This window comes from Cupressus sempervirens, chromosome 4, assembly GCF_028749045.1.
Source record: "Cupressus sempervirens isolate cs-2001-9-10 chromosome 4, ASM2874904v1, whole genome shotgun sequence".
Classification (NCBI taxonomy): domain Eukaryota; kingdom Viridiplantae; phylum Streptophyta; class Pinopsida; order Cupressales; family Cupressaceae; genus Cupressus; species Cupressus sempervirens.
In genome coordinates, this window is record NC_143121.1 from 16,311,130 (window position 1) to 16,455,308 (window position 144,179).

General features: G+C 33.6%; 1 pseudogene; it reads left to right on the forward strand.

Moving 5' to 3' along the window:
- Positions 1-51,748: 51,748 nt before the first annotated feature.
- LOC149559696 (DEAD-box ATP-dependent RNA helicase 15-like) lies at positions 51,749-114,643 on the forward strand (annotated as a pseudogene).
- The last annotated feature ends 29,536 nt before the right edge of the window (positions 114,644-144,179 follow it).

Here is a 144,179-nt window from a genome sequence, read left to right on the forward strand (position 1 = left end):
GAGTTTGATATTACCATTGTTGATAAGCTAGGCAAGTCCAACATAGTTGCTGCTTATTTGTTCGGACTACACATTGTTGATGAAGATTCAACTCCAATTGAAGATACCTTTCTAGATGAGCATTTGTTACACATAGCAACTCATACACCATGGTATGCAGACATAGTAAACTATCTTGTTGCAAATAGAATGCCCCAACAATTCTCTCACAAAGATAGGAGGAAGCTAGTAGAGAAAATTTTTCATTACTCGTGGATAGATAAAAATCTCTTGTATAATAGTTTAGATTAGATCTATTGGAAATTTGATTGAAAATCTCATTGTTGAAGATCAAAGAGAGAGATGGTTGGAAAATTGATTGAAAAGCTCATTGTTGAAGATCAAAGATGAAAGATTGTTGTTTTCAATCATTGTTTTTTCATTGACATCAAACTTGCTATTTGTAGAAATGACATTTTCTTATAAGATCCAAGTACTATCACTTAGTTGATTGATGAAGAGGATTTGATCAATAAGATGTAACAAGGATACCTAAAGGAAGGGTTGAGTTATGATGGTGTAAGGAAGTGCAAGGATCAGTTAAGACAATGGTTAAATGATGTATTGATAACATACTCAAAGATATAGAAGTTGGTCACACTTAGAAACATTGAAGGAATGAGTTGTAACAAGGTTGATTACAAAGCTTAAACTAAGATCATTAGTGGGTGTCATGCAAGTTAGTTCAAGTTGTGAAAATTCTTAGTTGGAGCCAAATAAAAAAAAATTCTAGTGTGTGTCAAGTGATCTTCAGGTGCCGAGTGAAGTTCAAGAGCTAAGCATTAGAAAATCTTAGTCGGTGCCAAGTGATCTTCAGATGTCAAGCATCAGAAAAAACATAATTGATGCTGAGTAACACAACATGTGTCGAGCACTAGTATTTCAATAGTGCCAAGTTGCTACATTATTTCAAATGACAAAGATTTTCCAAATCTGAGCCAACAAAGTAGTTACCTTGAATTTTGTGAACTAGTTGGAAGATAAGGATAATGAGCTAGTGGCATAGAATTCTATGTAAACCATTTTTGAGTGAATTCAAGAGGAGTACTCAAGAAGTTTCTAGAGGAAACAAAATATGGGTTAGATATAATGAATCCTACCTAATCCACATGAATTAAAATCAAAAGGAAGGAGTTATAGACCAAGAACTCAAAAACTTCTTCTTAAGGAGTTACAAACCAAGAAGCAAATGCTATTGATGCTACTACTGCCAAAGAGCCAAATCATGAAGTAGTTAGAAGGGTGCCCAAAAGAAGACATCTAGAAGAAGGAAGAGCACAGAGGCTCTACTTCTACAAGTGGTCAAGAAGAGATGATTTCACTAGTAAATTAGGCATGGAGATTCAAAGAGACTAAGCTTAAAAGGAGGCTAAGATGTTAGAGTTGTAGAGATTGAAATCCAAGCAATGGTATGAGCTAAGAAGTGATCTGAGATCTGCAAGTTAAATTGTATGTTGTAGTCAAGTCAAAGATTTTATAATACTCTCTAGCAATTGTATTAGATATAAAAATCCTATGGACTTAGGTTGGTTTAATAGCCATTTGTAAATCCTTTAACAATGTGTCATTCCAAGTGAATGTTCTAAAGTCCTCTAACTAGGCCCACTTTTAACAGGGTAGTTAAATCCTCTAGCAAGGTCACATTTAATAGTGTGTTGTAAGCTTTTAATATGGAAGGCCTTTCATAGGGCATTACTTTAGAAGAGTGGGAATTAAGTAGCATGTTACTAGTGTTTTTTCCCAAATTGGGTTTCCACGTAAATCATTGTGTTATTTATTGATTTCTTATGTGTTATGCTTGCATGTTGATTTATAGTAACTTGCTAGTTAGAAAAGTTAAAGCTTGGATGAATGAATGAATGAATGGGCTCACTATACTTAGTGAAAAATTTGAATAGGAAATTTGGACCTTAAATAATTGATTCACCCCCCCTCTTAGTTAAAGGAGCACAATGAAGCAATGCTAGAAATTTCCTCTACACTCAGTTATGCAGAATATGATGATATCAAAGATTGTGACATTGCATTCAAGATGTGGAAAGCCTTATCAGATATCTATGGAGGAGATTAGAATGTCGAGAGAGCAAAGAGAGAAAGCCTAAGAGGAAAGTTTAATGACATGAAAATGGAGGAAGGTGAAAATGTTGTTCAATATGCTACAAGAATAAAAGTAGTAAGTGCAATAAAAAGTCTAGGTGGTCAATTGGAAGAAGAAACTATCATCAAAAAATACTTAAAAACTCTTCTCCCTATCTATGCTATTAGAGTTTTAGGCATTCCAGAGCTAAGGTGTGTACAAGGAAACACACTAATCTTTGAAGGAATAGTGGGAAGACTTACTGCATTTGAGTTGTCCAATTTTGATAACTACTGACCTAAGAACCTTGAATATACTTTCAAGGCCAAGATGACAATAAAAGACATTGAGGAGGAGACATCAAGCAAGAAGAGAAAAAAAGGAAAATATGCATCCAGTGATAGCAACGCAGATGAGGAAGATGTGGAATAGTTAGAAGTAATTCTATCTAGGAGATTTTATAAAGGCAAAGGAAAATTCAAGGGTAAGCTCCCTATCATATGTTTCAATTGCAATGAAGTAGGTCATTTTGCTACAAGATGTACATAGAGGAAAAACTAAAAAGAAGGAAACAAGTACATGAACAAAAGAGAAGATGATAGCAAAGACTACAAAGAAAAAGGCAAGAGATGCTACATTGTTGAAGAAAATTCTGATAATGATAATGAAGTAGTCAATGTGGCCATGAAGAATGAATTAGATAGAGATGAAGATGAAGTAACAACATTTGTTACCTGTGCAAACAAGAATGACAAGTGGATCATAGATAGTGGATGCTGACATCACATGACAGGAGATAAAAGTAAGTTCATTACCTTTACGTAATATGATGGAAATAGTATTAGATTTGGTAATGATGCTCCATTTCAAATCAAAGGAAATGGCTCTATTAAACTTAGAGAGAAATTTTCATGTGATAATGCATACTATGTTGAAGGATTGAACTAAAACTTGTTGAGTGTGTCATAGTTAGGTAATGTAGGTTGCAAAGTAGAGTTTGGAAACAAAACTGCCAAGATCTATGACATTGATGGAAATCTAATAGGAAAAGGTGAACAAACTAGGAGTAATCTATTTTACCTAAATATGGAAGATGCAACATGTCTTGTTGTCAAACTTTATTATGTGTGGTTATGGCATAAAAGGTTGTGTCATTTTAAGTTTAATAATCTAATTAGCATCAGTAAAACTAACAAAGTTAGAGGGTTACCCAAATTAAAGAAACCTAAAAGCATAATTTGCAAACAATTTCAACTAGGGAAGATGACTAAGTCTAGCTTCAAAATCAAAACATACACTTCCAAAGAAGTACTAGAGTTAGTTCATATCGACTTATGTGGTCCAATAGAAGTGCAAAGCTACCTAGGAGATAGATATATACTGCTACTTGTAGATTATTATTCCAAGATGATGACTGCTATGTTTATAAAGAAAAAATTTGATGCATTTCAAATGTTACAGTGGTATTTGGCTAGATTTGAGAAGAAAATAGGAAAGTATCTGAAGTGCCTAAGGTCAGATAGAGGAGGTGAGTTCACATCAAAAGAGTCTGAAACATTCTACAATGACAAAGGTATTAAAAGGCAAACATCATCACCAAGGATCTCACCTTAGAATGGTATTTCTAAAAGAAGGAATAGGATGGTGATTGACTATGTTAGAACCTTGATTATGGAGAAAACTGTTGCACTAAAGTAATAGAGAGAAGCTATAAGTACTACAATCTACACAATGAATAGAGTTCAAGTCAAGAAAGGTACAAACACAACACCTTTTGAATTATGGTATGGTCACTCACCCAATCTTAAACATTTCAAAGTATTTGGTTGTAAATGGTATATTCTTAAGGATACTAGAAATGGAAAGTTTGATGCAAAAAGTGATAATGGCATACTCCTTGGATACTTCACTAGAAGTAAGGCATCTAAGTGTTTGAATACTAACACTAATAAGATTGTGGAGAGTGCAAATGGAAATTTTAATGAGCATACAGAAGTTGAAGTTGATGAAACTAACCAATCAAAGGATTATATATCCTTTGTATACTTCTAAGAAGGAATGACTAATGAAGACAATACTATAAATTAGGTTGGGAATCAACAAAAAAATTTAGTATCAGCCGAGTCACAACCAGTAAATGTCAAGTTGCATTCAGAAGCTAAGCTACACAATGTAAAAAATACACATTTTGGTTCTAAAAATAGTATACATGAGAGAAATGAAGAAGTACCAGGTGAAGAAGAGAAAAATGACTCTAAAGTTGAAGGATCAAACATGGAAAGAATGAAAGAACCTAGGTTAGCCAAGTATGTAAAAAGATGTCACCCTATAGAAAAAATCATTGGTGACAAGGATGCCAGACCAATGACAAGGAATAGACTAAGGAATGAATCATGTTTGCTAAGCAAGGTTGAACATAAAATAGTGAAAGATGAACTACAAGATAATGATTGGTATAAAGCTACGGAAGAGGAGATAGATCAAATTAAAAAGAACAAAACCTAGACCCTAGTTCCTAGACCAGCTGATAAGAATGTAATTGATACCAAATGGGTATTTCAAAAAAAGCTTTATGAGAATGGTGAGATAACAAGAAACAAAGCTAGACTAGTTTGTAAAGGCTATGCAAAAGAAGAAGGACTAGATTATGGAGAAACATTTGCCCCTGTTGCAAGAATGGAAGGAGTAAGAGCATTACTTGCATTTTCTACATACAAAGGTTTGAAAGTGTACCAAATGGATGTGAAGTTTGCTTTTTTGAATGGTATACTAGAAGAGGAACTCTACATAGAACAATCAAAGGGATTTGTAGATGACAAGAACAAGGACATGGTCTACAAACTACACAAGATACTTTATGGATTGCACCAAGCACCTAGAGCATGGTATGAGAGATTACACAAATATCTTGTAAAGATAGGATTTGAGAGAATAGATGACAACATCAACTTGTACATCAAAGTTAGAAAAGGTAAAGACATTTTGATATCAGAAATCTTTGTTGATGATATAATATTTGGAGAAAAGATGTTTTATGCAAAGATTTTGCTGATCAAATGAAGCATCAATTTGAGATGTCAATGTTTGGAGAAATCAAATTCTTTGTTGGATTACAAGTACATCAACTAAAACATGGCATATTTGTGACCCAATTCAAATATATCAAGGAGATACTCAAAAAATTTGGATTAGAAGAGTCAAAAGCAATTAGTACCCCAATGCAAATAAGACATAAACTATCCAAGAATGATGAGTTTACTAAAGTAAATTAGACATTGTATAGATCAATGATTAGAAAGATGTAATATGTTGTACATAATAGACCAAATATTGCATTAGCTATTGGAATAGTGAAAAGATTTTTCGTAAATCCAAGAGAAAATCACTTAATGATAGTAAAGAGAATACTAAGGTACCTAAAAGGAACTAATGACTTAGGTTTATACTAGAAGAAGAGTGAAAATTTTGAACTAAAATCCTACACTAATGTAGATTGGGGAGGTAACATTGATGATAGAAAAAGCACCAGTGGAGGAGAAATTTTCTTAGGAAAAAGGTTGATTACATGGACCAACAAAAAGAAAAGTTGTACCTCATAGTCCACTGTTGAAGCTGAATATATTGTAGCTGCTATAAATTGCACCAATATTGTATGGATCAAACATTTTTTGCAAGGTATGAAGGAAGAGGTAACTGAGCTTGTAATACTTTATTGTGGTAATACAAGTGTTACCAACATATCAGAGAACCTTGTAATGCATGCTAAAACCAAGCATATTGCAATCAAGTATCACTATGTAAGAGAGTTGGTGGAAGAAAAACAAGTGAAGATGGAATATGCTAGTTCAAAGGAACAAATTTTTGACATCTTCACAAAAGCACTACCTAAAGATGCTTTTGAGCATCGTAGAAGTAAGTTAGGGGTGATACCCCTAGCCAAGACTACTTGAAGCAAAAGTAAAGACTGCTCTACATCAAATGAGCTTATTGTTAAAAGATTATTTTTTACAAATTCATGCAGATGATGTTTACTTTAGGATTCATGCTTAAAGAAGTAGAAGTGCTAAAGTTCCAAATTGGTTACAAGCAAGGTGACAGAGGTAGAAATAGAATGAACTTGCAAAAGCTACACTTTCATATTAAGATGCTAATATGTCTTTGGAATTATTGTCAAAGAGGGAGAAGTAAACAACTAATCAATAGCATGTGATCAAAAGTATGAGGAAGATACTAATCAAATGAAGATAGAGGGAGAAAAACAAAGAACAAGGATACAATAGCTAAGAGGGAGAAGCAGAAATGAAGCAATCAAGTTAGTAGAGGGAGATGTGAAAATTGATGGTAATACAATTACTTTTTGGCATTTGACTTACTATTCTAGCCTAGTTAGCATTTCATTAAATAATTTAGTCTAACGGTTGATTAGTTTGGTTTGCCATCAATGCCAAAGAGGGAGATTGTTGAAAATTTGATTAAAAAGCTCATTGTTCAAGATCAAAGAGGGAGATTGTTGGAAATATGATTGAAAAGCTTATTTTTGAAGATCAAAGAAGGAAGATTGTTGTTTTCAATCATTGTTTTGTCATTGATGTCAAACCTACTATTTGTAGGAATGACATTTCCTTATAAGATCCAAGTACTATCATTTAGTTGATTGATGAAGAGGATTTTATCAACAAGATGTAACAAGAGTACCTAAAGGAAGGGTTGACTTATGATGTTGTAATGAAGTGCAAGGATTAGTTAAGACAATTGTTAAGTGATGTATTGATAACATACTCAAAAATATAGAGGTCACACTAAGAAACATTAAAGGAATGAGTTGTAACAAGGTTGACTGCAAAGCTTGAATTAAGATCATAAGTGGGTGCCAAGAAAGTTAGTTGAAGTCAAGAAAATTCTTAGTTGGAGATAAGTAACAAGAAATTCTAGTGTGTGTCAAGTGATCTTCAGGTGTCGAGTGAAGTTTAGGAACCGAGCATCAAAAAATCATAGTTGGTGCTGAGTGATTTCAAATTTCAAGCATCAGTAGAAACACAATTGATGTTGAGTAAAACAGTATGTGTTGAGCACCAATATTTTAATAGTGCTAAGCTATTGTATTATTTCAAATGACAAATATTTTCCAACTCAGAGCTAGCAAAGTGGCTACCTTGAATTTTGTGAACTAGTTGGAAGATAAGGATGATGAGCTGGTGGCACAACATTCTATGTAAACCATTTTTGAGAAAATTCAAGAGGATTATTCAAGAAGTTTATAGAGGAACCAAAATATGGGTTAGATACAATGAATCCTACCTAATCCATACAAATTGAAATCAAAAGGAAGGAATAATTGAGTAGGAAATGAACTCCAAGACTTCTATTAAAGGAGTCACAAATCAAGAAGCAAATGTTGCTGATGCTGCTACTACCAAAGAGGCAAATTGTAAAGTAGTTAGAAGGGTGTCTAGAAGAAGACATCTAGAAGAAGGAAGAGAACAAAGGCTCTACTTCTACAAGTGGTCAAGAAGAGATGATTGCCCAAGTACATTGAGCATGGAGACTCAAAGAACCAAGCTTGAAAGGAGGCCAAGCTATTAGAGTTGCAAAGATTGAAGACTAGTCAATGTTATGAGTTGAGAAGTGATCTGAGATCTACAAGTTAAGTTGTATGATGTAGTCAGGTCAAAGATTTTATAATACTCTCTAGAAATTTTATTAGATATGAAAATATTATGGAATTTGGTTGGTTTAATAGCCATTTGTAAATCCTTTAACAGGGTAGCATTTTAAGTGAATGTTCTAAAGTCCTCTAACAAGAGCCACTTCTAATAGGGTGGTTAAATGCTCTAACAAGGTCACATTTAATAGTGTGTTGTAAGCCTTTAATAGGGTAGGCCTTTCATAAGGCATCACTTTAGAAGAGTGATAATTGAGTAGCATGTTACTAGTGGTTTTTCTCAAATTAGGTTTCCACTCAAATCATTGTGTTATGTTTTGATTTCTTAGGTGTTATGCTTGCATGTTGATTTATAGTAACATTTTGGTTAGAAAAGTTAAAGCTTGGATTTATGAATTAATGAATGGGCTCACTATACTTAGTGAAAAGTTTAAATAGGACATCTGGACCTTGAATAACTGATTCAACCCCCCTCTTAGTTCTTATAAAGAATATCTAAGAACATCATGAGGAATGTGTTAGGGAGGATGAGATATATGATATACTAAATATTTGTCATGAAAAACCATGTAGAGGCCATTTTGTAGGAAAAAGAATAGCACTAAATGTACTTACAACTAGATATTACTGGCCAACATTACATAAGGATCTAGCAAATTATACAACCAAGTGTGAAAAATTCTAGGGGAAGGGCTACCCAAGTAAGTCAAATTAGATGCCACTCAATCCATAGATTTTTGTAACACCCTTTGAAAATTGAGGTATGGAATTCATAGGTCCAATTGACCCACTATCAAATGGAAAATCCTACATCTTAGCATACATAGATTATTTAATTAAATGGGTGTAAGGCAGGGCAATAAAAAATACAAGTGATGAGAAAGTAGCTAAATTTTTATATAAGGAAATATTCACATGCTACAAAATTCCTAGAGAACTTGTCATAGATCAAGGAGTCCAATTCACATCAAAATTGATCACTAAAATTATGAAAGATTACAACATTTAAGAAACCAAAAGTCCAATCCTTATCACCCTCAGGAAAATGGTCAAGTAAAGGTCACTAATAGAAAAATTGAGGCCATTCTACCCAAGACAGTGCAAATACATGGCAAGGATTGGAGCAATAGGTTAACTGAAGTTGTCTAGGCATAGTGAACTACATGGAAGACAACAACTAGATTCATTTCATTTGAACTTGTGTATGGAAAAGAAATAATGCTGCCTATTGAATTTGAACATACATTAGTACATTTATACTTTTTTTTTCTACCAAAATTTCTCACCAAAACTATGATTTCTAATTTTTTTTGGTTTTCATTCCTATAGTAGTCAAAAATATTCTAAGTTTTCCTAAGTTGGTCAAAATTTTGAGCAACTTGGGTCATAGAAAAGAAAAAATATGTTAATAATCAAGTTTATAGTCGTATCATGTTATTATTATTTTATGTTATTTTATTCCCACATCAAGTATCATGGTCAAAATTCACAAGTAATATTGGGGCCCATTTTGTAGTGATCATAGGTAATATTTCAGCTCATTTTGTAGTGATCAATCATTGGAGGAAAAATCGACATGTTCTTGCAAAGACCGATAGAGGGTTTATGCAATTGATCTTCTTCGGGTATGGTGGATACTCAAACAAGCTTAATCTACATGATATTCCATTTGAAGGTTATAACCTAGTGAGATTTAAATTCCATGTGTCATAATTAATGCAAGATTGAGGCCTGAGATTTGAAATGAAAAATATACATGCATCTTACAAATACTAGCAAAAACTAGGAGCTCCCGAATGTGTCCAGAGCTCTACATATCACTATTCATTCCTTCACTTATTTCTAGCAAAAAAATCATTTTCTTGTTCTAAATTCTTCATGGTGAATTTAGTCCTTTAATTGATGCTAGCATTTGCCTTCATAGACCTCATTTTTCTAAATAGGTCCTACTAAATAGTCTAGTTTTTGCATTATTTAGCAAAAAATTGAGTACTAGAATCTACATTACATACTCCTTATAGTATTCTAAATGCTAAAGGAAATAGATACCACAAAAAAAATAGTACTTAAAGTAAGTATTTTGAAATTTGGACAAGGGTGTGCTTCATCAATAATAAAACTCTATAATTCATTAAACCAATTTAATTTTGTAAAATTTGGGTATCATGTTTGAAAAAATGTTACCTTTCTACTTAGTTTAAAAAAATCATGATACAAAGGCCTAAGCCAAGATGAAGTTATAAAAAAGGCTATAATTGAAATACAATTTCATATTTCCTTTGTAATTATTTGTAGACAAGTAGGGAAGAAGATGATAAAATGTTTAGTATTGCATACCATATAATTTCTTTATCAAGTTAAAGTATTATTTGGACGTAAATGGTAGATTTCATACAATTACATAAATGATACAAGTCTTAGAGCCATTTTATTGGAAACTAGCAAGTTTTCATCAAGTTGTAGTTATAAACATCTGTATGTAGTAGTAAAAAAGAACTCACACATGCATTCATAAATACTAGCTTTGAAATAAAAAATAAAAAATTGTAATGATTACTAGCTCAAAATAACCTCAAAGTTTGTTATTGCATGGCTGAAAATTTTCCTTTTGGTGTTGTTTACTTAATGCTCAACTTCTTGATAGAGTTGGGAACTCATAAAAAGTTGCAAGTTCATGTTTATACTCACCAAAAAGAGTAAGATAACTTGAGTCGGGCTTTGCAAAATGTGCAGTGCAACACACAATCAAGGTACTTTAAAATTCATGGGCATGTTCCTCAGCATCTTTATTGTACAATGTTATGTTGGAATTTACAAGTGGGAAGATTTACTTCTAAGAGGGGGGGAGTGGGGGTGAATTAGAAGTAATAGTATTTAACCTCTAAAACTCTTAACTAAGATCATTCACATGCATTTACCATATCTAATTAACATAAAAGTAAACTTCTACATGAAAATAGATAACACAATATTTGGTCATCTAGAAACCCTCCAAAATGAGAAGGTAAAACTTTGGTGCGGATGACACCCACAAATTATCACTATAGCAATATGTAACTTGTTGGTGTTTGAAAATGTTGAAGGTCTTCAATTACTTCGATGAGAACAAAACATATCTAGGGGTAGATAATTCCTATTTTGAACATATATTTTTAGACACTAGGCCAACTATAAGGCATAACCCTTCTTCTACTTTAGGCTCTATAAAACCTAGGCGGGTGAACCTTAGATCCAATTAATATGGTACTAGTGCAAAACATATCCCTAAATCTAACAATGTAGATTATGACCCTTATATCTCCTAATAACTCATGTAATAACATAGATCTATAATAGAAAATTGCAAATCCTATTATATTCACAAGTTGATTGAGGGCATTCTATTCTAGCTCTTAAACATAAAAGGGAAAAGCATTTGATTAATAATGTTGATTTAACAAAACCTCAAATATGCAATAGTAAGACCTAATGATCCTATAACTGATGAGTGCCTTCAACATTGGGAAATTCCATGAATTAAATGCATACATCTATGATATCAGGACATATTTCATAGGCCTAGACATTAGGTCTATCTAATCACCTTATGATTCAGATATCGATGCTCATTAAGACTTCATTCTCACAAAATATCCTTCTCAAAATAACTAACAACCCTGTCAAACACATCAAGCATCTACTTGGCACTTTGTTCAACAAAAAAATACATTAAACATACAACTTGAAGGGAATGTAAATGGATCTTAGACCTTTGTTCCAAGATCACATAAGGCTATAGATTACTAAGATAGGATATGAGAACTAGAATGAAACTAATGAAATTCTTCCTCATATGTATTCATTTCCTTGAAAAAATACAATCAAATGCATGAAATTAAAGCATAGAAACACCTAAAAGATCTGAACTATCTATGTTCTCTTCATTATTGCCATTTATAAAAGAGCAATTTTTGAAAGAATGGTGTCACAGTCATGGGAACACATCAAAATTGCAACCAAAACTTGGTATCAGAATAGTGAGTAAATTTTCTCTAAGAATTGGAACCAACTAGTTTCTTAGTGACAAAAAATGGAACCTATACAATGAGAAAGAATGAGAAAGAAAGAATTCTTGGATCTACTCTACATCTGACATGTGTCCACTTGAAATCCCCTTTCTTTGCAGTGAAAAGAATCTCTCTTATCTCTCTCTATAACTGATCAATCAAATCCTTGATCATTTTTTGCTTTCTAACGAAAAATTGGAGCCAAATTATACTAGAATGGTATAATATCCTCAAAATTGATCCAACAGGTCTTTTACCAAGTGTTTTTACCAAACCTGTAATTGCATTTCCAATTTTCACTAATTTTCTCTGAGAAGACCCAAATTTTACATTTATGGCTATATCTTGAACAAATGAATTCCAATGCAAAAATGAAGTCCATAATCGAAAGGTTCATCTTATCACGATTCTAACTATATCACTATGTTAGACTCTCAGAAACCTCCTAAATCTCAATTTGAAATATACCCCCTGGTAGAAGGTTGAGGTCTACAACTTAAATTTTGCAAAAATTTAAAATATTCTAATGCTTGAACTTTAGAATATTATCCTTTTGAATTTAAAATACCTAAATGTGCACTTTTTTTAATAATAAAAAATAATATTTATTTAAATTATTCTTTCAATTTTCTCCCTATCCTTAGAATCTAGACTCAAACCTCTATTGACCAAGTGCCACATGGTGCTCTCTGATTGGTTGCCTCCAACTGCCACCTCATTACCATGTGGCAGTCACCCACTTACCTGCATTGCTTATTCAGTGAGCACCTTTCAAATGTAGGATTGTGTCGACTCTTGAAAAGTGACACATGGCATGATCTCATGCATCAATGTCTAAACCTACTCTAGAGTGTCACCTCACCATGTGCAGGACCCAGTGCCATAAGGCATCTTCCTGCATTCCCACAATATTTATCTCCCAAGCATGTTAATTTTGCAAACTTGCACCAATCGTCTGATCTGGACACATGGTGCAATCTCATGCATTGGCTCCCAAACCTGCCACATCATCTCGTATGAATCTTTGCATAAAATTAAGCTTACATCACCTTCCAACTGTCATGTCCAAGTTGACTATGAGGGCCCACAAGAGCTTGTGGCTTACAAAAGCCATTGTGTTGTTGACACAATGCAATTGAGTGCATTACTATTTAAACTATAGAGAAATCTTCCCTTCGGCCAATGTGGGATAAAGACAGTAAATGTGTTTCTCACTATGAATTTCTCCTAGCTTATCATACAAAGTCATCAATGACAATGTTTAGGTACTGAAAAAGAATGTCGAGCATAACAAGAATATTTTGAACTCATTTTTTCCACACATAAATCATCATATGGGTGTTGAGGCTTGAATTCACATCTTTGGTGCCATTTCCAAAAAATGAAAGCTCATAATGTAGAGGCTTTTTTCAAGAAGCAACGGCTTCCTCCTTTGTAGAAAACATTATATTTAAGAAGCTTTCAAGCATATAAGACAAAACTTTAGAATGCCTTTTCTTGCTTGCCTCCCATTCCATATGTTTCTCTATCTTTAAGTTGGTAGCTTCCTTTCTTCCTTTGCGGATTTCCTTTTTCATGCTCAGCTTCTTTCTTTTTATATTGTACATCATATTAGAAATGTGTCCTGAACATTTTCTTCCTCTGCAAATCAAAACTACATATAACCCTTTAGCCATTGACATCTCCCTTGAATTGGCAACTCCCTTGTTTGATGGAATCCCTTTGCGTGGGCTACTACCTACGGCCCTTTTCTCCATAGAGCTCCCTACTACATATGTTATGACCAGTCACATTTGTTTTTTAGCTTCATTTTGCAAACACAACTTTTTATGAACTTTGTGCCTCCCCTATGGCTTGAACAAAGGAACCTTCTTATCACTATTTAGCTAATCTCCTCCCTACTATTAGTTACCTTCACTCTTGCATCTGGTCTCTCCTTTTTGTGGCATCCTTCTCTGATGTGTGGTGCTTGTTTTCTATAATTTTCTTGTGGTCTTTTCTTTCCAATTCTTTTTATGAGGAGGCTTATCAATATATATTTTAATATTCAATGAGTGGTACTCTAATACTAGCAAGCTTCTTACCTCATCCTTGTCACTTAAAATATTAAAACTGAGAACTATTGAAATATTAATACCAACGAAATAAAAATAGTTTTTTTAGTACTATATCCTTATGATTTAGTTGCTACTACATCATGGTAACTTGCGGCTTCTATTCACTCCCTTAAATGTTTTGACCTCTTCATTGTTGTATGGAATCTTATTTTATACACATCTACCCTTGGTCTTTTGACTACAAGGCTTCTTGCATTTTGAATGTCTAAATGGCTACCAAAAATATGTATGAAGAGAGCTCATGAATTTATGTTGTGTCCAGACACAATTGGCTCACAAAAACTTGAATGAGCCCATCCTTGATGCAATTTGATATAGTAATGGAAGAAACTTATATGATTGATCAATTTTAATTGCATTGTCATCAGATCAATTATTTTCTAATTTGATGAGAAATTAAACCATAATTAGACAAGTCGAAAAACCACTCTCATATCATAATTCTCTCCAATGATTAAGCAATGCTAGTAGCTCTCCAATGCCAAGAATAGGAAAGAATCCTTATCATCATCTGATCATTTAACCTCCTTTGTGTCTTTTTAAACTTGTCTTTAGAGCTCATTAAACTTTCCACCATAGCCTACTTCTTCACCCTTCGTTAAACATTTGCATTTTTTCATAAGAACCTCCAACTCGTTGGCCTTGTGATTTAGCCCTTTCCTCTTCCATCTTACCTGATGACCCTTGGGCCTAGAAACAATTGTTGTATCACTCCAATTTGACTCATTTGAATTATCAATGCTAGGAGACACTATTAACTTATAGGGAATTTTAATGGCTAAATCCATAATGTCTATTCAATACAAAAAAATTAGATGAACCCTAAATTTTTTTTTTTTCAAAATAACTATTATGGCAAAGTGATCCATCAACATCCTCGAACTGATTAGAAAAAATCTTGATCACCAAACCATGATTAAAGATCACTTTACCATTAATCTGCATCTATGAACTTCATGTTGAGAGGTCAATTGATTGGCCTTAAAAACTAACCCAAACCTCTAACCAAGCTCTTAAATCTGGCATATTGATTCTTTGTTCTACACACTTTTACCCCATCAAATCTTGTCTCATGATGAATTCAAGGTCAAAAGATATTGACTGAAAAAGTTGACCTCTTAGAACTACCTGCAAGAAAACAAGTCAGGAAACAATAAACTAGGTTCAGATTTGGCTTTGAAAACTAGGTAAATAGACACTTGGGAAAACAAAAACTAGGAAATTGGTTCACTATCATGAGGTGAGTATAAATCTATGATTTGGGCTTATGAGGAATAATAGGGTACAAATAGTGAGTGGTCAAAGTGGGCTACTTAGATTTTGCAGACTAGAAACAATGTATGAAAAGTGATTTTTGCAAATGGAATTGACCTAGAAAAGTGTGCAAATGGACATGTCAAGATGTGAAAACTAGCACAGTTAAAGTGTTTTTAGAGGAAAACACAGTAGTACAATCCATTTGATCTCACCAACCATTGATCTCAAGTTATGATGTCATGAATAGGGGTACCAAACAGTCTATATTTGCTGACACCAGTAAAAAGATAGGAATTCCATTTGGAATCACATTTGAAAACTGACCAAATAGATTCATCATGAGCTAAAACTTGAAAGATAACAATTCTTTGATGTCTACAATGCAATACGAAAGGAATTTCATCATTTTGGTCAGCTGAGTCAAAGTTATTATAGGTTAAACAGGGCTTCCTAGAATTATGTGCAATGTGCATCAGCATGAAAATAGTAAATGACCAACTTTGAGGGATTCAAAACTTAGTCAAATGGATTCAAAACGAGTCAAAATCTAAAACATAGGTTCTTAGGTATGGATACTAAATACTACCAAAGTGGTAAGTCATGAAACATTTTTGGGTGCGAGATATTTAGATTCAAACAAGGCCTCCTATCACTGTTTGACACTTGGGTAAAAATGCAAATTAGGAATTTGCTCAAAACGAGACTTCATAGAATAGCTTAGAATCTCAATTTAGCTTCATGGAACACTTAGAGAGGTTGTATGGAAGGTGTTAGAAGAATTGAACACCTCTTAGGCCTCAAAGGTATAGCTAGGTACATATGCATTTATGGGGCTTGAATTCTCAATGGTACTCAAAATTGACTATGCAATTTTTAGTCCCAATAGTGGATCTATTTGGGGATCCATGCCCCTTGCAAGCATGGCAAGGATTCAAATCTCTAGAGGAAGAAGACCACTCCCAAAATCTTCTCTCGAACAACTTTATTGAAAGCAAGAAAACCACACTAACTTTTATGTACAAGTGATGGCCTCGGGCTACCGAAAAGTTTTCAAAACTTCTTACCTCTTTCATATACTTGATTCTCGTTGACATTTTCCTAAGGCAAGCTGAAGTTATGATTCTCATCAATTCCAATTTGACTTCACACCTTCATTCCCATAATACATGCACTCATCAGCATTAACTTCATATTCATGCTCATTATGAGATAAAATGTCAGCATGCTCATAATTACAAAAACTAAACTAAGAATATAAATCCAACAATGATTCATGCATGCTGATCAAAAACACAAAGAATTCATATTCTACATCATTCACCTAGTTGCATGCACTAAAAACTTGCAACTCACTTTGTGTCTCCGGCTGCAAAGAGTACATGAAATCTAGTTGTTGTCTACTTGCAATCATGTCATTCATTACATCATATTTATCTTTCAATTAAACCTCTTGACATTCTTCCAACAACTAATTAGTTACCAAGCATGAGAACTCATTATGAAAGTATTGATCTAAGCTTTGCTGATTACAATCATTTTCTTCATCTAATTCAATGTTAGAATGAATATTGAACTTATCTCTACAAGAATTATTAGTAGATACAAAGAATCTATAGTTTGATTAACGACTTTCATTGTTTTCCTCTTCATTACATGAAACATCAAAACATATTGCAGCATAACCAGCATGAAAAGAATTTGGAGTAGCATTAACCTTCCCTTCACTAACATGCCATACATCCAACAAATTATCATGTGCAAAAACATATGAGGTAATATTATATACACCTCCAAATTTTGACAAAGATTTTTTGGGTTCTACTTATTTTTCCACATCAAAATTTGGGGAATTGATTTCACTGAATGAGAAAGTATTATGAGAGAAAATATGAAGATCCTTAGAAACACTTATGTTATTTTCAAACTCATGAGCCAAAAAATTTGAGGTTTCATTGGAGCTCAAGAAGATTTCCTCAAAAATATTCTCCTAGCTGTGATTACCATCTGGACAACATGAATAACTTATAATAGCAAGATCATTAGTGTAAAAATATGAAAAATCAGCATTATTATGACATTCTTTCTTATCATGGAAATCACTAGATCTATTGTTGTTACAACTTTCTTCAACTTCATATTTACTATAACGGATTTTTTTTTCTCTATCATATCCATCTTCCTCATGTTGATTGCTATTACCTGATTCATTAACATTTGAATCCTTCTCTTCACACTCAGAAGACAAATCACCTTTATATACAAATTCATTATATTCATTGCTACCTTGGATTTCATCACACTCATTATCATTAGAAGAGATAGCATGAAACATATAATCATCATTTTCCATCTCTTCAATGAATCTTTCAAATTGTGAAATTTTCTTTTTAATCTTATAGGTGATGGTCAGTTGATTGAATCAGGCATTAGAACATCAAGGATAACACTAGGAAAGCAAGATTCCTTGGGTCTACAATGAAAAGACATCTTGCTTATCATTGATTTAAAAATTAAATAACATTGTTTGACACTTAAACCTTGAGTACTTCCTACTTCAATTCTTATAAGACTGACAATCCTTTCGTAGATCATTTTATTCAACATAATAATGTTATTACTCACAATTGTTTCACTTAGAGAATTTGGTAAACTAATCTTAGATCTAAGATCTAACCCCATCATAAAGTAAAACTCTTACCTCTTCTCTTTAGTGCTGAAAATCACTGAATAGAGGAAACCCTTTTAAACACTTGACCTTCATGAAAAGAGACATGAAAATCAAAATACCTCAAGTGCTGATGCTAATCTTTGATCTATTGATTTGGCACAAGTGCAAGAAGAAAATCCTTCACACCACTTGTCAAACATTGTAGAGTTGCCACCTCTTTGCAAGAGGAATGAAAAAATCAGTATTGTGATTCACTTTTACACTTGACTTTCTTATATCAAAAAAATGAAAACAACACTTCAAAAACCTATAAAGAATTTAAAAATTCCTTTTCAAGAGACTATCCGTAGTTTATGATCTATCCACACAACTAAAAATCCTTCAATATATTGTAGTGTAATCAACTAGGAACAAATTGGTACAGAGACTTGAGAGTTGCCACTCACACTTTTTGAGAAATAAAACATAATTTGTCACCTAAAAAATTTGAACCAGACCTTCAGATGTAGGGAAACTTGCAAATCATTAACAACTTGAAAAGAAACTACACTTCATAAATCAATTCTTGAATCTAAATTTTCTCAACATCACTTGCAAAAATTGAATTGATTGAAGATAGACCTATAATAGTCATAGAACAAAATTAACGTCCAATTTTGCAACATAATGTTGTCCATGAATAAAGCTTAACTGGGGGACATGAAACGTCACCAAGAAAACAAGGAACACATCTTGCTATTGATATGATATATTTGATTTATTTCACACTGGATATTTTTGTTCTTTTCTTATCTCCCCAGCAGAGTCGCCATTTTGTTGGTGTTTGAAAATTTTGTACGTTTCCAATTACCCCGATGAGAATAAAACATATCTAGGGGTAGCTAACTCCCATTTTCAACATATCTTGTTAGACACTAGCCCAACTATAATGCATGATCCTTCTTCTACTTTAGGCTCTACAAAACCTAGGTAGGTGAACCTCAAATCCAATTAATATGGTACTAGTGCAAAACATATCCCTAGATCTAACAACATAGATTATGACCCTTACATCTCCTAATAACTAATGTAATAACATAGATCTACAATAGAAAATTAGAAATCCTATGATATTCACAAGTTGAGTGAGGGCATTCTATTCTAGCTCTTAAACATAAAAGGGAAAAGCATTTGATTAATAATGTTGATACAAAAAAACCTCAAATATGCAATAGTAAGACCTAATGATCCTATAATTGATGAGTGCCTTAAACATTGGGAAATTCCATGAATCAAATGCATACATCTATGATAACAGGACATATTTCATATGCCTAGACATCAAATCTATCTAATCACCTTGTGATTCAAATATTGATGCTCATTAAGACCTCATTTTCATGGAATATCCTTCTCAAAATAACCAGCAACCCTGTCAAACACATCAAGCATTTACTTGGTGCTTTGTTCAACAGCAAAATACATTAGACATACAACTTGAAGGGAATGTAAATGGATCTTAAACCTTCATTCCAAGACCACATAAGGCTACAGATTATTGAGATAGGAGATGAGAACTAGAATGAAACTATTGAAATTCTTCCTCATATGTATTTGTTTCCTTGAAACAATACAATCAAATGCATGAAATTAAGACATAGAAACACCTAAAAGATCTAAACTATCTATGTTCTCTTCATTACCACTATTTATACAAGATAAATTGTTGAAATAATGGTGTCACAGTCATGGAAACACATCAAAATTGCAACCAAAACTTGGTATCGCAATAGTGAGTAAATTTTCTCTAAGAACTAAAACCTATACAATGAGAAAGAATGAGAATGATAGAGGAAAGAAAGAATTCCTAGATCTGCTCTGCATCAGACATGTGTCCAGTTGAAATCCCCTTTCTTTGTAGTGAAAGGAATCTCTCTTATCTCTCTCTATAACTGATCAATCAAATCCTTGATCATTTTTTGCTTTCTAACTGAAAATTGGAGACAAATTATACCATAATGGTACAATATCCTCAAAATTGATTCAACGGGTCTTTTACCAAGTGTTTTTACTAAACCTATAACTGCATTTCCAATTTTCACTCATTTCACTGAGAAGGCCCAAATTTTACATTTTTGGCTATATCTCAAACAAATGAATTCTTCTGCAGAAATGAACTCCATAATTGAAGAGTTCATCTTCTGACAATTTTGATGATATATAATATCACTATGTTAGCCTGTTAGAAGCCTCCAAAATCTCAGTTTGAAAAATACCCCCTAGTATAAGGTTCAAGTCTGCAACTTAAATTTTCCAAAAAATTAAAATATTCTAATATTTGAACTTTAGAATATTATCCTTTTGAATTTAAAATACTTGAATGTGCACTTTTTTTTATAGTAAAAAATAAATGTTTTATCATTATTCTTTCAATTGTCTCCCTATCCTCAAAATCTAGGGTCAAACCTCTATTAACCAAGTGCCACATGGTGCTCTTTGATTGGTCGACCCCAACTACCACCTCATTGCCACATGGAACTCACCCACTTACCCACATTTCTTATCCAGTGAGCATCTTTAAAATGTGAGATTGTGCTGACCATTGAATCATGACATGTGGCATGATCCATGCATCAATGTCTAAACCTAGTCTAGAGTGCCACCTCACCATGTGCAGGACCTAGTGCCATGTGGCATCTTCCTGCATTCCTGCAATATTTATCTCCCAAGCATGTTCATTTTTCAAGCTTGTGCCAATCCTCCAATCTGGACATGTGGCACAATCTCGTGCATTGGCTCCCAAACCTACCACATCATCATGTATGAATCTTTGAATAAAATTAAGCTTACATCACCTTCCAACTATCATGTCCAGGTTGGCTGCGAGGGCCCAAACAAGCTTGTGGCTTACAAAAGCCATTGTGTTGTTGACACAATACAATTGAGTGCATTACTATTTAAACTACAGAGAAATCTTCCCTCCGGCCAATGTGGGATAAATAGAATAAACATGTTTGTCACAGTGAATTCCTCCTAGCTAATTATATAGAGTAATCAATGACAATGTTTGGGTACTAAACAAGAATGTTGAGCATACCAACAATATTTTGAACACATTTTCTCCACAAAGAAATTGGCATGTGGTTGTTGAGGCTAGGATTCACATCTTTGGTGTCATTTCCATAAAATGCAAGCTCATAATGTAGAGGCCTTTTTCAAGAAGCAGTGGCTTCCTCCTTTGTAGAAAACATTGTATTTAAGAAGCTTTCAAGCATATAAGACAAACCTTTAGAACGCCTATGCTTGGCCACCTCCCATTCCAAATGCTACTCTATCTTTAAGCTAGCAACTTCCTTTCTTCCTCTATGGATTTCCTTTTTCATGCTTGTCTTCTTTCTTTTTATATTGTACATCATATTAGAAACACCTCCTCAACATTTTCTTCCTCTGCAAATCAAAACTACATATGCCCCTTTAACCATTGATGTCTCCCTTGAATCAACAACTCCCTTGTTTGATGGATGCCCTTTGTGTGGGCTACTACCTGTGGGCTTTTCTGCATAGAGCTCCCTACTACATATGTTATGACTAGTCACATTTTTCTTTTAACTTCATTTTGCACATGCAACTTTTTATGAACTTGGTGCCTCCCTTGTGGCTTGAACAAAGGAACCTTCTTATCGCTATTTAGCTAATGTCCTCCCTACTATCAGCTACCTTCACTCTTGCCTGTGGCATTTCCTTTTCATGGTGTCCTTCTTTGATGCATGGTGCTTCTTTGGTATAACATGCTTGTGGTCTTTTCTTTCCAATGCTTTTTATGAGGAGGCTTAGCAATATCAATTTTAATATTCAATGAGTGGTACTCTAATACTTGCAGCATCTTCTTACCTCATCCTTGACACTTAAAATATTAAAACTGAGCACTATTGAAATATTAATACCAGTGAGATAATAATAGTTTTAAAGCATTTTATCTTTAGGATTTAGTTTCCGCTACATCCTGGTAACTAGCGGCTTCTATTCACTCCCTTACATGCCATGACCTCTTCATTGCTATGTGGAATCTTGTTCTATACACATCTTGCCTTGGTCTTTTGAATATGAGGCTTCTTGTATTTTGACTATCTAAAAAACTACCAGCAATATGTATGAAGAGAGCTCATGAATTATATGTTGTGTCCAAACAAAATTGGCTGGAAGTCAAAGTCAACCAAGAACTCAACCATTCAATAAAGTTGATGTGAGCCCATCCTTGATGCAATTTGATATAGTAATGGAAGAAAATTATATGATTGATCATTTTTTATTGAATTTATCATGAAATTAATTATTTTCTAATTTGATGAGAAATTAAACCATAATGAGACAAGTTGAAAAACCACTCTCATATCATAATTTTCTCAAGATGTGAAAACTGGCACACTTAAAGTATTTTTAGAGGAAAACATAGTGGTACACTAAATTTGATCTTACCAATAATGGATCTCAAGTTATGAAATCATGAATAGGGGTACCATACAATCTACATTTGCTGACACCAGTAAAAAGATAGGAATTCCGTTTGGAATCGCATCTGAAAATTGATCAAACAGATTCATCATGACCTAAACCTTGAAACATAACAATTATCTGATGTCTACAATTTAATTCAAAAGTAATTTTATCATTTTGTTCAATTGGGTCAAAGTTATTACGACTCAAACAAGGCTTCCTAGAATTACGTGCAATGTGCATCAGCATGAAAATAGAAAATGACCAAGTTTGAGGGATTCAAAACCTAGTCAAACGGATTCAAAATGACTCAAAATCTAAAACATATGTTCTTAGCTATGGACACTAAATACTCCAAAAGTTTCAAGTCATGAAACATTTCTTGGTGCAAGATATTCAGATGCAAACAAGGCCTCTTGTCGCTGTTTGACACAGGTGAAAATGTAGATTAGGAATTTGCTCAAAACAATACTTCATAGAATAGCTCAGAATCTCAATTTAACTTAATGGAATAGTTAGATAGGCTGAATGGAAGGTGTTAAAAGCATTGAACACATCTTAGGCCTCAAAGGTACAGCCAGGTACATATGCATTTATGGGGCTTGAATTCTCAATGGTACTCAAAATTGACCATGCAATTTTTAGTCCCAACATAACTATTTAAGGTTACAAAGTTTGACCACTTCTAATGGTTTTCCCTATGAAAGGCATTCCCTATTAAAGGTTTTACACCCTCTTAAAAGTGACCTGGTTAAAGGATTTACAAACACTCACTTGGAATGTTACCCTATTAAAGGATTTATCCCCATTTTAAAGGTTTACAACATAGCTGTTAAACCAACCTATCTCTATAGGATTTTTATTTCTAATACAATGGCTAGAAAGTATTAGAATTTATTGACTTGATCACTTACAATCTTTAACTATTGATTCCAGATCCTTGTTCTGCTCAATTTGATTTGATCCTTCCTAATCTAATAACTCTCTGCTCATATTGCTAATATTCTATTATGAACAACTTGATTCTATGGTGTTGCTCTTCATCCAAGTCTTTACATCCTTTTGAATTTCACTAGCATTCTCCCATATATATCTTTTCCATACATGAATTATGGGGTAATGACCTTCTTCTAAAGGCTTCTAAGACTTAGGGTTAGGTATGAATCAAAAATTGATATTCATCCATCTTTTCCCACTCAAATATTTACATTTTTCCTATTGGTTGCATGCTTTCTCCATTTTTTTGATTGGCTACATGTTAGATACATACGGAATGTAAAAGATTTGATCTTATCTTTTAGATCCATCAAGATTCATCTTAAGTAAGCTCAAAAGTTGTTTACATCTGAGTTTGTGAAAGCACAAACTCATATGTTGATTCTGTGTTACACGACACTTACTGATTGTTGATGCTCAACACATATAGGATTTCTATCTTGCTTACCTCCTATAGTGACTCTATCTCACTCGGCATCTATACTTTTCATTGCACCTAGAATTTACTTGACACCTATTGAATCTCTAGCTTGGCACATACTATAGCTCAGCATCCATATCATACTCAACATCACCTTAGAAATTGGTTAAGTTTGTTGACACTCAATTATCAAAATCGATCTGAGACCAACAATCTCCCCCTTTGGCATGAGTGTCAAAAACACTTACCTAAACATTATGAATCTGATATTTATAAGTATAATACACATTCTATTTAGCAAATATACAAAACTTCAAAAACTTGTTCAAAATTTTGTAGAAGACTATATACCTCAAAAACTTGTAACTCCCCTTGAGCCGATATGCCAATTATGTGTCCAAAATCTCTTATATTAGATTTTTCTCATGTTGATGTTTTTGATACTCTTTTCTACTCTATTTTGACTCCCCGTTTTACACATCTCATTGTAGTTTTTTCCATATCCTTTTGGCTATATTTCCTTCCTCAAAAATCAAAATTTGATTCTCTCCCCCTTTGCTATCTCTTCCGCTTTGGGTATATCTCCCCATATCTTATTCTCCATCCAAAAATTGTATTTCTCCCCCATACCTACATAATGTATTATGTCCCCTTTTTTGACACTTATGTCAAAGGGTCCTATGAATGAATGGAATACTTAGTCAAAAATGTTTTATTCATCTCCACGATAATCTTCAAAGAAGCATCCCAGTTGTCTAAGGCAGTTTCTAATGCCTTGAGATGGACATCTATCTCTGCTACAAGGTGTACAAGGCCTTCTAATGTAGAAAGATTTGGATTTTTTTTCAAAACATTTTCTGCATAGGCCATTTCTTCATGCAATACTTCCATGTGTGGGGTGATTGCAGACTAGATCTGTATTAACGTGGCCTTGATGTTAGCCTCTTCTTCTATGAGTACAACTAACTCCTTTTGGATGTGAAGCATTGTAGCAAAATGCTTTTCACTTGGAGGAAGATCCTTTGGTAGTTGTGTGCTTGATACCTCAAGGTTCCTCTCAATGCTAAATATCCACTGGCTAGTCTCTTGTGCAAAATATGAGGAATCACACAACTTGGAGTACAATGAGAATTTTTTCTCAAGTACTACTTTCACCTTTTCTACCTTTTTAGCTAGTTCAACCTATGATAGTGCTATCACACCATATATTTTCTCATTGACTTTCATTTGAAATTTCTTCTCAAACCATTCTAGTAATTTGATATTGGTATCGAGGTCTTCATTTTGTACCTTGTCCACTATGTTGGATAGTTGCTCCATAATGGGCCTTGTTTCATTAGGTACTAGTAGGTCAAAAGCACCAAGAAAGATATCTTTGATTTCTATTAATGCTTTCCTTTGTCTATACTCATTTCTAAGTATCTCCTACTACTTCTTCTTCTTTAGTGCCTCTTGCACTTCATTAACCTATGTTAAGTTCATTTTTTTGTAGTCATTACTTGGTATGACTATCACTTCATCAAGTGTAGGGTCTCCATAATGAATTACCCTTGCTACCTTGGTAGAGCTCGAGCCTAGTTTTGATATTTTCAATGGTACTACATCAGTGCTCGGCTGCTTAGTAGGAGTCCCTGTAGTAGGAAAATTGACCAATGTTTGTATTGCCCCTTGTTCTCTCTCCTTAGCGGTATTCTCCTCTTCCTTATCTTCTTCAATTATGCCTTGATCAATTATATTAATCAGAGGAGATGCACCTTAACTTTGTGTTGTAGGACTAGTGGTATCTTTCTATCCTATTTTCCCCTTTATTTGTTCCTTGACAATTACTATGATTATAGTATCAACCTTAGTAGATGCATCTTGTTCTTGTTTCTTTTTTGCTTGGTCACTTGTAACTATTGGAGTTTGTGAAGGTGGTTCTTGTGTATTCACCTTCTCCTTCATAATCTTAGCTACTACTTTCTAAAGTTCCTCTACACTCACTAGAACTAGATTAGTGCATAATTATGCTTGCAAATTAGCATAAATGAAGGATATTTTTGAGATCCTCTACATTCAATGGGTTAATGTTCTAAACTGAGGTGTTGAGAACATCCTTCACAATTATAGATTCTACAGAAGTAGGTGCTACATGTGGAGGACTAGGTTGTGGCAATTGTGTGTCTTGGACACTCTATTCTTGTTGTTGCTCGTTAGTTGTTTCCATGTCACCTTTCTATGTTTCCTTTTCCACTTTCACCTCTTTCTTTTCTTTCTCTCCTTCTTCCTTTTCTTTCTCTCCTTCTTCCTATTTTTCATTTTCTTCTTCCTTTTCATCATTATTTCTTCCCTCAAAGGGATTTTTTTGTTCTTCCTTTATTGTAGTCATCCCACAAATCAATTTCCACATTTTTGTGGACTTCTTTACAACATCCTCAATATTTTTTTTCTAGAGTACTGAAAGCTTTGTAGTTGGGTGCAAATTTGCTCCCATGTATCTTTCAAGCCTTGCTTATTTTACCTTTAGTGAGGTCAAGCATTACATGATCCAATGTTGGCTCTCTAATTTCTTTCTCCATATTTAAGCAATAATTCCATTTATTTTCAACAATGGAGTATAGCTCCCTAGGCATAGTATTGTCTAGTTCAAGTGGAGTAGTCTTGAACTTGGCCATCATAGTGTAGATTGATTCTTCCACTATGTCCTATTCCTCTCTACTGAGCTTATTAAAATTAATATCGTTTAACCCTAATAGATCTACATTATCGCAAATATTTTCTAACTTAGATTTAGTGGTGTGTCTTATCACTTTGAATTGTTCATTATCAAATTTTGTCCATTCTCATTTGATTCTGGGGTTGCCACATATTTTCTTCTCTTTTTCTCTTCTAATCCTCCTTACTATGTTGCTTTCTACATCTCCTATTCCTTTGCCACTTTTTTTTTTTCCCTTGTGTCTTTTCTTGTGGTAGGCTTTGTTGGGCTAGGCTTGGTCATTTTCTTCTTGCCTTTTGGTTGTGTAGCAAGTTGTCTCTATGCTTTCCTCTTCTTGGGATCTACCTTTAGTGCTTCCTACTCAACACCTTCTTCTTCCTCAACATCCTCACCCATTCCTTGGGTTAATGCTAGTGGCCCCTGATCTTGTTCATCTTACTCATCATCATCTACCCCATCATCTTCCTCTGCCTCCTCTGCCTCTGCTGTGCATTCTCCAAATTTGACCTTGAGCTTTTTCACCAATTTTTCCTTTTTCTTTACTGTGGAAGTAGTTTTCAATTCCATATCTACCTTTGATCTTACCAAATCATAAGTTCCAAAATGTGGTGCACTCTTATCTACTTCTTTTGCCAATAATCTTTTTATGGCTATAGATGCCTCATCAATATTTATCTCATATTCAAGAGGTCTAAGCCATCCGACCTTTAGTATGGCTGCTTGAATGTAAGCATAATCAATATCTAAAAGATAGAAAATGTCCTTTACATGTTGTTCAACTAATGAAATAGGTATCCTCAGTCTTTATTTCATGGATTTCTTGAAATCTTCAAAATAACTTGTCATAAGTATTTCAAAATTTTCCCCAATTTGTTCAATATATTCATTCACTTGGGCTACAATAGATCTATTGGCTTTCCAAATAATTTTTTCAAAAGATGGAAATTCATTTTGTACATAGAAAAATATACAAATCAAAATTGCACCAAATTTGCATTGTGCTCCCTTGGTTCTCCTTATAGTTCCTAAGTTCTTGTTGATTTGTTGCAATTGCAATAAGTGTGATCCTTTTTATCTAGTTTGTAGCCAACATCTACTATAATGCATGGAATATTGTTGAGTGTGCTAGACTGATACAACTTGTGGGAAATGACTCTAACAAAAAAGTCAACAAGAGGATCTTGAATGGTATCTATGGGAATGCCTCCCTTATTCCATTTTGCTCCTATATATTTCTCCATAGCTTCCTTTGAGTCACTTATGAGGGTTTATGGCCAATCTAGGGTTGGATACCCTATTACTCTATGAACAATCCTCTTTAATATCTTTATTGGACCATCTTCTAACAATAAAATTCCATCATGAATCCTACTAAGCACAATCCTGATCCATTCAATTTTTAAAATAGTAGGAAACTCTAGGGAAAAAGTTAAACTCTTCCTTTCAATGATTTGGAACTCTTCCTTCAAAACTCCGTTTTGAGAAAACCTATCATAAGCTTCTCTAATATCCATATCTCTAATGGCTCCTATCTTTTAGTTATAACATCTCCTAACATCTTGCAGCATTACTACCTTAGGAGGAATTATAGATAGGGCTCCAGCTAGGTTGTTTTTCTATGCAGCTTCAGGGATAGGCCAAAAATCTAATTGCTTAACTTCATTTGATACTAATTGGAATTAAAACAACTCTTTCTCCTAAGATTTCCTTGAACTAAAGGCTATTACTTGTATCTAGGGTTTAAACATGAAGAAATTTGAAACTGCATAGCTCAACACTAGTATAAATACCTTGGAATCGATGAAACTATGCTAAATCTATGTAGAAATCTACACAACTGTTGGATTCTCTACTTGGAAATTGTTCTGCACTCTGCTTTATCTTCGCTCTTTGTTCATGATGAGGAAAAATGACTCAAAATGCAATCATATACCATTATTTCATAGCATTTAATGCTTAATGCATTTATAGTTGTCCACTCAACTTTTGAAGCATTTCTGCATTTATAGTTGTCCACTCTACTTCTTTTGCTGGTAATTTTTTTATGGCTACAGCTGCCTCATCAATATTTATCTCATATTCAAGAGGTCTAAGCCATCCAACCTTTGTTATGGTTGCTTGAATGTAAGTATAATCAATATCTACAAAAAAGAAAATGTCCTTTACATGTTGTTCAACTAATGAAATAGGTATCCTTAGTCTTTATTTGATTGATTTCGCGATATCTTCAAAATAACTTGTCATAAGTATTTCAAAACTTTCCCCCATTTGTTCAATATATTCATTCACTTGGGCTACAATAGACCTATTTTCTTTCCAAATAGCTTTTCCAAAAGATGGAAATTCATTTTGTAAATAGAAAAATATACAAATCAAAATTGCACCAAATTTTGCATTGTGCCCCCTTGGTTCTCCTTATAGCTCCTAAGTTCTTATTGATTTGTTGCAATTACAATAAGTATGATCCTTTTTAACTAGTTTGTAGCCAACATCCAGTATAATGCATGAAATATTGTTGAGTGTACTAGAGTGATAAAACTTGTTGGAAATGAGTCTAACAACAAAGTCAACAAGAGGATCTTGAATGGTATCTATGGGCATGCCTCTCTTATTCCATTTTGCTCCTGTATATTTCTTAATAGCTTCCTTCGAGTCACTTATGAGGTTTTTTGGCCGATTTAGGGTTGGATACCCTATTACTCTATGAACAATGCTCTTTGATATCTTTATTGGACCATCTTCTAACCATAAAATTCCACCATGAATCCTACTAAGCACAATCCTAATCCATTCAATTTTTAAAATAGTAGGGAACTCTAGGGAAAAAGTTAAACTCTTCCTTTCAATGATTTGGAACTCTTCCTTCAAAACTCCATTCTCACAAAACCTATCATAAGCTTCTCTAATCTCCATATCTCTAATGGCTCCTATCTTGTAGTTATAACATCTCCTAACATCTTGCTTTATTACTACCTTAGGAAGAATTATAGATAGGGCTCTAGCTAGGTTTTTTTTCTATGCAACTTTAGGGATAGGCCAAAAGCTAATTACTTAACTTCATTTGATACTAATTGGAATTCAAATAACTCTTTCTCCTAAGATTTCCTAGAACTAAAGGCTATTACTTGTATCTAGGGTTTAAACATGAAGAAATTTGAAACTGCATAGCTTGACACTAGCATTAATACCTTGGAATTGATTAAACTATGCTTAATCTATGTAGAAATCTACTCAAATGTTGGATTCTCTGCTTGGAAATTGTTCTGCACTCTGCTTTGTCTTTGCTCTTTTTTCATGATGAGGAAAAATGATTCAAAATGCAATCATATACTCTTATTTTATAGCATTTAATGCTTAATTCATTTATAGTTGTCCACTCAACTTGTGAAGCATTTTTACATTTATACTTGTCCACTCTACTTCTTTTGCTTGTAATTTTGATATGGCTACAAATACCTCATCAATATTTATCTCATATCAAGAGGTCTAATCCATCTAACCTTTGGTATGGTTCCTTGAATGTAAGTATAATAAATATCTACAAGAAAGAAAATGTCCTTTACATGATATTCAACTAATGAAATAGGTATCCTCACTCTTTATTTCATGGATTTCTTGAAATCTTCAAAATAACTTGTCATAAGTATTTCAAAATTTTCCCCCCATTTATTCAATATATTCATTCACTTGGGATACAATAGACCTATTGGCTTTCTGAATAACTTTTCCAAATGATGGAAATTCATTTTATACATAGAAAAATATACAAATCAAAATTGCACCAACTTTGCATTGCTCTCCCTTGGTTCTCCTTATAGCTCCTAAGTTCTTATTGATTTTTTGTATTTGCAATAAGCATGATCCTTTTTAACTATTTTGTAGCCAACATCTACTATAATGCACGGAATACTGTTGAGTGTACTAGACTGATAAAACATGTGGGAAATGACTCTAACAAAAAAGTCAACAAGAGGATCTTGAATGGTATCTATGGGCATGCCTCTGTTTTTCCATTTTCTCCTATATACTTCTCAATAGCTTTCTTTGAGTCACTTGTGAGGGTTTTTGGCTGATCTAGGGTTGGATACCCTATTACTCTATGAACAATCCTCTTTGATATGTTTACTAGACCATCTTCTTACCATAGCATTCCATCATGAATCCTACTAAGCACAATCCTGATCCATTCAATTTTTAAAATAGTAGGGAACTCTAGGGGAAAAGTAAAACTCTTCCTTTCAATGATTTGGAACTCTTCCTTTAGAACTCCATTCTCACAAAACCTATAATAAGTTTCTCTAATCTCCATATCTCTAATGACTCCTATCTTGTAGTTATAACATCTCCTAACATCTTGTAACAGTACTACCTTAGGAGGAATTACAGATAGGCCTCCAGCTAGGTTGTTTTTCTATGCAACTTTAGGGATAGGAAAAAAATCTAACTGCTTAACTTCATTTGATACTAATTGGACTTCAAACAACTCTTTCTCCTAAGATTTCCTAGAACTAAAGGCTATTACTTCTATCTAGGTTTTAAGCATGAAGAAATTTTAAATTGCATAACCTGACACTAGTATAAATACCTTGGAATCGATGAAACTATGCTATATCTATGTAGAAATCTACTCAAATGTTGGATTCTCTGCTTGGAGATTATTCTGCACTCTACTTTGTCTTTTCTCTTTGTTCATGATGAGGAAAAATGATTCAAAATGCAATCATATACCCTTATATCAAATCATTTAATGCTTAATGCATTTATAGTTGTACACTCAACTTGTGAAGCATTTCTACATATATAGTTGTCCACTCTACTTCTTTTGCTAGTAATTTTTTTATAGCTGCAGATGCCTCATCAATATTTATCTCATATTCAAGAGGTCTAAGCCATCAGACCATCGGTATGGTTGCTTGAATGTAATTATAATTAATATCTACAAGATTGAAAATGTCCTTTACATGTTGTTCAACTAATGAAATAGGTATCCTCAGTCTTTATTTCATGGATTTCTTGAAATCTTCAAAATAACTTGTCATAAGTATTTCAAAATTTGCCCCCATTTTTCCAATACATTCATTCACTTGAGCTACAATAGACCTATTGGCTTTCCAAATAACTTTTCCAAAAGATGGAAATTCATTTTGTACATAGAAAAATATACAAATCAAAATTACACCAAATTTGCATTGTGCTCCCTTGTTTCTCCTTATAGCTCCTAAGTTCTTATTGATTTGTTGCAATTGCAATAAGTATGATCCTTTTTAACTAGTTTGTAGCCAACATCTACTATAATGCATGGAAAACTGTTGAGTGTACTAGATTGATAAAACTTGTGGGAAATGACTCTAACAAAAAATTCAATAAGAGGATCTTGAATGGTATCTATGGGCATGCCTCTCTTGTTCCATTTTGTTCCTATATTTTTCTCAATAGCTTCCTTCGAGTCACTTATGAGGGTTTTTTCTTGATCTAGGGTTGGATACCCTATTACTCTGTAAACCATCTACTTTGATATCTTTATTGTGCCATCTTCTAACCATAAAATTCCATCATGAATCCTACTAAGAACAATGTTGATCCATTCAATTTTTAAAATAGTAGGGAACTCTAGGGAAAAAGTTAAACTCTTGCTTCAAAACTCCATTCTCACACAACCTATCATAAGCTTCTCTAGTCTCCATATCCCTAATGGCTCCTATCTTGTAGTTATAACATCTCCTAACATCTTTCAGCATTACTACCTTAGGAGGAATTATGGATAGGGCTCTAACTAGGTTATTTTTGTATGCAACTTTAGGGATAGGCCAAAAATCTGATTGCTTAGCTTCATTTGATACTAATTGGACTTCGAACAACTCTTTCTCCTAAGATTTCTTAGAACTGAAAGTTATTACTTGTATCTAGGGTTTAAACATGAAGAAATTTGAAACTTCATAGCTCAAAACTAGTATAAATACCTAGGAATCGATGAAGCTATGCTAAATCTATGTAGAAATCTACTCAAATGTTGGATTCTCTGCTTGCAAATTGTATTGCACACTGCTTTGTCTTTGCTCTTTGTTCATGATGAGGAAAAATTATTCAAAATGAAATCATATACCCTTATTTCATAGCATTTAATGCTTAATGCATTTATAGTTGTCCACTCAACTTGTGAAGGAATTCTGCATTTATAGTTGTCCACTCTACTTCTTTTGCTAGTAATTTTTTTATGGCTACAAATGCCTCATCAATATTTATCTCATATTCAAGAGGTCTAAGCCATCCAACTTTTGGTATTGTTTCTTTAACATAAGTATAATCAATATCTACAAGAAAGAAAATGTCCTTTACGTGTTGGTCAACTAATGAAATAGGTATCCTCAGTCTTTATTTCATGGATTTCTTGAAATCTTCAAAATAACTTGTCCTAAGTAATTCAAAATTTGCCCCTATTTGTTCAATATATTCATTCACTTGAGCTAAAATAGACCTATTGGCTTTCCAAATAACTTTTCGAAAAGATGGAAATTCATTTTGTACATAGAAAAATATCCAAATCAAAATTACACCAAATTCGCATTGTGCTCTTTTGGTTCTCCTTATAGCTCCTAAGTTCTTATCGATTTGTTGCAATTGCAATAAGTATGATCCTTTTTAACTAGTTTGTAGCCAACATCCACTATAATGCATGGATCATTGTTGAGTGTACTAGATTGATAAAACTTGTGGGAAATGAATCTAACAACAAATTCAACAAGAGGATCTTGAATGGTATCTATGGGCATGCCTCTGTTTTTCCATTTTGCTCCTATTTTTTTCTCAATAGCTTCCTACGAGTCCCTTATGAGGGTTTTGGCTTGATCTAGGGTTGGATGCCCTATTACTATGTGAACCGTCCTCTTTGATATATTTATTGTGCCATCTTCTAACCATAAAATTCCATCATGAATCCTACTAAGAACAATGTTGATCCATTCAATTTTTAAAATAGTAGGGAACTCTAGGGAAAAACTTAAACTCTTCCTTTTAATGATTTGAAACTCTTCCTTCAAAACTCCATTCTCACACAACTTATCATAAGCTTATCTAGTCTCCATATCCCTAATGGCTCCTATCTTGTAGTTATAACATCTCCTAACATCTTGCAGCATTACTACCTTAGGAGGAATTATAGATAGGGCTCCAGCTAGGTTGTTTTTGTATGCAACTTCAGGGATAGGAAAAAAATATGATTGCTTAACTTCATTTGATACTAATTGGACTTCAAACAGCTCTTTCTCCTAAGGTTTCCTAGAACTAAAGGCTATTACTGGTATCTAGGGTTTAAACATGAAGAAATTTGGAACTACATAGCTTGAAACTAGTATAAATACCTAGGAATCGATGAAGCTATGCTAAATCTATGTAGAAATCTACTCAAATGTTGGATTCTCTGCTTGGAAATTATACTGCACTCTGCTTTGTCTTTGCTCTTTATTCATGATGAGGAAAAATGATTCAAAATGCAATCATGTACCCTCATTTCATGGCATTTAATCATTAATGCATTTATAGTTATCCACTCAACTTGTTAAGCATTTCTGCATTACTCAACTTCCATTGTCTTTCAACACTCAGCATACACTGGAGTCTCCCCTACTTGACTTCAACTAAAGTTTACCTTCACTCAAATTCCCATACCAACTTAGCTGGAATTAACCATTTGGCTTCTATGAACTTTGGCAATCAACTTGGCATGTACTAGGATTTTGCTAGGCATTTGAAAGCAACTTGGCAACACTTATGAAATCTTGAAATTTTAACTTTGCATCTCTATTCATGTTGATCTCTCATTTTCAATACTTACTTGTCTTGGAATTGATGTATGATAAAGCTTTGTATATCAGCCCACATACCTTCATTTACTTAGTTGGATGAAGTGGGACTACTTGACCTTTTAGGTGGAGTGATCCCTTCATTAGATGTGTTGCTTCAATATTTTCTCTTCCATGTCTTATTCATTTCTCCTCTAATTTGTTCAACATCTACCTTTCCATTTTTTTTGTTGAACTTGGAGTTAGGTGCCTTTGACCTTGATGGGTAATTTTTGTTGATATGACCAGTCTTCAAACAACTGAAACATGTGGTTTGGCTCAACCATCTGTTGTAGTTTCCATTAAAATGTGTTCTTATAAAATTTTTAGGGATGTGCCATACTCTTGATAGTAGTGACAACTATACCTAGTATTTTAGTCCCAATTATAGTGATGTCCATCATTATTTCCCCTTAATAGTTGATTAGGTCTCCACATGGCCTTTGATCTACTTTTAGAAGCTCTATGTCCATACTTCTTGCAATTGTAGTAGTGACCTTAAACTCTTGGTGTTTTGATAGTCCTAGTCCTACAGTCATGTGCTTGATGTCATTACTTGTTGCACTTGTGATTGTGACCCATGTTTTTAGGTTTTTCATGCTGATGGGCATTCATGCTCCTACACACATTAGAGGTATGTTCTTTTTTACCATAAAAATGACAAGTAGGTTTAGTGTTCTTACTTTTGTTACTTATTTCTTCAATGGTCTTGGATGACTCTCCTTTTTCGGTGCTATTGTATCCTAGTCTTGAAGTATCATTGCTAGCTCTTGGTGACTTTAGTAGCTTAAAGTACTTGATGGCCTCATTAGGTTTGTTGAAGCTCTCTGTAATTTCCTTCTCTCTTTTTAAGTCATTGTGCAATTGTTTATTTTGCATCTTTATGTGGAGATCTCGATATCCTTGACATTTAGTTCATGATGTGGATTCATCATCTGACATAGGGTTTCTATTTGCATGTTGGAAATTCCTGTGAGCTCAATTGACTTTCCTTCCAACCTATTAGCAAGGTTTCTCTTGTCATCTTCTATCATAGCCTTATTTCTTCTATTCAGTCACTTTAGAAATCATCATGGCTTGAGATTCCTATTTAATCTTGAGAGTTCTGATCACTTCTACTTGAGCTCTATTCTTCTCCATCAGATCTACTATTGTTGCACCAAACTCTTCAGAATCTCCATTTGCAAACACTTTTGAGGTGTCAATCTCCTTGTATTATGTATCATTCTCAGCTATGGTAATTTCTATTATTCTCTTTAAGGATTTTCTCAATTCTTCCTTAGCTTCTTCTGATTGTGTAGAACGAATTGTATATCAATCACCTAGTTTTGTATGATCTTTCCAAGTTTGTAGACTTCCATTTCCAGATATTTTCTCCAAGTTGTAAGGCTTCTTCTTGCGAGAACTAGTCTCTAATACAAATTGTTAGAATTTACAAGTGGGAAGATTTACTTTTGGGGGGGTTATGAATCAAAAGTAATAGTATTTTACCTCTAAGAATTTTAATTGAGATCATTCACATGTATCTACCATATCTAATTAACATAAAACTAAAGTCATGCATGAAAATAGATAACACAAGATTTGGTTTACGACATGGTTGTTAAACCAACCTATCTCCATAGGATTCTCATTCCTAATACAATGGCTAGAAAGTATTAGAATGTGTTGACCTAATGACTTAAATTATTTAATTATTGATTCCAAATCCTTGTTTTTCTCAATTTGATCTGATCCTTCTTGATTTGATAACTCTCTACTTGTATATTTGATACTCTATTCTAAACAACTTGATTCTGTAGTGTTTCTCTTCCTCTAATTCTTTACACCCTTCTAAATTTCAATAGCATTCTCCAATAGATCTCTCTTCCACCTATGAATTATGGGGTATCAACCTCCTTATAAAGGCTTTGAAGACTTTAGGGTTAGTTATGAATCAAATATCAGTATTCATCCATCTTTTCCCACTCAAATCTTTTCACTTTTCCTATTGGTTGCATTCTTTCTCCATTTTTTTGATTGGTTGCATGCTAAATACATAGAGAATGTAAAAGATTTGATCTTATCTTTTAGATCCTTCAAGATACATCTTAAGTTGGCTCAAAAATGGTTTACATTTGAGTTTGTGAAGGCATAAACTCGTATGTTGATTTTGTGTTACTTGACACTTACTGATTGCTGATGCTCAACACATATAGGATTTTTGTCTTGCTTGGCTCCTATAGTAACTCTATCTCTCTCAGCATCTATAATTTTCTTGGGACCTATAGTGACTTGGCATCTATAGTGACTCATCACTTGAAACTTGCTCGGCACCTAAATTTTACTTGACACCTATTGAATCTCTAGCTCTACACATATTGTATCTTGGCATATATATCATACTCAACATCAACTTAGAAATTGGTTAAGTGTTTTTACACTCAATTTTCAAAACTAATTTGAGACCAACATGTTCAAATTCAAAACATTGAATTGTTGAGAGAATTTTGTAGCACCTAATAGGAGCAATAGATTGAGACAACTATTACAAAATGAAAGACTTGTCCACCTTCATCCTAGTAGTTATCAAATAGTGTTGTTTCTAAAAGCTGATATCAAAGTAGTAAGCTCATTTGGACAATATTAAGGGGGCATCATTTTAAAAGGAAACATTATGTAATTATGTTGCTAAAGGAAATATATATAATTCATTAACATTGGCTTTAACTTGCATTGTTTTAATTGATTAAATACTTTGCTCTTTTGTTTTTTGATTTCAACTCTTATTCATTTTCTATCCTTTGAATATTCTAGTAGGTACAAATCTATGCTAATGTGATTATATCATCATTGACAATTTGTGTTTAAATGTATTTGAGATTTCTACCTTTTTCCATTTTTGTTTTCACATATTAGGTACAAAAATGCATCTAAACCCCTTGGAAAGCTATGTTGTAGAAATAGATCATGTATCTAATTGAAATTTAAGGTTAAATTTATGTGCAAGGGTATGTATTTGGATTTGGGGGAGTGTTCCCTAGTAAATTAGGGAATTTAGATGAGGAAATGTCTTAGAGATACCTATACAAATAGGGAGACATCAAAGGTATGTTACCTAATGTGGGCCCAGCAGGAAATTGCCAAGGGACTGGAGGATGTTTCCTACCAAAGCAACCAAAAAAAAAGTTAATCTTCTTATTGCTTTAACCATATCTCTCACACCTAAAGCATTAATTTCAACATGAGTAAGGGAAAACACATGGTGTCAAGAAATTACCATGAGATAAAGAGAATACTAGTGAAACAAATGTGGATAGGGAGATCAATTTCAATATGAGAAAAATTTGCAATAGTTACAACTTTTTTTTGTATCTTTTTATAATTATTTTAAATCTTTTCCATCTTGATTTTTTGTTATATTTATTTTGGAACAAAGGAAACTATGATTTGGCTATTGAATTTCTTTGGTTTCAGTGTCTAGGATAATGATACTAAAGAAATAATTTGGGAACAAGTATTTATGAAAATTTAGATGTCACACTTTATGAATTTAACTAGTGAAAGGTTTGTAGATATGTATATTCATTGGTCTCTCACTCCCTATTGAGGAATGCTCTTTGGAAATAGTCCTTGTAAGGGTAATAGGCCATACCAAGGGCTTTAGGTCTAAGTTCTTATGTATAGCACAAACTTGAGCTTATGAAATTTCCTATATAGATAAGATGATTCTTAAATTTAAATTTTGAATATAAGTGAGAAAATAGACTTGGGTGATGTGAGGGCACAATATCTATAATTGATGGGTGAACAAAAGTCAAAGGTTCCCCACAAATCAACACCATTTCCATCTCATTAACAAGTAGTCTTTCTCCAAGTGGTTGATTGTAGTAGAAAGAATAACATAGAAATTTTTCAATTTAAATTTCAAAATATGTAGTTGAGCACAAAAAAGCTTAGGAAGTCTAAGATACAAAAACTTTCCAATTTGAGCCATACTAGAGGTTTGACCCTAAAAAGTAGTCTAGGTGGTTATATCAGTAGTAATTGTTTCTCTTCCAATTGATTTGATAGTCAACATCTACAAACTCATTTATTAGAACTCATTTTGGATGCATGCACTTTTCAATGCACTAGAAGGATAGTTTGAATACTACTCTTTATATAGAAAATATGGTAGTTACCATAATTGTACATGAAAAGGTCATGGAGATTTCCTCAAACTACTGAGTCACAAGAGCAAAAAATTGCTTTTTGTTAAAAGGATGTGTTGTGAAATATATATTAAAAAATTGAATTATTTGAATTATTTTTTTAATAAATTATAGAGGGATTATATTTTGACCTTGCTCAATATTGTCCCATTGGATCCCAATGGGTGCATCAGATGTAGTTAGAGAGCTTAGACAAAATATTCTTCACCACTTTTTTGTAGATAACTACTTGCTTTATTGTATGTATAAAATTTATGTGTAGCATTCACATCATTTTACTATTATGAGTTGACAAGGATGAGGTTGGGGAGAAGTAAAGGATTTTTGATTGATTTGTGCTTGAAATTGATTGACAAACTTGAGAAGAATGGCGATGATGCAAACTCTTGATTGATTGAACTATAGTAGATGACAAGGATTTGTGGATAGTATCATCAATGAAGTAGTTACATCCTATTTTCCTTATTTATTAGAATATCACAGTCCAACCCTAGATTAAGATAAATTTTGTTAGTAAATATGAGATATATCAATGTCATTGCCATCCAAAACAATGTAGTTGTACAAATATAGTAGCGTCACATTAGTCATTCAAGATATCAAGTTGTTTTAATGAGTAACATGTTTGTTTTCATCAATTATCCAAGATATCAATTTGATTTTATCAAGATATCAAGACCTAATGTAGAGCCCTCCACTATCACTCTAAGTAGATCAACTCAACTTGAGGATTAAACAAACTACTTGGAATCCACTCAAGGAGTTAACCTTACACAAAGATCAAATTGAGTTCTCTAACTTGATAGATCACTTCCACACACCTCACTCATGAGTTCACTTCCTATTTCATTGCCACAATCTCTTATTACACCAATTCCCTCCTAGGTCACCTAGTGTACCTAGCACCTCCACCATACCAAAATGTCAGCCAAGCTTCTCACACTGATCCCAATACCTTGGATCACCTTATCATGGTCTATCTACCATAATCAAACTCTCCATCCACTCTAAATAATCCATCTTTCATCATTCTTCGTTATAGCCCTTCCAGGCCTGCCTAGTAGCCCTATCCAGATAGAAATTTTCAAACTCCATGAAATATTTCCAAACACCCTAGTAAATTAATTACCTTTCCAAATACCCTTTTTGGTGTTATTAAACCCATATTATGTTGGAATTAATCAAGACTAGCTAGGTTATTGAGAGGGGAGGGGTGAATTAGTAACCTCAAAAACTTTAAATCAATTCAACACTAAACAATATAAATCATTCACCATTCATTCTTCTAATCTACTGCATGCATGAGAAAGATAAACATTCATAACACATGAACATAGTATTTTGGTGACCTAGAAACCTTCCAAATAGAAAGTAAAACTAGGGTGGGGATGATACCCACAAAACTTCACTACTGTAGTATAAAGTTGGCCTATTAGGGATTACATTGACCACTTCTGGTGATTTTCCCTATTAAGAGAAATCTGGACTGCTAGATCCACCTTGTTAGAGGTTTTACAAAGATACAATGAAGTATGCACGCTATTAAGAGATTTATACAAAGATTGTTAAGTCTACCTTATTAAAGGATTTAGAAAACTAATTCACCTATCAAGAATAATAGATCTAACTTACAACTTGATTGCTGAATAGATCTTTGAAGTACAGATCACCTCTTGTGATTGATATAACTTTACTGCTCCTTGAAGACCCTTCTAGATAATCTACTTTGTTTCTGATTTGCATTCATTCTTGTCAAAACATTACATTATCTATTCCCTAAAATTTTCATCGATACATTGCAAATGATACAATACACTACATATATACCATTCCAATAATTACAAATGCAAGTTCGACTAAAAAACAAGTAAAAATAATATTATTGAGTCAACCAAAATATTAGAAACTTAGGTTCTGAATAGCTAACTAGGTGACCTTCTGATATACAACATCCACTTCATTACTCGACATCTTCATGCACTCCATAGAAGTAGAAGCTCAGTCCATACTAATCACACAATGTACTTCAAACTTGGTAACCATTGGAGACTTGTTAGATATTGTGTCACTCGATAGATACTGAATCCTTTGTTTACCTTGCTATTACTCGGTAAACACTACACATCCATCACTCGGTAGACATTGGCTTCACTTCACACAAACCGATAACTTGGTAGACACTATATGCTCAAAAAACACTACTAGACTATATATTCACTTGATAGCTTTAGGAATGCTTGGTGTGGATTTCTTAAGTGATGAACGAACTTGGAAACCATTGAATGCTTGATATAAACTATAGACTGAGTGATGAGTTTGGTAACCATTCAAAATTGAATAAATGTTGTCACTAATGACAAATACAACATAAAGCCAACAATCTCTCCCTTTGGCATTAGTGACAAAAACACTTATGATCCTTATGTACACTAACATACTGATTTTTGATTTTTCAAAATTGATCTCTATAAAGCTACTATATATACATATCTTACATATCTCTCTCATACATATGGCATAATATATACATAGTGTTTCATCCTTTTTATTCTATACATAAATCAATCTATTTTCTCCCTTATTATCTCCACAAGTCTCTTATCATCTCTTACTCCTACTTTTTGACAATAATACCAAAGTTATGCAATATATTCAAATAGAGACACAAAAATGGGAGAGAAATCCAGAGTGTACCTTGAGAATAAGAGCCAATGTCTTATCCCAATTGTCTTGCAAAATTTTACAGGTGGAGAGTGCCACTTAAACTTCTATAGAAAGTTCAATCATATGATCTACTATAGAAAAATTGTTATCTAGGACCAATGTTTTCGAATATGTAATATGTTGTTACGTTGAGTCCATAACTGGAAGGATCATATTTTGTATATCAGTCAGTGTAGACCTAATCTTGGCTTCCTCTCTTAGCAATTCTTCCTACATTTATGACAAAATTCCCACCTTGATGTGATGTGTTGAGCTTGAACTAGGGTCAAGTTGTAGCCTTTGAGAACTTTCCTTCATATCAACATCAATCTTGCTCAATTTATCCTTTATATCCTTGGTGACCTCGGTAATATCACAAAGCTTACCAAAAAGTGATGTCACATTGGTCAAAGATTGTTCAAGATTGCTCAAAATTGTAGATAGCTCTACTTGGTTAATGGCAATGTGTTGAGCAATGTGCTCAAGCACCTTATTATCAAACTTCTTCTCTACCTTTTCAATAAGATTTTCTTGGCTTGAAGTATCTTCATTGAACTTATTTGCAGCTTCTTCCAAATGTAACAGAATGTGTTGAGAAGAGTCTACATCAACACCTATAGCCTCAGTTATAATATTTTTAGCATTTTCAATTTTTGTAAATTCTCTATCTCTTTCATCTCTATGCTACTTCTATCTTTCCTTTTGCTCTAAAATTTGACTAACCAATATCATCTCATCAACTGTGACAGTGTCCAGATCCAACTTAGGAATAACAATTTCCTTGTCCAAATCAATGTCTTCATCAATTTCTTTACTAGTAAGTAGAGGGTTTAGAGGAATCTTTGGTTTTACTTATGAGCTTACTTCCTCGGACTTAGAAATGGAAACAATAGTAGAAATTGTTGAACTTGCAGTAAAAACTTGAATGGATCCAACTGAAGGAAAACTAAAAGAAGTGTTGACTGTATCCCAAATTGATGTGCTATCCAAAAATGAAGTAACAATAGGTGGTGTACAAATTGGAGTACTTACAACTGAAGAAATGTGATGCAGGAGCATCTTACATGGGAAAATTAAATTATTAGACAAAAAAAAAAAAAAAAAGAGAAAAAAAAAAGGAAAAAAAAAAAAAAAAAAAAAATTGTGGAGGAGAGAGAAAGTGACGAAAATTAGAGGAGAAATAATAATAAAATAAAAAGGAGAAAAGAAAGGAAAAAGAGGAATCTCTATTTTCAAGGTGCATGGGTGGCATAAATAGAAAATAATAAAAATAGTTGTCATTCCATTAATCGAGGTGTGTAGGTGGCAAGTTCCTTAAATCATGCATTTAATATTTGTTGGGTGCTTAGTTGTATTTGGGTGGGAATTTAATATTTATTTAAAGGTAGTTGTATTTACCTTTTATCCCACATTGGTTGTGTTTGTAATGTCTTGGGTTAGAAGTGCCTATTTAAGCAAGGCTTATTATCATTTGTAATCAAGTTCAAGAAAATGGAAGCTCTTCTAAAGGAAGTTGGAGAAATGGAAGCTCTTCTAATGGAAGTTCGAGAAATAGAAGTTCTTGAATTGTAAGCTCTTCAAATGTAATCTCTTCTAGTGGATTTCAAGTATTAATGGATGCTTTATGAAGCATTTTTTTTGTCATCTCTCTATCTCCATCTTGTTGCATTTTTGGTTGTGAGTTGGTACGGGTGGTGTGGCCAGTCATCAAAATGACTAGAGAAAAAGTTGATGCTATCAAATCTATAGTAGACAAAATTGTTTAACATGATGGAGCACTTATTGTACACATTGTTAATGAATTTGACACAATTGAAGAACTGGGTGCTTCATACACTACTGATGATGTTGACTAAAGAGCTACTGAAAAGGGTTGTAGCTTGGTAGATGAAGTGATAGACACTTCCATTATAGATACATGGAGCTATGAGGTAGTGAATAATGATTGTGCAGATGATATATTTGAGGTAGTTGCAATCATATTTGTTCAAACTGACTCCAACCCTAATGATGTAGCAGTTTTAGGTGAAGAATGAGGAAGGGAGGCTATAACTTGTGCTACTATTTTCATTGGATCATCTCCTTCCTCTTTAACTTCTTCCTCTTTCTCTTCATAATCCTTGATCTCTACTGGATCATCACTAGGCATATGTAGATGATAGATGTTCTTCCACATGTTTTTTCAATCTCTAACCACATGCTTAATATTTTTTATTAAAATCAAACATGTATGGAATCTAATCATCATTTTACCTTCATTTTTTTTCATTTTTTCCTTGACTTCTGCATCTATAAGATTAGGCAATAACTTTCTCAAAGATTTCTCATATATATCTTTACCTATCTGTACAGTTGATTCCCACCTTGACTGCAATCTTGCCAACAATTATTTTGAAATTTGAGGAGCAATTTGATTTGGGGAATATTTCCATTTTCCCATTTTGTTGAGTATTGACTCCTCAATTTGCATCTTTTTAGCATTAGTCCTTGTTTCAAATTTAAGGTCCTTGAAGTTTGTGATGTCTACTGTCTCTTCCATCTATTTTAACCTTTCTTGGAAGGTAACTGGGGTCTTTACAAGCATGACTTCACTATCTCCTTTTCCTTTCCCTTTTGATCTTCTTGTGAAAATAGTTATGGAGGCCTTGGGTGGCTTGGTAATGATTACCCTACACTTTTTTATTTGTTGGCTCTACCTCCTTCTCATATTCCTATTCTTCTTCTTTTTCTTCTTCTTTTGATTCCTCAATATCTTCACCTTTACCCTTGGTAAGCATAAGAGGGCCAATGGTAGTTTTTATCTTAGCTATCTTCCTCTTGTCATTTCTTATGGCCTAGGGTAGCTTAATTTCAAGCTCAATTCTAGATTTTGCCTCATCATATTTACCAAAAATTGTTGCTTAGGATCTGTAGGTTCATTAATGAGGGCTTTTATGATGTCTCTAATTTCATCAATGTTTACCTCATAAGGAAGACATTTCACCCATGCAACTCAAGGCTTGATCACCTGAATGTACACTCTATCACAATCAACCATGAAGCACACATCATCTTTTTAATCCTCTTCAAGCTTAGGAGGAATCCTAAACCTATTGTTCATCCTTTCCTTGAAATCTTCAAAGTAATTATCCATAATGCTATCAAAATTTATGCCCATTTCTGCAATGAACTCATTAATCTAATACATAATTGGAACATCTTTTCTCCATACTACTAAACCTTTAGATGGGAAAAAAAATTGTACATAGAAGAAAAGACATGTCAACAATGAACCAAATTTGCAAGGGTTATTCTTTGATGTCCTATTACTATCCATATTCTTGTTTAGTTATTTCAATGGTAACTCTGATAGATCAAATCCCATATTTTTCTTCATAACCATAAATGCTAAATCTATTGCCTCACATGTCATGTTGTTCAAATGACTAGAGTTGTAAATCTTATTGGTAATTACATGAATACAAAATCTCAATTCAAAATTAGAAATAGTGCTAATCTTTAAACCTCTACCATCCAATCAGCTAGGGTTTTCTTCTGGAGTTCATCCTGACCTAGGGTTTTGGTAGTTTTGGCTTTGCTCAACATGGGAATACTAGTATTCTTATGTATCACTTTCTTGGTGATCAAAACTGACTTCTCTAACCATAATTGTCCATTGTGCACATGACTGAAAATGTACCTAATCCACTTAATGTAAAAGTTTGTTGGCATGTGTGTGATATGGGTTAACCCTTTGGTTTCTAAGTGCTTATGCTCAAGTTTTAATGAACCATCAACACACATTTATTCTATGGCATTATCTATCTCTAGGTTTCCAATCTCTTGAATAGATTGTGCACCATTAGGGTTCAGTGATTCTGCAACTATTAGAACTAGCTTAAAGTTAGGCATTTTCCACTCTACACCTTTAACCAACATTTCAAATCCTCTTTTCACCTTGCTACTACTACTACTACTCCCAGATGCCATCACTACTCGAAAGATGAGAGGAATTTTTGGAACAAATTCTTTGCTAGAAAAGTGCTCAAAATTGCCTAGATGCACTTGGAATTGCTTACTTCTATGAATTCTAAAGTCATGTTCAAAAATGAAATCAAATTCTACCCTTTTTGATGAAAATTTCTCCATTAATGCTAGGTACCATAATAACATAGTGTGTGATAGATAGTCATCCACTCATTAGCTCAGTAGAAACTTGTGACTTCATGATCAAACAAAACTATCATTACTCCCAACCTAGCTCGATTAAGTTTGTGACCAACATTTCTTGGTGAATGATAAATTCATGTGATCCTCCTATATTTGAAATACTAATTTGGATCTTCTACTTTCTTTCTTGGAACCGCTCAAGATAAAACTTGAAAATGTAGTTCTAGTTCCTCCTTCATGAATCTAATTGTAAATAGTGGAGTCGCTCACTTCTTGAGTGACATGTCCATCATTTGAACTATTTTTCTTAGTAGATTTGGGAACCCATTGCTATCTCATCTACTTCCTAATGTTATCAACTTTAGCTTTCTTTTCATCTTCAACTCTTCCTATATTCATGCAGTTTTTAGCTATATGGTCAAGTTCAGTGCATGTATAACATCTTATTGTTGAATCTCTCTTTCTCAAGTGATACCTTGTATAGTGTATGCCAATACATCCATATTCTCCACAATAATGACATCTACACCAAGTATTTTAGTCCTAACCAAATATTGCTTTGACAATTTGTTCAGTTGGATTAATGATTTGGGTCTACATTCAAATGCCTTGTGACTTTATTTCTTGCATTTGTGACATTTGCCTTCAAATTTTGGTTTGTCCTTACATTCATTAGCTTTATGACCATGTTTAGTGCAACTGTAACATTTTCCATTGAATTTTTCCTTTGCATTGGTCCAACATTTGTTTGATGTATGACCTAATTTACCACAATGATTGCAAGTAGGTCTTTGATTCCTTTGGGAACCTTGTTTGGAATATTTGCCTTCTTCTTCACCGAGTCCTACTTTACCTTTTTTCCTATAGAGATTCTACTCAATTTGTTGATTTAATTGATCCATGTCTACTTGAGACTTCATCATCCTTTCATTAAGTTGCTTTTCAGAAATTAGATCAAATTTTAATCTTTCATTGATTTGTCTTTTAGTGATTAAATCATTCCTTAATCTTTTATTTTTAGATCTCAGATTTATGATTTCGTCATTTTCATTGGAGAGATTATTAATAAGACTTTCTTGTGGAAGGGATTGACTTTGAGTTTCATTATTTATTATCTCTAAATCTTTACTTGCCTTATTCCTTTGTTCTAAAATTTCACACATTCTTATTGACTAAATTTATTTTTCTCTTTTCAATTTTCTTACCTCTTCTTAGAGAGAGCCATTCTTTTCTAGGAGTTCATTGATTGCCTCATTAGCTTCATCTAAACTACTTGAAGGGAAAAAATCTTCAATCTTTTCTTCAATATACTAATGGTCATTCATATATCTTGTAAGTTCCTTCCTTCTTTTTAGTGATTGGGAAATATGCTCTTTTGCTTCCTTGAGTTGAGCTATGGCCATTTCTAGATCTAACTTCTCATTCTCAATAGCTTAATCAAGTCTGAATATCTCCATTATCCTTGATCTTTGCTCAAGCTATCAAACTTTATCTTGAGAACCACAAAGCTCTAATACCAATTGTTGGAAATAATCAAGACTAGCTAGGTTACTAAGAGGGGAAGGGTGAATCAATAACCTCAAAAACTTTAAATCAATTCAGCACTAAACAATATAAATATAAATCATTCACCATTCATTATTCTAATCTACTACATGCATGAGAAAGATAAACATTCGTAACACATGAACACAGTATTTTGGTGACCCAGAAACCTTCCAAATAGATAGTAAAACTGGGGGGGGTGATGATATCCACACAAATTCACTACTCCAATATAAAGTTGGCCTATTAGGGCTTACATTGACCACTTTTGATGATCTACCCTATTAATAGCAATTTGGACTTCTAGATCCACCTTGTTAGAGATTTTAAAAACATAGAATGAAGTATGCACTCTGTTAAGAGATTTATACAAAGACTTTTAAGTCTATCCTATTAAAGGATTTAGAAAATTGATTCACCTATTAGGATGAAATAGTAGATTTTACTTAAAACTTGATTTCTAAATATATCTTTGAAGTATAGATCGCCTATTGTGATTAATATAACTTTATTGCTCCTTGAAGACCTTTTTGAATACTCTGCTTTGTTGTTGATTTGTATTCATTCTTCTCAAAACATTACATTATCTATTCCTTGATATTTTCACCCATACATTGCAAATGATACAATACATTAAATCTATACCATTCCAATAATTACAATTGCAAGGGAGGCTAAAACACAAGTAAACAAAATATTACTGAGTCAGCCAAATAGTAGAAAATAGGGTTCTAAATAGCTGACTAGGTGACCTTCTGATACATGGTGTCCACTGCATTACTAAGCATCCTCATGCACATAGTAGAAGTAGAAGCTCGATCCATACTAATTACACAATGTAGCTACTAACTTGGTAGCTATTGGAGACTTGGTAGATATAGTGTCACTCAGTAGATACTAAATCCTTTGTTTACCTTGTTGTCACTCGGTAAACACTACACATCCATCACTCAGTAGACACTGGCTTCACTTCACACAAACTAATAACTCGGTAGACATTGTATGCTTGGTAAACACTATTGGACTACATACTCACTCGGTAGCTTTAGGAATGCTTGGTGTGAACTACTTAAGTGATGAACTTACTTGGCAACCACTGAGTGCTTGGTATAAACTATAGACTAAGTGATGAGTTTGGTAACCATTAAAAATTGAATAAGTGTTGTCACTAATGAAAAATACAACATAATTCCAACATCTTAAACTCAAACTTTCATCCCTTGATTGGCGAAGCCTTTTATTTCTGATTGTACATGCAACTAGGCCTAATTAGCTTAGCCCAAAAAAAATACCACCACTTTTCAACTTAAATTGTCTAGATACCCATATCTACACTCCTAACCAACAAACCCTCATGAAATAGGTTAACAATCTAGGGCTTTCTAGAAGAAAACCCGTCCCTGCAACACATAAGTTTGATTTTCATTCAAACACCTTCAAACACATCCCAATAAACATCTCCAACCATTACATCTCATTTATATTCTCTATGAATCTACCAACCAATATTGGTGCTTCTCAAGTGCACCTTCACCTTGTGTTCTTTAGTCTTGATCATTGTTCCACTTCTTTCATTTAGCATAAACTTTTGTATAATATTAATTATTATAAATACATATTGTACATTGGACTCACCCTACCAATCATGATCCACACATTGGTGTTGAATCAAGGCATTTTATGGAGGCAATTTCATCAGTAGTGTAACCAAAATTTCCTTCACCTTGCAATCCAATAAAGAAACCACCTGTATTTGAAAACCATGTCTCAGAAATCAATATTGATAAACATGAACATCTAATTCTAGTGTTTGTTCTTGATTATCCTTTCTAAGAAGATTTTTCTAGCCAAAATGAGTTCAAATAAATAAGTAAAAATCTTCATGGTATATGAGATTTTGCCATAAGATTTTTTTTTTCCAATGAAATCTAGAGCATGTCTCATATAATGTACACATTTTGAATTTATATATTTAACAATTTTGATCCCCATGCTTATGTTTTAGAACTACACTTACAACTTCATCTACTCAAGTGTGAGGAGTCAAAATATATGGTGCATAGGTTTGAAAATTTCCTACATGGAGACAACTTACATTTCAAAGATCATAAAATTGGAGATGAGGAAATAGCAAGGGAAAATACTTGCAACATGCCATAAGAGGCTAGAACACCCCATACATCGAAGAGTATATTTACTGCCATTGAAAAGTTTAATATTAGATCTCTAAGAATGAATGGTATTTGTTGTTTAAAGGAATAGTTTCCTAATCTACTATGGGTCAAAGGAAAAACTTGTATCATCCTTTTGTGAAGGAAAAGGATAACAAAAGTACAACTATTCACCTTCAATGATATAAAACTAGTATTATTATTTAGAATTTGAAAATGAAGTAAACTAATGAAATGTGTAGAAATTGATCAAGTTTAGGATTATAATTTATAATAATTATTTTCATTAAGAATTGATATATTTTCATAATTTTTATAGATAATTTTTTAGTTGCTACAAAATGTTGAAAATTTGGGGTCTAGATTTGATCACGAAACTATATGGAAATAGACTTATTTCCCTTTGATCTCAGACTATTTTATAGAAAGAATATATATCTAGAACATTCAAAAATAAAAATTATCTTTAGATTTATATTTTCACTTTTATAATCATGCAAAGTTCATGAAACTCACCTGAAATCGATAGTTTTTATCTCCCACCGCATTTTTCAAAACAAATCTATTCTAACCAAAATAAAAATTATACATTCTAGAAGAGGAATCTCTCTTCTAGAACGTCATATAATTTTAAAATTTTTATGATATGATTTACTATTTTTTTCTTTCTCAAAATTGACATCTTTTTGAGTGTTAAAATATGTGCTTGTAGAATTTTTTAATTATAATATACTATATCTAATTAAAACACTCTAAACTCTATATGAGAATATTCTAGACATTGGGCTCTATAAAATGGTGTTTCTAAGTTATTAAAAATATTTCATAAAAAATTGTAAGAGTTATTGAGACATCACTTTTCTAAAATAATTATATTTCTTTAGTAATTGGATTAAAAGTAGTATAAAAATTAATTTAGTAGATATTTCCAATTTGAAAAAGTGTGATACCATATATAACTTAGCTAGAATGAATTTATCTAGATCATATCTTTGAAAAAAATTGATTTTTAGATAGAAATACTCAAATTTAGTCCTTTTGACTAGTTAGCGTAAAAAGTGACACAACTTTGTACTTTTACTCCTATATGTTAGAGATGTACTTGTTGCTTCTGGTTTCATTGGGGATTCTAATATAATTTTTGCTAGATGGCATTTCCCTAACAATCTATTGGATCCCAATTTGTTTGCCAAGTTATAAGGTTTGTATAAGGAGACAACACCATTTGAAAGAAATTTCAATGACATTGAGTTCACTGAGGTAAGTGCATCCATTGGAATAAAGGCTCACATAAGCAAGTCAGAATGTGGTCTCCTTTATGACTATATAAATGAAGTAGTATTGGAAATATTGGGACCATTCCTTAATTACCATTCTTGGCTGAGACCAAAAAAAATGAACCTTAAGCCTATGGCTACTAGTAAGCAACTATTGAAAGAGACATGGAGAAGAATTAGTTATCACCTTTATCCACAAGAAAAAGTTTTCCACACTTTAGAAAACTTTGTAACAAATTATTTATCTAAAGAAATTGTGTGGATGGAGTTGAAAGGTGACATTGAGCTCACAGGACATGAGATAAAGAGAGCAATATTTAATGAATTAATTGAAGTTATTCTTTGTGATCTTGTATCATAGGGAATGGATAGTAGTTGTTACTCATTGCATCCATATTGTTGGATCTTGATTGCTTCCCTAATACTCAACTCAAGTGGATGAATGATTTTAATGTGAAAGTAAAATAAAATTTAGTGCACACAAGAACTATTCAACCTTGTAGCTTGAAATGATACCTACTTTTGTCATTTTTTTCTTTTTATGTTTATACAATTGAGGTATTATGGCAATGACAAATTCCTAAAACTGGAAATTCTACTATAAATGGATTGACAAACTAGACGAGTTACTAAGTATTCTAACAACAACTTTAAATATTAATGAACTTTAAATTCTTATTCCTGATTTTCCCTTTCTCTCATGTTTGTGAGCTTAGAAAAGAATTATTATCAAGATAAGCAAGGAAAATAATTCATTTTTTCTGCATAGTATGGGAGGTGTTCATATTGTTACATATTTTGCAACATTTCATTAAGTATATATAGATTACAATATACTTTGTCAAGCTAACATAATGAATATACACGGCTTTGAGTTTGATCAGCTTACAATTTCAAACTTCTAAAGTGTATTATAGAATATAAATATAACTCTAAAAAAGTTTCAATAACATATTTGTGAGGTTATCATAGATTTGTAAACTTGATTATAGAGACTCTTAAATTTCTTCATACATGTTTTACTATATATGCTAATTAATGGTAACATATGAACCAATTTTCTTTATTACTTGAAATTTGTGTTTCATGTAATTTATGTGCAAATTCATATCTTTCCCATGGAAGGAATTGACATCTGAATTCAATCCTAAAATCATAGGAAGATATATCAAAATTCTATTTGTTTGACTAAAGATGATGTAATTATCATGGTGCTCATTGATTGACTACTAAGTACTTATATTTTTTGTTGAAATAGTCTCTTTATTAATTTCATGTAAATGTTTTGCAGCTAATTTACTTGCACTATGTCTCTAAAAATGGAGCATAATAATGGATATCTTAAACCATTCCAAAATAAACCCAATTGTGAATGTCCCAACTAAGATATCACTCTATTTTGTTTGATTCTATTAGTACAACATGTATGCATTCCCTTGGCCATTGTAGGTATGGATGTGATTTGCTAAGCTATGTTTGGAATGGGAAAGATTGCAATTTTGGTTCTTTCCACACTGTAATAGATTGAACCTATTCCTAAGAAAGTTGAAGTTCTTGTCTTGTGTCATACTTGAGAATTGGCATATCAAGTATTTTAATTTATGGTCTGATATAGTAGAATTTTTTCTTTGATAATAGGGCTTTTGTGGTTACTTTATACTTAGTTATTACCATTAATAATGGTTTCTTACCATTTCTATTTTATATTGTAGATATGCCATGAAATTGAGAGATTTATCACTTATTTAAAAAACTTGAAGGTGGTAGTATTCTATGGAGGGTAAAACATTTAAGTCTATAAAGCATTGCTAAAAATGAGTGTCCACACATAGTGGTGGGTACTCCTGGAAGGATACTTTCTCTAGCAAGGGAAAAACATTTGAGTCTCAAAAATGTCAGAGATTTTATCCTTGATGAGTGTGATAGAATGTTGGAATCACTTGGTATGTTAGTAGATATCTTTTTTAATAGATATTGATTACATAGTCTATTTAGTATGGTTTTTTTTATTTTTAATGTTGTAGAAATGTAGAGAGATGCCCAAGAGATTTTCAAGATGACTCCTCATGACAAGCAAATTATGATGTTCTTTGCCACTCTAAGAAAAGAGATTTGGCCCATCTGAAAGAGATTCATGCAAGATGTAATGTCTTATGTATAATTTGACCTATTTAATCCTACATTATATCTTACTTTAATGATTGGGGGAACTAGTCAATTCATTTGAATTGGCTTTATTCAGGTAGAATACTAGTCATGCTTATTTCTTTAGTATTTTTCTTAAGAAATTTATTTAACCCTTGCAAAGGTGATTCATTTTTTGGCCATAAGTTGGTAGCACACATTTATTAAGGTGATTCATGTTTCCCTAAAGCTCTATATTTCTTAGCCAAGTCTATTTTTTTCTCTACTTTCTCATCATCAATAATCAATACTGGACTACCATAGCTTTATTGCAATTCCAAAGTTGGGATTGCATGTTACCTAAATCTTTTTCTTTGCATTAACAAGAATGGAGATACCTTAGAGGTAGTGCAAAGATAATTTTCTATGGTGGCAAACTTTCATTCATTGGACATGGTGGAGACATGGGTTACATGTGGCCTCTATTACTAGTTTTGTAACAACAATACAAATAATTAATTGAATGATATAGAAAAGTATTAAATTTAGAATTAAGGGATGGTATATTAGACCACAAAGTTGCTTATTGAACCTTTTCAGTAATTTTCATTCAACATGTGCTCCTTGGATCAATGAGAGGATTGTTGGGGCACTGTTGGCTCTTGACAACAATCAAAGCACCTAATGTTACACATATTTGTTTTCATTTTCAGCCTATGGAGATATAAGTTGATGATGAGGAAAAAATGGCATTTCATGGTTTAGTTCAGTTATTGAATTTATTTGAGTTTAATAATGTCTAATAAAATAGTAGACCATTGTCTCTTTTTTTGTGTCTGGTATTTATGTCTTGAGATTCTTCAAGCACTATGCCAAACTAAGTGAGCTGGAGAAGAACTAGAAGCTGAATGATCTACTTGATGTACTAGACTTCAATAAAGTTGTAATATTTTTCAAGAGTGTTAATAGAGCTACAGAGCTGAACAAGCTTCTTGTGGAGTGTAACTTTCCATCAATCTACATTCATTATGTAATGCCATAAGAAGAAATGTATGTTTGATGCTATTTTTCTTTCTGAATCTACCATGGTACTTAATGAAATAATTTCCTTTAATCTTTAATCTAAGATATGCAATTGAATTGAATTTGTATAGTTCAATCATCTCGCATTGCTAGCTACTTCATTCATAAATAAATCTTTTTAGTGTTCTCGTATACATAGTATTTATGACAATATTTTGGATAAAAAGGATTGTGCTTTTTTAAATTCCTAATGGTTCATGAAAATTTCTCTTAAGCATTTGATTTAATTATGTTTAACAAATACTAATGTGTTTTTTGTGATAATTTTAGAAATAAAATTTTAATATGTAATTTTGATGCAAATTAACTCAGTACAAAGGTTTCAAGGAAGGTCATCAGGTAAAATGAAGAACTTTGACTACCAGAGGACAATTGTTCTATGACATTAGTATTGCATAGGAGCTCTGATATAGTTGGTGTTAAATTAGAAGTAGTTGGACCTCCTATCAATGATTCCTTGAGGTTCTCCAATGTCTTGGACATGTATCTCATTGAATGTCATTCTCTTTGCAATTCACTACTACAAAGAAAACCAACATTAATGAAAGAAATAAGACATCTATTTCCTTCTATTTTTTCATTCACATCTGTCAATAGCCCACCATAAACAATATTCACCACTCTCTAGAATAATTATTGCCACCCACTTTTACAAGTTCATATCTCCCACAAAAATCTCATCGCTTGGCCTCTTCTTTGTAACCATCTCTAATATCATGATTCCAAAACTATACACATCTCTGTTCAAAGAAACATTCTCACCCAATCCATACTCTACAAAAAAAATTATTCATGAGAATCTATTAAGGAAAATGATACTGCCAATATGAAAGATACTCAAGAAAATAATTACTTGGAGCAATATAGCGTATAGATCATCCAAGTACAAATGTTGTTATGCTCAGTGAAACTATGGGGTTTGTAACAATTAGATAGGATGTACCAAAATCATTCAGAAGGGCTATCATGTCAACATCTAGGAGCACATTACTTTGTTTCAAATCATAGTGAACAAGTTGTAGAGGGAAATCATAATGTAGATATTCCATACCATGTGCTACATCTATGGAAATTCTCAAAAATTCACTCAATCCCAACTGAGAAGTGTTTTAATGATCTATTTTAGGGTACAAAAACTTTTTTGAGCTTCCATTAGATGGATATTGAAGAACCAAACCTTTTAGCCATGGAAGTAAAGTGTACTTATGATTTTTATGAGGTTATGGTGCTGAATCCTCCCCAACACTTTTCCTTCTCTGGTAAATCTCTTATCAGCTTCTTCATTCTGCAAATTTACTGTCTTGGGGGCCACTTCTTGAGAGTTAGGACCTAGTCATCTCAAATTTAGTAAGCTCTTTGTTTGTTCATTGACATCATTTAAGAGTTTATCTTTAAAATTTTAATATTTTTTAAATTCCTAGTAAGGATATGATCAGAGAAGTAGTTTCAGAGATAAAATAGACCCCCTAGTCTTTTGGTTTCTCCAATAAGATGAAGTATGGTAGTTTGGTAGTGTATTTCTATTTTGACAAAGGATTTTCTCATTTTTTATTGTTACAAGATTAATAAAAGTTAATGTTGTATGTATAAAGAGTGGGTAATTTCCAATAAGAAATTTATATCCCAATGATTTGTAGCTTTCAATATCTTAGACTTTTCCTTGTGCATTCCTATTGGATAGTCATTACATTTAGTAGTCACTCTAATTGCTTAAACTTTACATTTACATAAATCAATAGAGGAGTGGTGGAATAGTGATCCCATTCAAGTTGAAGCTGAAGCAAATGAAACTAGAGGTGCACCCAATATTGAAATTTTTTTCACAATAAATGGAGAACCAAGAGACCTCTATTCATGCTTAACATCAAGTACCCATTTTCTTGTTTTTTGAAAAGGTTTTGGATTCAATTGGGTATAGTTCAATCGATCAAAAAATAGTTAATTATAAACAATGTGTCCATTTCTAACTAGACAAAATCAACATAGTAAGCAATGAAATTTGATGTATGCAAGAACAACAAGGTTCACTATACAATAGGGAAAAACATATCTTCTTCATATTGTCACTATTACGGTCAATAATTGCCTCTTTTTCAAGCTTGCATCACACAATCTCATGGTGGTATCGGTGGATGCCTCCTACACAAAGCCATACACAATGGACACTCTCATGTTAAAATCTAGTTAGGCTATAGACATACTTCTCATAGCTAATCAAGCCAAAGACAAATACTACATGGCTACCAAAGTATACACTACTCAATCTAAATCAAATATTGACAATAGCACAACAACTACCATTTTGAGCTACATGAGTTCAAATGAATCTTCTACTCCAATATTTCTATACCTTCTAATTTATAATGACACTGCAACTGTGACTAACTATACCAAATCCCTATGAAACCTAGCTTCATAGGAGCATCTGATGGATGTTCCCCAAACTACAAGTGATAGTAGTATCATAATAGTAGGACAATAGTAGCAACTAATCATCAACAATGATATTGAAGGGTCTCAACATTACAGATCATTCTTGGAGAAACATAAATTGTAGAAGTTGGAGTATTATGATGTGATTATGTAAGGCATATTCCCAGCTCTAGTATGAATAGGTCATGCATTATTTAGAATTTCAAAAAATACTACTTTAACCCACACTTTTTGGCTATTCATGGTCACACATAAACTCTTGGAAACGTATTGGAAATTTAGTTTTCCCTAAAACATCCTATTTGAGTCCAAGCATCTTCCATACTATACTTATTTTACCATAGGTGGCACATGTTCTCATTGGCATTCAAAAAACTTGTTTAGCAACATGTGTATCATTACTTGTTGTGGTCATTTCTTTGAGGTCTTTATGAGATTTAATTCATATAGAATCCTTTTTATTTGTTCTATCTTTTCTTTGACTTCATTCTCTTAATATCAATAATATCAATTTCACTATATATCTTTTTTCTTCTCCAATAAATTTAAGTCTATTTGTTACTATTTCTTTGATTGTTTTGCTACTTTTCAATTGGACTATTATTTGTAGATCTTTCAAATTATATCATTATTACTCTTTGAACTAAGGTAAAAACAATTATCTACTATGTTCAATGGCTAAGTTGAATAGTTTATCATAGATTTGAGAGAAGAAATCAAAAATCTTACATGTTCTTTAAGTTGATCTTTAGTATGTTTATTTTTCTGAATTTGTACTACTAGTTTAGTTGTTGAAACTTGGAAATTGTGAATATCCCCTTCATGTGAAAATGATTGAGATTCCATTTATGTTGAAACCTTGCTGTCATGGAAGATCTTCATTTGAAACCTTGATGCTAGACAAGGGCTCACCATTAGATCAACTTCAAAATCACTGAATATATGTGCTATACAATGGCAACCACTATTTAGCCTCTTCTAAAATTGTGTTGGTCCAAGAAGATGATCTAAGAGAGAGTCCATAGGCAGGCATTTGTTGGGGGATTCACTCGATCTATTTATTTTTTAAAACCTCATAGTTTGGTCAAAATTTCAATCGACTCCTCATGGTTTCCCACCAAAAATTGGTCAAAATTTTGACCAATTCTTGAAATTTTTCTACCAATATTTAGTCAAAATTTCAACCAATTCTCGAAAGTTTTTGGCCAAAAATTGATGAAAATTTTGACCAATTCTTGAAAATTTTCTATCAATATTTGGTCCAAATTTCAAAAAATTCTTGAAAGTTTTCAACAAATATTTGGTCAAAATTTTGACCAAAAATGGTAAATCAAAGTAGAATTTTTGACGAATGTGTAATAATTTTCCTTAGGGCAATATTCACCCAAGAACTATGAACTCAAACACAAGCACAATTGTAGACTAGAAAGAGTATGATCCAAATATTGATATGTATTTGATTCAATATCAATGAAAGTACACTAGGAGTACCTATATATAAAGGCCTCTAAGATGCATCTAGAATGCCTAGGAATCAAATACATGATAAGTCATATAACCAAGCACATGTCCACTAGATATGGGTTATCCTCCATTAAGCACAGAAGTAAGTGTGATGATGAGAGCATAAGCCTACAAGGGTGTAACACACAAATTTATGTTGTAGACAACATGTGCTATAAAGGGAGTGTGAATAACCATGTTGTCTACATGAAAATTTAGTGAATGATGCAAAATCTAGTGTTGTAGACACCATGTGCTGAATTAGAGTTGTGTACTTTTGTGTTGTCAACATGATAACTCATAAAGATATGCAAACTCCTAAGTGTCTGACAAGATAAATAATAAAATAATGCAATATAATAAAATAATGCATTAACCTAAGTAAACTTAGGTAAGTGCAAATAGTAAATATGTATTTACACCAACACCCCCCTTAAGTAAAACTTAGTGGAATTCCCTTAGGCTTACAAAAACTAGGATGAAATGCAAGAGGGGTCCCAGCTACTAGGCCATGTTAGGTACCCATGTACATAATAAAATGAAATCTTTCATAAAGTGGAGAAAGAGGGAAAACCTCATGGGAAAAAACCTCCCCCAACAGGAGAGATGAAAAGACAAGATGCATGGATGGATGGTGTAATCAAGACCCCCCATATATGACATACATCCAATATATACAATAGTGAAGAATGAGAAGAACAAGACCTCATAAGAGGAAAATTCACCCCCCTACCACTTGAAAGAAGAGGAAAAGGGACAAGATAGTCCCCCCCAATAAAGAATGCTAACCAATGATTGCTACTCTAAGGAAAAATTTGGTTGATGAATGTTGGACAATGTTCCTTCCTTTTGGAACAAACAATGCTAAAAGTACAATCTCAAAGATGAAAGGTGGCCCTAAAATCTTCTCAAGTGTCCTTGTGTCAATGTTGATGTTTGCCCCTTCCAACACTGCTAAAAAGAATGAATGTAGGTTTGACTAGTATATCTATTGAAACTATTCCAATGAACCATCTATCTCCTCAAATGATAAAAAGATCTTCAACAACTATTGTTCATAAGGATCCACAATCATGTCAACCTATAAAGATCAATCATGTAGAGAATGGACATGAGGGTTAGAGTGAGCCCTCACAACAACTATAGAAGGAACATCTTCATCGAAGAGAAAATGTAAATCTTCAAGAATGTCTCCCAAATCTATGGTGTGTGACTCCATGAAAAAACTTGCAATGTCTATTTTGTAGTCATCTTCTGTTGTTGAAGCTGGAAGATAGTGTGTACCCTATTGTGCTAGACCTATCACTATGGAAATATATGCATGTGTACTATACTAATATCATGACCTCTCGCTGCAATTATTGATAGAACCCCATGTGTCTAAATTTGTTGATGCACTATTTGACATGTTACTATAAGTTTCCATAGTATATGAGGTGTGGAGAGGATTAGAGGATAAGCTAGGTGAACTTTCCTAAAAGTGAACCACCTTCTCCACAAAAATCTCATGAGTCTTTGGATCCATAAGCCTTTATGCCTTAGCACTATCTTCATAACCAATAAAAGTACAAGGCCTAGGTTCTAGTGCCTTGCATCCCCTGGAAGATAAGTTTGCCCATGCTAGACAATCAAAGGCTCTGAAGTGACTCACAACAATTTTTCTACTACACCATGCCTCAAAAGGAGTCTTCCCATCTAGGGAATTATGAAGAGATCTATTAAGTATGTCAGTGGCACTATTGATAACTTTGACTTCAAGTGTTGGATCAATAGACTTGACTATTATCATGCAACTTGCCATAGACTTAAGAATCTAAATCATCAGTACTGTAACATCTATCTTGTGTGGACTAAATGTTGGTGGATTCTAAAGATCAATTCCCTCAAGTTTGAAAAATTCTCTAATTCTTCTATTTACATATCTTCTTTTATTAACCATCAGTGGAACCTTGATAGCTTTCCTTGATTTATATTCAACATGAATCTTAAAGGCTTGAACTTGATCAAACACTTGATTCTTATGATGAAGCAAGTAGACCCATGTTAAGCATGAAAAGTCATCAACAAAAGTAAGGATGTAGTAGCCTTGACTAACTCAAATCATTGCAAAAGGACTTGCTAAAACCATGTTTACCAACTAAAGAACAACTAATGCTCTGAAGACTTCACTTTATCATACTTCTGTTTGAGATGTATATACACTAAACATGATGAACACTCACCCTTACAAAAGTTGATATTAGGTAGACTTTTGACAGTGTGTTTTGAGAAAAGGTGTTGAAGATTGCAGAAGGCAAGATGACCAAACTGCTCATTCCATAATGTGGTTTGTGAAATAGAGTTAGTTAACAAAGCTTGAGAAGGAGACTTAGGCACAAAGTGGGAGAAAGAATAAAGCCTCTAATCACGACTAACATTCCCCACTACAACCAATGAATCATCTCTAATATTGTGCATTATTACTAAATCAATGCCTACTATATCATAATTCATATATTGGAAGCCACCTACAAATAAGCATACAATGGCACATCAAGTTAGAAAAAGCACACATAAAGAAATTGACAGGAGATTGGAGCTAAAATTTGGAACACAAAGAACATCTTTGTATCATCTATCACAAAGATGTGTAGTACTTGTGATTGCTTCAATGAAGAAAAGTCACCCTTTGAAGAACCCATATGATAGGAGGCACTTGAGTCAAGTATACATTCTAAAGAAGAAATTGTATTTGCCATAAGTGCTTGCCCTTTTCCCTTTGAAGAGGTTGGAGTTGAATCCTTGGAAGTAGTGAGGACTTGAATTTTTTTCTTTCTAAGTAAGTTTTCTAACTCATCAATTCTTTTAGTCTTGCAATGATGTTCATCATGATTTGGGAGTGCAAATAATTGTCTTGTCTACATCACAACTCAGTGAATGATGCAAACTCTAGTGTTCTAGACACTATGTGCTGAATTAGAGTTGCATACTTCTATGTCATAACCATGACAACTCATAAAGATATGAAAACTACTAAGTGTCTCACACAATAAATAATAAAATAATGCAATATAATAAAATAATGCATTAACCTAAGTAAACTTAAGTTTAAATAGTAAATACATATTTACACCAACAGAATGTATTCGTCAAAATTTCAACCAACCTACAAGTTGGTCAAAATTTCGAGGAGAAAAATTGCCACAAACTAATTGGTCAAAATTTTGACCAAAATTTGTCAAAAATTGATTCCAAATTTACTAGTGATAAAACACCATGCACTACTTTGGAATTGAACATCAGTCTTCTTGCAACACAAGAAGAGAGACTTCTCCACTTGAACTTACTGGATGAAATGAGAAAGAAAAATTTGGAAAGAATAAAGATCATTCAACAGCATTGAAAGAAGTGGCGTGACACACATATTAGTAATAAATAATTCCAAGTGGGTGATTGGGCTCTCCTATATGACTCTTGTTTCAAAGAGAATCTAGGGAAGTTGCAAACTTGGTGGCTAGGGCCTTATGAAATTTAGTATGTATTCAAAAATGGAGCAGTCTAGCTAAAAACCATTGATCCTATCCAATTCAAAGTGCTTGTAAATGGCCATAGGTTGTGCCTCTATGATAAACCATAGAAAAAAGATGGTTTCCTACAATAATTCCAACCAAACAATTTACTAGCTCCTATGGACACAGTTCCTATAGTAGAGGGTGCAAACCTTCTTCTTGTAGTCGTACCATGATAAACCTTCAATGAGCACTCATAATTAAGGCTTGTTTAATCTAATGTCCATTTTTTTATTCATTTTTCTTTTTCTTCATATCAACTCATTTCATTTCTTTATCTATCATCCACTGACACTCCACATTAGCCACAAATTCTATTTTTACTATTTTCAATAAAACATATCGTCAACACCTTTTTTGTGGTCACCAAACTTTGCTACCTCATCAATTTGTATGCGGAAGTACACTCTAAAATTTTAGGTACAAATTTTTTTACTCTTTGTTCATTTTTAGCACATAGGTTTTGATATTTATGTATTATATTGCATTAAATGTATCATATAAGCCTTAAGCTAGTTTCTCATTCCTATGCCAAATTTTTTAAGTGTGAACACTTGTCAAATTTTAGTGTGGGGTGGGAAAAGTGTATTAATTTCTAAATTTCATCTCCACATCAGCTTATTCATGTCCATCTTATAGGTTGTACTTTGGTGGCAATGTAATTTTAATTTTAAAATCATTTTGTATCTATCATACATTTTCATTGCAATTTTGAGAAAGATCTCTTATGTTTGACATGACTTAAAATGACTATGATTTATTATGAGCACACTTCCAATTAAACCTTGATATCCTTCATAATTAATTGCATCATTATTTTACATGCCAAATATAATGGTGTATTGTTAAGAGAATGTGGTATCAACATTTCTCAAAAGGATCATTTTGAAATTTTGAGAAGAGGGTGATTGCAAAAGTGTCAAAGGGGTCAAACTTATTAGGGTGATGAAAATAGAGAAACTTGAGGCTACACATTTTGAAGATAGAAGGACACTTACTAAGATGTGAGCCAATTGTTAACGTAAGAATTTGCCTTAGGGAAAAATTAACCCAAGAGCTAAGAACACAAACACAAGCACAACTATAGATCAAAAATGGATATGATCAATTAATCATAGTATTTCCTATTGCATTGCTCTATTTAGTATATGATATGAAAACACACTAGGAGTGCCTATATATAAAGGCCTCTCAGGAAGCACCTAGAATGTCTCTAGAAAGAACCAAGAGATACGATAAGCATCATGACAACTAAGCACATGCCTTATCCATCATTCTAGATGAGTGGATAAGAATGACAAGGTTGTAGACACCATGTGCTTAATTAGTGTGCTAACTCCTGTGTTGTAGACACTATAGACATAAAAGAGGTGCAGACTCCTATATTTTCAACATGACAACTAACAATAGTATGCATACTCCTAGGTGGCTAATAAATAAATAATAAAAAATATGTCTTAACCTAAGTAAACTTAAGTAAGTGTAAATAGTGAATAATTATTTATACCAACACCCTCCTTAAGTGCAACTTAGGGGAATGCACTTAAGTTCACATAAACTGGATGAAATGCATGATGGGTCCTTGCTACTAGGCCATGTTAGGTACCCATGTACATAATGATATGAAAATATCTCATAAAGTAGGGAAAGAGGAAAAACCACATGGAAAACACCCTCCCCCAAAAGGAGAGATAAAAAGGGATGCATGGATGGATGGAGTAATCAAGACCCCCCCATTATGATATGCATCGAGTATATAAAAGAGAAAAATGGAGAAGAAAAAAACCCCCCAAGAGGAAAAAGTCCTCTCCAAAAAGGAGAAGGAGGAGATCAGGTAGTCCCCACCCCTAAAAGTATTGTGCCAATTAGTGATAAATGCTCCAATGTAGAAGCTGATCCATGACCTTTGAATGATGTTCCTCCCCTTTGGAAGAAACAAATGTAAGGGTACAAAAGAGATACATTCCCTGTATGGAAAAGGAATCTCTAAGATGAACAGTGTCTCTAAAACCTATTCAAGTGTCCTTGTGTTAATGTTGATGATGGCTTCCTCTAAAACTACTAAGAAGAAGTGTAGATTGAACAAGGAGTGATGTAGAACCTAAAAGAATTGATATGTAAAGAATATACATGAGGGTTTAAGTGAGCCCTCATAGCAACTATAGAAGGATCATCATCAGAAAAAGGAAGTGGTAGATCATCAAAGACGTCCTCCAAATCTGTTGTGTGTGAATCCAAGAATAGAGCTGAAATCCCCAGCAAGAAGTCATCACTTGAGGCTTGAAGACCATGTGTACCCTACTATGCTAAAGTACATGAATCTATCATTGTAGCAAAAGAATTTTCCTCAAAAAGAAGACAAATATCATCAATGGTGTCTCCCACATCTTCAATTTGAGACTCCATGAATAGGCCTGCAAGGGCAAGAAGGAAGTCATCACATGAAGGTAGAGTAGGAAGACATAAAGGGTCCTACTACATTGACTCTGAAGCATCTATGGCTGGAATAGGATCAATAGGAGCAACAAGAGTTGGAGGTGTGATCTCATCTAAAGAGGAGTCATCTACAACTAGAGGAATGAGATCTACTGGGAATGGAGGAATGTGCAGGTCTCCATATAGCTCCCAAAGATAGATCCATAGATCATATGGATACCATAACTTGGCAACCACCTTATAAAAATTAGAAGAAGAGAGAATAGAAAAAATGATAATCAAAAGTCTATGAACAAGTTCTTCAGTGTCAGAGATAAATTTGTTGGAACATAAATAAAGAAATACTACCTTATGCTCTCTTTTTAGATGATCAAGGAGTGAACCACTCCATTTGTGATAGTTTCTTTTTGTCAACCTAGGTGTAACTCCATGCTAACATCTGAAATAAAAATCCTCGATGAGATAAATCAATGAACCCCCAAAATGGAAAAGAGAATCAAAGAAACCTCCAAAGAATCAAAGAACCCCCCTGAAAAAGATGCTTTGGCACTTGGTAGCCACTTGCCAATTTAGGGCTTATTTCTGACAGTAGTATTTCTATCTACATAACCTATAATATGATTATAGATCAAGAAAGTAGACAGAGAAAATGCACTTCCAACAAAAATGGAACCTAATTTAGAGTCTAGATGAGCCCATACTAAGCATTTTACGTGGCAAAAATTTGGATTTGTGAGTTGCAGAAAAAATTAGGAATAGAGATCTCAAACCACCTACACCAATGTTTAGATAATGAAATTCTACCCCGAGACCAAAAAAAATTGCTCGCAAAAAGGAGTCCATATGAGGCAGATATCGCTATTTGAAAATTGTTGCTGCTGTTATTTTTTTGAATCATTGTCATGCCTCCAAAAAATAAATGGCTCTATATTTTGCCTCGGATGTCTAATTTGGATGAAACAAAATCCAATTTAGAGGTTTTTGTACCTTTTGAATGTGATACAAATATCTGATTTGCACTAGCAATCTCTAATCTTCACCTGCAAAATATTCACCTGCGAAATATCTCTCCTATGGCCCAATAGTGAAAATTGGTCCTTTAGGTCCCAAATTGCAAAAAAAATTGCCTCACAATTGACTTTGGCCTAGCTGGCCAAATTTATAGTTGATCTTCACCAAATCAATGTTTTGAAAGCAATGGTGAGGTCAAATTTGGCTCTAGATGCTCCCAATTTTTGCACTGCTCTAGATTCGGGCTAAGGTGTTAAAGAAATAATGGTCTTGAATGAGTATGTGAAAAGAAAATATCTAAGAGTTCTGATACCATGTAAGGATTTTCCTAAGGAAAAAATTCACCCAGGAACTAAGAACTCAAAAAAAAGCACATCTGTAGACCAAAAATGGATATGATCAATTAATCAGAGTATGTCCTAATACAATGCTTTATTCTATAATGCCCCAGCCAGAGATCCTTGGAAACAAGGATGAAATACAAGCCAAAATTTTTTTTTTTACAAGTATGAATGCACATGACAACATCATACAGGGATCACAAAGATCGCAATAGAAGACTTCACCACAATCCTGACAGCCAATAGATTTCCAAACGCCACTACCAACTGACACACATGAACAAAAGCCAACAACCACCACAAACAAGATGAGTCCTCAAGAAACAACCACTCATCAAACAAAAACCAAGCTAGGGTAAAATGAAGAATCCTAAAATCTGGCTAAGCCTGAAATCTTGAAGCCCTAGAAATTGGCTAAGTCTGGATTTCTGAAGCCCTAAAATTTTCTAGAATCCATAACTTATCTCTGAGAGGTCTGAAACCTATCTCAAAAAAATTTTCAGATATAGTAAAATATATCTAATATACATCAACTTATACTTAAACGATATATTTTAAACCCCAAGAGGCTAAAACAGAAACATGAAAAATTGGATTTCAAGAGAAACCAACAAAAAACAAAATTCAATAGCATAGGGTCAAAGAACACCCAAAAGGGTAGCCAAATCAACCCTCAAAAAGTTTGGAACACTACAAAAAGTGCCCGCTTTCTGCCCATGCAAGTTTTTACAAAAAATTGTGTGACACTTATTACTAAGGGAGGGCGATACTTCTCCTTAAGGTGTGCAACACTCTTTCAGTGTCGTACGACATTTTTCAAGAAGGTGTGTGACAATTTACAATCTCGTACGACATTTCTCAAGAAGGCATACAATACTTTACAATATCATATGACACAGTTTGTATGGATGTGTGATATATTTTTAATGTCGTACCATGCTAAACAAATATCGCCCAAAGAATATGAAAACACTTCTAGAAGAAAAAAGGACCAAAATAGAGCAAAGAACCTCCACACTAGGGAGTACCAGATCCATAAAGGCTTGAGGGATGAACAGTCAAGTGCAAGAACAAAACAAAACGATGAACATCTATCCATCTAAACTACAGCAGCAAAGACCATACTGAAATAAACATTGAAGAGAACAAAAGAAACATCACAATGTATAGAAATACATCTCAAGAACAAAAAAACTAAACTAAGTACGCGGATCCTCCCATCCGTCAATAGCATCATAAGACCATCATGGGTCCTAACCACCCCTTGTGCATAACATCCCACGCCACCGACCAGATTGTCGGTACTGTCATAATAGGGACGTCACTACTAAAACTTGCACAATATCAGCATAAGGAAATCTAACATGCTAGTGATAATGCATAAGATAATCCTATAGTAGATAACATCACCTATCACATGCTAAATAGTAGTAAGAAACAAATATACTACTAAATCAAATTACATCATCTAATCATATGCTAAACATCATGATAAGGAAATGCATCAAATAAACTAACATCATCTAAACATGATATCCAAGCATTCCAATGAAAGCATAAATCACATGGAAGCATACTCCAAAACTCGAAGTACCAAGTGAACAACATCCAGCAATGGTCACACTTGGACAAAGATTGTCTCTATACACCGATCCCTAGTAGTGGTGAAGGTAGCTATGCCCCCCAACCATGTGGAACCCGTAGGTCCACACCTTCCATTCTAATGGAGATAATGATCCAACCACAAAACACACAAAACAACATCCATGGCTAACACTCAGGCTAGATAGTATGATGGCTGCAACCAAGAACCTAAGACAATGCAAGGATTACAGGTCCTAGTTAGAAACTCAAAAGGCTACTAAGTAGGGACTGACATCATGGAGAGTTTCTTGGCATCGAAAAGCCCAAGCTTGGATCGTGTGTTTAAACTCCTCAATGGAGGGCCCCGCAGACACATTTTATTATCTTAAGTTTTATTACCAGTCACACATTTTATTTAGTTATCACTTATTTAAAACTTCCTATCCTCCACCAACCCTATTGGACTAAGGTCATTAGGCTACAAGATAGAAGCCCCCTCTATATGCTACCCTACCCTACCCATGCTCATCCTACGACAAGTGCCCGTGGGCATGCATACTCCCATCCCAACCCCAATGATCATAACTTTCAAAAGTACCACGAAAGATTGGGCCTCGCAAGTCACCCAATAAATGTACGCACATGTACTTGTGTGTGGCACACCACCATCATAAAGATCACAACACAAGAATAGGAATGAGACCAAAATGCAAAGAAAACACCCAACTGAAAGCAACACAGGAAGGATGGATTCTACACAAATCCCAAGCCAATAAAACCATACATCATAAAAACACTCAACCGGCCTCAATCTAAGAGTATGGATTCTACACGAATCCCAATGATGCAACAAGACCAAACATCATGAACTTACTCAACCAGCCTCAATCCGAGAGTATGGATTCTATATGAATCCTAGCATTCATAAATCAAAAGCAAAGGTCTAAAAGAAACAATAACATCAGGTATAAAATCACTCAACCAAACACAATGTCAGGAGTACGGATGCAACATGCATCCCAATGCAACATAGAAGTGCAATAATGGTCTGACTGATATCCAAACTGATCATCTAGGTTCATGACCCACATTGTGCCAAGAAAACTTGAGAAAATAGGGTGGCACACAAAATGAGGTAAAAACCCCAAATTTTAGAAAAATTCCAAAATTAAAACCCATTTGGCCTTTGGGTTCAAAAACCCCAAAAATCCAAAAATAAAAGCAAACGAACACCGTATGCAAAAACAAACAGCATAATAGTGCAAAATTCCAAACCCTCATCTCAAAAAACATGGAAATGTTCATACCTACCCAACTGAGTAGAACGAACATACAGAAACGGAGGGGAACACTAGTTCTCAGCCTTCAAACAAACAGCTACCAAAAATAGAAGCAGAAATGGGGCCAATATAATAAAATGGGAAAGACCTACCTCACCTCACAGCCAAAAGGGAAAAATGGAAATCTAAACCAGAAAATAAAATGCTCGCAAAAGTGGCTGAAAATCATGACAATCCAAGGTTTCCTCGAGCTGGATCCAATGAGCTCAACCTCGCAAAAATCCCATGCTCGTAGCTCCCACAACGAACAAAATAGTAAATCCTCATGAAGAGGATTTTGGGTTTTTTTCTCTCCAAATTTCTAATTCAAAAGTGAGAAGTGAGGAATTAAATTCCTTTTTGGATACTTATTCACTATTTGAGTGAATAATCGATTAGGGAAAATAACCAGCCAACCTAGTTAAACCTTGAATCCACCCAAATGAAAATAGGCTATTCTTGTAAATAGGAATTCATCTATGGAAAAGCTACCAAAAATTAAAATAAATCAATTAAAAATCCCAAAAACCAAAAAACACATACATCTCCTTAATAACTTTCGTGACAATGCGAACCTCTAAATGCATAGACACGCTTACTAGTCTAATCACATAATGCAAATGAGTTTGGATTTAATAATCACTGAAAGATTTAATCTAAACATTTAATAAAGGATACGTCGACCATATAAGGATGACATTCGTAAAATATGAATGGCTAAATCACTAACTCCATGTGCCACTACCAGGGATATAAATCTTGCACACTAAACAACACGATCAAGTGCAATTGCATATAATAACATAGTCGAAGCAATAAATGCTTTAAATCACCTAATTTAACCATTTAATTGATTATATTAAAATAATCTATTTACATCACTCACGTTCACATAAAGCATAACAATGCAAGAATGAAGTAAATAACCATAGCATTAAATCCATCACATAACATAATCAGAGGTATATCCAAAAACTAGATAACCAGATATCATCATAAAACACACTATCATCTCAAAATGGTATTGTCATGCAATATGATTAACTGAATAGCATAGTAGTCTAATATCTATGATACTAAAATCAAAGTATAACATCTGACCCTCAGGTCATCTCAAATGTAAACATAACTTGAGTAACAAATATCTCTCTAATCAGAAATATAACAAGGTAAAATGTCTACAATACATAACCAAAGAATCCAACATGAACAATCCCTTTAATTACTTAAGCATTTAATAATGATTTTTTAATTTGCATTAAAAAGGCATTTAAAACACATAAACAACCATAGTCATAAACATGACTAACTACTGCTACAAGAACCTAGTCTAGTGTAGCATGGTAAAAAGTACATAGTGCAACCTCTGCACACACCTCAAGGTAATCACGAAACAACCTCATGATACCACATCGATCCTGGTAACCACTGGCACAAACCTCAGTGAACCATAAATCACATCATAATCTCATAGATCGGTCAAAAGAATAAACAAAGCAACTGATATAGAAACATAAATTCAAACACCTTGATGATGTAGACCACTTAGTGTCACAATCATGATCCTATCACAACAAAATATTAGCAAGGTTGCATCCATAAGGATGACTCGCAGAAGTCAAATCGGAGAGGCACTACATATTCAGTATATGATATTGAAACACACTAGAAGTTCCTATATATAAAGGCATCTTAGGAAGCACCTAGAATGTCTCTAGAAAGAACCAAGAGATAAGATAAGCATCATGACAAAAAAGCACATGCCTTATCCATCATTCTAAATGAGTGGATAAAAATGACAAGGTTGTAGACACCATGGGCATAAAAGAGGTGTGGACTCTTGTGTTGTCAATATGAAACCTCACAATAGTACACATACTCCTAGGTGGTTAATAAAATAATAATAAAAAAATACATTAAACTAAGTAAACTTAAGTGTAAATAGTGAATAATTATTTACACCAAAAGTTCATAGTATTCTACTTGCAGACGTGGAAGCAGTCTGATGATTTAATGCCTATGGATGGCTTGGCTACTTCTTGTAGTTAACTAAGCTCAATGAAGAAGTAGAAATGGAGTTTATGAGGAAATATGATGAGGGAAAGCCACCTTATGGGGATTATTAGTAATTTCTATTAAGGAGCAAATAGTAGAAGTCACAAGGCTACTAGCTAAACGGGAGCATTATCCAAATGAACATGATGGCAGGTCATCACAAGCATAGTTATCTCAATCAAGTGACCCTCTACTAGAAATTTCAAAGAAAGGGTGTAAAAGGCTCTCTCTCCTAGCTTTGTAGACTATTAGGTCTACCTTGTTAGAGGACTTTTTACTAGTTCACCTATTAGGATGAAGCATTAGATTTTTAATTTGCAACTTAGTTCTCTAATAGAGATTCCTTGATGTACTAATCATGTTTCTATGATAGATTTGTCACTATTGCTCCTTATGTTGATATGGCCCTTAAAATTCTTTATCTACCGCATTTTTTTTGCATTCACATTCTTACTTGCAATACACATTCATTGTATTTAATGAATTAATTACTTACACTAGATATGATACAATACATCACACACACACACACACACACACACACACACACACACACACATGAATCCAATTTACAAAATTTACAAAGTCAGCCATGAAACATGTTAATACAAATATTACAAATTCAGCCCACATGAAGATACTTAAGGTCTAGAGACTGACTCGGTGAGGTTCTAATACTCAACATCTATAGTCACTGCTTTGCATCATCATGCTCTTGGTAGACATAGAAGCTCAGTCCATACTCATCACTTTCAAGTAGTCTTGAACTTGGTCTACACTGGTGACTCGATAGATATTGTGCAACTTGGCAAACACTGAATTTACTTGTCTACAATCTACCCCTTTGGCATTAGTAACAAAAACTCTTATTAGCCCAAAAATAAATACCTTATATTCATCACCATGTTATACTAGCTTGATCTATTTTGAAAATTTAAGAAATTGATCTTTATAAGATATATACAGAGTATATCTGTAGCATATTTCTCTCCCATACTATGATCTATTATGTAATGCAACTTTTCTCTTATATAGATTTCTCCCCCTATGACTCTGCTCTTTTCTCTTTTTAACTTTTTTCACATAACTTATCTCCCCTTTAGCTCTACCCTTCTCCCCCTTTTTTATAGTAATTCCAAAGATTTATTCAATATATTTACATGGAGACACCAAAATGACATAAGAATTCAGAGTGTAACTTGAGGGTAATTGCCAATGATTTATCCCAAGTTTCTTGAAGAACCTTACATGTTTGAATGGAAATTTGTACTTTAGCTAATAGTTCACTCATGTGGTTAGCAACAGAGAAGTTGTTATCATGAAGCAAGGCTTTTGAATAAACAATACATTAAAAGTCTCTTAACAGCTCTACTTGCATGTCTATTAAAAATTTAATTTTCTTAAAATGTTCAGAGCTTGAACTAGGTTCAAGTTGCAACTATTGAGCACTTTCCCTAAGATCGGTATCAATTTTGAACAATTTTTCCTTAACTTCTATGGTATACTCAGTAACATCACATACCTCTGAAAAGAGTGATGAAACATTGGAATAGGATGCCTCAAGATTGACCAAAATTGTTGATAATTCAACATTATTAACAATGATTTTCAGAGCAATGTGCTCTAGCACTTTATTATTAAATTTTTTTCTACCTTTTCAATCAATTTCTTGTCCTTCTATGTCTTCATTAAGATTTTGGACTACCTCCTCAAGCTAAAACAAAATAGGTTGAGAAGAATCAACCTCAATTCCAATAGTCTCAAATAAAATATTTTTAGCATCATCTAATATCTTGTATTCTCTATCTCTTTCTTGTCTTAATCTTTTCTGCTTGGCCTTTTTTTGAAGAATTTTTCCAACTATGTGCATTTGGTCTGTAGACAAATTGTGGAAATCCCATTTGGAAATTTCTATTTCCTTATCCAAATCTATATCTTCTTCTATCTCCTTTTAATTCAATTTTTTTTTACTTGGTTGAGCCTTAGGCTTAACTGTCCTTGCACTTATTGCTTTAGTATCCAGAATAGAAACAATAGTAGACATACTCATGCTTGTAGTAAAAATTGTTATAGCAATAACTAGTGGAATACTTATAGAGATGCTAGAAGAATCCAAAATTGATGAAGTCAAAATTGTAGAATCCAAAACTGAAGTAGAAAAAAATTGAGTGCTTACCATGGATGAGCTCAAAACTAAAGAAGTCAAAATTGTACAAGAGATGACTGAACAACTTAACTAAATGGATGAAGAGGGAGACTGTAGCTCAGTTGAGGAAGTGGAAGTTAGTTCTATCAATCATATTTTGAGTTGTGTTTGTGCAAAGAGTGATTGGACATTTAATGCATATAATGTAGTCACAACCAAACTTGCTAAAGCTACCTCCATACTTGATGTTGCTAAAGATTTGCTTAGGGATTAAGGAAGTGAGGCAATGACTACAGTAGCTATCTTTACTAGGTCAGTCTCCTCATCATCTTCCTTGTCTTTGTTGGTAGCTTTTTCTCCTTACTCTTCATCTTCTTCCTTTTCTTTGGCTTCTTTATGCTTATACTCTTCATAATCAATAGTAAAATAGTGAGTTGATCCTTCATCATCTTCTACATCCTTTAATTCAATTGGATATTCACTTGGCTTATGAAGATGGTAAACATTATTTCTAAGTGTTTGTAGCATTTCTGACAACATGCTCTATATCCTTAATCAAAACTAAATAGGTATTGAATCTTAGAGTCAATTTTTCTTCATTTTTCTCTAAAGACTCTTTTTCCTTAGCATTTGATATGCTTGGTATGAAGGTAGATGAGTTATTATAATGCTTGATAGGCTATCATCCACTACTTTGTATTGATCACTCAATGAAGTCATCGAGACTTGGTAACCATAAGTGCCTTCATTATTCTCGACCTTGCTCGGTAGAGTCTATGAACTGAAATTAGTTGGTAGAGAAGGTAACTTGGTAATGATTGATACAAATCATACTTAGTGACCCCTTCATATCTTGTATATGGATTTGGATCTTTGTCATCTTTTAATTGGAACTAATTCTGATGTCTTCTTTGATAGCCTAGTTCCAGTTATTCCTTGAGAACTTAATCATAGGTGGTAGAGTCACCCAATTTTTGAGCGACTTGACCATCATTTCATAGACCAATATCCTTAGTAGACTTAGGAATACATTTCTCTTTCATCTACTTTTGAATATTATCAGCTTTTTCCTTCTTGTCATCTTCAATCTTACCAGTATCCATACAATCATTGGCGATATGTCCAAGTTTTGTACAAATGTAACATCTTATAGTGATATCTCTTTTCCTCACATGATGTTTAATACAATTCACACCAATGTGTCCATATTCTCCATAGTAATGTCATCTACACTAGGTATTGTAATCCCAACCAAATATTGCCTTTATAATTTCTTCTATAGGATTAATTGTCTTTTTTTTACATTGTGATGCCTTGTGTCTATGTTTCTTACATTTATGATAGATTCCTTCAAACTTAGGGTTCTCTTTGCATTCATTAGCTCTGTGACCATGCTGGTTGCAATTGCAGTATTTTCAATTGAATTTTTCTTTTCCATTACTCCAACATTTGTTTGATGTATGACCTATCTTACCATAGTGATTATAGGTAGGTTATTGATTCATTTAAGTGTGTTGTTTGGAGGATTCACCTTCTTCTTTGCATCCAATTCCTTCTTTTCCTCTTTTCCTATAGAGGTTTTTCTCATTTAGTTGAACCATGTCTGCTTGAGATTTCATCATTCTTTCATTGATTTTGTTTTTAGTGTTTAGGTCATTTTTCAATTTTTCTCTAATTTATTTTTTAGATCTTAGCTCATTTCTTATTATTTCATTGATCTATCTTTCACAATTTAGATCATTTCTTAATCTTTCATTGATCTATCTTTTGTTCATGATTTCTTCATTTTCATTGTAGATTTGATCAACACGGTCTGCATAGTGAAGGGATTGGTTTTGGATCTCATTGTTTCTTCCATCCATTTCTTCTTTTATCTTGTTTCTTTCTTCCAAGACCTCACATAACCTTATTAACTGAATTTCTTATTCTCTTTTCAGTTTTCCCACTTCTTCTTGCAGGGAACCATTTTTCTCTATGAGTTCTTTGATTGCATTATTTGCTTTATTTGAACTAGTTGAAGGGGAAAAAATCTTCAATTCTTTCTTCAATGTAGAGATGATCATTTATTTGGTTTGCAAGTTCCTTTCTTCTTTTCAAAGATTAGGAAAGTTTCTCCTTAGCTTTCTTGAGTTGGGCAATGGCCATTTCCAGATCCAAATTTTCATTGTCAATAGCTTTTTCAAGTATGAATATCTCTATATCCTTGATCTTTGCTCAAGTTGTTAAACTTTCTCTGATACCAATTGTTGGAAATATTCAAGACTATGCTAAGTTACTAAGAGGGGAGGAGTGAATCAGTAACTTGTAAAATTTGTACCAATTTCAATCCTTGATTTAATAAATCATTTAGCATTTAATTTATCACATCTAATATAATTGCATGCATGAGAAAATAAAAATATAAAAGCATTCACAATACTTGAACACAATGATTTGGTGACCCCAAAACCTTCCAAATAGAAAGTAAAACTGGTGTGGGGATGATAACCACAAACTTTAGTAGTATAGTATAAAGTTGGCTAATTATGGCTTACATTGATCACTGCTGATGATTTTCCCTATTAGGAGCAAATAGGATTGCTAGGTCCACCTTGTAAGAGGATTTATCAAGATACAATGAAGTATGCACTCAATAAAGAGAGATTGTTGGGTCTACCTTGTAAGAGGATTTTTTACTGGTTCACCTATTAGGATGAAGTAATAGATTTTTTATTTGCAACTAAGTTTGCTGATAGAGATTCCTTGATGTACTGATAAACTTTTTGTAATATTATATTTGTCACAACTGCTCCTTATGTTGATATGGCATTTACAATTCCTTATCTGCCACATTTGTTTCACATTCACATTCTTACTCACAATACACATACATTGTATTGCACACATTAATTACTTACACTACATATGATACAATACATCACACACATAGACACATACACATCCAATCTATAAAATTTATAAAATTGGCCATGATACAAGTTAACAAAAATATTACAAAGTTAGCACAGATGAAGATACTCAAGTTTGGAAGAGTAACTTGGTGAGGTTCTAATACTTTGAATCCATTTTCACTACTTGGAATCATCATGCTCTTGTAAGACATAGAAGATCAGTCCATACTGATCACTTTCAAGTAGTCTTGAACTCAGTCTGCATTGGTGACTCAGTAGATATTGTGCAACTCTCAAACACTAAACTTACTTGGTTACCATGGAGTACCTTTGTTAACACTATCTTCTCACTAAATAAATTGAGTATTTAGTAGACACTACAATTCTTGGTAACCATGGGCTTTACATGATATGAACTGGGAACTCAATAACCACTGATAAACTTTCCACTGCTGAACTTTACACTAATTGAATCTACTCAATAATCACTAGAGCTAGTTCAAAGGACTTGATAGCTACTGAAGAAGCTCAGTGGCTATTGAATTTCAATAATTTTATGTGTCACTAATTAAAAAAATGACTTACATGTCAACACTTGCATCAACCACTCTTGTAGTGTCTACCCGAGTAGCACCTAAATCAAAGTGAGTCCATAAAAAACTAAAAGTTAAAGAGGTTCATGTGCATCAAATCCCTCATATGTAATGTCAAGTATCCCCAGTTCTACTAAAAACCTAAATGCTTCAATCTCAAAATATCATATAGAATCAGTGGTTGAGAATATTCCAGATGACTCTCTTTTATGGTTGGAACCCTAAAATGTGGAAACAAATGAAAATGAGCCCGTTAATGAAATGCTATAAGGAAATAAAGAAATGTGTGAGTCAACCCCAACTATCATCTCATAAAAAGCCCCTAAAAATGATCAACCTACTTCACCACCAGTCCTTGTATATTCTAATGTTTCTATCATGCCTTATAGATCCTGCTGGTGTACCCATTACTTCTAGCAAGTTGCTAAGGAACAAAAGAAGAAATCTATGGCTCAAGAATTCCCTTCATCTACAATTCAGTGTATATTATATGGTTTGTACAATCACTTCATTTTTTAAAAGGCCCTATGATGGAATGAAAGAGACCAAATGTAGAAAGTAATATTTAAAAAACATGAGGAAATTGAGTCATTGAAAGAGAAACTTGAGAAAAAGAAACAACAAATGAATACAACATTAAAGTTAGCTAACTAGGTAATGGCCTACAGACCACCACCAAGCGTGTATTCCATTTGTCTAAAGGAGTAGTTTCTACTATTTCAACCAATGATGAATATAAGGGATGTTGGTTGTGAATTTAAAAATGATCATGGTTTCTATAATGTGTATCAAACTTTAACTTTATAGAAAAAGAATTTGTTGTGTGAAGTTTATTTATGTATTTCATAATTCCACATGAGACATAGTGGAATCCTCTACTTTACATAGGGGATGTTCACCTTAGGGCTTTAATATCCTAGATGCACAATGAGAAAAACTATGATAGGAAATTAAATTCCCATAGAGATCTTAATAAATCTAAACCATTACCACTATAGGCTAAATCACGCAAGCCTAATGATCTTCTAAGAGACCGATTTAGGCTAACCTATGGAAAACCAAAACTAGAGATTAGGGAGAAAGTGTTAGCATAAAGTGAAAAGCTTTATAAATATTACTAGACACTTCCAAACTTTACATAGAAAAGAGCTATTCTAGGGCTTAGGAACTGATAGAACCAACTGCCAAAAGTTTTCAAAAAGGTAAACCACATAGCACTATTACTTATGAGATAGCTATTAATAGGTGGCCAATTATATACAACTAGGAAGACAAATTAGAAATGAACTATGGATGCCATTAACTTTTTAGCCTCCTACACTTATTTGGCCTCTTTTATGGTAATGATGCTACTAGACTAGATCTATTGGTCGAGGAATACATGGGTGAACATTGGAAGCACACTAGAGGATTCTTTTACACTTTCAGAAGTTGGAAGAAAGGAAAAACTAGAGTGGGAGACTTCAGAGCTATAGCAAGGAAGTATAATGCTTGAGGACAAGCATTTGAATAGTGAGGGGAAAATTAAGAGGCATATTAATGTCTTAATTTTGATATAGTTTTCATAGTTCAGACTTGCTCTTTGTGCTTTATCAAAAACATTTCTAAAATATTTGTGTAAATATCTTGTGAGCTTATGCCAAAGATAGCTAGAACTTACTAAACTTATGGGTAGTGCATATAACATACTTTGCTTAATATTATACATAGAATGCAATATTTCATATAAATATCTTAAGATATGTTTTAATATATGAATAAGACTAGAAATTTTATCTTGTGTATATGTTTCAAATGTTTCTAACTTTAAGGAAAATAAAGAGGAATGCAAAGGGTGGTGATTACTACATTAAAGGAAGAGGATGATGGAGACCGATCATGGCAAGGAAAGTGTAGTTTAGTTCCTATGGATAAGCCACACTTGTAGAGAAGTTACTATTCTAGAAAATCTAGGGGACACAACTTGCTACATTTCTTGCAAGATGTTATTATGTTGCTTAGTCATAAATGTACAATGCCATGGTTGATCTTCCACCTTCTTTTATAGCAATGTTTGTTCAATAATTTTATGTCATTTTTAAAATAAGTATCCAATCCTTTACATAATGGATTTGGATCATCTTAGTAAGCCAATGAGAAAATAGACAATGTTGGTTTAAGATGAAGAAGTTACTCTTTTTCTATTCTTCCTGAATTATTCAGTTGATGTAATCAAAGAAGTATTTTAATGAAAGAGTCATTTTGGGATACTTGTTGTGTTCATAGTTATTTGAAACCAACCAAAGGGGGTACGTCAAGAGGTGGAATAGATTTAGGTAGAGTAGATTCATTCTTTGCATTACTGTATTATTCCTCCAACATTGTTACTGTGAAAGTTCCTTTGGCACTTGTAGAAAATGATCATGGTGGATGTTTTGAGTTGTTAACTAGTTTAGGTTCATTTTCCAAAGAATTCTACAATTATCTATTGCTAGCCCAAGTATCTTTACTATTTTTTAATAGTAGTATAGATTGTTTTCATGCATTTTACTTTTGTGTAGCATAGGTTTTAAGACTCTTAAAGGTACTTAGTGCACATATTGTGCTAACTCATTTTAAGTCCTACGTCTCTGGGTTGATAATTCAAGTGTATCTCATGATGAATTAGGTAGTATTTAAAATAGATATAGTATCCTTGGGAGAGACAATAGTCTGATTATCTTCATCTATTATGAAACCATACATCGGGCACAACATTTTTTAGTAGCATCTAAGAACCCTTCTTAACCTTGTTGCTAGATGAAGACGCGCTATCTCTTGGTGATGAAGGAATAAACTCTAACAAATTCACACTAAATTTCTTAGTGGCTTTAGAATGCTTTTTTCTATTTACTGTCAAGTTGAATATAAAATATAAAACCTTTTAATTCTTCCTTTTAATCGAAACATTGTCTTCAAGTTGCCATTAATGCATTGTACACATGATAGTTTTGTGATATCCTATTAAACTCAGTATGCATGAGATGCTCAGCTAAGTCTTCAGCTTAGTAAGCATATGATCTATTATGTCTCAAACTTGATATATTCCATTTATTTTCAAGCTCAGTTATGTCAACAACCCAAATTTCCTTGGTAAGTACTTGCAACCTAACTTTTCATAGTAAGGTCATTAACTAGGTGATCCCAATGCATCTAAAATATATTTTTTGATCTTCTTGCTTGTACACTAGAACTAATATAAGATATTTCTTCATAATTATAGTTCTAGTAATCTTTGTGGCTACTCACCCAACTCATTGACTTGGGTGTCAACACTTTTAGGACTATGACTTGCATTTTCTGGAGACTTCTTTATCCATTGCTACCCCATTTGACTTTTGATATTGTAAAGCTTTTATTTCTTTTCATCTTCAACTTTATCTTAGTTCATATGGTTTCTAGCTAGATGTCCAAGTTCCATTCATATAAAACATCTCTTTCTAGTCTCTCTCTTCCTCATGTGAGTTCTTATGCAATTTTCTCCAATATGTCCATGCTCACCACATAAGTGACATTTGTGCCATGTGTTATAATCACAACCAAAGATAGCTTTCACAATTTTTTCTACTAGATTTTGTTTCTTGGTCTTACATTGGGAAGATTTGTGCCCTTATTTGTTGCAATTGAAACATTTTCCTTCAAACTTGCTTTTCTATGCATTCACTTGCTCAATGACCTTGCTTATTGCAATTAAAACATTTTCCACTGAATTTTTATTTACAATTGCTCCAAAACTTGTTTAATGTATGTTCTATCCTTCCACAATGAGTACAAGTAGCTCTTTTTTTATTTTGAGTTCCTTGTTGAGATTATTCACCTTTATCTGGATAGCCTAATCCTACTTTTCCTTTGTGTCTAAATTGAGTTTTCTCATTTAATTGATTCATGCTTTCTTGAGATTTCATCATTATTTCATTAGTTTTCCTTTCTATGCTAAGATCATTTTTAAATCTTTCATTATCTGTCCTTAAGTAATTAAGCTCTTGATTTGCACAATTGAGTTGACTTATCAAATCTGCTTGCTGAAGAGATTGGTGTTGAATTTCATTGTCCTTTTCTTCTATCTTTTCAATTATTAATATTTTATCTTCCTTTTCTATTTCCCTTTTTTTCATGTCTTCACACATTCTAACTAATTGTAATTCTTGTTCTCTTTTCATATTTCTAACTTCTTCATGTAAAGTGAGATTATTCTCAAGTAAGTCTTTGATTGTTACATCAGCTTCATCTAAAAAAATTTGTTGGAAAATGTCTTCAATTATTTTTTCAATGTAAAGATTGCCATTCATCTATTCTGCTAGGCCTTTTCATCTTTTCAAGGATTAAGAGAGTTCATCCTTCATTTTCTTGAATTGTTTCATGGCCATCTGTAGATCTAGCTTTTCAATTTCAATAGCTTTCTCAAGTCTATACACTTCCATTTCTTTTGATATTTTCTCAAGCTACTAAACTTTTGATTTGAGAACCAAAAGCTCTTAAACCAATTATTGGAAATGTATGATGGGCTAGGTGAATGAGGGGGGGAGGTGAATTAGGAACCAATAAAACTTTAACTTGAATTCACCAATTAATCCTCTTTAAGATAATGTCATCTAGTTGCATGCATGAATGACTGAAAGCAATAAAACATTCATAAGAATTTACACAATATTTGGTAACCCATAACTTTACAAATAGATAGGAAAACTGGGGTGGGGATGTTACCCACAAGATTTACTATAAAGTATAAAGTTGGCCTATTAAGGCTTACAATGATCACTTTTGGTGATCTTCTTTTTTAGGAGTAGGAATAATTGTTAGATCCACCTTGTAAAAGGATTTATACAATACAATAAAGTATGCACTCAATTAGAATATTTACCATAAGATTATTAAGTCCATCTTGTTAGAGGATTTGACTAATGCACATACCAGGATGAACCAGTAGCTAATCTTTACTCTACAACTTGGTTTGTTGATTGAGATTCCTGTGATGTATAAATAATCACTTTGATGTGATAGATGAGGCTCTAATTTTCCTTATATGACTTGTAATATTTACTCTTCAATTCGCATTTAGACTTGTTACACATACATTCTCTCATTCAATTATGACCAAATATCTTACATATATACCAATCCAAATAATTACTTTCTAAGGTTAGCTACAATAACTAATTCATCAATCTTCACTAAGTCAGCTCAATGCTAAAACTCAAGTTCTAAAGAACACTTGGGTGATATTTTGATACTAGAAAACATAGTCAACTCACTAAGCTCTAGCACTTGGTTGATACTAGCACTTGGTCCACATTGATCACTTGAGAGTAGGAATGAACTCGATTAGTACTAACGACTTAGTGAACACTAAAGAACTTGTTCAACACTAAAAGGTGTGGTTGATATTGTAGCTTGGCCAACACCACCTTCCATCTGCTTGGTTAACATGACTAGCTCAGTAGAAATTATTATCTTGACTTACCCTAGTTTCTTCTTGTGAAGCTTGGTAGACTCTGTGTAGCTCAGTTTACACTATTTTCTTCTTGTAAAACTTGGTAAACTCTATGAAGCTTGAGAGTAATGTAACCATCCAAATGATCAAGTGTTTTGGCACTAATTGAAAAATTATTTGACCATAAGATCAACACTTCAATCTTCAACTTGACTTTTCATCTATATGATTCACCTTGTCAAGTAGGCTTGAATAATTTTTTAATAAAAAAATTATCATCCCTTAAGTTAGCTTGGATTCACCAATAAATTTATGAGACTTAATATGTTGAGAGTCGGCTAATACATAATTGAGTACTTGATTAACATAGAAGTTCTAATTTTAACTAACCCAACTTGGTCAATACTAACTTCATATTGACATCCCTTTGATAACCAATTGAGCTTGGTCAATACTAAATTCATGCTAACTTCCCTTTGACAACTGAGTGAACTCAATCAATATAGGCTTTACTTCATTAATCAACTAAGCTTGTGTAATACTATCTCTAAATTTGGTTATAACTAAATGGTAGGCATATAGAGGAAACTCCCTTCAATACCCAAGTGACCTTGGCTATCACTAACTTCTTAGTAAAGGTTTAACATTTTTTGTAACATCAAAGACAAAATACAATTGATTAATTTTTTTCAACAATCTCCCTCTTTGGTATTGATGGCAACACAACATGTCATTATATAAAGAATTTTTTAAGAAAAATGTTGGAAATACAATAGAGAAGTAAACTTTGAGGTTGGGGTGGTGGGGTGAACCATCACTTAAAACTTTCAACCTCTACAACTATTCACCACACACCCATCTCACAATATATGAATATAAAAAAAAATACCAAATTAAGCATATACATCCATAGCATCAAAGTAAAATATTCAAAACATGTATGACACAAGGTATTTGATTACCCAAAAACCCTCCAAGGAGAAGGTAAAATTGGGGTGAGGATGACACCCACAAATCTTCACTACTATAGTAATAAAGTGTATCCAATGAAGGTTACAATGTTTGATCATGAAACATGACCTATCTTATGAATGGTCTACCCTATTAAAGGCTTACAAGATTGCTAGATCTTACCCTATCAAAAGATTTAAACACTTTGCTAAAAGTGTGCATAGTAAAAGGAATTTAACTCACAATGAAGTAAGCACCATGTTAATGGAATTACAATAGTCTGTCAAGACTACTATATTAAGAGATTTAACTAATTCACCTGTTAAAATATCTCAAAAATGATTCTTTAGTTAGCATTTTGTTGCTTGATGTTAGATCAATGATATTCTGATTTATACTTGATCCTTCCTAATCAAATGTATCTTTGTTGTCCTTTGATTCTTTTCCTCCATTCTCCTTTATCTATTTTTGCAATGTAACTCAAATCATAACACCTTAGTCACCATGAATGCTTTATTTGTGCAAGAAAAATATCTTCAATTCTCCTTAATCATTTTTTAAAAATTTAGGATTTTTCCTCCTAAAGAATACCTTGATGACTTAGGGTTAGGTATGAATTAATGGTAGTGATTCAACCATATTATCATTTAAACCTTTCCTTTTTCTAATTGGATGCATCTAATGCATAGGGATTCACAATTAACTGATAGAGGGACTTCTCATGGATGAGAATTAGAATGAAACTAATGATATTATCCTTCTATTTTTTGTTAATCTCAGATTGGTTTTGACATATGAATGACAATATACTTAATTCATTTGCTTAGTTCATGTCAAACAACTAATACATGTCCAGCATAAGTTATTAGATAGTATATGCTAAGTGAAAGATATTTAGTGTGAGAAAACTAACTACTAAGTGCTAAGTCACTCAACTGTCAAGAAGATGGTATGTGCTAAGTTATTTAGATGCCAAGTAATTAGTGGATGCCATGTCATTCAGAGTCTAAGTTATAGCATTGAAGTTGTAGTTGATGTCGAGCATCAGGGACTTCAAGTGCCAAGTTACATAATTTTGACACAGATTTTTCTAATGACACAAACTTCTATGTAAACCATTTTTACACCAAATTAAGGGTTTTTTCATGATCTTTGATGATAAGGATGAATGGAAATCCCTCTCAAATCAATTTCTCCTTTTGGAATAATTTACTATGATAGAAATCTCTCCCTCTAACTTGTTGATTTCTTATATGAACTTGCTGATACAAAATTTCTTGGATATGATAGAAAAATCTCCCTCTTTGAGATGTCATGCCAAAGACAACACTCAATGGATTTTCCATGTACCTGATGTACTAATTCATGTGCAATCTTCTCTAAAAATACTACATCAACTTGACAAATATTCAAATTATTGGTTAATACATCACTATGTCCAATAAAATTGATTAATTGTGTATTGTCTTTGATGTTACAGAAATTTCATATTATTATCAATTAGTGCATGCTAAGCTCACTCAAGTAGTGAAGATAGTTTTCTATGTGTATCAAGTGTTTCTATGTTTTCTGAGTTTAGAAGGTAGTGTCTACTGAGTTCACTTGGGTGTCAAAGGAAAATTTATAGAAGATGAGTATTAACTAAGCTCACTTGGCTAATGAAGGATCTATTGGATGGAACTAGTGTTAGCTAAGCTCACTTGGTTACCAAAGGATCTTTGTAGTTATCCAGTGTTAATGGAGTTCACTTGGTTAATATAGGGAAATCATTTATAAGCTAGTGTCTACTGAGTAGGGTCAGCTAATGAAGGATTTTCTCACTTTGGCATATTGAGTTTAATTAACTTATCTATTAGTTCTAGCCAACTGAGTTGATTAAGATTAGTTATTCTAAGTTGTATATGAGCCAACTTCATGATATGAATTATATAAGTATAAGGTCAAGTTAACAGTTTGAAAGTATGTAACAATGTGAATTTGTGGAAGATTTTGATGATCTGATGATCCAGCAAGTAAGCAAATTAGAAGCATAAGAAGAATATTCTTGTGAAGCTAAAAGGATATATTCAATCAAGAAGGATCAAGTACAAACCAAAATAGAGATCTGTAATCAACAATTTAGTTGTATCCAAAATTAGGTTATCTCATTTTTACTCTCTAACCATTGTAGTAGTGATCTAAATCTCTCACCTGAGTTGGCTTAACAGTTATTTGTAAAACCTCTAACAAGGTGGTAGTTCTATTGAATTGTCTAAAGAAATCTAACAAAGACACTCTTAATGGGATGATTAAATCCTTTAATAGGGTCACACCTAATAATGTGTTCTGTAACCTTTAACGAGTTGGCTTCTAATAAGACTCACTTTAAAAGAGTAAAAATAGTAACTAGTTGTAATTGGCCATTTTCCCAAATTGGGTTTCCATGTTAAATCCTAGTGTCAGCTATGTTCATTCTATTTTCTTTTATATGTTTCCATTAAGTTAAATAATGGTAATCATAGATAACATCTAAGATTTGCATGTTAGGTATTTACTGAACATATTCAGTATTTATTGATTTACAACAATTTATGTATGTTTGTCAAGCATCAACATTATTAAATTTTTAGAGTTTATTTTGTACTAACATCTAAAGGAATCTATGATTTATTTTAGTGGTAATGAATTCACCCCTCCCCTCTTAGTTAATCCTCTTATATTTCCAACAATTGGTATCATAAATCTAGGTGCTTGCAGAGAAGGTTCCAAGGACCTAAGCTAAAGATCAAGATGTCTTATAGAAGAGTTATTTCTAAGCTGAATAGAGATAATTTTGTAGCATGACAAGAACTTATGAGGTCACATTTAGCTACTATTAGTGATTTAGGTTGTAAATATCTTGATGTTGAATACAAGACTCCCACTATAATATTATTAGTTGAAGATATTGTTGAAAAGAAGAATCATAACATCATGATGATTGATATTGCATCTACTCTCAATCATGCTGAATTTGATGAAGTAAAAGATTATAAAAGAACTCATGAAATGTGGACCACACTAAAAGAAATTTATGGAGGAGATGACAATAGAAGAAGAGATAAGGATAAATGTCTATGAGATAATTTTGAACAGATGAAAATGAGAGAAGATGAGAACATTGCAAAATATGTGGAAAGAATCAAAGCAAGTGTGAGTGCAATCAAAGCATTTGGAGGAGACATTATAAAAAAATAATTGTAAGAAAGGTATACAAAACTCTTCTTCCTTCTATGCAATTAAAGTGTCTACTATTCAAGAGATGAGATGTGATCCAAATAATAAAATATCATTGGATGGTCTACTTGGAAGATTGACAGCTTTTGAGTAAGATAACTTTGATAACTATGTTTCTAGCTCAAAAGGTATTGAGTCTGCATTTGAAGCTAAACTCTTACTCAAAAAAGAGAGTAAGAAATCAAAGTCTAGTCAATCAGGAAGTAAAGAAGAAGAAATAGAAGAAAGTTTAGAGAGAAATCTTAAAGTTTTTGAAGCCCTACTTACAAGAAAGTATTCCAAAGGTAGAGGAAAGTACAAAGGTAAAGTTCTTCTGATCTACTTTTCTTGTGAAGAGGTTGGCCACATTTATGCAAGGTGTCCAAATAGAGAAAACAAAGATGAAAAGAAAAGAAATAAGCACAAAAGCAAGAAGGATTCCAAGAACTACAAGAACTACAAGGACAAAGGTAAGAAATCTTTTTTTATGGCTAAAGATTCTAATAACAATGAAGATGGAATGGTATATATTGTAGTAAAAGATGAATCTGATGATGAAGGAAATAAAATGGTACTTATATCTCATGTAAGAAAAAATGATACATGGATTATTGATAGTGGCTATTCACATCATATGAGTGGAGAGAAAACAAAATTTGAGCACATGAAATATTATGATCGAGGTAGTGTGAGATTTAGAAACAATGAACCTTGTAACATAAAAGAAAAATGATGTATTTCTTTGACAAAGGAACTTGTATGTGATAATGCTTATTAGGTTGAAGTACTCAAACATAATCTACTAAGTGTGACACAGTTGAATAACATTGGATTCAAGGTTGAATTCATGGATGGGCAAGCCAAACTACTAGATGGAAAAGGAAAGATGGTTTGATCTCATAAGAAAACAAAAGGTAATCTATTTTATCTTGATCTTAGTGAAAATTAATGTTTTAATGCTCAAGTATAAGAAAGCCAATCATGGAAAAAAGGATTATGTTGTGTAAACATTGATAATCTAGTTAGGATAAGAAAACATAAAAGATTAAGAGGCATTCCCAGTTTTAAAATTCCTGATACAGGTCTATGCAAAAATTTACAAATTGTTAAGATGGGAAAGACTAGTTTTAAAATCAAGAACTATTAGTTAGAATAAACATTAGAACTTGTTCATACATACTTATGTGGACCTATTGGAATAGAGAGTTATCATGGAGAAAAGCTTTTCATTCTTTTTGTTGATGATTATTCTAGGATGATGATTGTAATATATCTAAAAGAAAAATATGGAGCTTTTCAAAAATTCAAGTGGTATCAAGCAAGAGTAGAAAAAGAAACTAGAAAGAGAATGAAATTTTTAAGATTAGACAAAGGTGGTGAATTCATCTCCAATGAATTCAATAATTTTTGCATTGAAAGAGCGATCAAAAGACAACTATCAACCCCTGGTACTTGATGCAAGAGCATTGAGATTAGATTTTGTGGAGTTATTCTTTTTATGATTAGGGATGTGTTGGAGACACATTGGAGAACCTTTCTTGATGATTTCATAGATATTGGATGGATTGAGTTAAAGTTTGAGTTGTTTTTACCTTGCTGCTAGAACTGTGTTTTCTAGTTTATGGGTTCCTATTATAGGGCATGTAACTAATTTTTCATAGTGAATGAGAGGATATACATTTTAAGTATTGAAGAGGTACTAGAGTAATATATTTTATTAAAGGTTCATGTCCTAATTCTTTATAAGTTTGGAGATATGGAAATTCTCCTAGAGTATCAATTTATGACAGTTTGCATGACAGGTTTCTATGTGTGACTTTCAAGATGGATGCAAAGATATTCTTAATGAATCAAGATTTTTGCATTTTAAGGATTGTAGAGGGCCTAAAGAACTACCTTTAGATCAAATAATGAGTTTTGATTCAATTATAGCTAGGAGATATCATGATTTTTCTTAGGTATCAATTTTTGGACATTTAATTGTTGTTAGAGGCTGACTTGTGGCCCTTCAAGTATTTAATGTTAGTTTTATTTAATTTGTTATTGTAGGAAAACTTTTGAATTAGTTGTATATAAGTAGGGGGCCTTGTGGAGTCTTTTATTCATTCATAGAGCGATGATTCATTCATTTGGAAGAGGACTGAGTGTTGAGAGTAGCTGAAGAGTGAGTTTTTTTCCAAGCCTAAGGATAGAACATTGAATGTGAGGTAGTTCATAGCATGATTATGATGGAGTTTTGAGTGTGTGGATACAGTGTTGAATATGAGGTAGTTTACACTTTGGTCTTGGATAAATTTGGAGCAGAGCTAGGGTTGTGGCTAGAAGACAAGGATATTGCTTTGTGGACTTGCGAGCACAAATTTAGATCTTCCTTAGAGGTTTCTACCAAAGTGTGATCGAGACTAGTTAGGGTTTGGATTGGATGTCAAGGGATCTTGCAAGACTATTATTGTAATTTCTTTTTATTTGGACATATCTAGGAAGGCCTTACAGCCTCACACATTGCATGTAACAGTTATTTTATAAATAAATTACTGTAATTTGGTATCAGATCTTTCTTTGTTATTGTGTTTCCATTGTGTGGTTATATTGTTGGGGGCTAGGACATCTCCTTTAGGGATACTCCTACCCTACATTGAAGAAGTGTGTAGATAGATCACTAAAGTTGTGGTAGTTTGCACTAGGACTTGGGTTGGAGAAGTGTATCTTATTTGATTTTGATCTAGTGGTGGATTTTTTCAAAAGTCCTAGGTCTCTTGGTTGCAAGGTGGGATATCATGGTTCTAGCTTGTAATTGTAGAGTGGCTTTTAGATGGATTGATGGATGTGAAGATTGAAGACTGATCTTGTTGAAGCATGATCATAGAGAGTTTATAAATTGTAGATCTATGGCCCTAGTCTTGTGATGTGTTTCCTAATTGTCCATGTGAGGTGGAAAGTTGTGATCTAACTTGTAAATAATTTAGTTTTATCACAAGGATCATTGGTAGGATTTGTTGTAGATGGTTTACAAAGATCTTGGGAGATAGCTCCAAGAGGATTGTACTCTAAGATGATTGTAAATATCTATGATGTGGTGGAAAGGAGGTTTTTTGAGATGTATTCTTGGGTTGAAGCCAATATGGTTGATTAGACTAAGAAGGCAATTGCTTAGTTTGAAACTAGTTTAGCTAATTGAGATAAGGATAGGATGAGGAAAGCATTCTATAGATGTTTGTGGAGCTAGAGTCTATTGATCTAGAAGAGATTTGTTTGGTTAGTTAAAAGACTTGTTTGTGGGAGAAGATGGTATAGCAAGGTCAAGGTGGAAGAAATTGGTTTTGTTGATAAATTGTTTGTAAGAGAAGATAGAATAGGAAGGTCAAGGTGGAAAAGGTTTTTTTTGTTGATCAATTTGTGGAGTTTGATATATAACCTATAGAGAAACTAGAGGTTGTTGTTGAGGATATTCCTAACCTTGTCGATGCTAGGATGGACATTGTTTTCATTATTAGTTGATTGAGTCTGACATGGAAATTATAGAGCACTTGTTCATGGATGATCTAGTTATCATTAGTGGTGACTTTTATGTTGCAAAGCATCTTATTATGAGTAGTAAGATTTCTAGTGTTGTGAGTTTTGCATGTGTTGATGGAGATCCACATGTTTCTATTGATGTGAAGTTTGTTGCTACTGGTGTGGATTCACTAGTTATTGATGTGTATGAGGGTTTGTTAATGAAGCATTATGTTTAGTTTCTTCTTTGGTGTGAGCATGTTAATAGGATTGTTGATATGTATTTGATTATTATGTTTTAGTGGATAAAGAATAGATGGCTGATTTTTTATATTTTTTATATTGAATTTGATGAAGTGGAAGCCTTTGGTAAAGATGAACTGCATCAAATTATAAGACATACTTTTCTATTTACTTGAGGAGTTTGATATAGGAGAATCAATCTTGGATTTGGTGGATTTATGACTTTCATGGTTATTTATGTGTTGTACACACATTTGAGAACCTTTCCTCATGATTGCATAGAGATTGGATGGATTGAGTTGAAGTTTGAGTTGTTTTCACCTTGTTGATGGAACTATGTTTTCTAGTTTTTGGGTGCCTATTGTAGGCCATGTAACTAATTTTGTGCAATGAATGAGAGGATATGAATCTTAGGGATTCAAGAGGTCCTTGAGTACTATCTTTGGTGAAAGGAAAAAGTCCTAATTCTTTTTAATTTTGGAGATATATCAATTCTCTTGGAATATCAATTTTTGTCAGTTTGTACAACAAGTTTCTATATATGACTTTTAAGATGGATGCAAAGATATTCTTAATAAATTAGACTTTGTAAATTTTAGGGTTTTTAGAGGGCCTAAATTACTATCTCCAGTTTGAAGCATGAGTTTTAATTCAATCAAAGCTAGGAGATATCACATTTCTGCTAGTGTATAAATTTTTGGACATTTAATTGTTCTTGGAGGTTGACTTGTGGCTCTTCAAGTATTTAAAGTTAGTTTTATCTAATTTGTAATTGCTAGGCTAACTTGTGGCTTAGTTGGGTATAAGTAATGGATCTTGTGGAGTCTTTTATTCATTCTTGGAGGGATGATTCATTCATTTTGTAGAGAAGTGAGTGTGGAGAGTAGTTTAATAGCAAGTTTTTCCTAAGTCTATAGACAAAGCACCAAATGTGAGGTAGTTTATAGTAGGATTGTGATGGAGTTGTGAGTGTGTGGAAAGAGCACCAAATGTGAGGCAATTTACACTTGAATCTTGGATAAAATTGGATTAGAGCTAAGGCTATGGCTAGAAAACAAGGATATTTCTTGGTTGGCTCATGAGCACTAGTTTAGATCTTCCTTGAAGGTTTCTACTAGAGTGTGATCTAGACTAGCTAGGGTTTGGATTGGATCTCAAGGGATCTTGCAGATCATAATTGCTTTGTATTTAACCATTACTAGGAAGGCCTCATAGCCTAGTACATTGCATCTAATAGTTATTTTTTGAATAAATTAATGTAATTTGGAATCATATCTTTCTTTTTTATTGTGTTTCCACTATGTGGTTATATTGTTGGGGGTTAGGACATCTCCTTTGGGGATACTCGTTCCTTGCACTGCATGAGTGCTCCTTAGTAGAATGGTATAGATGAAAGAAGAAATAGATCAATCATGGACTGTGTAAGAACACTAATGATTGAAAAGAATGTTGCAATCAAATAATAGAAGGAAGCTATTAGCACTATAGTTCATACGTCGAATAGAGTATAGTTGATGAATGATTCAAATTAAACTCCTTATCAACTATGGTATCACTACAAACCAAATGTAAGTTACTTCAAAGTATTTCGTAGTAAATGTTTTATCTTGAAAGAATCTAGAAAAAGAAAAATTTGATGTCAAGGGTGATGAATGCATATTTTTAGGATACTCCTATAGAAGTAAAGCATACAAATGTTTGAATTTGTCTACTCATAAAATCATGAAAGTGCACATGTGAGAATTGATGAGTTTGTAGAAAAGAGTGAAGAAGAAAGTAGTAAAGAGCTAGAAGATTATAGAAGATTTTTTTACTATTAACTTGATACCCTACCAATTCAATCTAAGAGAAAGGAATCTTCACCCCCTGAGTCCCCAAAATCTCCTATAGTTATCAAGTTGTAGAAAGTGCAACCCGAGTCACAGTTTGATGGACCCAAGTCATAGTCAAAAGCTACTGAGCTAGTTCAAATTGAATCTGATGGACCCAAGTTATAGATAGTACAAATCATTCCAAATCCAAAGAAATTGTGTTAGAAAGATATTTTAGAAGGAATCATGCACCTAATCAGATCATTCAAGAGAAATCTAATGGAACAATGACAAGAAGAAAATTAAAAGGTACATGTTTACTTGTTGAATTTAAACCTAGAAATGTTAAAGATGCTCTGGATAATGAAATTTGGGTTGAAGTAATGAATGAAGAAATAGAAAAAATAGAGAAGAACAAAACTTGGACCCTCATTCCTAGACCCAAGGATAAAAATGTAATTGGCAAAAAATGGGTGTAGAAATAAGCTGAATGAAGATGGAAAAGTTTCTAGAAACAAAGCAAGATTGGTGTGCAAAGGTTATTATTGAGAAGAAGGTATTGATTATGGTGAAAAATTTTCTCCTATTGAAAGTTTAGAAAGTACTAGAACTCTACTACCATATCTAGAACACAAAGGATTTAAAGTGTATCAAATGGATGTCAAATCTACATTCTTAATGAGGAAGTCTACAGTAAAAAATCAGAAGGCTTTGTAGATCCTAAAAAGAGAGACATGGTCTCCAAATTACACAAAGAATTATATGGTCTAAAGCAAGCTACTAGAGCTTGGTATGAAAGACTTCATAATTACTTGATATAGATTGTCTTTCAAAGAACAAATAATAAAAGTAGTCTATATATCAAAAAAGGACTAGAAAAGAAGATTATGTTGGTAGAAATATGTTTTGATGATACCTTATTCATAGGAAATGATGACTTATGCAAAGAATTTTTAGAATAAATGAGTAATGAATTTGAGGTGTCTATGTTTGGAGAGATAAATTTTTTTATTAGATTACAAATTCAGCAAAATAGAAATGGTATATACATTACTCAATCCAAATATATCAAGGAGATACTAAAAAAATTTAGAATGAAAGATTCAAGACTAGATGGAACTCCTATGTCTACTAGACATAACCTTTCCAAAAATGATGATACAAAGGAATTAGATTAGACCACGTATAGATCAATTAATGGAAAATTATGGTACATAGTACATACAAGGCCTGATACTACATTAACAATTAGTATGGTGGAAAGATTCTCAACAAATTATAGAGAAAATCAAATGATGGAATTCAAGATAATCATGAGATATCTAAAAGGTACTAAAGACTATAGCTTATGGAATAAACTTTGAGGCAATTTGGACTTAAAGATGTTCACTAATGCTGATTGGGCAAGAAATATTGGTGATAGGAAGAGCATTAGTGATGGAGCATTATTTTTTGGTAAAAGACTAGTGTCTTGGACAAGCAAGAAAAAAATTGCATCTCTCAATCCAAAGTAGAGGAAAAATATGTGGTAGCAGTAGTTAATTGTTCTAACACTATCTAGTTTAAACAACTATTTGAAGGAATGAAGATATAGATTAAAGATCCATTAGTCATATACTATGATAACATGAGTGAAATCAATATATCAAAGAATCTAGTGATACATACCAAAATAAAGAACATTGCATTAAAATATCACTTCTTAAAAGAATTAGAGAAAGATAAGTAAGTTAGATCTAAATATGTGAACACAAAAGAATAGATTTCAGACATATTCACCAAGCCATTACCTAAGGATGCATTTCTATATATAAGAGGTAAGCTAGGGGCCATTCCCCTATCTGAAGCTCACTAAATAAAGTTTATTGATGCATCAACCTCAACCTATTGAAGATCAATCACTTGGTGCAGTATTAACAAGGGTATATTGCAAATCATTCAGTACTTAAGGTGCAGTGATATTAACAGAGTTGTCTTTGATATGTGTTGTCAAAGAGGGAGAAGTTTACTATCATATCTCGTAAGAAATTTTAATTAGAAGGAGAATTTTTTTGTAAGAGGGAGAGGTATGCTATCATAGAGATAACGAGAATGAACTTGGTAATAATCGTTGTAGATAGAAGTTTTTTGATAGAGGAAGAAACTAAAGATAGAAAGTGTTCATACTAGCAAATAGAGTTTCATAGATAAAAATTTAACTATGTTATGACATGTTGTGTTCCCATCAACACTAAAGAGGGAGATTTTTGGATATAATTTATTAATTGCATATTGTCTTTTATGTTATAAAAATGTCATATCATTATTAGTCAGTGCATTTTGAGCTCACTTGGGCAGTAAAGATGGTTTTTTGTGTTTGCCAAGCATTCTACCAAGTTCACTCGAGTGTTAAAGGAAAGTTTACAAAATATAAGTGTTAACCAAGCTCACTTAGTTAATGAAGAAAATATTGGATGAAACAAGTGGTAACTGAGCTCACTTGGTTAATAAAGGATCTGCATCTATATGTAGTGTTAACCAAGTTCACTTAGTTAACATACAAATTTTTTTTTTGAGTTAGTGTCTACCGAGTAGGATCACCTATTGAAGGATTTTATTATTTTGGCATATTGAGTTTAATTAATTTATCTATTGGTTCTAACTGATTGAGGTGATGAATATTAGTTATTCTATGTATATGAGCTAACTTGACCATATTAATGACATAAGTATAAGGTCAAGTTGAGAATTTGAAAATGTGTAAGAATGTGAATGCATGGGAGATTTTGAAGATCTAATGATGTAGCAAGGAAGTGAAGTAGAAGGATAAAAAAAATATCCTTGTGAAGCTAAAAAGATATATTCAATCAAGAGGGATGAAGTACAAGCTAGAACAAAGATCTATAATCAACAATTTAGTTGCATCAAAAATCAGGTCATCTCATTGTTACTCTCTAACCATTGTAGTAGTGATCTAAATCTCTTAGCAGAGTTGTCTTAATAACTATTTATAAAAACTCCAACAAGGTGGTTGTTCTATTGAATTTTCTAAAGACCTCTATCAAGCCCACTCCTAATAGAGTGATTAAATTCTTTAACAAGGTCACACCTAAGATTGTGTTTTGTAACCTTTAATAGGATTGGATCCTAATATGCCTCACTTTAGAAGATTGAAAATAGTAATTAGATGCAATTGGTGCTTTTCCCAAATTGGGTTTTCATGTTAAATCCTGATGTCAATTATGTTCATGCTATTTTCTTTTATGTGTTTGCATCTAACTTAAAATAATGGTAATCACAGATAACATCTAATATTTTCATGTTAAGTACTTATCAAGCATATTCAATATTTACCAAGTTACAACATTTTATGAATGTTTGTCTTGCATTAGTAATGTTTAGTTTTTAAAGTTTATTTTGTACTAACATATATAGGGATCTAAGATTTATTTTAGTGGTAACTGATTCACCCTCCCTCTTAGTTACTCCTCTTATATTTCTAACACACTAATCTTTGTTTAGTGAGCTTTAGACATGGGAATGACCCCTAGCTTACCTCTAAGATACAAAAATGAATCCTTAGGTAATGGCTTGATGAATATGTCTACAATTTTTTCTTTTGTGTTGACATATTCCAATCTCACCTCTTTTTTTTGTACTAATTCTCTCAAAAAATGATACTTTATTGCAATGTACTTTGTCTTTGTATGCATCACAAAATTCTTAGATATGTTAATTGCTTTAGTGTTATCATAGAAGATAACTACTAGATCCTTGATTTATTCCTTCATACCTAACAAAAGTTGTTTTATGTATAGGTTTTGGCATTTGTTTGTTCTTTGAAAACTAATTATTACCATATAACCATGCAATCTTTCATACAAGGCTCTAGGGGCTTTTCTGAGACCATATAAAGCTTTGTGTAATCTGCAACCCATATCCCTTTTGCTAGGATCTATTAAAACTTTTATAGAAATAGGAATTATTGAGAGGGGGGGGGGGGGGGGGGGGGTGAATTAGTAATTTATAAACTTTAGTCACCAATTGAATATTATTTATTATTTTGAACCAAACATAAAAAAGTAAACAAGTAATGCTAAACAATAATAGCAACTGTGCACAAAGATAACTCATAACATCATATTTTGTTAAATGGGAAACCCTAGCCAAGGGAAAACCTTGATGGGGTTGATACCTACTAAATAATATACTGATATATATTTTCCTTGTTAGAGGATGGATCTTGTTAGGGGTCGACAAGAGAATTCAGTACAAAAATTCCTTGTTAGGAGACTTTGAATCCTTATTAGGAGTTGTAATATAGTAGATACAAGATGAGCCCACTACCCAAACAAGAACTTCTAATTACAAGAAGTTCTCACTACACAAACAAGTAATTTGTCTTTAAGTTATAGGTGTTGTAACTTCTTTCTTGACTGATCCCTAACCTTAGCTCAATCCTAGATCACACAATCAGGTTCTCAAAACTTCACATATATTGCTTCATAAAATTTTTGCATATTATTTGTCACAATAAAAAATACACAACATGCCACTTGAATTGAAAAGATGTCCTTTGCATAAATACCATGCCTTTTCACAAATTACTGCTAGGTTGGCTAAGACCATAATACACTTCTCTGACTTAGAGTAAACATCAAGGATGTCAACCCTAATTTTTTAAGTAATTATTTGCTTTACCTTTAATTTTGATTTCATGTTCATTGGTAAAACATGAATTTTTTTTTTGGTACTATTTGTACTAATTTCTAAGGTTATACACACCATCATAAATATGTATCTAACTTTGCTAGTCATAATCTAACAGTAGTAACAAGTTGCATACAAAACAATACACTGTTGTAAATCAATTTCGTACTTGGACAATTTTCTAAATACCAAAAGCTAAGTATCTTTATTTCTAAGGTTTTGTACAAGTAGGTACATCATGTGTTTCCATAAATGAAAATAATTACATATCTTCATTATCCAATTGTCAACAACCTTCATGTTGCTCAATTTATACTTCTTCTAGAATTCCATTCATGAAAGATAACTTTAAACCATTTGATATACTTTGAATCCTTTATGTGCATCATAAGAAAGTAATTTTCTAACATCTTCTAATCCTGTCATAAGAGAAAATGTTTCTTTATTATCAATACCTTCTTTTTTAGCATAACCTTTGCATAGTAAGCTTTCCTTGTTCCTTAATACTTCACCATTTTAATTCAACTTATTTTTGAATATGCATGTTGTGCTAATTACATTTTTGTCCTTGTATCTAGGAACAAGAGTCCAAGTTTTATTTCTTTCAATTTGTTCAATCTTTTCACTCATTGCCTCAATCCAACTTTCATTGTCTAATGCATCTTTAACAGTTCTAGGTTCAAACTTAGTAACCAAACATGTACATTTTAGTTTATTCCTTGTCATTGTTCCTTTTGACTAATTTCCTATTATTTTTTGAAGTACATGATTCCTTCTAAAATATCTAGAAATTATTCATTCCCTCTTTCAAGATTTTGCACTTGATTCACTTAGTTAACTTTTCTCAAAATGATCTTCTAAATCATGCTCGGGTCCCACTATCTATAACTCGACTCCTTTAACCTGTGACTTGGGTTACACTAACTACAACTCGAGTTAAATAGGAGATTTATGGGACTTGGGTGGTGAAGACAAAATTGATTGCCAATTCTATTTTCTTGAATTATAGGTAAAGTATTAGGTTCAAAGTAGACAAAGTTTCTATACATTTTAGGTTCTTTTCTACATTGTTCTTCTCTCTTTTCTACAAACTCATCAATTTTTAATTGTACACATTCTATAACCTTGTGAGTAGTAAGATTTAGAAATTTGTATGCTTTTCTTTTGTTGAAGTATCCTAGGAATATGCCTTCATTACTTTTCACCTCAAACTTTCCTTTTATTGTATCTTTTAAGATATAACATTTGCTTCAAAATCATTTGAGATAGTAGACATTAGGTTTATAGCCATACAATAATTCATAAGGTGTTTGAACTTAATTTAAGGTATTAATTAATTTACTAATTGCTTCCTTCTAGTATTTGATTGCAATAGTTTTCTCTATCATTACTATTCTTACACAATCCATGATGGATCTATTTCTTCTTTTTGCTATTCCATTTTGCTAATGCATACTAGGTGCAGATAACTATCTTTTGATTCCTCTTTCATTGTAAAATTCATTAAACTTGTTTGAGACAAATTCTCCTCCACTATCTAACTTTAGACATTTTAGTTTCTTTCATGTTTCTTTCTCCACTCTATCTAGATACCACTTGAATTTTTGAAAGGCTTTAGATTTATCTTTCAAGCACATCATTTTCATTATCATACAAATAACCATCAATACATAAAATGAAATACTTATCTCCATAGTATATTTCTATACTAATAGGTTCTTGAAGATTTGTATGAACCAACTCCAAAACTTCTTTAGAATGATAATTCTTTCTTTTGAAGATTTTCTTTCCCATCTTCCCAATTTGGAAATTTTTGCACATGCCTATATAAGGTTTCCTTAGACTTGGAATTCCTTTCACTCTTTTATTCTTTCTTATGTTGACTAAGTTGTTAAAATTCACATGACACAGTCTTTTATGCCATAACCAACTTTCCTCTACTTGAGCTAGGAAACATGAACTTTTAGTTTGATTGCCAGTCCCAATTAAATTTCCTTTCCCATCAAACATCTTGACCTTTCCATTCCTGAATTCTACCTTAAATCCAATGTTGTTCAACTATGTCACACTAAGTAGATTGTGTTTTAGTTGTTCAACCTAGTGTGCATTGTTACATTTGAGATCATTAGTTAATGTAGTGCAACCATTTCCTTTTACATAAAAAGATTCATCATTTCCAAATACAACACTGATGGGGACACAACCCAAGCATAGAATGGACACAATAGGAAAGGGAAAATTCTATTAACTATGTAAATATGCTATTACATTCAGTACAAAGAAAATAAACTTCAAAACATGCCCTAAGGGCTTATAATAGTAATAATATAGAGATAATTTCTCTTTTTAGTACCTCCTCTCAAACTCCACTCCGAACTGCCTTTTACAATGCCAAAAATTTCTTAAATAGACCCCGAAGGGTTAAGGATTAGGAGTACATTCTTGAAAGTTGTAGTAAGCATCCACCAACCAAATAGAAGGCTCCAAAAGCTACATTAGAAGTCGATGCAAATCTAGAAGAATCCAAAAAAGGTAACCAAACTTTTGGGAGGCATAACTTTTGAACCGTAGCTCCGATTGACGAATCATTTACATTTTTGGAAAGCTCTTGAAGTGCTCTATAGCCCTAAAGATGAGGTTCACTCATCCCCCATTTTTGGCCCTGTTTGAGGTCATTTAATTCTCCTAACCTAACTTTGAAGCATTCCTAGGAGGTCTCCAAAAATTGAAAAACTGCAATAACTTTCAAACTATGGGGCCTTTTGACCTGATTCTATTTCTGGAATGCTCTAAATTACAATTGCATTTATTTGGCCAATTTACACCTTGTAGTTCACCAAAATGATGGCTAAATTACATACTCCTATTTTTCTTGCATTTACACATATCCCAAGGTTTCCAAATACTCTATCCTAGAACATTGATAGTGGAATTGTGAGTGTTGGAACCTTTATTTGACCCAAGTGGGTATCCAAAAATGAAAACAAAACAAAATAGAAACTAAGTCTAAGCACATTTTTTTGGTTGACAAAAGATTTCCCTTATACCTCTGGATGCTCCTGCATCAGACACCTAGGGTAGATTGAAAAGTGACCTTGTCACTTTATGAATGGTAGAGGAAATTCCAAATGGGAAACCTCAGTTGTTGATATCCAAATTGAGTCCTTGGATACTCTTCATACTGTCCATTTTTGGTACTCCTGCCAACATGATGATCTAGAATGTCTTCTATCTCCTCCTTGTTAGAAGCAGGAATTGGACATGGCTCTAACATCAACTCCTCATCTGCACCATCATCATGATACTATGTTAAGTCTACAATGTTGAAAATAGGAGAAATGTGAATACCATCTGGCAACTCCACCTCATATGCATTTCCTAAGTCATGTTTCTTTAGAATTTTGCAGGGGCCAAATTTCTTCATTTTTAGCTTGTTGTAAGTACTGAATGGAAATCTTTCTTTTTGTAAGTGTAACATGACTAGATCCCCTACTTGGATTTCCTTATGTCTTCTCCTTTGATTATCCCTAGCTTTATACTCTTGATTCATCTTGCTAATGTGTACTTGAACCTCCCCATGTAGACGCTTGATATGTTCAGCAAATTCTTTGGCTTTAGCTCTTGTCCTCTCTCCTCATTCTATCTTCCTCAATTCTGGTGCAGTCCTTGGGCTACTTCCATATACACTTTGGAATGGTGATCTACCAGTACTCCTATTTATAGAGTTATTGTAAGAAAACTTTGCTTGTGGTAGAATCAAATCCCACTCCTTGGGCTTATCCCCAACTAAACATCTCAACAAATTGCCTAGACTTTTGTTTACCACTTCTGTTTGGTCGTTAGTCTACGGGTGATGTATGGAACTAAATTTCAAGTCTATTCTCAACTTCTTCCACAATGTTCTCTAGAAATACCCTACAAATTTAGTATCTCTATGAGAAACTATACTCCTTGGAAGAGCATATAGTCTTACCAACTCTTTGAAAAACAAGTATGCAATATGGACAGCATCATGAATTTTGTGGCGTGGAATAAAATATGCCATTTTGGAGAACCTATCAACCACCACAAATACTAAGTCATTACCCCTTTGTGTCCTCAAAAATCCAAGAACAAAATCCATACTTATGTCCTCCCATGGCTTTGATGGAATAGGCAATGGCTGATATAGTCCAGTATTGTGACTAAATCCCTTGGCAACTTGAGAAATATGACAACTCTGTACAAACTTCTTCACATCTTGTGACATTTGAGGCCAAAAATAATGTTCTATAAGAATGGAAATGGTCTTATCTGGACCAAAATGTCCTACCATCCCTCCACTATGTTTCTCCTTAATTAGATTTTCCCTCATGGAACTCCTTGGAATGCATAATTGACTACCCTTAAATAGCATACCATCCTGAATCAGATAGTCTAACCACTTAGTTCTGTCTATAGCAGCAGGCTCCTTACAAGCTTTCCATGCTTCAGTAAAATCAGGATCCTCAGGGTACAGATTCTTGAGTTCATCAAACCCAACTACTTCAACCTGCATTACTGTAAGCAACAATTGTCTCCTACTTAATGCATCTACAACCCTTTTAGATTTTCCACTTCTATGCTTCAACACAAATGTATAGTTCTACAAGAACTCTACCCACTTCATAGGCCTCTGATTCAATTTACCTTGGCTATTTAGGTACTATAATGCCTAGTGATTAGTATACAAAACAAATTCCTTCGACAATAAATAATGCCTCCATTTCTTTAAGGCTTGAACTATTGCATAGAACTCTTGATCATAAATAGAATACTTCATTTTTGCATCATTCAATTTTTTACTGAAATATGCAATAGGCTTACCTTCTTGGCTTAATACAGCTCCAATAGCACTGCCACTAGCATCAAAATCCATCTGGAACACCTTTCTAAAATCTAGAAGTGCCAACATAGGTTGTTCTATCACCTTCTTCTTCAGCAATTCAAAACTTCTCGCAGCTGCCGCAGTCCATTTGAACTTTTTTCTATCCCCTCTTATTGTGTCAGTTAGGGGTGCACATATGCCACTAAAATTATTAATGAACTTCCTTTAAAAACTAATCAGACCATGAAATGATCTTACCTCAGTAGCAAACCTTGGAGTAGGCCATTCCAAGATAGCTTTTACCTTCTCTAGATCTATTTTGAGACCTTCAGGTGATATAACAAACCCCAAGTAGACTAACTCCCTTTTTGCAATGATACACCTCTTTAGATTAATTAATAGTTTCTATTCCCTTAACCTTTCAAGGACACTACAAATATGCAATAAATATTCTTCCAAAGTCTTGCTGAAAATTAAAATATCATCCAAATAGACCATAACAAATTTTCCCAAGAACTTCTTAAGTACCTCATTCATAAGTTGCACGAAGGTGCTTGGGGCATTTGTTAATCCAAAGGGCATGAATAACCACTCATAAAGACCCTCCTTGGTCTTGAAGGCTATTTTCCACTCATCTCCTTCTCATATGTGTATCTAATGATAGCCACTCTTGAGATCTATCTTTGTAAAGTATCGAGCTCCACTCAAGCAGTCCATAAGATCATCCATTCTTGGCAAAGGAAATTGATACTTGATGGTTATCCTATTTATAGCTCAAGAGTCTATACACATCCTCCACTCTCCATACCTCTTTGGTGCTAGTACTATAGGTATTTTACATGGACTCAGGCTCTCTCAAATCAAGCTCTTTCTCAATAGCTCCTGTACCTGTCTGTTTAGCTCCTCAGTTTCAGTAGGAGTCATCTTGTGAGCAGCCTTGTTAAGAAAACTAGCTCCTAGGATTAAATCTATTTGATGATTGATTTACCTTATTGGTGGAAATCCTTCTAGAACATTATCAGAGTTAATATTTTCAAACTCACCTGGTAAATCTAAAACTTCAAGTGGTATTTCACTACTACCTTCTTTATCTTTCCTAAGGATCAAAGCATAGCACATACACTGATGTTTCATGCCATCTAAAAACTTTCTTCCATCAAAAAGACAAATTCTAACACTACTACATGCTGTAGTAGCAGAGCGGTAAATATGATAAGTAATGTTTTACATTTTGTGTGTGTTTTAAATTTAAATGTTTTCAATAATGTCCTACATGTGGTGGCATACTTGGAGTAGCAATTTGATGAGCTCTCCAAATATAGCCACCTAGGACCAGGTGTGTGGATTTTAAAATTAGAATGGTTGTTTTAATTTGTAGTTGTGCTAAATAATTAAAGAGAATTCCATCAAATATTGGTGACAGATAATAGGCAGTTACAAAAATATCCATGATTGCTGCATGGTATTGATGGTAAAACGTCTTTCAGATTCCTATTCTTAGATAGTAAAGAAATTTTTTTATTCCTATTGGACAGCAAGAATAGTCAGCCTTTGGTTATTTAAAAGCCAATCTTTTATGTAAAAAGGAATTCGAATGGAGAGGGAAGATTGCAGTTTTTTTTTTTGATGTAAGTGTGTGATTCAAAATTAGAGAGAATGGAAAGTTTTTGGTTTTTTTGATGTGGATTTTTTCAGTTTTTCCAACTGTGTGTGAGTTTTCATTTTACAACTTTCAAAGTTTGGTATTCTATGGACCCAGTCTGTATGTAGTTCTCTTGGATCGATTTAAAATATTAAGTCTATCAACTTTCAATTTAGATATATAGAAAGTTTCAAATCATGTGTTGAGTTTTTAGTTTTTCAGGCAAGAAGTACGACTTTTATTTTCCTTGCTAGAAGCTTGTTAGTCATAAGCTTTCTTGTCCAGACTATAACAGCTTTACCATCTGCCATTCTAGAACTGTATGTTGTTTCTTAAATCTTAGAACCGGAGCTCTAGCTCTCAACTCGGGTTAGATCTGTCGAATCCCAATGTAGAGGAATCGAATGCATACAAGAAATAGAAAATTGAGTTTTCTTTTCTTGATACTTTCCTTTTGTTTTTGAAATGTGAATTCTTTTATATCCTTTTTGGTCAACAGTCAACATTCTCTCTATGTCAGGTTGTTCCCCTGCATGATTCTTAAGGAACCTTGCTTTTTAGTTTGGTTTGCCTTAGGAGTCTCCAAGAGTAATGCTAAGGATATTAATGATTAGAGAGCTTGGGTATGAAGGAAAAAATCATAGTGTGGAATATAATAGATTATCATAGTGTATCTTAAATTGTTATACAAAGAATGAAGAGTCCTTTGAAAGGATGATTAAGGGGTCATAGATTTGTAACATTATTGTTATGTTTGGTAGAATGTGAGAAGATTGAAAGTCTCTAAACTTGAAAGATAGAAGAATATACAGATCTTAATCCGCAGTTAGAATCCAATCTTGAGTCTGGTTCGAGTTTGATCCTGAAGGTTGTAGATGCCCCTTGACGCAACTCAGTTGAGTGAGTTTTTCTTCTTGAGTTTTCCAAGGTGTGGCTCTACATCACTACATACCTTTTCACCTTCCTTTTTCATGAGCTTTAGTTTGTGGAAAACTCCATCCTTTGTTAGAGAGTATGTGTTTGCATGACCATCATGTATTGCATGCCTATCAAACTGCCATGGTCTACCAAACAATAGATGGTAAACATCCATTGGAATAACATCACAGAGAACTTCATCATGGTAACTCCCAATTTTGAATTTCACTAAACATTGTTCACTTACCAAGACCTTATGATCATCTTTCACCCAAGCAATTTGATAGGGTTGTGGGTTTTTCTCCCACTTGAGCTTTAGCTTAGAGACCATCTGTTCTGATACCAAGTTATCAGTGCTACCACCATCAATGATCACATCACAACATTTATCCAAATACTTGCATCTGGTACGAAACAAACTCCTTGTTTGTCCTGGTTCAATCTCACCACTTCGTAGTACCCTTTCTGCATCCTCTGAATGTGATGATTGTGCATCCTCATCCACATGAGTAACTGTAGCTTGGCCCTTATCTCTCCTATCTGTCCTTCCTTGTCATTGAGGGCATTCAAAGGCGTGATGACCTTCTTCATTAATATGGAAATAGATACCATGAAAGCCTCCTCTTCCTTCTATATGTCCTCTACCTCTTCATCTTTGATTTCCAAAGTCTTGATCATGGGAGTGGTTGAAACCCTCATTCCTTTGGTTCCTGCTAGTACACACATCTTCATTTTTCTTTTGGGTTTCATTTCAGCCTCTAGATGACCTACCACTACCCCTTCCTCCTTGACTACACCCTCTTTGTCTCCCTTCAAACCTCTTATTTAGCTTCTCTTCAACTCATAGGGAAAATTGGTATGCCTCTTCAACACTGGTCATTGTTACCAAACTCAATTCCTCCTGGATGCTAGGTCGCAACCCACTAATATAATGAGCAACCTTCTCCTTATTTTCTTATGCATGTCCTACTCTAATTAGAAGTTTATAAAACTCCTCCGTATATTCCTGGACTAATCTTCCTTCTTGCTTTAACCCATGCATCTTCTTAAAAAAATCAAGCTCATAATCAACAGGAATGAATTGCTTCTTCAATTTGTCCACCATACGATCCCACATTGTGATCTTCTCCTTTCCTCTTCTGTTTCTTTCCAATTGAACCTCTTGCCACCAAATTTAGCCATGACCTTTTAGCTTGGCCTTTGCAAACTTAACCCTATCTAGATCTCTCATATCCTCATACTGAAAGTACTCTTCCAATTCATTGATCCAATTGATCAACTCATCTGGTTTCAGGTTTCTTGAAAATACACCCACATCAATTGTAAGTCTTTTCCCAAACTTAGTAATGGCCCTAAAAAGCCTCCTCTTCCTGATTTAGAACTTCCTTGTAAAATTCCCCTTCTGGTCCAATTTCTTCTTCTTCATTGTCATCCTCACTTTCATCACCTACGGCAACATTTGTTCCTCTATGGAGCTCCTCTTGCAATGCTTGTACCCACCTTTGGAGGGCTCTAACCTCCTTAGTATTAATAACTCTGGCCCTTCCACCATGCTCTCTTCATGGAGGCATCTTCTTAACTCAAACCCATAACCACATAGCCCTGGTGCAAACTACCTCACAGTCGGCGCTCTATCTACACACTCAGGAAAACTAGCTCTGATACCACTTGATGGGGACACAACCCAAGCACATAATGGACACAACAAGAAAGTGAAAATTGTATTAACTATGTAAATATTATATTACATTCATTACAAAGAAAATAAACTTCAAAACATGTCCTAAGGGCTTGCAACAGTAATAATCTGGAGATAATTTCTCCTTTTAGTACCTCCTCTCAAACTCCACTCCGAACTGCCTTTTACAATGCTGAAAATGTTCTTAAATAGACCTCGGAGGGTTAAAGATTAGGAGTAAATTTTAGAAAGTTCTAGTGGGCATCCACCAACCAAATAGAAGGCTCTAGAAGCTGCATTAGAAGTTGACACAAATCTAAAAGAATCCAAAAATGGTAACCAAACTTTTGGGAGGCATAACTTTTGAGCCGTAGCTCTGATTGATGAACTGTTTACATTTTTGAAAATCTCTTGAAGTTCTCTATAGCCTTATAGATGAGATTCACTCATATCCCATTTTTTGGCCTTGTTTGAGGTCATTTAATGCCCCTAACCTAACTTTGAAGCATTCTTAGGAGGTCTCCAAAAATCAAAAAATTGCAATAACTTTCAAACTGTGGGGCCTTTTGACCTGATTCTTTTTTTGGAAAGCTCTAAATTACAATTACATTCATCTAAACCTTCTATTTCACCAAAATTATGGCTCAATTACATACTCCTATTTTTCTGACATTTACACGTATCTCAAGGTGTTCAAATACTCTATCCTAGAACACTGATAGTGGAACTGTGAGAGTTGGAACCTTATTTGACCCAAATGGGTATCCAAAAATGAAAACACATAAAATAGAAACTAAGTCTAAGTACATTTTTTTGGTTGACACAGGATTTCCCTTACACCTCTGGATGCTCCTGCATCAAACATTCTCACCATCATAGTGTTCCATGTGCTCAAATTGTGTTTTATCACCAATCATGTGGTGAAAACAACCACTATCTATGATCCATGTGTCATTCTTACTAATATGAGAAATGAGGGTCATCTTATCATTTGATTCATTTGATTCATCTTTAATAGCAATATAAACCATTTCATCTTTATCACTACTATTAGAGTTTTTAGCCATGTAACAAGATTTCTTAACTTTATCCTTGTAATATTTGTAGCTTTTGAAATCTTTGTTGCCTTTATACTTGTCATGTTTCTTTTCTTCTTTTCCTTCTTTGTTTGGACACCTTGAAGCAATGTGACAAACTTCTTCACAAGAAATAAAGATTAGGGGCATTTTACCTTTGTGCTTTCTTTTTTCTTTATGGGATCCTCTTACAAGAAGGGCTTAAATGAATTCAAGTTCATAATAAAAAACATCTTCATCTTCATTGTCAAACTTTTTAATTTTAGATTCTCCCCCTTTCTTTTTGAGTGATATTTTAGCTTGAAATATAGACTCAATGCTACCAAAGTTAAGAACATAGTTAGCAAATTTTTCTAAGTCAAAGGTTATAAACCTTCATACTAGGGCATCCAAATGGTATAACATTTTTGCAATTACATCTCATTTCTTGAATAGCTAAAACTCTAATTTCATAAATAGGAATAAAATTCCTAAGTACCTTACTCATGACTGTCACATCATCAATTTTCTCTCCTAAGGCACTAATTACACTCACACTTGCTTTGATTCATTCAGAATATTGTTAAATGTTTTCATCTTCTCTCATCTTCATTTGATCAAACTGCCCTCTTATAATTTTTTCTATATATCTCCTCACATTGTCATCTCCTCTATAGATATCTTTTAGCTTGATCCATATTTCATGAGCAGTAGGACGATTGGCTTTTGAATTAAAAACTTTTGAATAACCCAATGATAGGAAAAAATACATCTAGGGGTACCTAATTCCCATGTTCAACATACCTATATAGACACTAGAGCCAACTATAATGCTATATTCCTTCTTCTACTTCAGGCTCTACAAAATCTAGGTGGGTGAACCTCAAATTCATTCATATGGTACCAATTTTAAAATCATACAATTAAATATTATAAAATAGATAAAACCTTTATTTTTTCTATACTCATGCAATAAAAAAGGCATGCAGTAGAAAATTGCAAAACTTATGAAATCTACAAGTTAAGTGAGGGCATCATGTCTACTCTTAAATACAAAGCTAAAAGAATAATTGATTAAAGATTTGAACCAACATAACACACATATGCAGCAACAATAAACATGCAATCTCCAAACTGATCAAACCCTATCCATTCAGCATTAAATAAGTCAGAATATACACAAGGATACCCAAGATATACTCATGTACTCAAATATAGTATCTATCCATTCATCTTGCAAACATACATCTATCTTCAAAATAAAACTCATACTTATCAAATCCTCCCATTATTCCTACAATTTTGTCAATGTATATCAAGCAATTTACTTAAGTCCTTGACCCAATGACAAAATACATAATGGAACAAAAAAATACATATATCATAGAAAATTACAAATCCATAAAGAGGAGACAAGGTTCAAATTGAAACTTTCAACAAAGCTTTGTATTCATTTCCTTGAAACCAATACATCAAATGTGTGTAAGAACTCAAAATACATAATAGATGACTACATTATCTAAATTCTTAGAAAAAATTACAATGTTATTCATAACAAAGAAAGATGTTGGGCCTAAATGATGGGATCACAACTAGAGCTTTAGTCAATAATTTTGAAACAACCAACCATCAACCACCTTTTCAATGAGAGAAAAAGAGAAATATATAGAGAAGGAAAATGGATCCAAATCTAATCTAGAAGTGACACATGTCCACTTAAATCTTCATCTCCTACTTTTGCAAAACCTCTCTCTTATTTATTTCTTCAACGTGAGGCCTCATCCTGACCCATCATAGCATGGATATTTTATTTACATTTTGATATTCAAGACCTTGATATTTTGACAGTTATTTGAGACTTAGATGGGTAGTGGATTGCTTTATCTATTGATTTTGATATTTTAGTAGTGTTTTGCATTGTTATATGCACTAAGAACCTATTATTGTGTAAGAAATGTTTGAACATATATGGATGCATCTTTATGACATGATATTATTAGATTTTGATGCAATGTAGAATGCTGATTTGATTCTAAAGAATTTTGATCTATAGATAAATGTTAAATTGATGATTGATGCTTTATGACATGCAAATGAATGGTTAGGATATGCAAATAGATAATTTGATAATGATAATTTATGACATGCAGATTTTGATATCTTAACCTTTCAAATGGAATAATTTAAAAGACTAAGAAAGGAAATCTAATTTGATTTATGTTAATATGGATATTATTATATGCACTTATATTGTATATGTTTATTTGACCCCTTCGGCTACTGATGCCTGAGTGTGATGTGCAGGAAGAGGAACCATGAAAATTTAATAGAGAAATAAGGTATAGACACATGTTTAAATGACTCTACCAAGTTAAATCTTTGTAAGATTCGTAAACCTCATTGTGATGTATTTATTTTGTAAACATGAGATGTATGAATATAGTATGTATTTCATATGTAGATTCTGAACATGTCATGTGTGATGTATAGTGCATTTTGTATGTGTGACTTGACACATGTACTCATTATGTAAAATGAAATTTTCTCTAATGATGGATCATGTGGCCACCTTATTAAGAGTTAAATGCCTTAATTGAGAAATTTGATTTTTTTCCCTAAATTAGTAAAGAGAACAATGTTATCACCATGGGAAAATTTGGAATTTTAATTACCTAGAATTGGGAGGTCCATAAAGTAACTCTAAGGTGAGTTAGTGACAAAAATAAACCCTACCCATGTTAGTACTTTAAGCTAGGGGGCTAATAATGACCTCTAGGGTGCCTAGTAGGCCTAGGAGGCCCCAAAAAATTGAATTAAATATTGAATCCGAAAATGAGAGGGATATATAGAGGCATGGCTAAATTGGGAACTCACTTGGCCACTCTCTATCTTTAGAGACAACTAGGGTTTGGAGGAAGAGGATAAGGATATCTACAAGAACTATCCATTGTCATTGCTTGGAGTGAGGTTGGTACCCATGATCCATGGGGTTCTTCATTTTGCATGTAGAATAGATATGGTGTTCTTCATTTCATGATGAATTTTTCATGTATTATAGATGTGGTTTGTAGGAAAAGATCTTTTTTGAGTGTTGCATGTGAGAAGTTTTATGCGAATCTTTCCTTGAATCTTGTTTTGCTTCTATGTTATGTGTGTTTTGTGTAATGGGTGTGAATCATCACTGACCCTTGGGAGGGAAGAGATGCTTTGGTGAATGGATTAGTTGGGATCACACATCTAGTTAAGGAACTCTCCCATGTGTGGAGATGATTTTTATATGTTCAATGGAATGTGTTCTTGTTTCTTAATTGCATTTTGGGAGGTACAAGGAGGTGTGTGGAAGGAAAGATATTGTAAGCCTCGAAAGGGCATGGTGATAATGAGAAGATGTGTGTATTGTGAATCATAACTCTGGAAATCCTCCTCATGGAGAGAGCCCACCTTCATCCTATACTTGATTCAATCTTTGAATCTTTGTAAAAGCCTTGGGATGGGTTTTCTTGCAATGTATTGTGTTGAGTTGCTATATTTTTGTGGTCATGCATGATATGAGAAAGTGGAGTATGCTATGATTTATGCCTTGATTCCCCAAGCTTGGTGGGTGGCCTCCTTGAGGCCTAGGTTTGGAGGTGAGCCTCCATGGTTCCCCAATTCTTTTTATCTTTTTTTTTTGTAGGTTTTCATTTGATGAGCTTGGAAACTTGAAGTACATATAGTCTATTCTTGCATAGGAGAAGAAGACTCTTTATTATTGTATTGGAAATGGAGTAATAAACTCCACTTATTATGTGAACTAGTTTTTATTGTAGGAGATTTGTTATTGTTCTCACTCATATGTCCATAGAGAGAGAGAGAGAGATTTGCATAATATATGTATCAAATGGTCCTGTCATTGTGTATAGTTTGATATGGTCATTCCACAACCCTTGTTCATGCTTGATATTGTGTTGAAAGTAAATTTTGAAAGGGACATGAATGAGAGATTTTTTTGTGTTGATGTTTTCTTATAAATACTTAAATTTGGAATGTGTTGAAGGAAAGAATTTTGTTTCATGATTTACCATTAAGAATGAATTGGACATTATCTCCTTGATATCTTTATCTCCTCAATTACATGAGAATAATTTAGTTACTTGATGTTTAGTATTGAATTTCAAAATTGGTTGTAGAATATCCAAATTGATAGCAATGGATTTGTAAATAGTTTGAATTATGGAATTGGATGCCAATAAAGTATATTTGATATTCATGAAATTATAGTTTCAATAATTTCTTTTGAGCTCCATGTTATTGTATCTTGCAAGTAGATTTTATTAGTAATATGATAGTTGATGATTGTTAAAGTTGTTTATTAGAATTAGAAAATTTAATGCATGATGTAATGATATACTATCACCAATTCAATCTAACAATCATAGAGAATACATGGGAAACAAAAAGAAAGAAAAACTAAGTCAATAAGATAAGATCAAATAAAGACCTAGAAGTGCATAATAACTTCCTGCAAAATGTATGAGAAAGAAAAAAAACAACCCCTTCTATTAAAGTCCATTAAAATAATAGACCCTAAATAAAATATTGGTATCTTGATAATTGATGAGTTAGATTTTTTTTTTTAATTATCTTAGAAAATTCTAAGTAGAAACATTTAAATCCTAAACTGCCCCTTCATTAATAAGGTGGCAATCATAACTTATTGAGGTCCTTAAGATATGATGGGGCCTTGTGCAAGAAAAGAAATTAAAAAAATAATAATAATATATATATATATATCCCTCACACTTGCTAAACATATAAATAAATATTATCCCCTTTATATTTCCAATTTTCATCTTATGTAAACTCAAACTAGGTGTCCATTCTTGTCAGCACTTTAAACAAGGCTATAATGAACATGCCTTCATTTTTAACATGTGTCAGCCCTCTTATCTAGGCATTCCCCACTTGAAAGGAAAATTTTATTATATATCAACCCTTTTCTTCACCAACCCATGCCTAGGGAATAGCAAGGGAGAACTTTGGCAAGTGTTACAATGATGGAGTTAATGGTTGGTCAATTTACCTTGGCATTGGCCTTGATTTCTGATTCAGACATATGCCTTGGGAAGAGCCACCAAGTATGTGGGCTAATGGAATGATTTTTGGGTTTTGAAAGCAATGAAGATCTATAGGTAACATATGCTAAATTTTTCCATCAAAAATGATTAAATTAAAAGCTATGTCATAAGTACTTGATTCTAACATGAAGTGGGGACTATCCTAGATGTCCCATGTGTAGAAATAGGAGGTCCATGCCCACCTACAAGGATGTGGGTAAAGTAGGCGTCAGATAAGAAAGGGGAGACCAAGGAATTAGAGACTTAGGTGAAATTAAGGGTAATGCAAATTATGGCCTAGGCAGTAGTAATAGATTAAAGTTAATGAAATTTATGAAAACTATTAAAGTAACATTAATCAAATCTATGGAATTAACAAATTAAGGATAGTGTTATGTAAAATTAATAAAGTGCTAAGCCAATATAGGTAGTTTTCTAAGAAATAGAAAATTCTATTATTTGTTTATAACTTATAATTGGATTATAGGGATTGTTTAATTAGATTTTAGTTTATTTTGATTTTATTTAAAATATGGATTAGTTGACAATTTAAGGGTTATATAGATAGATAGATAGATAGATATACATTTATATACATATACATATATGTGTATATGTATATATATGTACATATACACATGTATATACACATATGTATATATATGTACATATAAATATGTATATACACATTTGTATATATATGTATGTATACATGTGTAGATACATATATATACATGTATATATAGATATATATATATACATATATGTACATATATACATATGTATGTATATATACATATGTATATATATATGTATGTATGTATGTATATATATAATATGTATATATATATACATATGTATATATATATACATATGTATATATGTGTGTGTGTGTGTGTGTGTGTGTGTGTATATATATATATAAAGATATTTTAGTTATAATATATTCTGATTTAGATATTTTAGAAATGTATTAATTATATATATTGTTTTTAGATTAATTGCTAAGAGTAGCATAGGTAGTATTGAATTTGATGATAGTTTTATTTGGTGGTTAATTAGAATGTTATTTGCAATGTAGTAATGTTAGTTTCATATTATGTAATAGTAATTTTAACTATTAAATAAAGAGTGCATATTAAATTAGTAGGTATGGGTGGTTTCAAAATAATAATAATTATTGAATATTAATAAGAATGAAATTATTGAAATAAATGTAAACTCAATCTTAATGGAAATAAAATGATTAAGTGATAAAACTCCTTCACATTGCATCACTAGATCTTCACCAATTCTATGACACAATTTGGGTTATACTCAAATATCATAGTGCTTCATGTTAAGGGCTCATATCCATAGCATCTCAATATAGTTTTGCATCCAGTAGATAGCAAACATGTGTCCCCTCATAGGATACTTGAATCCAAATTCTGAGTAGGATAGCTTCATTCCTTTATTTTACTTCATAAATTCAAGGTTAGAAATAGACTAAGTCTTTTTCTTTACCTTTAGTTTCTTCAAAAAAGAAAAAAAAATAGTTGTGTTTGCTTTGTTGAATTATGGGCATGACATTCAACTAAAAATTAAATCCCATGACTCTATTTTGAAAGTATCCTAAAGAATGGCACTAGAATGATTGAATTATATAATTGATTTACAAGGGGAAAAAAAACATCTATTATATCCATGCCAAAATCCATGCTATTTGGTTTTAGAGGCAAAATAATATTTCAAAAACATTTTCCTCTAAATCTAGAGCCAACAAACTCCCCTATCTTCTATCTGACTAATTCTCATGCTCAATGATGAAAATCATTCATTCTATTGAGAATGCCCCAGAATATACAAAATTGCTTATAACTTTTGCCATTGAAGACCTACACAAATTTAGATAGCAGATTCATAAATTTTGTCTTCTCTTATGTCCAATGGTATATTGTACTCCATATTTTGGATAAAAATGGTGTCTCTGGTGTTCATTTGAAAAATCAAGCCCTTGGTCATGAACAAATTTTAAATGTTCAAAAATTTAAAAAAATTGATATAGTTTAAACTTTAGAAAATAATCAAATTTATTCCAAATCTTATCTTTGAAGGTGAGCACTCCTTTTTTGGAATATCTAATTTCAATATTTCAATTTATTATTTACCTTATTCTCTATCCATTGGGTGCCACATGGTGCATCCTTATTGGCCATCTCACCCTGGTGGGACCCACATCTCCTTTCATATGTTTAAAATATTTAAGACTTGGCCTCCCAAACTTATAAAATATCATAAGTTTGCAATCTCATTTTCCAGCCTCCTGAACTCACAAACTCATTGTATGATCTCAAGTCCATAATTCTCACTTCCTGACCATATGTTCCTTTAGAATTTTTTAACTCTTCATAGTCAACTTTCCTAATCTCATGATGATTGTAAGACTCATTGCTTTGCCTTACGATCTTTTGTTGAACATATTATCATAGCTCTTGTTGAAAACATATTGATACTGTTAGAAGTTGTAATCTTTCCTTGGTGTATTTATAAACCAAGGTTAGACCTCCTTTATTTATTGTTATAATATATTAGGATATAAGCCAAGGTATCCTAATATATTTCTTTTTTGTCCTTTTTCCACTACATCTTATTTTGTCATCTAGTGGAATATGTGAGGACAAATACTTATTGTAATTTCTAATTTTAGATTATTCCTCCTTAAGAGGAATCTCACACTTGGCCTCACACACATATGAATGGTGGCATTCATAGACATGGGAGTTACATTCTAACTCCTCTCTCTCATCTCTATTTAAGAGATGACCCGCTTCTCTCATTTAACAACAATGAGGTTTCTTCCTCTTCTCAATTATTGTATGAGCATTGCTCTCTATTTCTCTCTCTCTTCCTTCTTAGGCTTTTCATGCCTCATTCATAATATCACAAGGGGTTTTCTTTGCTTTCCCCTTTCCAAATATCTTGTTGCATGCTGTTGGAGCTTGAAGCTTTCTCTCTCCTATTTTATGGTAATATCTTTCATGCATTTACTCACTTAGATTCTTTCCTGGTATTGTTTATTTATAGATTTCTTTTTCCATTTCTAACATGGTATCAGAGCAGTGTAATCTTTGTTTTGAGTGTTTGCATGAAGGTATGATTCGAAGGAGACTCTTGAGAGAGATTTCACTAATTTCTTTTTTAATCTTCTTAAGATGGAAGAAATTGAATTTTTTTTTTTTTTTTGGATTTGGCTAGTTTACCGCCAAACCCATTTAACTTTTGTTTGCTCTAATTTGTGCAGGTTACTTCTTATTTTCTAGTAATTTTCATCTAACCCCCTTTGGAAGGCTTACTGCCAAAGGATTTTCCAAGCCAAAACAACAAAATATTACTTCATATCATTTATTTATTATTATGCTCTGACAAAGATCGGTTTTCTTTATGCAATCAGGTTTATTAGTTTCTCTCTACATGCATGCTTTAAGTTTTTTAAACTTTAACTGAATTTCTAAGAAAATTTGAATCCCACTATGTTGGATCTTGAATTTTATCCCCATACTGTTCTTTGATCGGTTTTGATGGAGACTGGTTCTTCCTCCTCCATCCTTCCTGCGATCATGTTGTTATTTTAGGGTTTGTTTTGGAGGCCCGGGCGTCATTTTTTTTTGCCCTTTGGGCTTCTTTTTGGTAGCCCTTACTGCTCTTCGTGTCAGTGTTTGGCACTTTGTGCCTTTGGTTCCCCCGTCGCCATCAGATGCGGTGTTTTGGCTGCATGTAACCTTCTCCTGAATGCCTTCAATTGCCGCCATTCTGAGAGTGGAAGACATGGTTTTTTGGCCATCTAACCACAGATCTATGCCTACAACTCGCCCGTAGCTTCACTCCTTTTTCAGCTGCATTGCCACGGCATTGAGCAAAATACCATAGCCGCATCCTATATCCAGAGCAATTTTCACATTGGACCAGTCATTCACCATTGACACAATCCTCTGTGTCATTTTCTAGTGCAGAATCCCATCGAAATTCTAGATGCTCGCTGCTGTGACGAAATAATAAATTGCCAAAGGCATCATGAGCGTCAAATTTTAGAAACGGCGATGCTTGAAGCCCTAAATATTGACGCTAGAACTCAACCTCCGTCAAATCTGAGAACTTCGTGATGCTGTGAACGGCGCTTGGATCCAACTTCTGGTGCTCCAGAGCCCTTCGAAGATTATCCTTAAACACCCCAAATCAATGGGCATGTTCCTCTGGGCCCGAGTTATTCTTCTCAAATCTTCTCACAAAGCTTGCGAAATGGAGCTCTGCATTCAACAGAGCATTATGGGCATCAAAACCACCGAGATTCTCCCCATTTTCATCAAATTTGAGCCTCTTTCTTACAGGGCATTTAATATTGCTTAACTTGTTTGATGTCCTTGTTATATTAGTATAACTACACTATCAAAGAGTTATAATATTTTTTGGTATATCTTTTTTTATGCATGGGAGGGGGTGCAATATCGATTATGAAGTCTGTTCAGACTCTTTTAGTACTCAATTTATGGACTATTCTAATAGTAACAGATTCATTTATTCTTTGTGCACTAATTTTGAATGACGACTTTAAATATTGGGTGCATATTATGCTTGGCACCCACAGGTCCTAAATGAGTGTGGAAATTAGCATATAGGATATAATTTTCTGCCACTTCCTTCCATGTTGCGATTAATCTCATCTGTCACGAATCTTTACATGGGTTGTCAAAACTCTTTTTCTAGCATGCAAGATTCTTTTTTTGAGCATTAGTAGTGCTTCATTTGTAGAGGTATCATTTTCTTTTATTATTACCTTTTGTCAACCTATTTTTGGCATGATATCATTCATTGTCAAACAAATGTAATATTCTATCTCTCAAGCTTTTTTTAGAAAAGTTTTTTTAACTCTTTTTAGTATATTCTTATCTGCCAGATCTGAACTCTATCATTATTTACTAACCTTTTTGCAGGGTTAGTTGTAACAAATTTTACATGAAGGTAATTACTCTTTTACATAAAAAAGAAGGAGAAATCATTTTTCTAGCATCAAGCTATCATTTAATAATTGTAATTGTATGATTTCATACTATGATATTTTAAGTATATATGGGTGCACACATATATAGCAAGATAAATATACCACCTATTATAATTTTAATACTCATGTTTACCCTCAATGGAGTTTTATACCTGATATCTATGTTTAGTTGATCTTCCTTAAAAAATTTTACTTAATTGGATTATGAGTAATCTTACACATTTGCCTTCATTTTGATATTTTGATGTGCCCATAGTTGCACTTTTATGCTTTTATAGCATTTTTCTATGCCCATGTTGGCATTTTCTAGTTTTATACCATTGATATACATGATTTATATGATATTTGTTTTGAGTTGCATAGGCAGTCAATTTTTTCAAGGATAACTATGTTGGTCCCCTCAGTATAACTGATACATAGTTTCCTTATCTAGCCCATGGAGTATACCTCCATCCTATATTGGTATGCACTCATTTTATATGGAGTTTTCCTCCATTTGATCCTATCAGTTCCATTTTGATAGGATAATATTTTTTTTATGGAGTTTCCCTCCATGTTTTGTTCCTCCATGAAGAGGATACTATTATTCAAGTTTTCTCTCCAAATTCAAATAATTTGATCCAATTTGAAGGCAATATGTTGTTCTATCCTCATAATCCATTCTTTTGACTATCTTAACAAATCATGATAATTCTACTTTGATCAGCATGTCTCTCCTTTTTACTTTATTTTCATATATTAATGTGATAATGATTTGCATCCTTCATTGCTTAGATCGTGAGTCATGTAAGTTATGGTGCTACAGCCCATTAACTTGCAGTGGGAAGATTCATTAAGTGGACTGTCTATATCCACGTGATTGATGCAAGATTGATGCAAGTATCATTAGTTGACCTTGTCTATGGTCATTAGTGCATTAGTATATTTCTTTCATGAGAGACTTATTGCATAAAGATTGGTCATTTTGACCCATATTATGCTCATTTTTGAGCTTATGACTTATTTTAGATATCATGTTAACTCCATTGCATGTGGGTGAATACATTCATTTATTTTTACTCAATTTTTCCTTGTTGACAATTTTTTGAGCATATACTTTATCTTGATATCAGGTTATCTCCATTGTTTTATGGTAACATTTTTTACTCATTGTTTCTCTATGAGAGTTTTATTATCCTTATTCAAAAGGATTTCGAATTTCCATTTCTAACAATTTGCATATATGATGCAATTCTACTTGTGGATATTTGTCTTGTTGTTATTTGTTTTTCAGGTGATCCATCAAGGAACCTTCTTGAAGAGGTGTTTATGCTTCCACTTGATCACATTCAAAGGACTCATGTACTTCTCTTGGATCTACAAATGTTCCATATGGCTTGAAGACAATCAAATTACTTCATATTGAAGATTAAGTTGCAGATTTTTGTAAATTATGGGTTTAATACCCTTTGATGTAATTACCCCAAGTAAAGATTAAAGGGGGGTGTTAGAAGTTGTAATCTTTCCTTGGTGTATTTATAAACCAAGGTTAGACCTCCTTTATTTATTGTTATAATATATTAGGATATAAGCCAAGGTATCCTAATATATTTCTTTTTTGTCCTTTTTCCACTACATCTTATTTTGTCATCTAGTGGAATATGTGAGGACAAATACTTATTGTAATTTCTAATTTTAGATTATTCCTCCTTAAGAGGAATCTCACACTTGGCCTCACACACATATGAATGGCGGCATTCATAGAGATGGGAGTTACATTCTAACTCCTCTCTCTCATCTCTATTTAAGAGATTACCCTCTTCTCTCATTTAACAACAATGAGGTTTCTTCCTCTTCTCAATTATTGTATGAGCATTGCTCTCTATTTCTCTCTCTCTTCCTTCTTAGGCTTTTCATGCCTCATTCATAATATCACAAGGGGTTTTCTTTTCTTTCCCCTTTCCAAATATCTTGTCTCATGCTGTTGGAGCTTGAAGCTTTCTCTCTCCTATTTTATGGTAATATCTTTCATGCATTTACTCACTTAGATTCTTTCCTGGTATTGTTTATTTACAGATTTCTTTTTCCATTTCTAATAGATACAAGAAAGAGAGTGTGTTTCAACAATTATTTTGTCACTAATGTCAAACATGCTACTTGTTGGTAAGACAACTACTTCAATTATTTGAGTACTATCATTTGTTTGATTGATGAAGAGGATTTGATCAAATGAGATAATAATAGCATCTAGAGGAAAGATTGAGTTATTATATGGAAAAGGAGTATAAGGATTAGTTAGGAAAGTGATATTATAGTGCATTTATTATCTACTTATGGTTGTAAAGGATGGATACACTAATTAAGTTTAGAAGAACAAGTAAAAAGAACTAAGTCTAGTAAGCTTAACAATCTCCACAATAAGTGTTGGGCAATGTTAGTTGGAGCCGATCAGACAATTAGTTGGAGCCAAGGAAAGTCAAATTACAATGTATGTCAAGTGATATACTATAAGTTGAGTAAAATTTAGTTGATACTAAGAACTAGTAAACTGTAGTTTGTACCAAGTGATTTCATAGTGGATGTTGAGAAACACTATATGTGTTAAGCATCAGAAGCAAGTTAATGCCAAGTGTTCGCATTATGAGAAAGATTATGAATTTGATGAATCTAAGCTGATAAGTTTGATTTCTTAGATTATGTGAACCATTGAGAAGTTAAGCTCAATGATTTGGTGGCATAGAATTCAAGATAAATAGTTTTGAGGAGAATTCAAAGAGAATTGAAGGAGAAGATTCTAGAAGGGAACAAAATAAAGAGATGGGTAGATTCATTGAATCGTACCTAACACTAAAAAGGTTAATAGAGGATGAATGAAAATGGTCTTAATTTTCTATTTATAGAGATGGTTAGTTAAAATAAAAGGTTTTCATGTGTGAGAACCTAAGGAAGACAATGAGTCTAAGATATTGCTCAATTCAGTGACTAAAGAGAAGAGACTGATATTGACAAGAAAAGCAAGAGACCAAGCCTTACTATTACTTTCTAATAATTGTACCAATCTAGGGTAAATCCTTTGGATTAAGGTTGGCCTAACAATCATTTGTAAATCCTTTAACTAGGTAAAATTCCAAGTGAATTATCAAAAGTCCTCTAACCAGGTCACATTTAAAAGTGTATATTTTAACCTTTAACAAAATTGGCATTTCATAGGGAATCACTTTAGAAGAGTGAGAATGAGTAGCATATTAGTGGTGGTTTCTTCCAAATTTGGTGTCCACATAAAATCATTGTGCCAAATGTGTTATTGAATCTATTATGTTTCATGCTTACATTTTTACAAAGTTGATTTGATAGTACCTTGAAGTTTAAGTCATTGTATGATCTAATGGATGCATGCATGATGAATATGTTTTATGGATATGGGTTCAGTAAGTTGTGAAAAAAATTATTTGTACATCTAGACCTTGGATAACTTATTCACCTCCCACCCTCTCATTTATTCTAAAGAATTCCAACAATTAGTATCAGAGTCATCTACTTAAGAGGAATAGTTTGAAGGTAGTAGAAGCAAAAGATCAAGATGTCAAAAAGAGAGGTACCCAAGCTTAATAGAGATAACTTTCCTACATGGTAAAGTCTGATGAATTTACATGTAGGAGGTCTTGGAGATCATACACAATCTACTAGCACCATAGAGCATTTTGATCCTACTAGAGCCCTAATTGCTAAAGATCTAATAAAGAAGAAAGAACATAACTAGTAAATGTTGGAGATTTCCTTTTCCTTATGTTATGCCAAATTTAATGAGATTAAGGATTATGATAGTGCAAAGAAAATGTGGGATTCTCTTCACAACATTTATGGAGGAGATACAAATGTTCTAATTGTTAGAATTCTTTAGAATAACTAAGACAGGGGGTGAATCAGTTATTCAACGTCCAAAAATGTCAAATCAAACTTTCAAATAAAATAGAGGTGAATTAGAAATACTATCCTTTTTACTTTCTTATCATGTATGCAATTAAACATTAAACAATCATGAAAAGTAATCATTCATCACCACATAACACATAGGATTTTGGTAACCCAGAAACCCTCCAGGAATAAGAAGGTAAAACTGGAGTGGGGATGACACCCAAAAAATAATTGCACAATTGATTTCAATCACTTCTGATGGTTTTCCCTATTAAAGGCCTGCCCTGTTAAAGGCTTTACACACTATCAGATGTGACCCTGTTAAAGGATTTCTATACTTTGTTAGGAGTGTGCCCTGTTAGAGGACTTAAGAACATTTAACTTAGAATACCACCCTATTAAAGGAGTTACATAGAGCTATTAGGCTCACCTAAGTCCATGGGATTTATAGTCACCATCTCAAAAGAATCTTTTATCCCTCTCTAAGGATCTCCTATCCTTCTCCTAAGGATCTCTTTATCCTTCTCCTAAGGATCTCTTATCCTTCTCCTAGAGATCTTCTATCCTTTTCCTGAGGCTTATCCACCTAGCTATTAAGCTGACCTAGAAATTTAGTATTTCAATGTCTAATATAATGGTAAGAAAGTATTAGAAAGGTTTTGACCTGATAAAGATTGCAACCCTAACCTTGCAGATTTCAAATCACTCTTCAGTTCCTTTGTTTGCTTGGATTTTCTCCCTTGTAGTGCTGACAGCTTGTTCACCCTTCAAAATATATCTCCTTGAGTTCTTCTAATTTTTATGCCAATGCACTCTATGGTCACTTGATCAACTTAGAGTCATGATGCTCTGTACTTCCTCATCACTGTGTCCTCTTCTTGACACTTCACACTAGCCTTCTCTTGACTTCTTCACATGAACAAACTTATAACCAACTCCCTCTCACACACACTTGATCTTTGACCTATAACTCCTTATAAAGAAGTTATGTTCTTCATTTTCCACTCAAATCTTGATTTGATCTAAGAAAATGATATTATTTTCCCTCCAAATTGCTTCTTCTAGAAACTTCATGATGAGTCCACCAGCGTTCACCTTGAATTGGTTTGCATGGATTACATAAAATTCTGTGACATCTACTCATCATCCTTATCATCCAACTAATTCATATAATTCAGTGTAACAAACTTATCATTACTAATCTAGTGAATCTTTTGACTTAACAAATAATGCAGCAACTCAACATCATTGGTTTACTGATGCTCAACACCTAAAGAAATTTGCTCGGTATCCATTACCTTTTTTTTTATGCTCAACACCTAAAGTATTTTCCTGAGTTACTTGGCACTTGAACATTCTTGTGCTACTCAACACTTGAAGGATTTCTTGGCACACACTAAAGTTGAACTTTCTCGGCTTCAACTATGAATTCACTTAGCTCTAACTAGCTTGCTTAGCTCTCTCAAATGAACATAGTTAGGCTTTACAAATGACTTAGTTAAACCTTACATCTTTGATGTGTCTTAGTGTGTCCATAATCTATGTCTTAGAGTATGTCATCAATACACTATTTCATCAATGGCTTAGCTGATCCTTATACTTCTTTACAACTTCATAACTTCAACCTTTCTTGAGGTGCTCTAGTTACATCTTCTTGATTGCCTTCTCCTTTTCAATCAACCAATTGGTATTACTTGGATCACTTAAGCAATTGTCATTCCTACAAGTAGAAAGTTTGACATCAATGAGAAAATAATGATTGAAAACATTCTTTACTAGTTCCATTATTCTTCATTCATGATCCTTTCAATCATTTCCAACACTAATTACCAAATCTAAAAGTCTTAGAAGTAAGTTTGATGATATGAGAATGCAAAAAGGTGGGAATGCTACTAAATACTATTGTAGGATAAAAGATGTCATAAATATAATAAGAAGAGCTACTAGTAAGATAGATGATGAGACTATACTAAGAAAAGTTTTGAGAACATTATTGCCCATTTATGTTATTAGAGTTTCTATAATTCAAGAATTGAGATGTATACTAGGTTCTAATCTAACTCTTGAAGGTATGGTAGGTAGAATCACTTATTTTGAGCCATCTAATTTTGATAACTTCAAAATAGAAAATGTTGAATCTACTTTGAAAGCTAAGTTGTCATTGAAGGAACCTAATGAGTAGAAGAATAAAAAGGTAAAATATGTTTCTAGTAACAGTGATACAAATGATGAGGATGTAGAACAACTTGAAGCACTTCTGGTAAGGAGATTTCATAGAGGCAAAGGAAAATTGAAAGGTAAGTTACTTATCATGTGTTTTAATTCCAATGAGGTTGGTCATATAGTTGCTACATGTCTAGAGAAGAAGAATTATAGAGGTAGAGACAAATATAAAAGTAGAAAAGATGAAGATAACAAAGATTACAAAGATAAAGGAAAGAAGTATTGCTACATTTTTTAAGAGGAAACTAAAGATGGGTCCAATGATGATGATGATGAAGTGGTGTATGTTGCAATGAAGTATGAATCTGATGAGGATGAGGCAACTACACTAGTATCTTGTCTGAACAAGAATGATAGATAGATCATTGATAGTGGTTGTCCACATCACCTGACTGGAGATAAAAGTAAGTTCATTACCTTTAATTATTATGATGGAAATAGTGTAAGGTTTGCTAATGATGCACCCTATCAAATAAAAGGAAAATGTTCTATCAAATTGACTAAAAAGATTTTATGTGACAATGTTTACTATATCAAAGGACTTAACTACAATTTTTCGAGCATGTCACAACTAGATAGTTTAAAGTGTAAGCTTGAATTTGAGGACAAGATTACTAAAATATATGATATTGATAGAAAACTAATTAGAAAAGGTGATAAAATTAGAGGTAATCTATTTTACCTTGATATGGATGATGCTACTTATCTAGTTGTAGAATTTGATGATGTGTAGTTATGGCACAAGAGGTAATTTCATGTTAATTTTGATAACTTGGTTAGTATTAGTAACATGAGAAGAGTCGGAGGTTTGCCTAAGTTGAAGAAACATGACAATATAATTTCTGAAAATTGGTAGTTAATCATAATGACAAAGTCAAGTTTTAAGAGTAAGTCTCATACCTCTAAGGAAATATTGGAAATTATTCATATTGACTTGTGTGGACCAATTGGTGTGCAAATCTAGAAAGGTGATAAGTACATTATGTTATTTGTTGATGAGTTTTCTAGGATGATGACTATTATGTTTAAGAAAATGAAATCTGATATTTTCCAAATTTCTAAGTATTACTTAGCAATAGTTGAGAAGGAAACATGTAAAATTTTAGAATGTTTGAGATCTAATTGAGGAGGAGAATTTACATTAAATGAGTTTGAGATGACAAAGGAATCCAAAGAAAGAAATTTTCCCTTAGGACCCCTCCACAAACTACAATTGTTAAAAGGAGTAATAAATCTATAATGGACTATGCTAGGACACTTGTGATGGAGAAGAATGTTGCTTTGAGATATAGGAGAGTACTTGTAAGTACAACTATCTATACCTTGAACCGTGTGTAAGTCAAGAAAGGTACTCACTCAACACCTTTTGAACTATGGCATGGATACTCACCCAATGTAAAATATTTTAAGTTATTTGGAAGCAAGTTTTATATTCTCAAAGATTTCTAGAATGGTAAACTAGATACAAAAAGTGAAGAAGGTATATTCCTTGGCTATTCCACAAGAAGTAAAGTGGATAAGTATTTATACTAATACTAAAAAGTTGTGGAAAGTGAAAATGTGAAATTTGATGAATATATAGAAGTACATGTCATGGTTTTCACAATGCATTCCCTATTCGCCTTAGAAATGGGGACCCCCTAGAATCTTTTTTGCTTTTCTAGACCCCTAGTCTAGGGTCTGAGTCTTTTTTAGGGTTTGACCTCGTCCCTAAATCTAGTCAAGCCCTCTACATAAAAAAAACTAGTGGTCATAAACTAGATATTTTAAGGAGAAAAGTGAGTTCTAAGAAACCAGTGTGTGCACTAGCACACCTCATGCACCTAGCGCACCATTCAAGGTGCACTAGTGTGCTAAGTATGCTAGTGTGGGAGCACTTCCCTTTGGAAGTGTACACCTATGCACATGCATAGGTGCACACCTTTGAAGGTGCACTCCATCCTGGGCTTATAAAAGTCTAGGGCCCTTCCCCTTCCTTACCTCATTTTTTCTTCTTGATCTCTAGCGAGCACACCTCTAAAGCCCTAGAGGTGTACCAATCTTTGGAACTTGCACAAGACACAAAACACCAAGTTAAAAATAACAAGGTGTGCAAGGGGTGTGCAACTATCCAAGGTCTTTACATAAACTTAACAAAACTTTAAAATAACACAAATACCTTATTGAAAGGTGTTCATGTACACACCTATCCAAGGTGCATACATAGTGCACCCCACAAGGTGTGTTATATACACATCCTTTTTTAACACTTAAAGGAATTCTTTACACCATAAGGGTGTGCACATAGAACACCCCATAAGGTGTGCTATGTATATGCCTTAATGATTTAAGTTTTTCCTTAGGAGAAAGGCACATCTAGTACACCCTCAAGGTGCACCAAGTTTTGTCTATAAGAGGAAAATAATGGGTTTTTTAACAATTTTGTGATAGATTTAGGTTCTGGGCTTGATTTTTCTCTAACTAGGGTTTGTTCCAGATTGTATTTTCCACCTTGTAGAATAATGTATGTCTATTTTTGTGTAGATAAAATAGCATCCTCCTCATCCTCCCTCATTGCAAAGGTTGCTCCAAAATTGGTGGCTTTCAAATTTCAAGGTGTCCAACCAAAATCATGCTTCTAGGATGTACATTTAAAGATTCACAACACTGAGATGGGTCATACTATCTGGAATGCATTCTTGGTTCTATGGAGAAAACCAAATGAGAGGCTCTCAATGGTGTCTACACTTATAAGATTGCGGTTAGTAAATAAAGCTTCACAACTAGTTTTAGTACAATCTTCTGAGTTGATCATGGACTTGATTGAGAATTATGTTTTAGAATAAAGGGTGGTCAAAATCATAAGTATAGAGATCATTCTTTATTTAAGACCTAAGAATATAGAGAAAGGATTTCATCATCTAAGGGTAGATCATTATATAAGACTGACATGCCATCAAGCAAAAAGGTGGTATAAAGATCATGAGGAAGAAGCCACATACATTATTCAATCTTTGTATCTCATTAATAGAACACCTTTGGGAAGAAAAGATAAAAAAGTAGATATGATAAGAGGTTACATGGAGGATGATATTAGACATTCCATAGTTAATGGGGACACAACCCAACAACAGAATGGACACAATAGAAAAGGGGGATTATATTAACTGAGAAAATAAGCTAGTACAAACAGTGCAGAGAAAATAAACTTCAAAACATGCCCTACGGGCTTACAATAGCATAAATCTGGAGAATATTTCTCCTTTTAGCACCTCCTCTCAAGTTCCAATCCGAACTGCCTTTTACAATGCCAAAAATCTCCTTAAATAAACCCTGGAGGGTTAAGGACTAGGAGTACATTCTAGAAAGTGCTAGTAGGCATCCACCAACAAAATAAAAGGTTCCAGAAGTCGCGTTAGAAGTCGGTGCAAATCTAGAAGAATCCAGAAATAGTAGCCGAACTTTCAGGAGGCATAACTTTTGAACCGTAGCTCCGATTGACGAACCGTTTACATTTTCAAAAAGCTCTCGAAGCACTCTATAGCCCTATAGACGAGCTTTGCTCATCCCCCATTTTTTGACCCTTTTTGAGGTCATTTAATGCTCCAAACTTGACTTTGAAGCATTCTTAGGAGGTCTCCAAAACTCGAAAAACTGCAATAACTTTCAAACCATGGGGCCTTTTGACCTGATTCTTTTTTTGGAATGCTCTAAATCTCAATTACATTCATCTGGCCAAGTCACACCTTCTAGGTCACCAAAATGATGGCCAAATTGCATGCTCCTATTTTTGCAGGATTTTTAAATGCACTGATAGTTGAACTATGAGAGTTGGAACCTTTGTTTGAGCCAAATGGGTATCCAAAAATGTAAAGACATGAAACAGAAACTAAGTCTAAGTACTTTTTTTTTTGGGTGACACAAGATTGCCCTTATACCTCTGGATGCTCCTGCATCAGACACCCAGGGTAGATTGAAAAGTGACCTTGTCACTTTATGGATGGTAGAGGAAATCCCAAATGGGAAACCTCAGCTGCTGAAATCCAAGTTGAGTCCTCGATCGGTCGTCCTTTCCATTTGACCAAATACTCTTCATACTGTCTGTTTCTAGTACTCCTACCCACACGATGATCTAGAATGTCTTCTATCTCCTCCTTCTTAGAAGCAGGAATTGGACATGGCTCTAAAACCAGCTCTTCATTTGCACCATCATCATGATACTCTGTTAAATCTGCAATGTTGAAAATGGGAGAAATGTGAATACCATCTAGTAGCTCCACCTCATATGCATTTCCTGAGTTATGTTTCTTCAAAATTTTGCAAGGGCCAAATTTCTTCATTTTTAGCTTGTTGTAAGTACCAACTGGAAATCTTTCTTTTCGTAAGTGCACCATGACTAGATCCCCTACTTGGATTTCCTTAAGTCTTCTCCTTGCATCAGCCCTAGCTTTATACTCTTGATTCATCTTGATAATGTGTTCTTGAACCTCGTCATGTAGACGCTTGATGTGTTCAGCAAATTCCTCAGCTTCAACACTTGTTCTCTCCCCTTGTTCTATCTTCCTCAATTCTGGTGTAGTCCTTGGGCTATTTCCATATACAATTTGAAATGGTGATTTTCCAGTACTCCTATTTACAGAGTTATTATAAGAAAACTCTGCCTGTGGTAGAATCAAATCCCATCCCTTGGGCTTATCTCCAACTAAACATCTCAGCAAATTGCCCAGACTTCTATTTACCACTTCTGTTTGGCCATCAGTCTGTGGGTGATGCGTGGAACTGAATTTCAAGTCTGTTCTCAACTTCTTCCAGAATGTCCTCCAGAAATACCCCACAAATTTAGTATCTCGGTCAGAAACTATACTCCTTGGAAGACCATGTAGTCTTACCACCTCTTTGAAAAACAAGTCTGCAATATGGATAGCATCATGAGTTTTGTGGCATGGAATGAAATGTGCCATTTTGGAGAACCTATCAACCACCACGAATACTGAGTCATTACCTCTTTGTGTCCTTGGCAATCCAAGAACAAAATCCATGCTTATGTCCTCCCATGGCCTTGATGGAACAGGCAATGGCTGATATAGGCTAGTATTGTGACTAAACCCCTTGGCAACTTGACAAACCTAGCAACTCTGTACAAACTTCTTCACATCCTATGTAATTTGAGGCAAAAAATAATGTTCTCTAAGAATGGCAATGGTCTTATCCCGACCAAAATGTCCTTCCATCCCTCCACTATGTTTCTCCTTAATCAGATTTTCCCTCATGGAACTCCTTGGAATGCACAATTGACTACCTTTGAACAACATGCCATCCTAAATCAAATAGTCTAACCACTTGGTTCTATCTACAGCAACAGGTTCTTTACAAGCTTTCCATGCTTCAGCAAAATCAGGATCCTCAGGGTACAAATTCTTGAGTTCATCAAACCCAACTACTTCAACCTGCATTGTTGTAAGCAACAACTGTCTCCTACTTAATGCATCTGCAACCCTGTTAGATTTTCCACTTCTATGCTTCAACACAAATGTATAACTTTGCAAGAATTCTACCCACTTCATATGCCTCTGATTCAATTTACCTTGGCTATTTAGGTACTGTAATGCCTAATGATCAATATACAAAACAAATTCCTTTGGCAACAAATAATGCCTCCATTTCTTTAAGGCCTAAACTATTGCATAGAACTCTTGATCATAAACAGAATACTTCTTCTTTGCATCATTCAATTTTTCACTAAAATATGCAATAGGCTTACCTTCTTGGCTTAATACAACCCCAATAGTGCTACCACTAGTATCACAATCCACTTGGAATACTTTTCTAAAATCTGGAAGTGCCAACACAGGCTGTTCAGTCACCTTTTTCTTTAGCAATTCGAAACTTCTCGCAGCTGCTGCAGTCCATTTGAACTCTTTTCTATCCCCTCTTATTGTATCAGTTAGAGGTGCACATATGCCACTGAAATTCTTAATAAACTTCCTATAAAAACTAACCAGACCATGAAATGATTTTACCTCAGTAGCAGACCTTGGAGTAGGCCATTCCAAGATGGCTTTTACCTTCTCTGGATCCATTCTGAGACCTTCAGGTGATATAACAAATCCCAAATAGACTAACTCCCTTTTTGCAAAGACACACTTCTTTAGATTAATTAACAATTTATCTTCCCTTAGCCTTTCAAGGACACTACGAATATGCAGTAAATGTTCTTCGAAAGTCTTGCTGAAAATTAAAATATCATCCAAATAGACAATAACGAATTTTCCCAAGAACTTCTTAAGTACCTCATTCATGAGCCGCATGAAGGTGCTTGGGGCGTTCGTCAATCCAAAGGGCATGACTAACCACTCATAAAGACCCTCCTTGGTCTTGAAGGCTGTTTTCCACTCATCTCCTTCTCAAATCCGTATTTGATGATAGCCACTCTTCAGATCTATCTTTTTGAAGTACTGAGCTCCACTAAAGCAGTCCATAAGATCATCCATCCTTGGTAAAGGAAATCGGTACTTGATGGTTATCCTATTTATAGCTTGAGAATCTGTACACATCCTCCACTCTCCATCCTTTTTTGGTACAAGTACTGCAAGTACTGCACATGGACTCAGGCTCTCTTGAATCAAGCCCTTCCTCAACAGCTCCTGAACCTATCTATTTAGCTCCTCTGTTTCAGTAGGAGTCATCCTGTGAGTAGCCTTGTTAGGAAATCTAGCTCCTAGAATCAGATCTATTTGATGACTGATTTGCCTTACTGGTGGCAATCCATCGGGAACATTATCAGAGATAATATCTCCAAATTCTCCTAGTAAATCTGAAACTTCAAATGGTATTTCACTACTACCTTCTTTATCTTTCCTAGGAATCAAAGCATAGCACATACGCTGATGTTTCATGCCATCTAAAAACTTCCTTCCTTCAACAAGACAAATCCTAGCACTGCTACAAACCTTTTCACCTTCCTTTTTCATGGGCTTCAATTTGTGGTGAACTCCATCCTTTGTCAGAGAGTATGTGTTTTCATGTCCATCATGTATTGCATGTCTATCAAACTGCCATGGTCTACCCAACAATAAATGGCAAACATCCATCGAAATAACATCACATAGAACTTCATCATGGTAACTCCCAATTTTGAATTTTACTAAACATTGTTCACTTACCAGGACCTTATGATCATCTTTTACCCAAGAAATCTGATAGGGCTGGGGATGTTTCTCCCTCTTGAGCTTCAGCTTAGAGACCATCTCTTCTGATACCAAGTTATCAGTGCTACCAACATCAATGATCACATCACAACATTTATCCTCACACTTGCATCTAGTACGGAACAAAATCCTCCATTGTCCTAGTTCATTTTCACCACTTAGTAGGACTCTTTCATTTACCAAGGTCTCTCCTCTTTCTGCATCCTCTGAATGTAATGATTGTGCATCCTCATCCACATGAGCAACCCTAGCTTGGCCCTCAGCTCTCCTATCTGTCCTTCCTTGTCGTTGAGGGCATTCAAAGGCACGATGACCTTCTTCATTGCAATGGAAATAGGTACCATGGAAGCCTCCTCTTCCTTGTTTGCGTCCTCTACCTCTTCCTCTTTGATTTCCAAAGTCTTGATCATGGGAGAGGTTGAAACCCTCATTCCTCTGGTTCCTGCTAGTACCCTCATCTTCATTTTTCTTTTGAGTTTCATTGCGGCCTCCAGATGATCTACCGCTTCCCCTTCCTCCTTGACCGTGCCCTCTTTGTCTTCCTTCAAACCTTTTACTCAGCTTCTCTTCAACTCGTAGGGCAAACTGGTATGCTTCTTCAATGCTGGTCATTCTTACCAGACTTAATTCCTCCTGGATGCTAGGTCGTAACCCACTGATATAAGGAGAAACCTTCTCCTTATTTGCTTTTGCATGCCCCGCTCTAATCAGGAGTTGGTAAAACTCCTCTATATATTCTTGGACTGATCTTCCTGCTTGCTTTAACCCATGCATCTTCTTAAACAGATCAAGCTTGTAGTCCACAGGAATGAACTGCTTCTTCAATTTTCCCACCATGCGATCCCATCTTGTGGTCTTCTCCTTTCCTCTTCTAAGTCTTTCTAGTTGAACCTCTTGCCACCAAATTTTGGCATGGCCTTTCAGTTTGGCCTTTGCAAACTTAACCCTATCTGGGTCCCTTATATCCTCATACTCAAAGTATTCTTCCAGTTCATTGATCCAATCGATCAACTCATCTGGTTTCAAATTTCCCAAAAATATACCCACTTCAATTGTAGGTCTTTTCCCAAACCTAGTAATGGCCCTAAAAATCCTTTCCTCTACAGGATTCAGAACTTCCCCGTCAACTTCCATTACTTTCTCTTCATTGTCATCCTCACTATTGTCATCTACGACAATATTTGCTCCTCTACGAAGCTCCTCTTGCAATGCTTGTACCTGTCTCTGGAGGGCTCTAACCTCCTCAGGATCAATAGCTCTAGCCCTTCCACCATGCTCTCTTCATGGAGGCATCTTCTAACTCGAACCCACAACCACACAGTCCTGGTGCAAACTGCCTCACAGTCGGCGCTCTGTCTACACACTCAAGAAAACCCGCTCTGATACCACTTAATGGGGACACAACCCAACAACAGAATGGACACAATAGAAAAGGGGGATTATATTAACTGAGAAAATAAGCTAGTACAAATAGTGCAGAGAAAATAAACTTCAAAACATGCCCTACGGGCTTACAATAGCATAAATCTGGAGAATATTTCTCCTTTTAGCACCTCCTCTCAAGTTCCAATCCGAACTGCCTTTTACAATGCCAAAAATCTCCTTAAATAGACCCCGGAGGGTTAAGGACTAGGAGTACATTCTAGAAAGTGCTAGTAGGCATCCACCGACAAAATAGAAGGTTCCAAAAGCTGCATTAGAAGTCGGTGCAAATCTAGAATAATCCAGAAACGGTAGCCGAACTTCCGGGAGGCATAACTTTTGAACCGTAGCTCTGATTGACGAACCGTTTACATTTTCGAAAAGCTCTCGAAGCGCTCTATAGCCCTATGGACAAGCTTCACTCTTGCCCCATTTTTTGACCCTTTTCGAGGTCATTTAATACTCCAAACCTGACTTCGAAGCATTCTTAGGAGGTCTCCAAAATTCAAAAAATTGCAATAACTTTCAAAACGTGGGGCTTTTTGACCTGATTCTTTTTCTAGAATGCTCTAAATATCAATTACATTCATCTGGCCAAGTCACACCTTCTAGGTCACCAAAATGATGGCCAAATTGCATGCTCCTATTTTTTTTGGGATTTTCAAATGCACTGATAGTTGAACTATGAGAGTTGGAACCTTTATTTGAGCCAAATGGGTATCCAAAAATGTAAAGACATGAAACAAAAACTAAGTCTAAGTACATTTTTTTTTTTTGGGTGACACAGGATTGCCCTTATACCTCTGGATGCTCCTGCATCAATAGTGCTCCTAAGTATAATCATGGGATTACCAGTAGCAAGTCACTTAAACTTATGGATGGTACACTTCATTGAAATCATCAGAATAGCAAAGATGCCAATTGAATAGGCCAAAATTCTTAGTGAGAACTTAGATGAATTGATGGTGGTAGTAAAAAGGATGTAAGGTTTTATTTGACATCTTATTTGGTCTATCTATTAGTAGAAAGAACTACATGTTACCCAAGATTCTTTAAGAAGGCAATTTGCAAAATATTGTTGCATGGTCTTCTGTGGTATACCCCCAACTAGTGAAGAAAAAGCTTTGAAATTATAGTAAAGAATAAAAAATAGTGAATGATGCCTTCATTTTTCTAATCATCTGGTTCATTGAGTGAGACTATGAAAAAAGGATGTCGAAAGATGAAGCAACAAAAATTATAGAAATAGGTGCCTACTACATCCAATTCAAGACATTCACCTACTTGAGGGTAGTGGGTACAATTGTAAATCCAAAGAAGCTCCCTAGGTATCCATGTGACTGACTCATTTTTCTAGAAACTACATGACAACTCTTGCCTGAATATGAAAGAGTAAGGAAGCAACATAGGAAGACTTGGGTCTAGCCCATCATCATAGGCCCATTCAGTGTCAAGTAAAAGCAGGATATCACAACTTTTGAGTTAGAATGGGATTGGCATCCCTTGGAAGAATATAACTCACCTTGTCCATATTGTGATAACATTCACAGAGTCCATTTCTTCATAGGAAAATAATTTAAACATGAAGATGTTATAAAGGATCACTAGAAGAATATAGTAGATGACTACAATATCTAGATAAGGGATTATTGTAGGATAACTCTTTATTTAGCATGCAGTGCCTTGAAAATAAAATTCCCATTGAAAGTTTTTTCAGGAAAACATTCTAGATGTTTTGGATCCCCTATATAATTAAGATAAGATGTGTGATCAATTAATCATGAATGTCAAAATTGATAGAGAAGAAAATGTAGATATCAGTCATAGGAAAAGGTATATCATCTAGTTGATCAAGGAATAGATTAAGAGACCATTCAAGCTACATCTAACTCCACAAATAGTATTTTTTCAAGCTATAGCTTGCCTAGTGAAAGCTAGTGGAATGAAGGTTATAGTACCAATATTGATAGCCCAATCTCCAACTAGGCTAGAGATAGTGTATCAACATGATAGGGAAGTTGGGTATTTCAAGGAAAAGAAGGGAAATAATAGAATGAAAAGAGTTTCTTTGTAGTGAGCTGAGCCTAAGGTTGAAGGGACTTGTTAGTGTTTCAAACTACTGAACAAAAAAATGTTCAATATCACAGTGAAAGTACTCACACAATCTAAGGAATAGCCAATTCCTAGTAGCAATTAGATGAATAAACCACCATGACCCAACTTCAACAAAACCAAAGGATGGTTTCCTACTCTTTTGGCTCTGCTAAACCAAGGTGGGTATGCCTAGGGATGATTTTAATGCAAACTGCTATGTAGAGATTCTTTTAGTTTCATTTTTATTCTCATCTATTACCCACTAACACATGAGTAGTTCACTTCACTTCCTTTAATGTTCTCAAACTTGTATGCATTCCTTATTAGTAGATCTAGTCATAATTCTCCTAGGATTTTTAAATATTCCTAGAAATAGCAGCTACCTAAGACTCAGAGAATAGATATAAATGAGTAGTGACCAGCATTTATGAATTTGAACAAAATGGAATGAAAAAATGATTTTGATTTTATAATTTTTTGGTATGTAGCAGCAGAATTCATCCTTGTTCACTTTTGACTTATGTGACTAGTGCCTTATCCATTGGGTAGAAAAGTTACTATTGGCAGGAGATCTAATTCAAATAACTTGTAAATGAATTAATGAATTGTAATCACCCATTTCTATTCTTATGAAGTATCCCTTCAATAAACTCATAAACCCTACTGATTCATGGAAGCATTTCTATAATTCCTTGAATTAAAAGCAATAGTGATATCAGCATACAACTCATCCATATTGCATTTAGCCAAGTAAAACCTTATTTAAAATGACTTCAAAGTAGAATAACCCATAAAAAGGAGAGATAAATTTATGATAGAAATATAATGTAAATACCCCTTTGTATTATCCTTTCAGATGACTAATACAATGACCGATAGAATTCAATTGAAAGCCCAAAATAGATTTCATTTTCTATCTGTTCAATATGTTATGAGAGAGTACAATTGAAAACAAAATCAAAACATCTGCATACTATTGGACTAACTGAATGTACTTTTCTTGAGAAACACAAAAATTCTACAAGTTTTGGACCCTCACAATGCATTGAAATCTCATTTATATAACATGAGTTGCAACAAGCAAAAGGAAAATTATGATTTTTTGAGTGTCCAAAAAACAAAACACCATAGAAGAGACAAAAATGAGTACAACATAATACCAATTGCATCAAAAAATCTTTGGGTAGGTCTGTTTCTATTACTGCTGCAAATCATCAACTTCTGATTTGTCCCCTATTACTCTGAATCTTCAAGATACATGTCTTCCAAACTAACCAGCAAAGGGTTATCCTATGGTGCTTCCAAATCAATTTTCTTCCTCCAAATTTTTACCACTTTCACCTTGAGCAGGAAATATTACCTTTTCACCTTCTTCTCTTTTCAAATCTAGTGCTGATGTGTCAATGATCTGCACCTCACCCTTTTGTTTCTCATCATCATCCGAACCACCTTCTTCTAACTGGTCATGAGAAGGAATATCTGCTAACCAGGTGTTAAACTATGCATCATCGGGCTAGCTGAAATGCAAGATATCATCTTGCTTCTTCAATATATAGTTAGCCTCATTTTCAATACTAATTAACTCTTGTCTCAAAGAATCAAAAAATAACTACACTTTAACTAATTCATCTATCATGGTAGCCCACCAGGTATGCCCCTTTTCATTTATGACTTTATTTATCCTGATACAAAAAAGGTCATCCAATTCTTTACTCCACGCATCTTTATTTTTCAATTTACTTTTTCTATCCAAGGCACAAGGAAACAAATAAATTTTTTGATTCTTGTACTTGCTCAAATAAGAAATAATTTTTAGTTGCAGAGCAACTCTCTTGTTATCAAAATCTAACAATTCATTAGCGATATCATACATTTTTTCAATATGGTCATGGGAAGACCTTGTAACTGAATAACATAAAAGGGTGATTTCTTTCTCCCTTTTTCCCCACTTATTAACAATAGGCTTGAGGGTTTCATCATGGGTTTTTAATTCCTCCCATATACTTATTACTCTCGCCAACTGATCATAGAATAATGGCTATTCAATTTTATCCACTAAATAAATTAGAACCTTTCTAAGCTTATCCTCATATTGTGTATTTAACTCTACATGTAAGGCCCATAGATTTCTTTTCTCTTCTTCAAAATCCTCAGCTATGTAATATTTGGGCCTTTGAGGTGTGTTTGGTAGTTCTATAAGAGGGGTGCATTTAAAAGGTTCTACTAGAGGATGGGGGTATGTTATTCTTGGCTTAGTGGACTTCCCCATCAGTGTGTCTTCAAGCTCAATTCTCCTTTTCACCTCCTTATTATAAGCCTCAAGAATTGTTTCATATTTATTTTGCAACTCAAACATAAACTATTCCTCCTTCTTAGTAGTGACTAAAAGAAACTTGGAAGAATCCACATTCCAATGTACTGCTTGCACATGTGAGGTATCAGCAACCCTTCTTACAAGTATATTTCCCATCAATCTAGACTCTTTAAGTTGTGATGATGTAGCTCTAGATCCTCTTCTAAATGACCAACTGACCAATGTAGCTTGATCTTCAATGAATGTAGTGCCTTGGAATTCCCTTTTATTTGGGTCGTGCAACTCCAATTTATTAGAAAAAGAATTGAAAATCAATGCATTTGCAATATCCCAATTGGGCAACAATAAAATGTTAGATGACTTCACCACTTTCCTCCCGTCCTCAGGGCTTATATTCTGCAATTCTTTCATCATTTCTTCTTTACTTTGGATCTGAATGGAAACTTCATCCATTTTTGAATGCTCTATTTTCAACCTTTTACATTTTTCCTCAAAAATGTTCATGTTTGCCCTCCATGTAAACTACTAAAAGGCTCTAGATTTCAAAAAACTGTCGTCAGCGAAAAATTGATGACTTTCTCTTTCTAACATAGGGTCCAATTCCATACCTCTATAATCAGCTATTATTAGCTCCAAACTTGGGAGGGGAGGTTCTGGAGGGCTACCCTCAACTAATTCCACTTGAGTAATAAAAATGCCTCCCTATGATCCCATCCGTTCAATCTGCTCACCAGTGAGCTATTCTTCTCCAATCCTTAAAGGGGATTGAGTGGGTGAATATTCCTCAACTTGAGGTCTCTCTTCTTTCATTACCTTCTGCCTCTTGGGACTAGGCTCATCAGGTCTCTCCTCTAGGGCTATGCTGGTGGATCCCATTATTTTCTTGCCCTTATCTACAAGAGCCCTTTTATTTTAAATTATAGTATAACAAGGCTTCTTTTGTATAATTATTTGACTAGCTCCTATATTAGGAGTGAAAGCCAACCTCCTCATGACTTCTATGGCCTTATTAGGATAAGAATCAATAAAAAAATATTTCTTCTCATTCATAACATCCATTATTTCAAGGAAGTTACTCATAAGCTTATTTATTTTGTCAGCCTCTCTACTAGCATTATCTAAAGGATTATATTTTTGATCAAAACAATGAATGAATTCTAGGACCCAGGGGTAAACTCTCCATTTTTCTTTTTTAGTTTCCTACTCTTGCAATGAGAATTCATTCCTTATAATGTCCTTTGGATAATACAAATCATGTTTGACCTGTCCTAGCTTAATTCTATGCCACAAGGTCTGATTAAAAAATCCCTATGAATAACAAAAATGGGGATGGGAGATAGCCATTATATACTGATCCAAAATTTTATGCAAAAAGATCCAACCCCCTTTGGTGATCACAAACTGATGGGCCACTATGCAGGTAGGGAAAATTGACCCTAGTTTCCTTTTCAACAGAAACATTTCTTCTACTCCTCCTAATTGCCATAAAACTTCAGCCATTCCTACCTATAAAGGTACTTGGTAAGGCAAGACATGAGGACTCCCTTTAAAATGATACATTCTGAAAATTGTAGAAACAGGGTAAGGAATGATATCTCCCCAATTGTGTGAAACTTTCAAGTTATGGGGTTTGTCCATAGGTTTGAGGAGGTCCATTAATACCTTAGGGATTTTGGGATTGCCTCTTAATATCAGACATCTCAATTTAGAAGCAAAATATCTATTAAATCTGACAAAACTAGCATTGTTTGCATCCCAGGTCATATCTGTGCTCCACAACTAGACTGGCAATGCTTCCCTATTTTCTTCCCTATTCAAATCCATCTCTTCACCAAAATAAGTTACCCCTTTGAACAAGAACATGTGCATCAATAGAGAATAGTGTCTAAAATTTTTCTCTACCTTCCCCTTTGCAATTCCCACTAAACTAGTATGAATTTCTTCAACCAAAAAGAAGGCAAAATCAAAGATAACATCTACACCAAAAGAAGCAATTTGAACCATCATATACATAAGGCCAATGGGCATGAAATCTTATTCATCTTCACCAAAAACATGGCATACGGTCCTCTAGAGGCTGCAATAATTACTATCAGTGTTCCTATTATTACATCCTTCTTTTCTTTGTATTCATTCTCTAATTGTGGAAAATTGATTGGCACATGGTAATCTGACAATGGTTCTAGGTGAAAAACTTCTCTAATTTCTTCTGGACTAATTGAAATCAGAGGCACCCCATCATTTCTTATCACCACCCTAATAGCTTGGTCATAATTCTCGGCAATGGCTTCAAGAAAATCATAATCCATGAAAACACTTGGAACTACTGACTTTCCCAAATACAAATTCTAGACATTAGCATGTGGGGCAAATAGAATCCTTTTTGAAAAACCACTTTTTAAACAAGATAAGACCAATTTGAGTAGTTGTTGCATCCCTAACCCAGTTCCCCTTGTTATATAAGCCATCAGCAATTCTGAGCCTAGGGTTTGAGGAAATCAATTTTTTAACTTGTGCAAGTTCAACGGTGGATGCTGGGAGTAATTCTAAGAAAACATCATGAACATTCCTATCCATATATTTAACTTTCCTAGAAAATGCTTTCTTAGGAGGCATCTTGATCGTAATGATAGGAAATGAAATGCTATAGAGGTTGAAATATGAGTACTTAGTTTTCCAAACTTGTTCTTCTCTGAACCTCTATAATTGGTCTCAAACAGATGAGGAGTTAGTGCACATTCATACCAAGCTAAAAAAAATATGATCAATAGGATTTTGTGCTCAAAAAATGTGAATTCATTATTTGTGTGGGACTGGAACTAATGAAATATCTTGTATTATACTCTATTTCTCCCGCATGCAAAGCTTTCATTCATCGTAAATGTGCAAAATAGAAAAATAGAGTGGCATCACACTTTTAAATTTGTGTCATTGATCCTTGAAAAATCCTACAATCCAGGAATGAAAAATAGGTTGACTGACTTTTCTTCTTAACATGTTGGTAGTCAAACCAATAAATTACCTCCATCTGTACCCTTCCTCTAATGCTGGTGTTTCAAATTGGGCCCAGTGATGATTGGGGACACGTGTCATCAAGTCGCTACCTCACTATACATAATTTCTAAGCAACTTTCCATAGCGAGTATAAGACAACCACTGCTTTTTCTCTGATCATGTGGTAGATATTTGAAATAACCTTTAAGAGAGCAATGGTGGGTCCCTCATTTTCTAACTCACTATACATAATCTATGAACATCTTTTCATAGCTTGTTAACGAGCATCGTTGATCCATACTTGATCTTGTGGATGACACATTATGGCAGCAGTGGGTGGGCCCTTATTTTCTACCTCGCTATACATATCCTCTGAGCAACTTTCCATAGTGAGATAGCGATGGTCATTGATCCTAGTTTGATTTAATGATCATAATTCTTTGCAAGTTTTATACATGAGGAAATGGTCCAGGACAGTGTTGTCACTGAGTTGGCTTAACACACTGGCATGCACAAACACACAAACATAGATATATATATATATATATATATATATATATGTAGTTTTAAACCTTTGGTGACATCTCATGTCCTTGGCCTTGCCATGTTTATTATTTTTAGGGAGGTTTCTACATCACTATTGACAAGATTACTAACTATCTGGCTAGCAATATAGTGACCTCCCGGTAACCAGCAAAATCGACATTGGGAAATAAAACTATGGGTGACACGACTTGCTAAAAAATAAAAGGAACGTTTGTACAGTATTTTCCTCAGGATTCTCAAAATGATGTCTTTCTTCAAAAGAATGCCATCTTTTGGAAAATCTTGGCATTTTCTATGTCACTACTAAAAAATTGGTATTATCACGGCTAGTGATATAGTGACCTTTGACAAATTCTCATTTCTGGTGACGAAAAATAATGATATATTAATTGAAACTTCACCAATTAATACTAGTGTCAAAAAAGGTAGTCGTGCACATTTATAAGTTTGCATGGGAATTTTTGCGGTCACATCAACCTTTAAAACTAGTTATTGACTTCTTCAAAATCTCGGCACTCGCTACATCACTATAAGAAAGTTACATGGATTTCTAATAGCGACTTAGCGAATTGCCAGAGAAACTTGAACTCCGGTGACACCACTTGCAAGTTTTTCACATGCATTTCTTCTCAAAACTGACAAGCCTTGGAACATAGCACATGGTCATCGTGTCTTCATGTTAACAAATTTCTCGGCATTGAACTTCACTTTTTAATATCACACATTAGTTCTCTAATGGTCGCTACCTCGCTAGGCATAATATTTGAGCAACTTTTTATAGCGAGTATGCGACAATCATAGATTCAAAAAAGATCCAATGGCAGGATAAAAACCTTTTCAAAAGGACTCAACAAAGACTTCAAAGTAGGCAGGAAGAATATTCACTTATCCTTTTTTAAAACTTTCACAACAGGATAAAAATTAAAAGGCAAGACTTAGGGTTTAGGACATATTTTAAAAGATATCAAAAATACTAAAAACCAAAACCTAAAACCCTAGGCCTTACAAAAGGACTCATATTTGATTTTTTTCACCATGATTCTAAGAGAAATTAATATGTAAAAAACCAGACCAACTGTGGCTTTGTCTGGGGATGATAGACTACTTGAGTCTATGCAAGAATTTAGAATCTTTGGGAGAGCAAACCACATATTTAGTATAGGGATGACAACTTTTTCAGAGAGCACAGAGCAACACACAGAAACAAAAAACCAAACTATATAGAGAGACTATTTATAGGGATATACGAATATATAGAATGTACAAAAACACTAGGAAACCCTAAAACTATTGTTCATGGAAAACACATACTTCAAGAAAAGTACGTCTTCAAGAATTGTCCATGAACTAGAAATTCAAGAATACCTCCTGCTAATTCCTACAGAAAATATGAATCTTCTCCATTTCTATCACAAATGTTATATGGACCAAGCCAGATTGGGTCAAATTTACCATGCTTTCCCTTATCTTCCATTTTGGCATTCCACATTAGTACCATATCTCATATTTCAAATTTCCTATTACTGGCTTTTTTGTCATACAAATATTTCATTTGTGACTGCAACTTGGCATTTTGAACAACAAATTTTCTCCTTGTTTCCTCTAGCTGCAATATATCATCCATTATGAGTTGCATCTCATCAATGATATCATTTTCATACAATTGAACAAATCTATACATCCTTTTGAGGTTGTTTTCTGAAATCCTAGCTTGTATACCATCAAATGGGGCACATCCAATGGCCTTTCTCATAGTAACCCTATCAGCCCATAGAGCTAATGGCAACTTTGAGTCCCAGGCCCTCTTGTTTTCCCCCAAAATCCTCTTGATGATTTTCAATATACCCTTATTAATAGATTCATCCTGACTGTTACCTTGAGGGTGGTATAGTGATGATGTGTATTCCATAATGCCATACTTTTGACAAAAATCTTTATATTCCTCTGATTTAAAACACATGGAATTATAAGTTACAATCTTCGGAGGACATCCAAACCTAATTATAATATTATTTGAGATGAAATTAATCACCACTTGGCTTGTTGCATTCCTAGTAGGGATTGCCTCAACCCACTTGGTGAAATAATTAGTAGCCACCAAGATCCAAGAATGACCTCCACTGGACTTGTTTGTGATTTTTCCTATAAAATCAATTCCCCATTATTGAAAGGTACTTGCACCTCAACAGGTCTTAAGGGTAGATTTCTAGAAAACTTCAACTTCCCACTAAATTTTTGACAAGTATCACATAATTTCACCAAGTTATAAGCATCTTTAAAAAGTGTTGGCCCCCAAAACCTAGCCCTTAGAATCTTGCGAGCAATAGGTTAAGCCATATAGTGACCACCACATATACCTTCATGCATATCTTTCAAAATCCTTCTAGACTCAATTTCATCCATGCATTTTAAAAGGACTCCTTCCATGCTTCTCCACCACAACTATCCTCAGACTATAACATACTTTATAGCATGTAACTTAAGGGATCTCTTTTGATTATCAATTAACTTTGATGAATACTTCATAGTTTGCAAATAATAGATTACATCCTTGTACTAATCAAAGGTGTCCATATCACAGAGATCTTCTCTACAATTATCATCTAATTGATTAATTTGGTTTGCCTCTAGATTTTCTTCTGCCATCAACTTGGCCAATCCTTGTTGTCTAACCAATTTAGTAATCTAGATGTCAATATTGAATTCTTGTATTCTATTCATCCACCTACACCTCCTACCAGATACCTCTTGTTGCGAGACGATGTCTTTCATAGCAGTAGTAGGGACAAAAGCAATAACTATAGCTCCCATCAAGTAACACCTAAAAGCTTTCACCCCTTTTACCAGTGCATATGCCTATTTTTAATTGATGTGATACTTAAGCTCTGTTGCTTGCAAAGACTTGCTGAAGAATGCAATTGGTTGCTCATAACCTTCTTCATTTTTTTTGTAACAATACCACAAAAAAAGTGTGAAATGAAGCAAAAGAGACTATGTGCATTTCCTTATCATAATCAGGAGCTTTAAGAATAGGGGCATCTTTAATAGCTTGCTTAATTTTTTGAAATGCAATACTAGGTTCACCATCCCACTTTATCTCAGATCCTTTCTTCAACATTCTTGATGTTGGCCTACTAATCTCCACAAAATTAGTCACAAACCTTCCAAGAAAATTAAATTTCCCAAAAAATTATTGAATTCCTTGAACACTTTTAGGCTTTTGAATCTTGTCTATTTCTTCTACCCTTTCAGGGTCAATCCTTACTCCATGCTTGCCAACTAGATGTCCTAACAATTTTCCTTCAGTGACACCAAAGTTACATTTCCTTGGATTTAAAGATATTCCATATTTAAAGGCTTTGATAAATACATATTCTAAGTACATCTGACGATAATTTTCATCCTTGGAGTAAGCAATAAGGTCATCCTGATACACAACCAAAAAATTGTCAACAATATCAGAAAAAGCCACATCCATGGCTATTTGGAAAGTAGCTCCAGCATTAGTAAGCCCAAAAGGCATCTTGACATAAAAATATGTACCCAATGGAGTGGTGAAAGTAGTCTGAAACTATTTTGATTCTTTTACAACCACTTGATTATATCTTGAAAAACCATCCATCATGGACATCAATTCTGAACCAGTGACCCTTTGCAACATAGCTTCCATATTGGCTAAACCATAATTATCTTTTAATGAAGATATGTTGACATTCCTAAAATCAACACATAACCTTATATCTCAATTTTTCTTTCTTACTGGTACTAGATTGGATAACCAAGAAGAATGTCTAATAGGATTTATAATCTTAGCATCTCTTAACTTGATCAATTCTTCTAGAATTTTGGGATCCAAGGTTGGATTTACTTGCCTTTTTTTGTCTAAAAGGCTTAGCATCTAGTTTCAAAGGGATTTTATGTTGAAACAGATCTTCCCTATAGGCCTTTAGATCATCGTATGACCATGCAAACACATGTCTACATTTCCTTAGCAGACCTATCAAACCATGTCTTATCTTAGGAGACAATTATGTACCAATATATACCTTCTTAGGGGTTTCTTGAGTTCCCAAATTTATCTCCTCCAAATCCTTAGCATTATATTCACTAGTATCCATTTGAGATCTATCATGATTGTCAAAAAAAAATTCTAGGACAACTAAAACTTTTGGTATTTTATTTGTTTTCAATTGGACAACTTCTTGTCCAAAAATAGTATATTTTCCATCTATGTTTTATACATATGTTGCATAATCAATTTCTTGTCCTGATAACATATACTCACAATTCAAAAACCTTAAAATATCTTTATCATCCTCAAATACTTGCCAATTTTGGACATTGTTAGGAACAGAGGGTCTAGCTTGGATTTCCACTTTAGATATACCAGCAAATGTAATGTCTTCAGGCTTTATTGCTATATTTTCCAACAAATTTGTCATCTTATTGTTAGATCCATCCTTCCAAATTATCCCAAATGCATCAAAAAACTCAATCATATTCCATACTACATTTCTATACTATTTTAACCTTTTATTCTTTGATACATAAACATTTCTCACCAAGGATACAATTAACTTAGAGTCCCCTATTACATGTAAACACTTTATCCCATGCAACAAAGCCTCATATTCTGCTATGTTATTAGTATAGGGGAAATTCAATGTGAAAGAAAATTTGTAAATTACCCTAGCAGGAGAAATTAATAAAATACCTGCACCTGCTCCATCTTTGCAATAAGTACTGTCAAAGAACATGGCCCATAAGTCATATTTACTTGTGTTTGTATCAACTTACATTTTTTTCTGAGATTTTTTCTTATCTTTCCTCAAGGTTAGCACCTCATCTTGGAATGCATTTACATTTGTGTCCACAAAATTTGTTGTATTATCTTCTACATATTCCTCTATCATGTATATACTTTTAGGCTTCCTATTGACCTTTATCAGATACCCCTCAATATTAAAAGTACCAAATGAAAAATCACACTGTAAACTTCCATCCATAGTAGCACTCCACTTTCTTGATAATAACATGCCATACTGAGGTGGAATGTCAACAACCAATACACTTAGAGTAAGTTCTTTGTCAGGGTAGGCTATTAACCTATATGGCAAAGAGTCTATAGTGCCTATGACTGTCACTTCTCTTTTATCCATGGCACAACATCTTCCCTGAGTAGTATCAACCCTAAGACCCAATTCTTTCATTATTTCAAAAGACATCACAGAATTAGAGGCACCAAAATCAACCATGCAATTTTTCAGCATCTTACCATTCACTAAGATAGTCAAGAAAAATGGTTCCACATTTCCTAGACATTCATTGATAGAACTATCCAAAAACATCTGAGGAATTTGAGAGACAACTATTTCATCTTCTTTGTCTCTCATCTCTTCCTTATTTCTTTATTTGGGATGATGATTTTCATTGCAGTCATGTCTTACTTTTTATATTAGTGTCTTTCAAACATTCCATGGCTTTAGTTTGGTGTTCAAGGATTCTTAACAATTCAGACAATGGGACTTTGATAGTGATTTATGATAATACATTGGTCATGTCTATAAAATAATTAGAGGAATCATCAATCATCATACTCTTTTTCTCAATTTGTTTGTCCAAGATGTTCACAACCTCTTGATGATTCTTGCCATTTTTAGTGGTCATTTTTGGTAGCTTCTCATCTAACTTCTCAGGAGCATTATTTGGAAATTCAATAGTCTTAGGAGTGTTCATTTTAATTGGTTCCCATTTCTTGCTATTAATTTTAACCTTCACAGTGGGAATATCTTTAGGCTTCATGGCTTCCCCTTTTTTAAGATTGACACCTTTTATAAACACATAGCCACCTTGCCATTATCCTTTTTCTGAGTCATGTTTTTAGTCTGCACTTGAGCTATCATGTTAGTAGTAATTTGATCAATTTCTTCCCTAGAAGGCTTCCTTAATGTCACCTCCTCTTTAGT